This window comes from Chroicocephalus ridibundus, chromosome 4 (assembly GCF_963924245.1).
Source record: "Chroicocephalus ridibundus chromosome 4, bChrRid1.1, whole genome shotgun sequence".
NCBI lineage: Eukaryota > Metazoa > Chordata > Aves > Charadriiformes > Laridae > Chroicocephalus > Chroicocephalus ridibundus.
Window position 1 is genome coordinate 18,438,778 of NC_086287.1, and position 144,179 is coordinate 18,582,956.

Sequence of the window (144,179 nt, forward strand, 5' to 3'; positions counted from 1 at the left end):
TGACCTTACCTCCCTGCCTGTCCTAGCCAAGTTGTGGACATTCCCAGGTGGAACCACAGAGTGAGCATGGCCCTACTGTGATACTTTGTACTTTCCATGAACGGGAAGCTCTAACACATATTGACTAGCAGAAATATTCTTTATTCATCAAAGCCAGACCCATTTGAGGATAGACTCAGTGTTATCCATAAAGCTGCCAAAAATTTTTCACAGGTTTTATCAGGTTTTCTGAGCTGGATGAATCGCTCATGAAGGTTTTGGGGAATGAGACAAGGAGGGGAAATCCCCATTTTTGTGTCTGACTATAGGGAGTTTTCATGTTTCAAGATGTGGGGAAAAACTGCCACTACTTTCAACAACAAATACAAAAATCAATGTTGGTTAAAAGATGTGATTGTTGCTCGTTGGTTTGGAAGACTGTCTTGATTCTCTCTACAAGACTAAACAATTATTTAGGTTGGTAAATAAAAAAAAAAAAAAAAATGTTGGTAAATATACAAACGATTACATCATTTTCAACTACTTCTTCCGGTAGCTATCTGCAACAGCAGATTTTGCCATTGATGCTTTTGCCACCCAGGTCCCCAGTTGCTCCTGCAAGCCTCTGCACTCAACAGCATGGGAAGTAATGGCAAAAAATTCAAAGAGAAGTGCCATTTTAATAAACTATCGAAAGGGGTCACAGCAATGCAGTGTTTCATCCCCCGAACACCCAAATTGCAACCAAGTTGCTGATTTTCCTTAGCAATTTCTTCCTGTTCCCACAGGAATGACCCTGGCCAAGGGACAGCTGCAGGTACCCCAAGCAAAGGATGCTGCAGAGACAATACCCATTGCCTCAGCTGCCCGATGTGTTGGCCTTCACCCTTTGCAGCAAGGAATCTACATCTCAGAAATGCATTTGCTGTTTAATCCATCACAAACTACAGAGAGGAGAAGGGGACCAGAACAATGAGGTGAAATGGTGAAAAAGTGGTCAGTCGCAATGGGAGATGCACAAAAAAAACCCCTTTGCTCTTCCACAGGGACTGGCCAAACCCCTTTGATCTGATCGTGGCTCTAATGAGAAGGCTGCCTCAGCTGTCCCCAAGCAAACACCACCACTGGTGCTCGTGGACTTAACAACCCGGGGAGGCCACAAAAGAAAGAAAGAACCTCAGCAAATAGCAGTTCAGGAGGACATACAGTTTTGCTGCTTCTTTTATCTCTTCTTAACAGCCTAATTGGAGTGTAATGAATTTAGGGTTGGTGCTCGCTGCCAGACTCGCTTCTTTGATGTGTTTTTGGCCTCTGCGCTACAAAAATGTGATGGAAACCAAAACCAAGATATTACACCTCCATAAAGTGTCTCTGGGTTTACCATAAGATTCCGCCGTTTGTGCCAAGTGGCCAAAGCCACTAACAGGCCCCTGCTCGCCAAGATGTTTGGGTAATGAATAAGAAGCAGAGAGAGATGCCACTGTGAATCAGAGTGAGGAATGTGCGCTAGCGGCAACAGAGGCGGATCCTGGGCTGTAATGTGGAACAGAAGATAACTGTTGTCGTGCTCCTTTGCGGCCACGGCTGGCAGGAGCTGCTGGTGATGTCTGAAAGCCTGTGGCGTGCGAGGAGGATTTTGAGAGGTAGGTAGAGTATCGGCGGGGCAGGGACACGCCGATGCAGCACCGTGAGCTGGTCGTGCTACCAACAGGCAGGTTGCTCTTGGGTCTAAGTGTCTTTCCCCCACCCTACGTTAACCATCCCTGCCTTAGCTCTTTGCAGCCAAATCTCCGTCCCACATGAGCCTACCATACCTCTCTTGGCTCTCAGCAGGGCATTCCCACTGGCAAATATTATCCACCGCACAATACATGTGCCTCCAACACACGAACTGCCCTGGTTTGGATGGTGGATGCTCAAGAGGCAATGCTCACCACCCACTGCCTGCCGTACCCTCCTGGCCAGGTCACCGTCCTACCAGTGGAGAAGGCAGAGTCATCAGGATGTGGGTGCAAGCAGCACGTGAGGTTCTGAAAGGCTTTCTCAGGGGACATCCCACCCTGCAGACTGGAGAGGGGTCCCCACCACCTTACTTAAGACTTCCCAGGTCTGTGCTAACCCACCCGTGGGCACACTTGAAAATCCCGGTGATGCTTAACGATCAAAATACCCAAGGGCCCTGTGTACAATTTGCTCTTGGGGACAGACAAATTATGGAAGGTTGGTTCTGAAAAGGCTCCATTTAGTACAGATAGTAACCTGTTTCTATTCAAACACTGACTAAACAAGCTCACGTTAGATGAAGCAGTGCATCTACCCCACAATCACAGCCCAAAGAAAAATCCAACTGCTTATCTGTTTCCCTGTCTGCAACGATCTTGCTCACAATAAAAAATTATGTGTCTGCCTGGAAAAATCCTGGCCATTGATGGTTCACGTACTTGCGGAATATCCAGGGCTAAATTCCCACCCTATTTAAATCAATACAGCTATATCCATTTTAGGGAACCTACCCCCAATTGACAGATGCTGGGAACCCAGCCCTGAGACTGCCTCTTACTAAAACAGCCCTTACCCTGTGACTGCATGTTTGAGACACGGGTTGCTGATAAGATACACTTCTAGTTAAACACAGCCCCCCTTCAACGATGATTCACATTTAAGAGCAGTTAACTAGAGCAGCTGTTCTGGACACAAGCCTGCCCTCTGCAAGAAAAGCACTTTCTGGAATAGGTGTACATGTGCAGCTTTGCTGGTAAGCAAATTATATACCCAAATACCAGGAACTCTGCTCCTGGACCCTGACACTAGAGGCAGGGACAAGCCCTCTTTCTGCCTTGTAGCGACCGCTGTCACCTTAGCTCTATCAGATGGCAAGGGGAGAGCTACTTTCCACCTTGCTCATTATTCAGTTGGGAGTCAGGGAGAAGGTAGAGAGGCTATCACCGAGCCTCTACACACTCTGGATGCCTCAGGTATCCACACCAGCACCGTGTAGGTAGCGTTTAATAGGCTAGTAGTAAATTAGTGGCTCCTGGGATTAGCAAAACAGCCCCTGTGACTGAGAGGTGTGCCCAAGTCGCAGTGTCTTCAGGGCAGAGATGCTCTGGGGCTTCCCCTGCCCTGCCAGTTTGGGCTATAGCTTCGGATGCAGCTTCTGTGATCAGAAAGCATTCACCCGGTGAAATACCACTGTGTCAAAGCAAAATGAAAATGGCACCGCCTGAACGTTAACCCTGTGGTTCCCCTGAGTCCCACAGGGGACTTGGTGCCCCGTTCACTGCTCCTGGGGACCAGGGACCATTGATCGGCCAGTGCCACGAGCGCACCAGACCATACACGTGCGAGCAGACATATGCAGCTGAAGGGTTGGAACAGCTCCTTCTACTGAACATCTGGACTTACACATATAAACTACTCAACACTCTCATCCAGAATTACAGAGTCTTTCATATCTTATCTCTCAAAAACCGCTTATCAGCCCACGGCTTTCAGACTGCAGTCTCTCCTGTCTGCCAAAGTGGAACCCAGCCATGTAAAAACATGAATAACAGCAGCCCCTCTCTCCTCTCCCACGCTGATGGCTGCAGCTCCTCTGATGGAGGCTTGAACTTCAGGGGCAGCAGGAATAGCTCCATCTACCCCACTGCCATGGGCTGGTGGAGGAAGTTTAGCAGAGTTTAACTACCATGCTCACCGGACCATGAATTACTCCTTGCATCCCAAGCTGAGGAAGGTGTATGTATGTATTTATACTCTGCATTACGATGACAGACAATAAGGAAATATTTGTAAGCTAACATTGAGACGCGTCACCCACGCTGCTGCAGCACTCGGAAGCTTCAGGCATGCCCTAGAGCCTCCACATCCTAGGTACTGTTCAAACATGGACAAAAAAAAGGCAGGTTTGTGCCTATAAATGGACATTTAAGAATGGGAACTAGTCTGGATTTTTTGTTACACAAAGATTTTTCCAACAAAATATCCCTTTTGTTTTTAGCTCTAACACAATTCTCCAGACAAAGTCTCATTAAGGGGGCTGACATTTTGCCACCCTTGTCCAGGAGGGGAGAGAATATCTTTTTTGTGTCCTCTTCTGTTTTTCCTCTCCCTTCTCCTTTTTAAAGAAAAGAAAGGTGCAGAGGAGGAATTGCAGGAAGGGCTTTTCAGCTTGTGAGCCACGAAAACACTTTGAGTTTCAGATTCATTGGGCATCAAAACTCCCCCCCTCACTTTTCAAATCTTTCCACAAAAATCCTGAAACGAAATGGAAATTTCTTCCTCTGAGCTGTAAGAGATGACATCATTAGACTTCAGTATGGTCTAAAAACATGCGTGCATGCTGCGGCGTGAGATACCAGTCTAGACATCGCAGTAACAAGAGCTGAAGCAGACTAAGGGGGCTCTCAGCGAGCTAAAAGGGGGCTGGTGCCACGTCAGGCAGGAGGTGGACAGAGATGAGGCCGGGAGGAGGAAGGTGATGATGTTACAGAGGAGAAAAGCTTAACATAAAACAGGATCATCGCTAGCTCTGGACTAGCTTAGCTGACGTCACATTTCTCGGCTGTATGGACCACACATGGGTCGTACAAGTTTTTGTTCAGTCCAAAAGAGGTCTGTCGCAAGAACAACTGTCTCTGCTTTTGTTATGAAACCAAAGTTCAGGCACAAAATCTCAGCTGATGGGTCTCGTTCCAGCGACTGATGATACAACCCAGGGAATAAATGCAGTCATCAGGCACTGACTGGGAAACAGTGGGAATAAGATCCCTCATAGCGATGGCAGGAAGAGAGGGTACAGGTGCCTTCCCTTCCCCGAACGTCCCCCAAGCCCACATGTACTTTAGCCCCCATCAGCCAGCCCTTCTCTGGCAAAAAAACATGCTTTCAGATGCTGCTGCCAAACCTCAGAAATGTATATTGCTGTTCTGGCTATGTTCAGGAGGAAGGGGAAGGGAAAGCAGTGTGCAATTTTCAACAGTTTCTCCTCGGAGAGGGGCCCTCTAATTTTCTGAAAGGGGCCATGGAGGAAGGGGCTGGGGGGGGGCCAGGGGGGGGAACAAGTGAGAGGCTCTGTCCCATGTTAATCCCTTTTCCCAAATTAGTTATACATGGGGAATTCACGATGGAGTTCCCCCTTTGGGCTTTGAGCCTCAAAACATTTCATAACACACAGAGCCCTTCTGAAACCTTTTTGATCACGTCACTTCGGAGGTTGCTGTGTTTATGCACATAGCTGTGCACGCGGGCAGATGAGAGAGGGAAAGACGGGGAAGCAGAGGCATCCTGCGCTCATGGCACCGCAGGCGGGGTTTGCAGGACAACACCGTCAAGGAAAAAAACCCACAACCAAAACAAACAAACAAACAAACAAACAGAAAGCCCCAGAGAACAAAACAACTACGGGACAAATACCACTGATGCTACTCTGAGAGCTCAGCAACATCAGCTACAAATCTTCTGTGCTGCCCTTCAGGATGGAGTTATCTGGAAACCTGTAGCCCACCATGCACCTCGCTGGCACCTAGCACAAGGACTGATGAGCACTTTTTATTCAACGGGAAATTACCCAGGCTACACAGAAACAACCCAAAACAAGGTCATTCACTCAATCTGATGGGCTGTGTTGACTAAACAGGTTTGACATCAACCAAGCACCATTAAGCACCAAGCAGCCGTGCATGGAAATGATTTCCACAAGCCCATGAGAGACCAGAGAGTTTGGGGTTATGGAACATCTCCCTGCTCTATATGTTTCGCTTACAGTACTCCGTAGCCTCGAAACCTAAAAGATAACCTAAATTGCTACCAGGCTTAAGTCGTTTAGGATCCCACAGCTCAGTCAAAGTTATTCAGATGACCAAGAAGAGCAGAAACCTCCCCTCAGGTTAATAGGAATGAGGTCTGTGAGCCAAGATCCTCAAAGGCACCAGATCCTCTTTGAAATCAGTGGTGCTGAGATATTTTAATAAGTGTCTTTAAAGATCTGGACCAAAACACCAATGTCCCCCCGAAAAAATGATGTTAAGGGTCTGGGAAAGTTTACAAAGGTGACTGGGGTACTCTCCACATTTCTGAGAGTCTAAACAGGGATACGGCTATTTTAGCAAATTTTACTCACTGCTGGTTATTAAACCAGAGCTCAACTGGTTTAATTAAAGTTCACGGTAAATAGATTTACTTTCTCCAGTGCCAGTGCTCTATATGGACATATTCAAAGGCATTTACTTCCATTTAGCTAAACTTGGTAACCGACTCTTCTAAATGTTTCCACATGGTGGCTTGAATTTTTATTTTTTTTTTTGTTTTTGAACTAAATCAATTCTAAACCAATTTTCGTTACATTGGTGGTTTTGCATGTCCACAAGGCCTGCGGGCCTCTTGGATTTGAAATCTTGGCGTGAAATTCAGCCCAAAATGCCAAGTGCTGAAACCCGACGAAAATGAAACCGCTGCAATCTATAGGGGAAGCTGCCTGCCACTCAGACCTGCCCGTGCTGCTGGCCGGGCCGAGAGCACCTTCCCCAAGACAACGGTCCTGAACTGGGACCAGGGGCTAGGCACGACCGAAACTTGCCTCTGGACACCGCTACTGCTCCATCCCAAGCAGGTTTGGGATTTGGCAGCGGTGAGCTCAAATCCTGGCTGGTAGAACTTGCTTGAAGCATAGCCTGTGGGAAGATCAAAATCCTGATCAGGAGCCTCTTAAAAATGTGGCTTCAAAGCTAACTGGAAACCTGGCCCAGGGCTTCTTCCAAACCTGGCCCAGGGCTTTCCTGCAATTCAGCCTGGGTTTGCAAACTTGGCTGGCGTGAGGTTTATTGCACCTAGTTTGGGGCTTTGCTGTGAACATTTTGTGGAGATTCAGCTCTTGAAATTAAATGGGCTCTGTTGTTCAGAGCCTGGATCAGCGTCCCTACCATCTATAAACTCTGCACTGATCTATTTATCTTCATGTAGAAATTAACTGAGGGTCAGACGCTTTATTTTCAAGGGAGAGGTCGTTGTTGCGTATCATCAGTAAATCAAATCATTAAAATCAGTTGGATGAATGGATGAGATAAGGACTACTTACTGCTGCATACTGGAGGGCTTTGACTCATCAAAACAACCTTTTAAATCAGTGAGGAGTCAGGATTGTTATGGTCCCGTTTCCCCCACCACAGTGTCTATAGCAAGCAAACCTCAGAAGTCTGGTAGAAGCACCCAGCACTTGGGATGCTTCAAAGCAGAGGCTGCAGCTTTAGAAGAGACGTTTCTCTTGAAAGACGCAAGCAGAGATTAAGATTTTCTGCCTCCTGGTAGGTTTGGGGCAATGAAGAAAACCAACAATACTTTTGGTTTCCCGACACTACTGCTTTTAGTACCTCTAGAACTAGAAAAGAATGGGTTTAGTTACTGTTGAACTGCTATTCTTTCCCCTCAAAGAACCCTCAAAAATGGTGACCGTTCATAGTTGAGCCAAGCTGGTTCTTGGCAAAGGTGCAGCGTGGCTCTTATTACTGAGGGGAATGTGGTCATGTTGCTAAGATAGTGGCCTGGGAGTCAGGCCACTGTTCTTGGCTACCCCGCCACCCCACCGTGTAACCTTGGAAAGTCACGTCTCCTCTCCGCGGCTCCATGTTCCTTGCCATCCTGCGCCTCTTGACTATTTAGGCTGCCAGCTTTATGGTCCAAGGTCTGTCTCTTGCTATTCTAGCTACCACCATAATTATGAGAATTTGATATATGCTGCTTTCCAGCACCTCTTCCCACAGAGCTCTGTTAGAAGAGCTCTGTCTTCATGAGCAGCAGGGCAGAGATGGGAGTTCAGGCATTTTCTCCGTGGAGGTTTCTCACCCCTATCTCGACACGTCCCCATACTCATGCCACACCCAGGGACATCGTCATCTTTGTCACCTTTCTCATTCCCACCCAACAACCCTTGGAGTTATTTGCATTTAGTGTGTTCACATGTTTTCCTCCTTGTTCACATGTGTAGCCAGCTGGGACACCATGCCAGCTTCTGCCATCCCTTCCTGGGACATACAAGTACTGTAAGGGACAGCCTGCCCCCATCACCCACCAGAGGCACCCCAACATCCAGCCCCAAAGGGACTTTGACCCAGAGAAACACTGTTTATCAGGGACATTCAATGCAAAGGTATACACTTGAAGCAGAAGAAACCAGAGGTTTGTACCCCAAGGCGCACTTAAACCCCAGCATCCATTTGTCATGACTGCTTGTGTAAGGCAAGGGTTTATACCTGACCTTGGAGAGCTGCTGAGCTTGCTGGAAACCCCTTGGACCCTGCTGGAAACCCCTTGGACCCCGCAGCCTGACATGCGTGCATCTTTTTGCAAGCAGTAGTGTATTGCATGCACTTAGGGGGTCCTTTCTTGACTGAACAACGTAGCCCAAAGCATCAAGAGAAAGTCTGGGGATGACATTAGTGTCTTTTTTTTTTTTTTACTGGGGCTAAACCATTGCTGTGCCAGAGGCAGAACCTTTGCAAAAAGTAGTGCAAAACTTTTTCTTCACTGCTTTGCACTAAGGATCCTTAACTCCAGGAGCCACCACACCACTAAGAGAACAGGTCCTTCTTCTGCCCCAAAATCTCTTTGAAGGCTGTTCCCCAAGATGCCTTAAGCCAGCAACGTGGCTCGGTAGCTGCTAGCTCTTACCTGTGGTATCACAGAAGCCCCAGCTGGTGTCATGTGGGCATGCAAACATGAAGGGACAGTCCCTGAATGAAGACCTTTCAGTCTCAATAGACGAGTGACACAAAGTGAAGAGGTTAAACAGTATTAGTGAGATGACCCCACAGGGAGGTGGTTGGGCTGTGATTAAAACTCAGAGAGCCCCAACTAGCTGCCCTGCACACTGGGGCACTCTGTCTTCACTCCTTTAGGTGGCACTTCCATGCATGTACACCAATATACATGTATACATATGTTTGTGTACATTTTATATATATATAGAAAGACTATCTAAACACACAGACACACGTGTATCCTAGGGTGTCAGTGTTAGGTTGATGGTTGGACTCGATGATCTGAAAGGTCCCTTCCAACCTAGACAATTCTACGATTCTAAGACTGTGCGTGCCCATGCACATCACCACCTCAAGTGGCATGTTGTGATTTGCTCTGTGCTACCTGCCAAGAGCTCACAGCCTCTTGTGGAGTGCCCCTCCTGATCTTACCTAGCAGGAACTGTGCACCATTTCAACTCCTCCAGGTTAAGCCAGCACAAGCAGCTGGGATTTCTGAAGGTGCAGACGGGACAGGCAGACGATAGCACTGAGACAGCATCTATCTCAGCTCCTTCTCAGAGTTTGGTGTTGTGTGTTTTATCAACAAATAAATGTCTTTACTACTGCCAGCCCTGCTGAACCACTGTAGCTGCAGACAAGCAAGCTGTGTTTGCTTCTCTTTCATTTGTCATCAACACAATGGCCAGCCAAGTTCTCATTCCAGCATCTTACTTGTTGGTAACAACAAACACGGGCAAAAAGAGAAAAGCTGAATTTTGGCTGGCTGTGGGGATGCACAAGCATAGGTATGGGTAGGTAAAGTTAAAAAGCCCCAGTACGAAAATTACTGGGGGAAAACGATGCATAAGAAAGCATTAGTTGAAACCCCCAAAAGCAGGCTGGTTCAGGTTCTTAGACTCCCCTTTTTCTGCTCTTTGGGATGTTGTTGCATATAAATGCTCTTCCTTCACCAGCACATGGCCAAGTCCAGTTTGACTGTCAGCTCCAAACAACACGTGGGATTTGCAAGTAGTTTTGAAGATGTTCACCTATTTGTTCTCAGAAGCAGTAACCTTTCCCTTTCCCACCCCTCTTACTGCTGCCTGCCCCTGAAAGGTGTGAGGAGGGAGCTTACACCCAATTCATGTCCAGGACTGCCCTGAGGTTTGTTCACGCTTGCGAAGCACAAGATATTCACAAAGTAAAGGAAACCAGGGTCACCCCCTTTCTGCAGTTACCGGCTTCGATTTCGCTGCTGTCTGACTCCAGGCAAGAAGGGTGGGAGACGTATTAGGAATGTGACACGTTATCATCAGAGACAAGACTGCAGCACAGGGGAGTTAGGCGGCTTCACCCCTGCACCCAAGCCACCCCAGTGTGCTGCCGCTTCCTCCACAAGTAAGCCAAGGAACAGGAGCAAGACCTCAGCAAAGCTGGTGAAGCATGAGAAGGAAGGGACAGTCGCCTGCTGACTCCTCCATTCCCCTCATCCCACTTTCCTAGCCCCTCTTCTGTGTCCAAAGAGGTTCCCACTTGCAATCATGAAACCAGAGTAGGCACCATGCGCCCACCCGCAGCGAGGAGCTGATGGACCAGGGAGATCTGGACCGCGGCGAGAGCCAAGTCAAAGAAGTCCCTGAGAAAAGAAACCCAGTGCCTCTAGACAGGAGGGGTCTCCTGGCCTGAAACACAAAAAGCCAAGACGAGAACAAAACACAGGCAGAACCTCTCAGCCTCCCTGGGATAGCTGTTCTTTGCCAGATGCCTTACCAGGCACAGAAAGGAAAAAGGGTAGACATCCGGATTGCTACAGACACAAAAGAGAGAGCGCAAACAGCACACCACAGACACAATCATGCTGCTTAATGTGTTTATCAAATATTTTGGGCCCAGTGCAAGAATAGCATATACAGTACAGCACAAGAGTAGAAGAGGGGCTCGGATTTAGGTGACAACTGAACTCAGTCAAAAGGAGATCAAGACACCCTCTGTGAGTGTTTCACTTCACAAGGGCTGCACTCGGGGGCCATTCCAGGTCTGGCTCATAGTCCCGCTGTTGGGCAAGAGCTCAGGGCAGACTGCTAGGGGAAAAACCCAGGGAAGGACCACAGCAGACACCACCGACAGGAAAATCTCTGGAGTATGTTAGTAGGTTGCTGAAAGGGAGGAACAGTTTTGAAACATGAGCCCAGAGATAAAAATCTATTCTAAGGTGAGGATGAGCTAAATATGTCAAAGGCCTTTCAGCACAATCTAGGCACATATGAAACCATCGAAATAGTAAACAGCGCATTTACTACTAATGGCCTCCTAATTTATTTATGGAGCCCCATCGCCTTGCAAATCTCCGTCATCTGTGTCACACACAAATCACCCCAGCACTGGGGGAGTGGTGCAGGAGCTCTGCTCAGACTTTGCTACCTGTTTTCAGAGATAAGTGCTACGTAAGAGCCCTGCAAAACACGATAAGGCCCACGCTTCAAGATGGTCGACTGAAAATACTCATTTCCCAACTTGAGGATGTTTCACAAACTGTCTTAGTGCCTTGGAGCACCTCAAGCAGGGGAAGGAAAAGGAAATACAACCACAGAAGCGCACAGAAGCCAACACAATCAACCCCAGGGTTGGGAAATCCCTCCTCACATATATACACGCGCATACATATATATATCCACGTTAGTCACTGCTATGGCAACTAAGACAACAAAGATATCCTTTTAAAGGCCCTGCGGTAAGGAGGAAAAATATTTTGCTATATATATCGTCGCCTATTGACGTCACAAAATAATTTGAAATAAACTAACCTTTAAGTTTGGATCACGCTGGTCCTCATTTCTCCTCTGTAGATATTGAAATAATGTTCATGTCACAATGAGCATCTGTTACCTTTCATGGAAAAAGTAACCAAAGAAAGCTGAGCTAGAAAGTTTTCTATCAATCCCTCTCCCACACCCTCACTGAAGCAACACCAAAAAAAACCCCTCTCCTGAAACCTATGGAGAGCTGTATCCTGAAGTTCTGGTTTAGTCATTCCTCAGGCAAAGGCCATGCTGACATCAGAGGGAAATTGCCAATTTTGGTAATTAGTGAAAATTAAGAACCTGAGGTCAGCTCTGACGATTTAATTCATCTGAGTATCTAAAGAGTTCGCTGGAAAGAGGCAAGCTGACAGAGCCGAGTCTGGGTTGGATTGTAAAAATAAAGTATTCCATATGAAAGTGATTTTAGGAAGTTTTCCACAGCCAAGAGCTTGTAGATCAGAGTGTCCCCACCTCTTGTGCATGCATATGTAACACCCTGCACCGCGGACCCTTGACATGACTTGCACTCTTTGCACTAATGTCATCGGTGCAATTATTTTATTAACAGCACTAATAAATTAGCTGCTGCTATGCATCCAAAAAATACAGGAAAGCGGATTTAAGAGCCAGTGGAGAAGGTAGGGAGTTTAGGACCTTAGTTTGCAACTGGGCTGTATCAATACACCCCTCCTGAAGTCAAAGCCCAACATAATCAAGCACAATGTAGTGGGGCATCAGCCCCTCATGGAACAGGCTAGATGTTGGTGATGGTTCATGGGTGCAAAGCATGGGGGCATCTTTGGCATGGGATAGCTCTATAGTTCCTTCCCCAGTGCCCAGAATCAACAAATACAGCATCTCCCATTCCCTGGCAAGCAGAAGAAGGTGAGAAATACATCTCAACTTTGTGGTATGCTCCAGAGGAGCTCTCTCAAGTCACTTTCAGCCCAGTGAGTTTTTTAGCTGGCTTGAAGGATGCTGATCTGCTTGCATGTCCTACCAGCGCCCTGCAGAGTGGGTTGAGATGTTCTCAGAGCACGAGGTATGCCATACTTCTCTCAAAAGCACCATGGATATTTCAAAGCAACAGAATTTATTAAATAGAGTTTTTTGGGTGGTAAATCTCTCTTACTCAATATGGTGAGCTTGAACAGATATAGCAAAGGCAATGAGTCACTTGAGCATTGTGGGCCGTTATATACCATTAAGTCATCTGCAGTCCCATGGTGAACCCATTTGCAATGTGCTGTTACATGGTCACTTGATGTGTTGTAGATTTGTGTCTGTTCCCCTCCTTGTTTGCCTTTTTTTTTTCTTTTCTTTTTTTTTGGTAAGCCAAGCTACAGCCTACAAATAAGGGATAACACAATTCAAGCAGATTTGAATCAGTCTTATGAAGAGGAATCAGCAATCTCATATGTTTTTAGAGGCTTAGAAATTTGCCTTCTTTCACCTTCTCCCAGGTGACTTGTTTTCCAAGACCCGTGGAATTGCTGCAATTCTCACCCCTCCTATCCACCTGTCAAGTTTCCTTCCGAGACCAGAGAATCAGAGAGCTCAGTTTACTCCTGGACTGTTGAGAAGTACTGACAGTCCACCCCCAGCAACATGGTACTTCAGGTAGATAAGCATCCACACATTACTTAACTCCTAACTGCAGTCCATCCCTACTTTTTTCCCATCTCCTGTTATCCCCCAAATTCTTCTGGAGCCTCTTGTGCCATCAGCCACTTCAGCTCTCCCCTACAAAAATTTCCTGAAGTATTTTGCCTAGAGACTGCCTTCTGTGGCTCAGCCTGCAGGCCTTCACCTCACAGACTTGCATAAAAGTCACAATGGAAGAGTCCCTACTTATTTTTAATTCTCTAAATTGTCCAGTCTCCCTTTACATTTTCTCTCATCGTAGAGGAAGACAGACAGGAATCTTTCTGAAGATCTCATCCCTGCCTTTCCTCATCTGCCTATGTCAGCGCAGGAAAACGACATACCAATATTTCTACTAACTATAGGTTTCTTCAGCCCTGATTTGCAGAAGCTCTCCGAGAAGGACCTCGGCTGCGTCCTTTTCCCAGAAAACATTTTCTTTTGCTTTCTTCATCTAACCCCGTTCTTAACTCCCTCCTTCATAGGAGGTCATGCAGACATCCAAAAGCCCTTTTTGCTGCTTCTTTCTCCTTTTATTAATGCCACCCTACCACCCTAATCAGGTCCAGATGGGATGTGCCAGGCCCTCAAAGGGCCCCTGCACCTACCTTTTCAAAGGGGGAGCTGCCCTACTGTTGGAAAGAGTTGTAGCTGCAACAGGTTTATCTAAAGACTATGCAAGTCCTAGGTGGTTGCTGAGCACCAGAATAAGAAAGAAAGGCTATAGTCAGTGGCTGAACAAAGTAGTTGGATGTTCTACCAAGGCTGAAGTACTGAAAATATGGAAAGCTTTTATAGTACTCCATGCTGTACCTAGAAAGCTATAGTATCGCTGTGGGACAAGTCAGACAGGCAGCCTTAAGTCTGGCAGCTGCTAGTCCTGAGGTGCTTGATCTGCTTGGCAGGGAGAAAAGCTAGCTCTGATACCACAGGCCAGAAATCAGAGGAATGCCTTTTTCTCTACCCACAAAGAAGAAACGTACAAGTAATATGCTCTAAAGCAGAGATTGCGCAAAAAAAGGCTGGCCACAGAATAACTTTCAACTGAAGACTGACACAGGTTGCTTTGAAGAAGTCTGTCAAAGCCCCTGGTTGCAGCCCCAATTGTGGTTAAGATCCAAGAGAAAGAGAAACAGAGGGGGGATATGGGGAGGCCTAGGTTGAACAGAGCCATTTGTCAAGAGAATTGAAGTAGAAAGGCAACGTGGAGTTCAAAGCTAGCGTTCAGCAAAAAAAATGGTATGTATAGCTACAAACATGGCCAAAACAAGCCAGAACAAAGGCTTGGTGGGAAAATGCTACAGCACAAACCCTGCTGCATGCACTCAGTGGGAACACCAGCTCTCTTACCCCGCTGAGTTTCTCCTCAGCTGCAGTGGAGCTACCTTGCCAGTGGAGGGAAGCACCAGGGGAGACTGGCAGGCTTGGGTGGGATGGTGACAAGAAGCCAACTGTGCAGGTAGTTGATGTGCATAGTCTGACAGTCCCTTAATCTTCGGAAAATCCAAAATGGGTGGATTTAGGGAGGTTCTCTTTGGGTGAACCTCTTTGGGTAAACCTCTCCAAATCCACCCATTTTGGATTTTTACCCTCTTTGGGGTGAACCTCAGCTTGTCTGTGAACGTTTTTGAGGGCCAGTGTGCTGTGGCTTTCTCAGCCCACCAGTGGTACTTTTCCTTATCTTCTGATTCTAATTCCCATCATTACAGCAGAGCACTGGCTTGCTCATCTAAAAGCAAATGGGGTTTGTGTTACCTGAAGTTGGCAACACTCTTAGCTTCGACACCGGTGTCCAGAAAACAGTGGCTTATGCTGGTAAGGGTATTTCTTTTAAGGCCATATGCAGACTAGTGGCAGAGATTGGAGGTTGTTTGGTTGGACTCGATGATCTCAAAGGTCCTTTCCAACCATGAAGATTCTATGATACTACAAACGTATATAGAATGATAGAATAGTTTGGGTTGAAAGGGACGATTAAAGGTCAACTAGTCCAACTTCCCTGCAATGAGCAGGGACATCTTCAACTACAGCAGGTTGTTCAGAGTTCTGTCCAACCTGACCTTGAACGTTTCCAGGGATGGGGCATCTACCACCTCTCTGGGCAACCTCTTCCAGTGTTTCACCACCCTCATTGTAAAAAATTTCTTCCTTATATCTAGTCAGCTCATGTCCAGCCTTTCATCCACCAGTAGCCCCAAATCCTTCTCAGCAGGGCTATTCTTAATCCCTTCATTCCCCAGCCTCTATTGATAGCAGGGATTGCCCAAACCCAGGTGCAGGACCCTGCACTTGGCCTTGTTGAACCTCATGGGGTTTACACGGGCCCACTTCTCAAGCTTATCCAGGTCCCTCTGGATGGCATCCTGTCCCTCAGGTGTCTCAACCACACCACTCAGGTTGGAGTCCTCTGCAAACTTGCTGAGGGTGCACTCAATCCCACTGTCTGTGTCATTGATGAAGATACTGAACAGTACTGGTCCCAGTACTGACCTCTGAGGGACACCACTCATCACCCATCTCCATCTGGACATTGAGCCATTGACCACCAAGTATGTAAGTACAAACTCTAGTTGGACCAGTGAAGGGAGTGCTCACTGAAGGACTGGATGACTGTCATGCCCTTGATGAGTGAGCATCAAAGAAATTGAGCAAAAAGTTTAGACTTGCCTTCAGTATCTAAGAAAGCCCTAAATGGAGGATGGGTGAGCCCTGAAGGCACCATAAACAGCACATTTAGAAAAGCTCCCTGTGCCGGAAGGCACAAAGGATGGGAACTGGACAGGTTCAGTCTGGGAACCAAATGGGGAATAGAAGGACTAACTGGCTTCTCGTTAAATAGAAAAAGATGGAGCCCTCTGCTTCTGCATGCTAAAGCATTAAATACGTTAGAAAAGGATTATCCAGAAATATTCCAGAATATAGCATACGCTGATTCTTTTTTTATGCTGGATGTGTCAGCAAGGTCTTGGCAGGCTGTGGGGAAAAAAACACAGTGTCTATAGGATTTCAAGGTTGTCAGAGATCAGTAACCTCAGTCAAGGTCTGTTATTCAAAAATGACCCCATCTCTTCTTTCATCTTAGGGAATCCACTAGTTTCATCCATTTGCTTGCTTTTCTTCCTTTTTGTGTTTGTCCTGCAAAACAATACACCACTACTATGTTCCTTCACTGGAGCTTCACCACGACTGGACCTTCTCAGTAGAGCTTTGCCAGATACGTCACAAAGTCACTGCATGGCAACATGATGCTGAGGACCTCACATAAAGGTGAGGCACTTTAATCAGGTTGGTTTATAAGACATGGGTAAAACTCCGCAAAACCAAGTTCTCCCGGGTGGGTGTCAGTTGAGTTGGCCAAATCCTCAGTGGATATAAACTGTCATAGTTTCATGCAAATCATCTGGAAAATGATACCATGGTTGGCAAGCTGCTAAGGTAACAAGTATACCACAGGGCAATGCCAACTAATGCTGGCTGTGGATCCGGTCCATTAGCTGTACTGGTAGTATCAGCTTATGTGAACATATTTGCGGCTCTGGTAAACCTGGAAAAAATGACATTTCCATGGGTTTGATGAGAAGTAAAACATTTGATGCTTTGGTATCAAATTTTCTGCTGTCTTCCACAAGAAACAAAGGGCAATGTTTCACGAATGGCCTTCTCTTTTTCCCCCCTTTTGGGGCAAATGTAGGAAAATGTGTTATCTGTGGAATTTCAGAACTTGTTCTTTAATGCAAAACACCAAAACCACCAGAAATAACATTCTCCTGGAAAATGTAGGATTTAACTTTGCCCTAAGCCAAAATTGCGTACTGATTGCTATTCATCATTCTGCTCCCCTCCTATGTACTCTATACATCTCCAAAATGTCTTACTATGGCAGTCAAGGTTCAAGGAGTAGCTGGATGAAGCCACTACTTCCAAAGCAGGTATTACCCAGATCTGTCTTCAGAAACATCCTTCCCCAGAAGAGACTGGACAGCTGTTCTTTGTTGATATCCAGTCTCCCAGGACCTTCAGCAAACACATCCAGGAACCTGGATACAGACTAGGATAACATTTCCCGCCAGACTCATCAGGATATGACAGGTTTTTTCCAAGTTACCAGTGTGTGCATGCAACCTGAAGTCCAAAGCACAACTCAATAGCTCTTGGGCTGTTTGTCAAGCCTGCAACTCACCATACCTATCTGGCGGCAGGAGAACCCACCAAAGGATGATGCTTTAGTATTGGGTCTTGGCAAAACCCAGAATGTGATCAGCTGCTTCTCCTCATCCTGGCACTAGGAAACTTCAAAGGGCAGGTGTGCATTACGACTTTCTCCAACAGCTTCCACCAGCAGTGCTTTTCTTTATCACTCCCTCCCTCTACTTCAACATTTTTAAAATGGGAACAGGAGTACCTTCCTCCCTTCAAGGAGACTAGATTAATTAGGGCTCTCTTGCCATGTCTCAAGTCTTACCCACCCCTGTGAAAGGATTCCTGCAGGTGTCAATATAGCTTAAGCCTCCAAGAAGGGCCATGCACAGCTCTAGAGCTGTGTATTGTATCGTCATTATATACCCTAGGGAGGTCTGAAAGTGGTCCTTGCTCAAGGCCTGGATGCAATAAATCCACAGTACGTGTGCTCTGTGTAACAGGACACCACGAAGGGCTGCCAAGGTCCAGCTTATTCAGAGTATATTATCTCAGCTCAGCCCTGCACCACTGTCCTCTGGGCCTTAGTACATTCACGGGGGACTGCAGACCTTCTGCATCACACTGGGCTCGGTTGTCCTCTTGGTGCATCAGATGTATGCATCGCTTTCCTCGTTTCTCCCCATGTTTAATCCTAAGCCAAGCAAAACGCTCTTTGTGCTGGAGACCAAGTCACCTGTGACATGGGACCCTTATTTTTGAGCTAGAGGTGAACTGAAGATATGAGTCTGCCAGATCATCTGTAGAACATGCTGGTGGCAGATGGTATATAAACATGTGTTTTCTTATTACTCAAGAAGGGAAAACAGTTGGGAAAGCAAAAGTTTCTTCATTTTTTGCAAAAATTTAAGTTAATGAATGGAAAAAAGTCAACAAACTTCTGAAATTCTTTTTGATAAACAGGATTTTGTCTTAAAAAAAAAGAAAAAAACACGGACTTGGCAGGGCCAAAGGCTGCTACTTTTCATTAGGACAAGATGATGGTATGGCAGGAATGCAGGACAGAGGGGTGCAGATGTGTGAAAGCATTTAGGAAAGGACACCCAGGGATTCGAGAAGTGCCTGTTCCCAAAACGGGTTGATCTGAGGTAAAGGAAACCTTTGGGATAGGAAGATAGCAAACCCCCGCACACACCCTTTTTATAGTGGATATAAACAGTTTTGCGGTATTTCCACCAAACAGAAGAAGAAGAAAAAAAAACCTAAAAAGGTTTCTGCAACACACACATGTTCCCCATTAATTAGGAGGACTGCTGTTAACAACACGTTGCGCCAGAGCTGCCAAGAACTGTCAGACGAAGGACAGGGAAGCCCACGGCGGAGGCTCTGCTGCCTCCCGGGGGGCAGCCGGCCGCCCGGCCAGCAACCCTGTCCCGGCTCTCCGGCTGAGTCAGCCCCCCACTGCGGAGGGTGAGGGGGGGTACGGCAGGCAGCCGGGCTGGGGGCAAGGCAAAACCGACGGGCAACCCTTCTTCGAATCTCTCCCCCCACCCCCCTCACTCCAGCTACAGACATTTTCCACAGAAATCCTGGCTATGTTCGCTTTTGGTTGAGACTTTGGGACTATTTTTGGCTTTTTTAAAACATGCTTAGGGGAGGCGCCTTCTACTTTTATTCACATAAAGGATCTTTATTTTTATGTATTGAGGGACACAAAAAGAGGAGGGGAGGCAGGGCGAGGGGACAGCTGCCTTATGCTTTGATTCAACTATACAACAACAACACTAATCTACGTCCAAGCTGCCTTTCCCTCTTAGCAGGCTCCAAATACACACTTGCTGCAGCAGAGACCATCTCCAGCTTCCTGGTTTTCTCCAGCCACCACTGGGACAGAGTGCTGAGCGCTGGCTTTTAAGCATCTCTCACCTTCACACCTCCTTGCAGCCACTTCAAGGGCTGGGAACAGCTTTATTATTAATGGCTTCTCCTAACAGATCCCCCTGTCCCACCTCCCTCCTAAACTACACCCTTCCTCCAAGCGCCCTGAGTGCCAGTTTGGATTCCCCGCTGGATGTGACCAAGGTTGCACACTGTTATGTACACACAGGACTGACTCACATTGGGATGAAAGCGGGGTCCTAAATTTTTTTCCGCTTTAAACCAGTGTAGGAAATAATGTTGCAACAATGCCGCAAAGTTCATCACAGGAGCTTGGAGGAGGGGGAGATGATCTTATTCTAAAATAAATACTATTACCCTTACACTTACCTACTCATGGGCACCAAGACATGTCCAAGCAGCCAGTCCATCAGCAGGCACCAAGACGCTTGTCTCCAAGTAGCCAGCCCAGAATCCCTTGCAAGGATGCCAAGGATGAGAGATGCCAGCTATCGTGGTCTTCTCATGTCTCCTGGACTCTTTGGAGGTTGATGATGATGTGCTTGTTTTGGATCTGCCTTTTTGTACTCTTTAGGAGCTGACAGGGATTAGCCTCTCCATCCTGTCCCACCTCGATGAGTCATCTGAATTTACTCACAGTCCTTTGTCTCCCAATCTGGGCATCCTGAGAAGTTGCACGTAGATGTGCTGCGATCTTCATGACCCACGAATCAAGGGGATTTCTTGAAACCCTTCTGCTGCTGCCTCCACACCAGACACCCGCTCAGACCCGCGAGCACCTCTACTACAAGTCTCGACAGCATGAGCAGTCAGAGAGGGGAAAGCTGAAGACCACTGTCATTTCCAATAACTGCCCTGCAGATGCCCATGAGCCAGTGGCATTTCTGTTGAAACTCCATCCTTCTCAGTGCTGGGGTGCAGGGCTCTACAGTTGCATACCTACATTTCACACACTGGGCCAAGAAAAACATCTAAAGCACCCTTTCTTTTGAATCCCTAAAATGCTGCTGTTGAGAACTGCAACCCCTGCAGTTTTGTGAGGTTTCATAGCTGCAATGATGCACATAGTTTTATGCCAAAAAGGCATCACTGTTAACTACATACGTTCAACACCATCTCTATGAATACCATGTGAGGAAATCCTCACAGCTGTTGTCCAAAGCATTACTGACTTGCTCTTGGAAGGGAAGTCCTTTCCGACATGCAGGAAAACACCTTGGTCTGGATTTCAAGAGCAGGTAGTGATATGAGTGGGTTCCCTCTTACACATCCAAGGTGAGGACATCCAAAGGGCTTTATTTTCAGGTTATGCTAAGAGTGCCTTTCTGCTAACAACTTTCCTTCTAGGTGTCCTGAACTAAAGGTGGAAAATGCTACCAGAAGCATAAGGACTCCTGAAGGACTAGAGCAGACTGGACGTTTTTTTCCAGGGTGTAAGTCAAGAGGAACCATTTGACAGTGTGAATATAGGACTGCTGGATCTCAGTGAATATTGGGAGAGCTTCTCAGACTACCCGCTCTGATCCATGTGAAATAAGGGGAAAGTTCAGATTGAACTCCAAAAGGACACCACGGTGCTGTTTTGTAGAATGTAATAAGGGTTTTGGTTAAAATACTTCTGTTTGGGATAGTTTAACTTTTGGAAAACATAAAGAATTTCTGTAGAAAGCTGACAACTTTTCTCATATACACCTAATCCTTTTATTAAAAAGGATTTTTTTTTCTTTTTTTTTTGTGGGGAGAAAAAAGCAGCCTATGTGAAAACTCTCAAATATGTCTTCAAATACCCCTTCTAATGACATTTGAAAATCTAATTTACCATTTGGGACACGTTGCAAGGATCGACGATAGTAACAGTTTGACGTCTGTCTTGTTTCAATCCCGCAGGGGGGAGGGAGGTTTGGCAGAAAGCACTATTGTCATGTGGGAGTCTCAGAAATGAGTTGTCTCCTGGCTAATACTCTTCTACTGCGATGGTAAGTCAAATAGGCTAGTAGCCACGGCAACAGCCCAGAATCCTTGACTATCGCTATGGTTATTTCACATCACTTCGGGGCTATCCCAGTTCATACTGCTATCTCTCAAGACATTATTTCATAGTGATTTCATTAAACCAGTGCAATTTGATATATGAATAACACCCACATTCGTTTTAACAGGGATCGTGTTAACTAAACTTCTGCCTGAAAATGTAGAGAAGTCAAGCTAAAACAATGTCACAGTTTTAAAATACACAGAGATGGGCTACAGTCCATAGGTGCAGAGCAGCCATGTGACTTCTCTCCTTTGTCTGATTTACAGTACATGTCCTCCTAAGGAAGGTACTGGGAAGAAGGTGGGGCCTACAGTATCCTTAACCCCACTTCTCTCGTGTACCCTGCAAGGAGGGCTGCCCTGGCTGAAGGCATCATGCGTGAACAGTCAGCCTGACAAAATGAGGAGCAGCAGAAGGGGTCTGTGGCTCCTCTGTCAGCCCTGCCGCCACCTTTTAAAAAACTAACAGCTTCTTAAGTATCATAATTTGATGTACATAATTTGAAGAAGTTACAAACGGCTACCAGCCCTGAGCAAGCACTTAGTTTATGAACCCTTCCTGGTCAGAAAATTCCAAGAAAGGACAGAGGTAACCATGGCCATAGCTGATGGAGTAACTTGACCACGGACAGAGAAGAGACCAGGAGCAAAATGACAAAAAGAGCCCAAGTTTCCAAGCCACCATATCGCCATGGCTCGGTACTGGTTGGCTGGAGGCCTAGCACAGTCTCCTACATCAGGGCAAGACAGAAAATCCAAGATGCTTCCACTGGACACTTCTTGGTGGTGTTTCCAACCAGCATTTACTCTCCTGTCTGACAGCACCGATGCCCAAGAAAGCCATGACACTCCTGAGGTGGTGTTTCATGCCAGCGCTGCACGGCTGATTAAACAAGAGGAGACTCCTGTTTTGTCTCCTATGACCGTTTGTATTGCCATTCGTTACCCTTAAAAAATGTAGACCAAATTTCCAAAAGCAAACCTTCGGAGGACCAGGTGTCCCCCTCGAGTGTCAAATTACACAATTTGACTGTAATATCTGGGCCTTCTCTCATCAAGAAATAGCAAAAAACCCAAACAAACAAACAAACAAACAAAAAACACAACAACAGACAACAGCAAGTTCAAAAGAGGAGGAACCAGACCAACGTTTCAGAGAACTGAATAATGAAGTATTCTGCAAAGTCAAACCCTTTAAAGTATTTCTGGTTTCAGAAACATTTTTTTAAAACCCAGTGTTCCTGGTGCTTTCCAGAGTTATCTGAATTCCTTCAAAAGCCCACTCAAGGTTAAAGAAGAAAAACAATGTTATTCTAATTGAAAAAAACATTACATTTTTTGTATTATAAGATTAGAAATACAGTTGTGACAGAGCTAGAAAACCAGAAAGACTCAAGTTGAGAGTTTATCTTGTGTTAATCTCCTGCTCCTGATAAAATATCACCTGGGATATTTTTTGAGGTGTTGCTCGTACAGAGAGGTGCTTCAAAGAAGCTCTCAAAAAACCCCGTTATTTCTTTACTGCTGTAGAGGACCCCATTTTATTCCGCAGCCTTGGTTCAGCAGCTTGAGAATATGCAGGGCAGTGAATTTTCTACCTAAGCCCATTATTTCTTTTAGAAAATCACAGAAACTGCAGCTAGCAGCTCATATGATAAATATACTAATTGTATGCCTTCAGATCATTTCTGTGTACAAACAATTTCAGTTCAGTTTCAGCTACTGCAGTTTCTCCGATAACAACTTCCCATGTTTACATCCATCTGAAACATTGAAGCTTACTGTGTGGGTTCCTGAATATTTATCTATTCGATCGACCTGAACAACCAACCCAGCATATTTTCAAAAGGCTGACTTCCCGGCAGCTAGAATGCTGGGGGTTTTCGTATTACTTGTCCTTCTTTCCGCAGCTGCCTAATGTCCCTGCCTGCTCCTTAGTGAAGATGTTAATTCAGAGCAGAGCTGGCAGCAGTCCCCCTGCCACCCCAGGGGGTTCCTCCTAGCAGTATGCAGGCAGTCATTAGTCTCTGACTATAGTCTGTCAGCCAGTCCAAGTCACTGGTCCCTCGTCCAAGCCAAACGGGGATGTCACATCATGCCAAGTCATGCCATAAAATAACAGTAGAAATAACTTACGTTTTAAATCCCCGAGGGCAGCTACCACATCAGGCTGGCTGATCAGAAAACAGACGCTAAAGTGTAAGGAATGGTACTAGGGGTCTCTTGCTTGCACAGGAATGAAATGGTTTAACACCGAAAATGACACAACAAAAGCAGTGCTTCAGCCAGGTTCAGCCTAAGCAATTTAGGCACCTAACTCATCTGCCTAATTGAGAACCTCATTTAAGTAGGAGAATAACGCACTTGCCTCAGCTGTCAGGAGGTGAGACAGCTACAGCCAAGGGTCATCCGGATCTTGGGGGTGGGGAATGAACCACTTTCTAAGAGCTCCCATCTCTTTTTACTGACTACAGGGATCCTTGGGCATTTTGTGGCATGCAGGACAAATCCAGGGTGAATGTGTATTAGAGTACTCTGGGCATTTTAATATACTGGGGAAAAAAATTGCAGTTAGCACAAGGACATGCCCATAACCTTCAATGTGCTACTGCTATGAGCAGCATCCCACGGAAAGACATACCATTGTAAAAGGAATACACGACAGTAAGAGAAAAAAGGAGAAAGAAATGCAACCTGGAACAACAACAAAAAATCCAACAAAATCATATTTTCCCCCTCAAATTGAAATATCTTTTCATGTTTTTTTTTTTTAATGGGAAGCTTTCCCAAGGTCTATAGGGTTTCAAAAGCAAACGGGGTACTCTTGCAAACGGATTTTCTGGTAGCAAACTGTTTCTGTAGAAATGCGTACATAGCTCTCCCAGGGATCAGTATGATCCAGTGCTGTTGGAGTAGTTATCTGAAGTGAAATGGCAATATTTGGGTTATTTAGACTTCTTACAAATATGGATCATTACAAATAGCTCATTATGGAGCATATAAAATGAGGTGGTAACTGGATAACTTGACAACAAATTATTTTCACTATACACAAGTGCAGGACAATCTATATTGGAAAATGACAAATTAAACCATTCATGTGCCCTGAATTCACTGCAATCTCTCAAGGGGGGGAAAATCTAGGTTAAATAATGGGCAACTAAACAAAGACATATGTTCAATGTGCATCGCAGATCAGAAAGGCAACGAGACATTGGAAATCCTGCAACAATAGCTTTTCTCAAGCTGGAGCTGCCAGCTGAAACAGAAAGACAGACACTTCTTTTTCTCTGATAAATCCTCCGAAGGATCCACCTCTCCTTCCACTCCACTTAGATACCAAGTTGATAGTGCCACAGGGCGCCAGAGGAAGCGTCTCTTGGTTTCTATACCGCTGTGTGCGGCACTGGCAGTTCGTCCCCGTTCTGCACACCCCATGCCATGACTCCAGTCGTCTGTCCAAGGCTGCTCTGCAAAATGCCATGTACTCATGGGTGAGAAAGTAGGTGTCTGACCACCTCTGCCGAAATCACTCGGATCACTTGTGCACGCTACTTGCCTTTGCAAGGAAAGGGTGCAGAGCTGACCCTTGGAGAAAGAGGGTTCTTGCTGCCCACGGAGGCAGTACTGTATGCTGATACTAGAGGCAGATGCCGTCCGGATTGCTGGAGGAGCAACGGGAGAGGTGGCTCCTCCAAAAACAACCCGAGCTAATGGAAAACCTTCCAAATTTTTATCTCCACGCCTTCTTGCAGGGTGCACCTCTGGGTTGCCCATCTGGATGGAGGGAGGGCTCTGGAAGGGAGCGGCCGCCCAAGGGGCAGGCTGGCCAGCGGGGGGACGGGGCGAGCCGGCCCGGAGATGTATGCGTGGCTCTGGCCCGGTGCTTCGTCTGTGCAGGAGGGGGGCCGGCGGCAGCGGGCGAGCCAAGTCAGAGCATAGCCAAGTGAGAATGTTCTGGCAGCCCTTCCTGGCGGCCCGAGCAAAGTTATTTATCACTTTGTGCATTTTCCTTCTCATCTGTGTACAGCCGGCTCCAATGGCTCAGCTTGCGTTTTGCCTTCCAGAGCCAAGCCAGTCCCTTGGCTGTGCTCGGTCTTGGCTGTCCATTCACGCCTTCTGCCTCCTCCAGCTCTGCCTGGAGCAGCACAGGATCCCAAATTAGGGGTAGGTGTCTACAGCCAAGGAAGAGATCGAAGCATCAGCAACCTACACGGATGGCAAAGAGCACACCTCTCCCCGGGATGGGCGAACGCCGTGCTGCCGTTTACTCTGGCCGAGGAATCACACGTGGCTGTTTCTGCTGCTCCCAGGCAGCCTCTGCTGGGGAGCTCCAGTGCCTGCCGGCGGCTACGAGACATTTTCTTTCTTTTATTTTAAGGATTGTGCCTTCGCGCTGATTTTTTCCAAAACGGTGGATATAACGACAGTGAATTTACAGCAAATTTTTCCAGTTCTATGGACTCTTTTCCATACTGCTAGTGTATTTTGCCAAAATGGCTAACATGGGCGTCTAAGTTGGGCTTGAAAATAACACCAGCTGCATTCAGATATTATAAGGCTCACATTTGCTCTTGGTAAGGGCACACCGCACTCTTCTGAACACTGAATATTGCAAAAGCAGGTCAATACTAAATGAAGTCTTGCATCATCAAAGGTCCAGGCTATAGCCTGGCCTAGGTTCCATGACTTTGACTAAAGAGAGCACCCCTGGATTCAGGTGTCATTCCTCTCCTCCTCCCTGAGTCGCCCATGTAGTTTTGTCTGGGGCTGATAGGTTCAGTGGCAAAACCCTCTGACTGAACAGCCAGACTGCATTGACCTTGCCAAGCTTTGGGCAACGTGCTTAAAGATTTATGTTTTTCTACTGGATGTGGCACTCTAGAAGTTGGTAGATAATTTCCACCTGTGCAAGGCCAGATCTTGACTACCTTCGAGCCACCTTGGCCCCAGCAGGGCAAAATCTGCCATTGTTTTGATCAGACACTTTTTCTGATGGAAGAGTATGAATCAGAACACAGTGGGGCTGAAGGGGGCACCTGGTCTGCAGCAGATTCCCAGAAGCATGCATGACAAAAAAGCATGTTGAATAGCAGCTTCCCATCATGAGCCCCTAATCTGCACATCCTGAGAACTTTCCAAAATTGGGCTGCAATTTCTCAAATTTGGTCTCTGCCTGAAGGTAGAGGAGGAAGTTGAGTAAAATCCCTTCAGACCTTCTGAAACAAGGAGAGAATGAAAAATTGCATTTCCTTATTGTAATAAAAATTCTGTCAATTTTTTTCTCTGTAAAAGGCCACATCAAACTGCTTGAAATTTGAAGCTTGGTGTGGGTATAGCTCTCGTTACAGGCCAGATCCAAAGGAAGCTGAGGTCAACAACTGTGCCTCCCTTGATTTTGCCTGCCTCTGAAGAAGACGGTACAGGTAGGCAAACAAATCATAGAGAAAATCATTCGGAACAGTTGTGCCTATTTTCTACTTGGAAGTTGCCTGGGAACAGGCTCAGATTGTTTGCAATGTGTCTAGGATTTGGATGTATTCACCGAAGCCCAGCTTTGCTTCATCCTCCTCAATTTTTATTTTAGAACCTTGCTCCATGAATAATCTCCCCGAAGAAAATATCCACCAGCAGCCGAAAGGACATCTTTAGGTAAGGAATTTGTAACTAAATCATTTCTACACCCTTTTTTTTTTATAGCTGGGTCACAAGCGGATGATTTGTCAGTATTATGCATCCTTCATACATATCCCAGCGTATCTGAGGTCCTGAAAGCTGTTAACATTTAGTGCCCTTGCAAGGTAGAGTGCTCCTACACGGGGAGTTGAGATGCAACACTGCTGACTTCCCAGCCTTTGGTGGGACAGAGGACTGACGTCCACATCTCTAACCTCTGGGCCATCTTTTCTCCTTGGCATTGGACCTCCAAGGTCTTTTCTTTGTTAAACTCTACTTCAAGTGGTTTAATTCTGTTTTCTTGCTAGAGGAGGATTTAGAAAAACAAACAAAATATCTTACCAATGTGAATATTCACAATTAATGACAAAACTCTAAAACAGGAAGGTCATTTCTTGGGGAGGGAGACTGGTATTATTTTGAATGAAGGAAAGAGTGCAAAGATCTTGCAATATTTGCTGTAAATGGGTTGTTATGGTGAACATTCCTGTCAACAAGTTCATTAGCTCAGAGATCCACGAGTGAACAGAGACCAAAAAATATGTTTAAAAATTCAAGAACAGATTAATGGACAATATTTTGCAATCTTTGTCTAGCTCTGCTTCTCACTGAGAATTAGTAACTTTACTCCAGGCCAGATCCAAATAGTCTTACTCATGCAGAGCAGTACCACGTTTTATGAGTAACCCCAGTGATATTTAGGGCTGTTTTTTGGAATAAGATTGGAATCAAAGAAAGACAGTGGGAGGCATGGGCTGAATCACCTTGATTAATAAGTGTAAGATTGTTGGTTTTATATGTGTCTATATAAATAAACATAAAAGGAATAGAAGGGATGTCTGGATTGACAGGCATGTGAGGGAATTTATAAACATCTTTTTGCAACATACAGCAGAGTCCTCTTAACAGAAGAGGACAACGCCCAAAAGTTACTTAACATCAGGAAAAGAGGAATTCGCACCTTCAGAAACAATAGAAGATCAGGCCATTTTGCGGGTTTTACTCTCAACAGTTCTGGCTGCTGCCTGTGATATTACATAAGGTCTACGCTGCTCTTCATAGAAGTGATGGATGAAGTTTTCAGAGCTGCCCAAACGCCTTGAAAGCATATGGTCCATCTCCCAAAATAATAGGGTCCTTGGGATTCTAAATCCCATTGAATTTCAGCACTTCTGGGAACAGTCTCATTAGCTGCTAAAACAGTGTGCATTTTCCAGTTTGTTATGTTCCCGATTTCATTTTATCTCAGGACTCCAGCCATCACCATACATCAATAACAAGATCATCAAAATGCAGTATTAAAAATCAAAAGCACAGTTGTGCCCGACTGCTCTGTCAAAATGCCTCCAAAACCCATCGTGGATTCCTGACGTTACCAGTGAGTGAGGAAGGAACCAATTCAAAGCTCGCTGATGTAAAGGAAAGTCCACTCATTTCTATGGACTTCAGTGGGGCTTGGATCAGGCCCTGGAAGAATAAGGATGACATAAAAATAACATGACGTCTGCCAGATTCACCAATATGCTCTGATGTTTTGCCCGGCCCAATGATGCAAAGCAGATGGAGCGTACTGACAATCCTGGCCCGCTTCAATCACTTATTCCATCTCTCAGATTAGTTTTCATCAGGCGTTTTATTCATGGCATAAATACATTTATCTCATTAGTGCTTCTGCTACAGTATTTCAGAAGAAAGATCACCACTTTTTAGCTTTATCAGAGAAAAGTTTCCATATTTTATTACTTGGTGACTACCAATTTTCAACGGGGTTTCTAAGATGCTTATTAGCAAGTCTCTGAGTTTTGCTGTACTTATGTGGGACTTGTAATTAATTGGGTTTAGCTGTCTTTGTCTGCTGTACTACTTTGGCTCAAGCAGATTGCACAATTGAGCAGTTTCACAGTTGCAGCATCAAATAAAGCATTAGGACAATTATTCTTCAGAACACAAAGCTTATCTTTAAGTTTAGGCACATGCTTAAATCACACCAAAGCTACCACAAATGAATATCTGTACCTCTTGCTGAATCAGTGCCAGAGGATGCGTTTAAAAGAAACTAGCCCACTGAGAAAATGACCCTGCTCTGTCTCTACCCTCTCCTGCTTATTGCCACAAAAAAAAAGGGGCTAAAGTCTATGGGGGAATACTTACACATGAGGAGTTTGTGCACTCAGTGTCTCAGAAAACAGAAAAGGCATTGCCCTGCCGAATATTATACGCCAGTAACAAGCAAGAAAGACATAATACAGGCTGGGCTTTTAGTATGCATGATTATAATAAATATAGGCATTAATACACATTAAAAGTTGCTGAATGACTGAGAACTTAAGTAGATTGGATGATGTCCCTCAAAATGAAATAATCTATATTTGGCTGGTAATTCATTTCTTCTGAGATGTTTTTTGCTTGACTCTGCACATATTCCTCATTGCAGAAATAACTCGGGTGATTGCTGCCTGGCTCTAACCTCAAGCCAGCTAACCCAGGAGCGAGCATTAGTGCTGAAAGGCCAGATCTGAGTTTCTGTGTCCCCTCCAGACGCTTCTCCACAAAAATGACCCGAACTACATGGATAACGGCTGCACTGCTCAGAGCCTGCTCTCTGGGCACAAGGACCTGACCGCGTTTACACCGTGTAAGGGTTGAATCGTCCCCGATGTGAGAGCTATCCTACGCATGTTTGCGCCCACATTTCACAGGCATTTCCCGTCCACATCCTGCTCGTCAGAGCGGAGCGTGGCTTGATGTGTCTCCTACCTGGAGGGACAATCTGCTGCCAGCTACAGCACAGACGGTCCACAGGTTTTGGCCAGCAGTGGCATGCATACGACTGCATGAAGGGATGAGGGACAACATAAAAATGCACGAGATCGGGCACAAGCCTGATTTACCTCTAAAATGAGTATTTACTTTACGATGATAATTCACATTATAAAGTCGAAAACTGGACTGCACGCAGAAGGATGGGTAAGGGACTGAAACGGGACATGCCACACACACCTTGGCCAAATGGCTTACAGTGAAACTCCACTCCTGGCTGCAGCAAAGGTCCTGCTGATTTACAAAGGCAAAAAATTAACCCTTTGTATCCAAATTCTCCCTCTGAAGAGAAAGGATTACCACACTTGTCATCTCTCTGGACTGTAAACAGATCCAAGGGAGAACTGTCTGTCTATGAGCAGAGCCTCACCACAGTCAAGTCCTAGCCATGGCTGATGCATCTTCTTCCTTTGGAATGAATTGCAATTTTGCCATGTCTGATTTCTTCCTATTGCTCCTAACATTATAGCCCTTGGCCATACTTTCCTCCATTCTGTTTCTTTGTAGAAAGGAAGAAATGCCACAGGATAATGGTTTCATGCTGCTATGCAGGATAATGGTTTCATGCTAAGGGAGAGTCAAGATATTGGTGGAAAACAAATAGCGAGACAAAGCCGAGATGTTTATTTTCCTGTCGGGGCACAGTGATGCTGAGATCATGTCTTATCACAGTGCATTTTAGCTCTGCTGCACCAGTACCACCACCTAGACCTAACCAACCAATGGAAGTCTAGTTCCTTGGTCTTTTGGGCAGATTTGAAAGTCCTAGTCTTGGGTACTTCACACAAGACGTGATGGTTGAATATGCGATGAATGAATTGTTGAAATGCAATGCAGCTGTCCTAATAGTCCAGCAGAGTCCCTTTAGCATGTGAACGAGTAGAGCATTAGCAAGGGACTGGGATGCATTATCTCCATGCAAGCTAACGGCATGGTGGCTACCTCTAGGAACTCACCAATTCTGAGGCAATCCAGGTGGAAGAGTGATTTCCCATCTGATCTCCTACAGAAATCTCTCTTCTGGCTTCCCTGTGCATGGTCCCATTCCTGGGCACTACGGAGAAACAAGAAAAGCTTCAGGAAAACACCTCTAGGTGACAGCTATGCCGTGGTCTCTGTTCAATTTGAAAGCAAGTCCCCGACCCCAGATGCCTCAATGACTCCTGCTTCATGCCCTGGCCCAGTCATATTTATATACCTTGTTTATTTTTGGAGGTAGAATATATTTTACGTGTTTTGCGTGACCTTGGGTGAAGCAGCCTCCTCCAAGGTTTCCTCCATCCAGACAGGGCTATAAAACAACTGTCCCCATTTTCCACGAAGACTCTGCCCAGCAGCAAGAAAAGCGCTATCAAGAGATTATTCAAAAGCTCTCAGAAACAGCCACTGGAGTAGATTTAACAGGCAGCGACGTCGAGACTGTAAAACATGTTTGATGGAGCATTTTACACCGCTTTAAATTTGGAATTCTTTGGAGAGCGTCTGAGGGTTTTTCAAGAAACAGACACAACCCTCATCCCCCATACACATACACATCCACACAAAAAGCTCCTTCATCGCATGGGGAGCCGGCATCCTGAGGCTCTGACCTCCGCTCACTCCTCTACTTTATCAATCATGTTATATAACCAGTGCAGACTGAACAGCATTTGGAAAGTGGGCTGGGTTGGGTTTTTTCTTTCCTTTTGGTTTTCTTTTTTTTTTCCTCCCATCTCTCCCCCCACCATCTAGGGTATTGGAGGAAGAAAGTCTGTAGCTGGGACGTGGCTTGGGAAGGATCTAATGAGAGCTCTTAGCTCGCTAAAATGAGGTGCTGTGGCAGTATCTTAATTGGAGGTTTGGAGATTTTCTTCCCCTGGGGTAGATTCTCAGAATATTTTGAGGTCGTCTCTTTGGAAATGTATAATGAAAAGGTAGTTTTGCTGCTTCACAGATTCTTCATCTCCTTGCCTCTCAGTAATCAAGTGAGAGCTAAAACCACCGGGCAGGATAAAACCCAAAGGGACAGTCCAAGTTACAACAGCATGAACAGGCGTGATGGTCAGTGTCAGCACATCAGGGGAGCACCCCAGCAGGCACAGCCCCCCGAGTCCTGCAGCTGGGAGGAATGAGCCCCGTCACCTCCACCTTCATCTCCAGCTCCACGGCATCACCAAACCCAAACCTCCACACTGCTTGCTGGAGGAGCCATCAGCAAAACGTCCGTTCTCTGTCCCTGTGACATTTTCACAGGAAAACCGAAATAAATTGGCTGAAGACAAGAGACGTTTTGACTAATTTTCACAGCTCACCCTCACTTCGTCCTTCCCCTGCACATCCATTCACAGCCACTCCGAAGCCTTCCCGAGCCTCATCACTCAACTTTCTCATCTCTCCATGCTCACAGCTTGGTACAACATTTCCCACACACTCGCCCTGCACGCCAAAAAGACACTTTGCTTGAAGTCCACGCTCAAGTCATGTCAATGGCAAAGAGTCTAATCGCATCTCAGCATTCAGTGCTTCATTAGTGTCTTTCCCCAGTCAGGGATCCCCTTCACGGTGAGCAAAGCGCTCACAGTTTTAATCTGGTGGCAGCAGTCTCAAATTACGCACCACTGTATTTCAACTAACTGCAGGTTGATTTCTCTGCTTAGCTCAATTCACCACACCTTAACATGCAAATTAACAACTGATACTTAAAATGTGCCCTCTCTGGAAAGCCACCACTGTTGCCATCAGTGCGGGCAGCAGGAGTGGTGCTTGCTGCAGAGCTCTAGCAATCCTGCTTAGATCTTGTAGTTTATTATACAGTTAGAGATATGCGACTAATGCAGACAAAACAAGATTGGAGCCAAAACTTCACTTAAAATCTCAAAAAATCCAAATCTTTATTATGAGTCAAAGAAGTTTGACTAATTCCATTGATTTTAAACACATTCTTTGTAACTTCCTCTCAGCTGGAAGCAGATACGCAGAGGGAAAAACCCTTCTGATATACTCGCAGCCTGACCTAAGTTGCTCTTACAAGATTTCCAATTTCTGTTCTGCATCAAAGACATGTATTATCCATGAGCCATCAGCAGGGACAGAACCCAAGACTTCGAGCAATAAAAACCACAGAGGTTTTTTGGTAATGGAGTTAATGGGCTAAAAAATGGGGTAACTCCTTACAGCTTCCTCTAGGCTCTAGAAATGAAAACTTTAACCACTACAGATACTAATGACTATAGGGGAAGCTGACGTATTTAATGCATACATTTGGTCACTATATTATATCAGTCATTCTTATTACAAACGGGCTTTTCACTCAGGTCACTGGGAGTGGTCCAAGATCATGCGTATGTATAAAATCGGACCCTTAAACCACAGGTGGGCCCTGTGAGGTCACACTGCTGCCTCCATTTTGTAGGTGAGGAAATGCAGGTATGCATCTGCAATTACAGTTTTGGACACTTTTCTGGACAAAGGTGAATTTTCCACCCTTTCAGTTGAGTTTATTGTCACAAAAACCCAACAATGTGCCCTTTTTGTTTGGTGTTTCTGATTTCTTTCTGTCTTTGCACACTCTGTTGCTTCCAAGAAGCATCACCTTCAACCCGCAGCACAGCACATACCTTGGCAGCAGCTCTGCCTGCGTCGGGCCACCGAGTCCCCCACTGCCAGCAGGGAGGTGATGAGCAGTCACCCAGCTGGGAACCTGCTCAGAACCAGGGGGACTTGAGCCCATTTCTCAGGTCTGGTGTTCCCCTCTCCTGAGCAGCCACCAATGGGACCTCTGTGCTTCAGCCGTATGGACCAGATAGCCCTTCATTTCTCCCGATTTTTACATTGCCCATCTAGATGACAAACTCTTCTCTTCCCCGCTTTTGTACAGCAGCAGATGAAATGGAACGTTAATGTCAGCTGGAGCCCCCTTGGCACTATTAATAAAAATTATGATGATAATAACAAGGGAGGTTTGCAAATTAGCAACCCTTGCTACAAACAGAGATACACCCAATTTAGCACAAATCATCGCAGGCTCTTGCCTGCTTAGTGGCTATTTTAATCACTGGTGACTAATGCCTGTGAGGGCTATTCCAGGGTTTGATGTGCCTCAAACACAAGAAAAAAGGAAAATCTTGTGGGGAGAGAGGGGAGAGGAAGAGGGTGAGAGAAGGAATTGGCTGAAGCCAAAGGTTCATCACCAAAAAGCATTCGGCTCATACCACCCATTTCGCTGCTGTTGCTACTGCATTTGCTGGGGTCACTGGCCAATTCCTCTTCTGAATAACAGCATCGTTTCTCTTCTTTTGGTGTGAATCTAAGAAAAACAGTCATGCTCTGGAACACAAACAAAGGCTACCTGTCCCTTCCTTGGTTATGGAAATTGGGGTCAGCCTTTTTATTTTTGAAGGGGGCAGAGTAAAGGAGCTGGAATGCTGCTTGGCACACCACCAGAAAGGAAATCTCTGCTTAAATATTTGACCGGAAGAGAAAAAAAAAAAAAAAAAAAAGAGGAGAGGAAACAATGCAAATGGGGGTGGGGAGAGGCAACTTTTGTTTCATGCGGAGGAAGAGGGCTGCACGGCAAACGAAGCCACGGCTCACCTCTGCACCAGGCAGTGCTGCGCTTTGCCTTCACAGAGTGAGCTCCTTTCAGTCAGACCAGTCCACTTCTTTTTTCCATCTGAACTTTCTAAGGACTAAAGGCGTTTTCGTGGTTGCGTAAAGCTGAACAAAATGCCGCTGAGCACCAAGTCCCTCAGATGAGGCGCATGTGTTTACCTAAGTCACACTGATCATTTTTCCTGGAGTAGGTTAAGGCTTACAAGCACTTGCACCTACCTGACAACATTCAGATCACATCAAGCAGCACTTTGAAAAAAAACTTTCTGAAAAAGTTTTGAAAAAAAATTGTATTTTGAAAAAAAAAAACTTGCATGGAACAAAAAAGACATTCTTTTGGAGCTAAAGGGTAAAACAATGTTTGATAACGTGAGTGACTCAAGTAAGATTTGGTCTACAGCATCCAACCTTCACCATTATTTATCCAAAGGCCATCAGAACAGGAGTTCTGATGTACTTCATCTGACCAACCAGCAGCATAAAAGCCCCTTATTCAGGTCATTCCTGGATAGAAAGCCACCCCAGAGTACCCAACACCACTTCCTTGAGTACCTGCTAATTTCATGACAGCTGAGGAAGCCCATGAACTCTCCAGAGCTAAGGTGGTAGAGATGCAGCAAAGTAAAAAGCCTGGCAGACACATACTGCAAACAGTATGACAAGAGTTCAAAAAAGTGCAACACACCGTTCCTGTCCTCTGAGGGCTAATGTGCAGCACAGCTTTTAAATGGAAGATGTAGGGGACTGGTTCAAGTCCTCCAGTTGGCTTCTCCTCTACTACAGCATTGCAAACATGCATATACTTTGTGGCCCTGTAAAATCTTTACGTTCACTCAGGTCACTGCAGGTTTAGTTTTACGATGTTGGAGGCTCCAAACAGGACTGATCATAAACAGCTGCTTCTGGTTTTTACTTAAGGGGAAATCTTTTTTGGTTTATTGCTCCTGTGGCTACTGAGTACTGACACTGGAAAGCTAGTCATCTAAGTTGCCTTGGACCTATTTCTCAAAGTCTTTCTTTTTTTCAGTACATGTTTGTTTACCAATGTAGCTCCAGATTGTTGGCTAAGATTTGTAGACCCCTGGTGTAGCTACAGGAAATATTTCTAAAGTCTTCCTTTTCTGAGAAGTCTGCTGCTTAAATAACCATCTCTTTCCATGAGGCTTCAGTATCAGTTAGTTGCACTAGAAGTGTTTTCTCTCTCCTTTCCCTTCTCTCCACCTCTCTGTCTTCCTAACGTATATTTTGGAGATAGTGAAGGTATCACCTCTGTAGATGTCGGTATCTTGGAGCTGTCTCCACCCATCATGTGGCAAAGCCAAAGAACAGGTCCAGCTTTTGCTCTTGCAATTCTTGAGCAGTTTCACTTGGCTCTTCCATTTGTTACTCCACATATGTTTTTCCTCAAACAGTAGAGATGACAGGCTGCCTGCATGTACCTGTACTTCACAGATCAGACATGAACAAGAGGAGGAACTGGAAATTTTGTGGGTGGCCATGGTTGGAAAGTTCACACGTTCACCTATAACCTCTCCAGGGCAACGTACCCTACAGTTTGTACTGGCCTGCAACTTGCCATGTACTCCTGAGTACAGCATCTTCTGTGGTCACTCCATCCTTGCCCAGATTTTCAGGAGAACTCAGTGTACTGAGCTGCTGCATTTGTGCTTTCATAAAATGACCCTTTGGAAACCTGGCCTGTGTTTGGGTGCAAAGAGGGACTCTCTTGGAAATCTGGTCCTAACAATCATGGAGAATGCTGGAAAAATTACTTTTCTGTCTTTTGACTTGAAGCGGGACTTCTGCAGGTGCTGCAACCTCTGATTTAGCTGTTTCATCAAGGCCTATGCTCTGCAAGGTGACGACAAAAACTCAAATTTCCCTTTCTTCTGTCATCCAGAGATGCAGGGGTTCCATATACAGAACCGTATCAAAACCAGGAGGTTCCAGCCCTAACTCAGCTGAACTTTCAAAGCTGCTTGGAAACCTCATTCACATTAAACTTTATGGGAACTGGACATCCAAATTCCCTAGGTGGCTTTGCAAAACACAGCTGTAACTAATCGCTGTGCAGAAAGGTTTGGGGAAAAGATTTTGATCTAGAAAAGGAGAGAGAGATTGCAATGCCAAAAAAGCTTTTGCAATAGATCTTCACATGGTATCCACAGAGCTGATTCTGGGCTACCTCTTCAGGGAAGTAAACGGAGCCATTTTACAATAGCTAATCCTCTCTCTGTAACTCTTCATGTGCCTGTAGAGGTTATAAACTAAGTGGGAGAAAGAATTTCTTTGCAGAGTTTCTAGTAATCCCTGCCACTGCAAACTATAGGGCTGAAAGGTTGAATAAATCAAAACGACTGATGAACAATTCACGCCCAACTCATTCCCATTGAAGAAATTGTCACATTCCATCAGTGAGGCTGGTAAAATCTGTGACCATCTCAACCCTTATCAAGCCTTAATTTCTTCTTCCTGTTTTGGCAATAATTTAACGTTAAAGGTCACAGAGCAAAATGCTCAGAGTCAGGAAGCGGAGGAGTTCTGATTTGATAACAACATTATTTAGCCCCACGAAGCCCCACTTGGTATTTTCTCTTCCTTTGTTCCTTTTCAAGACCATGATCCATCTTCCACTGAAGACAATGGGAGTGTTTCCACTGAATTTAATGAGACTTGGATCAGACCCTAAATGTCAGTATTACTCTATTAATATTTATGCTGCTGGAAGTATGTCAGAAAATATACAGGATGTGCAGAGTGGCTGAGTGAGCTATGAGAATCATAAATTTTCCTGACTTAGTCATTTCTTCACAAATCCTTAACATTTCTAATCTAACCATGGTAATAATAAAATAGCAGGATTCTACCCTTCTCCTCTTACTGTGCAAACCTTTCTCCACTGTAATCTGTCCGAGTTGGCTCCAGAGCTGAAAAATCATCTGCATTGCAACTCCCTATCTAGTTCATGTCTAGTCTCTTTCTCTCTGACACATACATAAAAAAATAAAATTGTTATTTTAGAAGTTGCACATTAAGTGGTCAAAATTAAAAGGCTCTCAAAACCAACAAGCTGTATGATTTACAGTCTTTAAAGATCCTTAGCTTAGCAGCCTTCACAGCCTTCAAAGGTGGGGAGCTGAGGAGCTAAACCTGTTATTGCAAGGCCCCCACAAACATAACAAGTGGCAACTGCTCTGAGAAGGTTTCTCCAGGCTGTTTTCCTTGGGGTTTCCTCTCGATGTGAAGAAAGGGCCAAGTAGTGTGGCGACAAGGGGAGCCTGCTAGCTTGCCATGGTAATGCCTGTCACTGCAGGGTGTGTGGCAACCGCAGCGGTCAGACCCTCTTCACGCAGCTGCTCCAACCTCCCTGTTGCTGGAGAAGTGATGGGCAAAACAGTCCCAAAGGCCTGGAATTTCTTTTTCCCTTGAATAAGTCCCCAGACGGTTGGATTCCTCCCTGCCTTGCCGCCCTTTCTCAGCGGGCAGTGCTTGCCTGAGTGGGTGGAGGAATGCGGGTAAACTCGCAGCATAATAGTCAACTGACCACCAGAGCTGTGGAGTAAGGTCACTGGGGAAAAACAGTCATTGAAGAATGTGGCTGAGCTATGCCCAAGATATGCGGGAGGAGGCTTTGTCTCCTTTGGCATGCTGAGCCTGGCCAGGGCCACAGACAGGATAGCAAGGGGCTGGGAGACACTGAGAAATGGGCAGGATCTGCTTTAAAGAGACGGCCTGGAAGGGGTGGCTGCCAGATATATTGGCAGGACATCACCTCCTAACCCTGCTTACCTACCTATGGGTTGGTCTAGACTAAAGCACTGTGTGAAAGAACACGGTAGTTACCTACCAATAAGTTAAGTGGAACATCAAAAGATGAATACAAGGTAATTCTGTGGTATTGTTGGAGGTAATGCTGCTTCCAGGATCCAGATTAGCCCATTGCAGACTTAGAAATACACTCTAGGTTAAGTGGCTGAATCACACCATGGTTGAGGTGGAAAGAGACTTCTTGAGGTCATCTTGTCCAATCCGCCCTGCTCAAGCAGAGTCACTTAGAGCAGGTTTCCCAGGACAATATAAAGAACCTAAAGAGAAAGCTGTTCCATGTGCCCAACTGTCTCAAAAAAATATACAAATCCAGGAGACTTTCAGTGGCCACGAGATACTTGTGCAGTGTCTAGCAGTCATCTCAGGGAAACAGGGACACTGCCACATGTTTGGAAAGCGTGGAAGAAGTCAAAATGAAAAAAAAAAAGCTCACCATAACCTCTCCTCAAGGGCATCAGAACTAGAACATGAGCACACTTCTATACCCCAGCTTGATATTTCAACCACCTTTAACACCTCTTGAGATTTCCCCCTTTGTTTCATCTCTAAATCTTTACCTCTCCAACCTCCAAAGCACAATCTTAAGAACATGCCAGGAGAAGAACATGGGCTAGGGCTGGGAAGGGTGGCAACGTGGGGAGAACAACCAGCAAATGTGACTTTGCATGTAATCTGTTCATAACTTACTGATTAAAACTCCCCCCTCAAATCAGCATCCCTACTCTCAAGATCACCAGACCTCGCCATCAGGATAACCAGCTTCCTTCCCTCCCCAGCATTCAGCAGCTCAAAGGGTAGATTTCTCTTTGTGTGAGCTGAAACATGTACACCAAGCTATTTTTTTCAGGCTCAGCATTATTTATTGTTTAACTTGCCCTAGGAGTACCTTAGTTTATTAAGTGAGGAAAGGTTTGAAGGCAAAGGTAGTATTTTTTATTGGACCAGCTGATACTGCTGACCTTGCTACAAACCTCTCCTTGCTTACAGTCATAGACAATCACAGCTACAGCAACACTTTTAGGACAACTTGTCTCATTGAAGCAGTCCCACAGTTCGCTGTGAACAGAAATATCAACACAAACTAACTTTTCCTACTGGACCCAAAAAACAGCTCTATCTACAGAGCCTTGGATTTAGGGAAACAGAAAAACAACCAAATTGGAAAAAACTACTCTCTCTCCAATCCAACATCCTACCTCCAACAGTGACCAAGGTCAGATGCTTCAAAAATGCCAGAAAATCCACATCTGGGTGGATTTTCTTCTGTATCTGGGTGGTGATCTGTTCCTAGGGGCAGTTTCCTCTGCTCCTGTGAAGTCCTACTTCTCAGCTTGAGCCTATCAATCCAAAACCCCAAATCTGAAGGATCCATTCCTTGAGGGACATTTTTGTCAGTGCAAACATGACAGACCCAGACCATTTCTCATGTTGCTAAAGAGCAGTCTATGCAAAAACAAAATCTAAGCATTGAGGCTGGGATTTTCATTGGACCATAAGAGATTTCAGACACTGAAACTCTCGAGATGCTGGGCAGCTCACATCAGTACGGACCCTTTGAAATTACCACAAAACCAGCTTTTGCAACATTACTTTTAATTTCTGAAAGTATAGCAGAGCAATCGGTTCTGCAACGCCTTTGGACGGGTGTTTTATCACTCTGGTGATGGGTGAAAGGGCAGGAAGCAGAGGGACAGGATGGAATTTGGAGCGTGACCCAAGTCCTGCCAGGACACAGGGGAGGGACGTTTTCCGAAAAAAGAGAAGCTTTGCCATGGGGGAAGTGGGCTGCCTTGCCTCCATATCCTGTGGATCCAAACTTCCCCCTGAGCGTGACATCTCTTATGAAAATATGCATGCAGACTTCTCCAAACTGCTTCCCGCTCCACTCCAGTAGAAGGGCCAGTTCTTGACAGCCTGAGTTTTTAGCAAAAATAGGTCTACCCCTGCCACTCAGACCGTGTTACTGCAGTGGAAACAAGGGAAGAATCACGCCTAATATTATGGTTTGGCTGGAGATTTCCTGTGGAAATCTTCAGCAGGGAGAAAATAAAGTGTTTGATGAGACAAGACGTGTCACAAAGTATAAGCTCTCGTGACTGCTTGAAACCAAAGATTCAAATAATGGCAAAAACCCCACAAGGGTTCGCATCATCTGAGCATGAAGTTTTTTCTTCTTTCTTTTACACAGTCAACATTTCCTTTAGGAGAAAGATCCCAAGCCAGTTCTCTTCACTGTGCATCTCTTAAAAGATACTGGTGCTTCACATAAGCAGTCTTTGGTCTTTTTCCTCTCTTTTTTTCCACGGAAAATTGTAGTTTTATTGATCTCACTTTGGAGCATCTTACAAGAGCTTGACTCAGAAAGAATTAAAAGCCCTTCAGAAGTCTTGGCTAAAACTAAATCAAATTTTGAGAAGTGCTTATATGACTTGGGTTAGTATTTCAACTCCTACAACAGTTTCTTGCTTATGAAAAATATAATTCTCCTTTAAGTGTTCTATTTAACTAAAACTGCTGTTTTCAGCAAGAATAGTTTGGAATTGTCCAGTGTAACATTGAAGGCCAGACTATTAAATAAGTCATTTATTTCTTAGTTGTTTTGGAGCCCACCCTCTCTAACCATTCACTAAGTATTCAATTAACCTCCCTGAAGTCCTTATCAGGCCTGAAATTATAACAAAACTTTAAATTTGAGGAATTCTTGCCCAGTTTTCAAACTTGTGTTGAGACAAACTCAACGTGTTAGTCACTCTGGGCCACCAGTAGTTCTTTCAGGCACTTTTTTTGTTAGAAAACATAATATGGTAGGAATTTAAACAAAGGTGATGTATCAGCAAATGACCCTCAGACAGTGTGATCTCATCTCCCAGCCACTCAACATTTGGGAACAGGAATGAAGTTTGTTGCCCTTTAGCAACAGACCAACAAAGCAGACAATAGTTAAAATACCCATACCATTTGAAACACAAACATATCTTCTCAAATCTGACACTTCCCTTCCTTTCCCACCCCACAGAAGAGAGAAATGGACTATTTGGCATCTAATAAAGTTCTGTGAAGGAAGAGGACGGACATAGGCAATCATTTTTGATTTAGACATGGAGGCAAATACTCAGCACTTAATTTTTGAAGCATTGACTGCAGGAGAGTATCACCAGCATCATAATAACCTCAGTTACAATCTGAGCAAGCCTTTGGGGAGTTCTTAGAAGGGCAGCTAGAACCGCATGGCCCCAAGGGCTCTTGCTCAGGAGGAAGCAAGTTCAAAGCCCTCAAGCCTGCATGCAAACCTGGTGCGTGAGCTGGTGACCCAGTTTCACTCCTCAGCCTGCATTTGATGTTTTAAGCACTTCAGACCAGGGATTTTCTATTATTGTGTATGAGATGGAAAGCACCCAAGACAATGGGATCCTGATCTCTGTTTGGACATCTAAGATCTATTGTAATACAAGTCAAAAAAATAAATTTTTTCCTGCTGTTTCTGAGACTGCTTCCATTCAGGGCTTAAACCTGGATAAGTAGGGGTCCAGAGAAATAACACAAATAAGAGAAAAAGCAGTAGAATTCATGAACGTTGGTATCCGACATAATTGCTGGGCCCAGGAAGCTTTTCCCATGGCTGAGGTTCTTCTTAAGATCTTCTCCCTGTGTGATTTTTCATGTCTGAGTAAGTGCTGACATTCACATCCATTAGTGGGACGTGTCTCCTCACCAGCTCTAAATTTCATTATATTTGTAGAAACTGGATTATCCTTGAGATCTCTACCCCTTCCCAAATTAGGTTGAAATCAGCTAAAGAATCCTAAGGAAGGAGATGGAGGGACAAGCAGGAGCCCAAGTTCATACATAGAATACGTTTCCATCAAGCTTACTTCCTTAGGAAATTGCCTAGAAAAACACACAAAACACTTTCTCAGCTCTTGGATGCTGGAATTACAGCTGGCCTGGTTTGCCTACATCTGCCGGCCAAAGCAGCAGGGTTATAACCATACCCACTAATGCATACCGCAACAAGTTGTGCCCGGTTATCTCCCTCAGAGAAGGGATCAGGCCACAGAAAGCTAAGGCAGATGTAGAAAATAAAGAGTGGCCTTAGTAAGCCAGACCGAAATTTCATCTAACTCAGTATCTTGTCTCTAACAGTGGCCGCAACAGACACGCAAGGAGGAATAAAGTTCAGCAGACATATTTGATAGTTTCCTCTGGTGTCCTCTTCACTTCCAACAATTTTTGCTCAGCAACTTCGAGAAGAATGCAATCACTATACACTTAGCCATCTCTACAGATTTCTCTTTGACAAAATTCTTCCCTTGAACTAATGTAAACTTATAATTCAGAAAAGTGTGCTGGGATATGAAGTTTTGCTGGGTTTGCTGAAGGCATGGGCCAGTTCTGAAACGTAGCTCTTCAACTCTTTCACTTCTGAAGCCTTGTCAAGGAAGAAACGGGTACCGTGCCCCATCCCACATTGCTCCTGCTCTCCTGCAGCACACCAGAGGAGAAAACGCACAGGCAGCAGAGTGCAGAGCAGTGTTAACAACCCTCAAGCTGGGCTGGACTAGGGAGAAGTAAAGCTACAAAGCCTTTCAGACACTAGACAATTTAAGAAGATAAGAAGAGGTCTTGCCCTTTTGCATTTAAACTGTCTCGCTAGATTAGATAAACTGCACCAATTAAAGGATTCTCAACCCAGTGTAGACTGCACCTACGAAGGGTTTTCCTGGCACAGCCAAGCTGGTTGAGACTGCGACTCCCTGCCGTACTTGAACTCGCGTAACCAAGCAAGTAAACCTCTGGAGTGGAGACCTGGCTGCAATTCAGTCAAAAAGCAGACATGAGCTCTGAGCAGGAGACTAAGCACCTACGTTTGCTTTCTGGTTGTTTTCCACAAGCCTCTCCCCAGACAGGGCTCTGACCCAATTCCCACTGAAGTCCACAAAGGCGGCTGACGGGCTTTAGGAGCTGGATGGCACCCAGCGCCTGACCGAGTGAAACGCTATCCGCTGTCCCACAGCTCCAGGCCTCCTGCCCCCGCAGCTCAAAGCCACCAGGACTTCTACATTCCCCCCCAGCTTAGCAGGATGACCAGCGCCAGCCCTGGCACAAACACAGCTGCTCAAATCCAATGTCACCATTCACACAGGGCGTGATTGCCACCGTCCCCTGGCACCCTGACCTCTCCCTCCCAGCCAGCCGCAAGAGCATGCTGCATCTTGTGCCCACATTTTCTTTCCTAAGAAAGCCCCGAGGGGCTTCTTTGGCACAGCTCACATTGCTGGTGAACAGCTCCCTTTGGCTTCCATGTTTACATCCTTGTGGTTGTTAATTTGAGAGAAGCCTTTTATTTTAGACACACACCCCCCAACTCCCTCTGCAGGGGGGGAAAAATGTGACCTTTAAGATTGTTTATACCAATCAACAAGAAGCCCTCGCGCTGCCGGATTCCAAGAAACACGAGACCATCTTGGAGCTTGGAAGAGGGAGGGGAGCCACGGGTGAGGAGCGGGAGCAATCAAGGTCAGGAGTTCACAGACAGGATAAAGCAGAAGGCAAGGCGAGCAGGCGGGGTGGCAGGGCATGCCCTCTCCATTCAGAGAGGCAAGGCGAGCACCGACAGCTCCATCGATGATGTGTGGTAGTCCAGATTCACAGTGCGGGGAGCCGACATCCTGAGGTGACGCGAGGAACGAGCTGGTTGTGGTGGTGGGCCTTGGAGAATGAGGGTGGTCATTTCTTCCTCACAAATCCCTTGTGGTTCTTCTCCCAGCCTCGCAGCATTTCACTGAGGACCAAGAGAGACCCAGGACAAGGAGAAATTATTACAGTCCAGTTTTGCACTCTGGTGCCCGCTGTGATGAATAAAGGGGCTTGACAAGACCAGGAGGAAGATGAAAATATTTTCCCACTGTTGAACGCAAAAGTAAATAAATAAGTAAACAGACAAGCGTTCAAATCCATGAATTTCCTTTCATTGCCAGCATCAGCCTTCAAGGGAATAGCACCACAAATTTTTTCCTACCATTGTATTGAGCCAAATGAGCAAAGGTCGTGGCTTTGGGGATCCAAATTTCAAGTGTCCTAATAGGCAGAGGAAGCGCTGGCAGCTTGGGACTGGCACGAAACCCACGTGTGCCTTATGCACAAAATGCCAGTACCAACAGCTGGGAGGACTCGCTTCAACTTCAAAGGTGGCGACACCACCATCTCAGTAGGTTCAAGACCGAGGCGTTGAGGGGAGGAAGAAAAAGGGCGAAGATCAATAAAAACCACGGGAGGACAAATGTGGTGGGACAGACAGAGACGCTGTGATACAGCACACCACTTCTGGGCAGCCAGCCCAGTTCAAGGCAGGGGTTTTCAGGACAGAGGTATGTTTCTTCCTTTGAGTCCCCTCCCTAACCAACACATCACAGTGGATGTCAAATTCAGCCCCAAGCTATCTGGCATGAAGTCAGGAGTTTGACAATTTCAGTCACTTTTTTGTGGCCAAAGCTCTCTATGAATCTATATATTTACAATTATAGGACTGCATCTTGTTCTCATTTACACTTATCTTCTCCGTTGGGCTACACAATATAACCAGAGGTGGTATTTGGCCTATGCTTTGTCTTTATTTTTTATGTTGTCTGCCCAGATACATTATTTATGACCCATTAGATACATTTGTTTGTTAACTAATAAACCTCAGAAAATATTTTTCATGAAAGACTGTATTTTTAAACAATCATGTTGCCGCTCCTCTATTAGCACTCAAGGATTAAATAAGACTGCGAGTAGTTGTTAACTAACAATTGGTTACTGAAACACATGGACTGAGGTTTTTGTCTTCCCGTTATTGAGGCTAAAGAAACGACGCTTCTACAACCACACTGATGTTGCCGGCTGAGTTCTCATTTCAAGGCACATGCTGAATTTTAAACCACCACATGGATTTCTCACCCATACCTTCATCAGCATTGGACGTGCTGTGAAGGAGAAAAGCAGATGGATGTCACAGCTGGCTGCGCAAACATCAAAAGTAATTCTCCTTATAAAGACAATTAGTTAGTTGTTCTTGGTCTTTTTTTTTTTTTTCTCCTTTCTCTTTTATTAAGCAGTGCTACCACTCCAGTTTTTCTCCTGGGTAACACAGGGCTTTGACAGCATCTGGGTTTTGCGTGCTAGGACAATTACCCTGTGCGCTTATGGTGGAGTGACAATTGTACTCACTTTCTTTGCTCGACCAAGCTACCAGAAGTCCGCTTATGAATACAAGCCTGGAGTAACATTTGTAGGCTAAGGTTAGCCATGTCATCTCTGATACTTATGTCCATTCATCTGCCAACATGCTGTCTGCAATCTGAAACATGCTTCTGTTTTATTCCTACATTGTCTCATCGATGAAAGACATTTCCAGGAGAGAGAGAGCTGGCCTACAGAGCCAGCAGTTACTTGTTCTTCCCTGGGTCCTGTTTTCAATATAAGTCCTTGGTTTAGGTTATTGTTTCTCCTTTTTCCTCTTCATTCATTCTAGCATTCCATCTTGCCATGCAATTGGAGCTATTCAACTCAAAGATAAAAAGGATTCATGAAAATGCTCAAAGACCAAGCTGGGTTGCTCACTGACGCGGACTCTGTGTCCCGTTTTATATGACTTAGGGAAGAGTAGTTCCTCTGAGAAATTATTCTCCATTCAGATCCTCAGGAAATGTGTCCTGATTGGATACAAATGAGAGAAATGAAATGCAGATGGTTTCTTTTTGGCTACAGCTCCAAGGAGGCACATGTAGCATCGTTATCTTTGGTCAGCTACCTCCTAGTTTCTTCCAACTCAAGCGCTGTTCCTACCTGCTCACATTTGCAGCTGTCACCCATGTTTCTTCTGACTACTGCACCACCAAGATGGACAGTGAAAGAAACCAGGCATCTCTGCCTCTCTGGTTTTCAAGGTCTAATTCTGTCAAAAAACATTGAAAGTCACAGTAACTCAGTTCTAGGAGTCAGCTCATCCTTACAAATGAAAATGCAGATTCAGCCTGCCTACATATTTCCAAACTCCATGTACGCAGCATTTCCTGTTTGCTGGCACCGGCTCTTTGGAAGTGCCTGTGCAGTAAGAAATACCAGGCACAGAGATTTAGTTGGAAATCAGCAGCGATCTCGTGAACTGCCACTTCTGCTTCTCTTGCTATTTTGACATCTCTCACAGCATTGGAAAGTCAAAAGGAAACAACGTAAAAGGAAAGAACGCTGAAAAAAAACACAGACATTGACACAGCAAAAATCGGGTTCCTCCTTGTTTCCCAAGATGCTAAGATATCAAACCCAAAAAGCATACTCTCACTATTTCAAGACAAACACTTAATTGAAAAATTTTACTCCATTCTATGATGCTTGTCCGTCATACCATGAGGCATCATGTAACCCCATCAGTGGAAACATTCTTCCAGAAAAGTCAAACACGATCTTCTCTTTCACTTGCTACCCCACCCTATTGGCCTCTCTGATTTGGTAATCAGGAGGAAACACCAGAAAGTTTGTTGCTGAATGAACCTTTTTGTTGTAAAAACAAGGATGCCCGACTCGCAGTAAAAAAAGCCAGACAATCTTAAAGAGGCCTCCTGAAATAAACCAAACTAAACAGAATATAAGTAAACCTTTAAAAAAAAAATAACAAACAAACCCAAACAAAAAACAAAACAACAAACCAACAACACTCCACCCCCAAATCAGCACAATAATACTACTATCCCCAAAACAGAGTTTGGATTCCCAAAAGCAGGACCAGGCAAGGGACTCTATGGACTCCAACGTGAAGTTCATCCCACTGTTGAGTTTGAAAGCATTTCACACAACATAAAGATGGATAGTAGTGTAAAACTAACGTAAAGGTAGATAGATCAGCAGTCTGGTCCATAGCCAAAATCTGGTTTCACCCCTGGAAACCCAAAACCGCAAAGGACTGAAGCAAAAAATGTAATGATATATCAAAGCTACCTGATACCTCCCAAGCTCTCTAGCTCAATGATCTTTACAGCCAGCGAAGGGGCTCCGAGCTGTACTTTCTTTGTGGCCATACTCTTAAATGTCCAGTTTAGGTAGAAGAGTTTATGATTCCCAGGCTATGATGGATACCCTAGCTGCAACCACAGCTGTAAAGACACAGTCAGGATTATTTTGAGCATCCATCACCTACCCGACTTGAGCCTTGTGTCTCATCTGTCACCTAAGCAGGGGGTGCAAATCTCATTATAACCACCAGAGTGAGTCATGTGTTACAACTTCTGTGCATGTCCATTACATTCAAGAATAACCTCCCAGCTCCTCCAGACAGGATGGCAGAGATGGATGGACAACTCTCTTTGATCTGGGGAGTTCTTCCTCTACCTCCAGTTTGTCTCCAATTGCCTCCAAGGTCATGCTGTCAGTACAGGGACGGCACCCCCCCCTTGCGTATGAATCTCATCTCCCCTCCTCCAAAACCACAGTCTACACATGTTTGCTGTTACTTCCAGATGTGTCCACAACTTGAAAGCAGTGACTTGAGAGAAAAAAAAAAAATAAAAAATTTAGAGCTAGCAGAGCTGAGTCCCCCTTCCCCTCCCTTTCCTTCAGCATCTGTCCAGGTCATCTATGCAGGCAACACCGAGCAGTTCTAGGGGTCTCAATAATACACCACAGAAGCACGTGGACGGATTAGAGAGACAACACAACTCTTCTCCTCCCCCTTATACTTAAAGCCTTTCTCTCAGCTCACTGCTCAGAATTTACTCCTAGAGATCTTTGGCTAAAGCCCTTCTTAACAGATATCTAACAAGAAACCAGTTTGGTGTCCTTCCCCATGCTGGAATGAAACGGATGCCTGCAAAACAATGGAAGTGATGGCAGTGACTAGGGCTTGATTGCCTTGATAGATGCAACAGCACGTACAACACTAATATATCTTAATCCTACTGTCCTCACTCATGCAACCCTGGCAAAAGGCTCTGTCCTGCAGACATCTCCAGCCCTTGGGTCTTTCTTCAGTAGCCAGACTGGGGGTCCCTTTTAGTGGCTGGTCATGTGGATTGTGGTGGGCAGACACACAATGTCACTTCTGTGTGGTACTGCAGGCTTTGAATTTTCCCTTGAAGAGGACAGGAGGAGGAGGAAGAAAGGAGACAGCCTGACTCACACCAACACCTGGAGCATTTGCTCCATAGCCAGAGCGCCACTGACACGAGAAGGGTTCACCCCTGGTTTGGGGAGTTGTTCTCAGAGCAGCTCTCTTCCCCATCAGCTGGTGACAGCCCACTCCCTCCACACCCTGTGCTGTGGGAAGTTAATTTAGAAGCCAGCTTTGCCATCTGTGGACTACCCCATGCTGGGAAAACCCTCAGCTGGGGAGATCTGTTGTCTTTCCAGAACGGCGCAAAGAAATCAGAGCGTGGGAGAGAACATGGACCTAAGAATCCTTCTAAGTCCTTCACAAATTTCTCCATGCATCCCCCAGACTCCACCTCTTCCACCCAAAGTACCTAAATGTGTCCCTATAGTGATGTCTGCTGTTGACATCAGAGCAGACTCACAGCAGCACTCCTGCTGCTGCCCTCAGCTGAGTCATGACTCATGAACAAAGGGGATTTTGACCATTGTTATTTTATTATTTTCATTATTTCATTCATCATCTTAATTTCCCTCTCTCACTCCTGGCCAAAAGAGAAAGAAAGACATACACACACACATACACACACACAAAAGAAAAGGGGGGGGGGGGGGAAGGAAAAAAACCGCCAACATGGTCCACATCTGGAAACTGATTTCCCAACCCCAGAACAAAGAGCTCTGAAATTGTGGCTCCAAGTGTCCTGTTTGTGTTCTCCCATTATGTAAAAAGTCCTATAATAAAATCTAATGGAGAAGCCCAAGAGTCGGCAAGAGTTATTTGGAATTTTTTAGTGAACCAGATCCATTCAGAAGTTCTTGTAGAACTGTACATTGGACTTACAAAGCTATTAAGCTCAAAAAAAGCTGCAGGAGCATGACAGCTTTTGGTTCCAGAAAACTTCTCAGTTGATCAGGCTTGGCTTAAATCACTTCTTTAATCCCGGCTAAACTACTGTGCCATTTCTGTTACTTTCCATGTTCAGAAATATCACTCTTGCCTAAAGTTTAGTGCTGTGCAAGGATGGGGAAAAATTATGGAGACACAAAGAGAATGCTAAGGGGAGAAAAGGGAAGAAAAACAATTTTAGAAATCATCATTTTTCAGCAAGGGAAATGGGGACAAACAGTTCCTAAGAGAGTTTAGGATGTCAGACATTTTTAACAGCAGGAAGTTTCTTAGAAGGGGTTAAAAATCTTCTACTGACACTGTTAACAGAAAACTATTTTGCAAGTCAATAGAAGTCTTCATGTGGGGGAAAAATTTCAAAAACATTCAGTTTTTAATTTGAAAAACTGTAACCCATAGCATTTCAATGGGAAAAAAAAAATACATGCATTGTTGAGAAATGGCACAGTGCACCCCACTGGGACGGAAAGAAAAGCATTACTGGTTGAGAATTGTTGAGGAGAGGACAATTATTTGAGGGCTTCAAAAAGAAGATTCTTCTCTGACCTGCTTGATCACATACGGATATGCCCAAGAGCCATGTGTACTTCAGCTTCCATTTCCACCTCAGGTCTCCTGAACGGCAGCCCAACACATTGGCACTACATTGAAAGTCAGGGCTCACGTACAGCATGGATTTGTCCTGTAGCTCTAAGCCAAAGTGATCTAGGAAGAGACACCACAACTGGATGCACATGAAGGACGCCACATTGTCCAACAGTCTCCTGGTCATAAGCCCTTCTCCCCTCCCTTTTTCTTTGATGTTACTTAGCTGTGCTTATGTTCAGTGTTGAATCATTGGACCTAGCCTTTCATCCAGACCCTTGGGATGCGTTATATGGATGGAAAGAGAAAGGAACTACTTAATAACACTTTCCAAGTACAAGGGAGAGGAGATTCCTGGAAAATCAGGTTAAGACAGTCCAAAAAACTTCTTCGAAGAAATGTGGCAAACTGTATATAGCTAACTATTTATGGTGGAGATGGAAGTTAGACTACCCTTGAAGGCAAGCGGCTGCTGTCCAGACAGAGGTCTTAATCATCATTCCAGTTAGTCACTGAAAACTAAACACATCATAAGTAGGAGGGGAAAAAGGGCTATTCCAAATAAATAGCCTCATTATTCTGCAGGAGCTGTTCTAGCTCATACACGTTCACCTACACTCATATTTAAAACAAAGGCGTTGAGCCAAACCATGGATCCAGAACCTGAATTCTGAAACCAGTCTTCTTTCTCCATGAGTGGAATTGCTCAAACAAGAACAGCATTGGTCAAAACATACTTTTTTAAAATTAACAGTGTTGGGTGGTTTGGGTTTTTTTGAAAGAAAATTAATTTGTGAGCATTTTCATTCTCCAGTATCTCAAATTTTTCTAATTTTTCAGTAAAAACCACAAAACAAGAAACTGTTTTTCAGGTTTGTTTTTCTTCATTCTTCCTCTGTTGCCTCGCTTTTCATGGCAAAAAAGAATAAAACCCTTTGAGAAGGTGAGCAGGCGGGAAATAAAGAATATTTAAACTAATAAAATATTTTTATTTATGTCTTTTAAAACTGGAAGTTCTCAGAGCCATTTTCTGCTGCTTTTCTGAGATGGTTTCCAGTTTCTGCCTTGCTTGCATTTTTACTGTCAAATCAGAAAACTGGACTTTTTTTTTTTTAGCGGTGCTCAAAAGCACGTGCAGAAAATGCTATTAGGAGATTATCTGTATTGCTCCCGCCTCCCTTAACACACCCTATGAAATGTTCTTGCTATCTGTGGATATGCCCAGCTCTCAAACACAGCCCAGACGTGTTCCAGCAACTCAACTCACTGGACACCACATGCTATCTGGTTTTCCGTGAGGCATTTTAATGCCAGATCTCAGAGGAGCCATTGGGCTCTCTACGACACAACCTCCTGTTACCAGACCTGCCTCTGCCATAGTTACCCTGCTCAGAGCAATGCAACTGTAGCAGAGCACATGCTCAACTTCAGGCCTCCATAGCCCGCAGCCTCCTCCTCTCTAAAATCGTCATTTCTCTTATTTATGGAGCTGCAGAAACACATACTCAGCCTGCTGGTTTCCAGCCCAGAGACCCAAGTTAACCATCTGAAGACAAGGTCTTGCATCCCCTCATCACTTCCCTGCACTATTTGTGTCCCTCCCAGCCTGCCAGCTCATCTCAGCGTATGGCAGCGCTCTCAGTTTTGCCCCAACTGTTGCAACAGTCAATCCATTTCTCACACTCCAGGTCTTACAGTCAGGTGAAATGTACAATTTTTATTAATAAAAATGTTTTCTAGCCTTCGTGCTTGCCCAGGAAAACTTGGAGATGACATATGAACACAGTTACAGGCTCACAAACCAGGTGGCAGCAGTGAAGAAGTAGGTACATATTTCAGCCTCGTGATTTTTCATCCAGCATCATGGTTTGTCAAGACTTGACTCATGATTTTTGAATGCTGTCAAGGCTGGCGATACTGACTGTGAACTTTGGGAGGTTTCAACGATTTACTGAAACGGAAGTGGGGACTCAAGCTCATGACACTGATGTATTTCACCACTGCGGGCAAGTCAAGTCTGTCGTGCATCTCAGCAGAATACTGTCCAGTGGAGACAGCACACACAAGTCCCAGCTCACCCGCTCTTGGCCAAGCCAGCCCTCTCCCTTGAGGACACATGGTGGGTAGAGCAATCCTCCACGGGTGCAAAAGCAAGACCCAGTCCTGCTCCTCATGGAAATCCATGAGAATTTTTGCCTTCAGCACATTCATGGAGACAGGGTCTTGCCCAAAGCACATACCAAGGGAATGAATCTTCCAAAAATATGAATTCTCTTTGCCTCATACCAAAACATTCATAGTAAGACCAGGCGGCACTCCGCAGCAAAACACTGGCAAGAGGAAACGCTAATAAAAGACTAAGACACTAAAAAACACCAAGAAAAACCTCCCAGAAGAAACAAACACAAGAAGAATATGCTGCCCATTCAGTGAAAAAAAATGCTAACAAATTAATGCTGTCTCATGATGATACTGAAATATTTACAGGAAGAGAGCACAGAATTTTGGCTGGCAAACACTAAAAGTATCTATCACAACTATTTTCTGTGCAGAACAAAGGGGAGAGGAAACAGAGGAGCAAAAGCAGGGGAGGGTGAAAGAAAGGTGACAGAAAAGCAGGGAGAGGAATACAGATTAAGAAAAATGATTAAAAAAAAAAAAAGGAAGCAAGGGGGACACGGAGCAGAGTTCACAATAGGAAGCTGTGCTGCTCCCTGTTTACCTGCCAGTAGCCAGATTCATTGGCATCTCCCTTAGGCAAGAGAGACTCATTCACTTTCCTCCCAAGAGCAGCGGATTACTAACAGAGCCTGCCAACAGCCTGCACGAAACGTTAGCCTGCCCGATGGGACAACTGGTGCCAAATGAATGGAAAGAATATGTGAATTATTAATTAATTTGTTCTATATTCATGTCACCATAGATAATTACATGAGTTGGTTCCACAGCCTGAGCCTTCCTCAGCCAGTAATCCCCATGATTCATGACCGACAGTTGCATAACACGGCTCTCAATGACTTCATCATGTTGCATGGAAAATGCTGTCTAGATATACGTGCATGCGCAGTGACTCACTTTGACACCTTGGGTTGACATTTGCAGCCTGGGCCAGGCCTGTCAGTAAGACAAAGGCGTTTCTTGTAAGGTTTCCGAGCCATAAGGGTAGGCATTGAACAATGGAGCACACAGGGGAAGGCAGGAAAAGGTAGACCTCGAATATTCGGTTCATGTATGCAACAGCCGAGTGCATTGGCACAAACAAATACTCAAAGCAACACCTCTTCTCTGGCAACAGCCAACAACGGTACTAAAGAGTGCAAGGCATATAGTCCATTTCGATGCTATGAGCAAGGAAAACAGAAGAAATACTCTGCACAGAGGAGGCACAAAGACGAACATACCAGGAAGTTCTCAAGAACCAAGAGAGGCCTTTCCATTTAGAGAGAATCGAGAGTCAGAGACAGCAAAGTGCTGCAGAACAGCCTGAATCGTAGCACTGTAAACAGCCTGTAAAAGAGCAGTCAGACGTCATTTGGGGATAATGCACAAATTATACTGTAAATCCAGGCACGCGGGATATGGGAACTTCCAACCAGGGCCAGACACCAAAGCAACTCTCTCAAGCCATCTCCACTCTAGAGACACACTAGAAACAGGAGCTGTAAACAGAAGATTAAACAGATGCTTTCTCCTCTTTATTGGAGGAACTGGGACTATGAAGGTGTTGATCAGTTTTCCCAACTCCGTGTGCAGTCCTTTGTTAAGTCTTTAAGAAAAATCAAAAATAAAAAAAGGATCTTGGAAGTAGGGTGTACCATGAGCCCAGTCACACATCCTGCACGACGAAAGGATGATGCACAGAGAGAAAACCCAGAGCAAGCACTAAGGGAAATGTTTCAGGGAAATGTTTTCACTGAGCAATGGTTTTATACAGTGGACTAAAACACTCCTACTGGTTTTTGTGACTTGGTTCTTTCTGGAATAAGATAAACAGGAGCAGGTAAAAATCAAGCCATTTTGTTTTCCTGAAGAAAAACTGAATTTTCTGTTTGAAATAAGATTCTATCTTGATATAGAGGGGATTTTTGGTGTTAAGTCTTTACTCCAGAGCCTTAAGTGCTTCATTCATCCAGAGCCTTAAGTGCTTCATTCAATGTGGAAAAAAAGTCCTTGTAGTTTTTAGTTCAGCAAGGAAGCCAGAAAAAAAATAGTTTCTAGATTCCTCCCATCTTTCCTGCCCTCTCAGTCATCCACTCAACCCAACCCATCCCACAGCCATTTCTAAAGATGATGCACCCGCTTCCCAGGAATCCTGGAATTGAGGCACTCACCGGAGTCTCTCAACCACAAGACAAAAACGTCTGGCAACTGTGGAAGAGGCTGCAGGTAGCACCAGCACCTCTAAGAAGCCCAAACTTAACGCTAGGAAGATAGGAATGAGCAAGGCCTGTTGTAGCTGCTGGGATTTGCTGCTGCTCTGGTTGTGTCACCACAGATGCTCTCCAGCAACGCAAGGAGGACAAGCTGATGGAGGACACGCGTCTCCTAAACAAGAGCATACATGGACCCTGCTGCTCCTTTATAGGCCTGCTATTGGTAGCAGCTGGACTTGCAGTTGTCCTCACCTTGTCGTGTCATAACTATGGGGAAATATCTTTTTCCATCTGATTTTGAACTCTACCAAGCTGACCTTGACGCCATGGGAAGAGAACTCACAGCTGCTGATCACAGCACCTATTTGTTCACATTTTGCCAAGCTAATGGTGAGCTAAGGGCAATATGCGATCATTTCAAGGAGGCTTAAATGGCGCTTTCAAGGCTTTCACACCTTCATAAGGGCACGAGAGAAGGCATGACAGAGCCAGATCTCCCCACTGTCCCCCAGGGAATACTCTACTCACCACAGCCATGCCCATTTCTTCCAGTATCCCTCTGGCCCTGCTGCAAAAAGTGACACCCAGTCATGTGCCAGGCAAGCCATTCTGCTGCTCCCCTGACTGGAGCTACTTCTTACCTTAGATCAATACCAAAAAAAAAAAAAAAAAAAAAAAGCTCTCCCTTGGGTATCATGCAGTGCATTCCAGTTCCTCTTCAGTCAGTGTTTGTGCAGTGTTTTAAATACATGAGGCGTTATATAAATGCTAACTATTATTATAATGTTCCCCTCCTTCCAGTCAACTCCCCCCACAGACCCACAGACACATTCCCCACCTCCTGTTTTAGCACGTTCACAGCATCAGAAATTACCCTGTTTTCATTTACCCTGCCCTTTGCCATATGATCCTGGCCCTCAGAAGCTTTAAATAGTCTGCATTATTATGAAGGCTTGTTAGAACTTGTCCCTAATCACGCCAGGAATAATCCTTGATGGCTTGTCTCAGACTGTGTGTGTGTGAATGTCTGTGCAACAACAGGGCTCTGGCTTGCTAAGGTCCCTCCGAGAAGGGGAGTTAAAGCTTCGTGCCCAATACAGGATGAATGGCACATCGAGGGGGGCCGTGCACAGCACTGAACCCGTTGTTGTGCCTGCGTACACTAAAGCTCTTTTCAGTGAAGACCTGAAATGAAAACCTACATTTCAGAAAAGAACAGGCTGACCATATTATGTGTTGATAGATGCCGAGCAGCAGAAATCAACCTGCCCTTTAAATGCAGGGACACTAAAAATGGTGCAGTCAATGATTCCCAGAACTGTGCTCGTTACAGCTGGTCCCAGGGCTTGCGCTGTTTGTCTGGTGCACAAGAATCCCAGTGTTAGACACTGAAATATAAGCTCCCTCTCTGCTGGGGTTACAACCCCTGTTGACTACCTTATGATGGGTGATACAGATTGAGGAAAGAGAGAAATCTGGTTCTTAATAAATCTGTTTCTCAAAGGCTGGCAATTGTGTTTTCAATGTCATCCACAGGAGAGAATCCAAGGCAGAGACAAATCTGCTTTTCTGATTTGGGTTCCAGCTGCAAACTTAGAGGAAAACAAATCACACAGTAGAATGACAACACCAAGACTCATGCCACGTAGGCCGCAACAGTCTACCTTGAAGATGAAGTAGTATCAGGCAGGGCAAACAGATCACCAGACCTTTGTTTACCTGGGGTCACATTAGCCTACCAAGGTAAAGCTTCTGGTTTTTGGATATTTTGTATTCATACTATGCATTGGACAATATTATTTCACCCATTACATTCTCATGACACCATACGTACCAAAATGACAAGCAAGAAGCAGCTGAGAAACACCTGCTAAAATAACATCATGACAAAATGCCTTTGCACCATAGCTCAACATCCAGTCTGCCCAACCATGTGGCCTTCATGTTTGTGGATTATCTTGGAACACTTTTTTCTGAGCATCTCACCATCTCTAGGGCCCTAGAAGAGGTATCTGAAGGAACTAAGAACAAGAGAGGAGGTTTTGGTGCTTGCCTTTCATCTCTCTAACTCTTCACAGGTATCAAAGAAGAGAAAGACCATACAGTCTTTTGGAATCAGGAGATGCTGACCATCACATCAGCAGAATGGTTTGGGGATTTTAGCTGAGCTTAATATCCAAGCTTAGTGCTTGGTCAAAAAACCCAAAGTTAAGTCACTTGCAGCACTTCTATTTATTATGTGGGCTACCAAGGTGTAATCATTCCTTGACAAAAAGACAAAAAAGGAAGCTGCCTAAATGCCTTGGTGGAAAATGGGTGGTGAATGGAAGGAGGTGCTACGTGAAGCCATATGGACTGGAACTGAGATAGATGTTAATCCCTGAGACGCTGACCACCAGAGGTGCCCATGCAGTGGGACTGTTGAGGGGATCACAGGCTGCTAAACAGAGAAATTTGGAAAAGCTTCCACCCACGCTGAAGAAGGTGCATTTTCTTGTTGTGGAGTTAGCTGTCTCTCATGAGTGCTCACCTTCTAATACGGACACAGCAGGCAAAACTATGAAATAATATTAAGAAAACTCTTTAAAGGGAAAATCCTTACATTGCTGTAGCCCATAGAGGAATTTACAAAGGAAGTTTCAATGTTCTGCCTTGCAGACAACCACACAGAGACAGGCAGAAGTGAATTTATCTTATCTGAGAGCACCCAGCTAAAACAGCGACAGAGCCAAAGTATGGAGGAGCTTTGATATTCTGGCCACGGAGCAAAATGTGGCTATTCAGTCCCATTTAATGTTCTGCATCCTAGGCCACAAACCTGGGGTCACAGGACCAGGAATACTCAGGCTCTTTAGGACGCCAGGAATTTGGGCTGTAAACCAAAGACAGGCTCAAATCAAATTCCTGCAGAATATGGACTTGGCTTCCTCATGGGCAGAACCATCCAAGGACCAGCACTGTCTGCCCTCCTTAAGTAAAGGTATTGGCAAGCAGGGAAGGAACTCAAGCACACTCAACACTACCGCATGAGATGTGTTTCTCCAAGGCGCAAAGTCAAAGTTTGCACAAGGATAAACCCGGAGCAGAGACCAGCTCAGTTTGCAGCTATGTCTCCCCAAGGAGACATAGGCTCATTGCAATGCTGCAACAAGTAGGTAGTTGCAGAAACTATAGCAGTGACACACTCAAGAAAACAATGTTCTCCAACATATGCGAGGAGAACCAAGCCTGAAGAGGAGAGGGAAAGGAGCTACCCATAAGATACATACCTACATAAATAAATAAATCTGTGAAAACAGGTCCTACTTCAAAGTTGGACCTCAAGATGAAAAATACAGTAACAAGCAGTCATTCCTAGAGAAGTTCCCCTCGAAGAAGAGCCTGAGGACACTATGAGTAAAGCCCTATTCTAATGGATGTTCAAGTAAACACGCAGGGGGGTCCTTGTGCTATTTCACCATGTGGACCTCACTGAGATGTCCAAATTAGAAACTGAGGCTCCCTGCAAACTCCACAGAGAGAGACAGATTTTTTGAACATGATTCAGAGCCCAGAGGGTAGGAACCTAGCTCCTGTTCTACTTATGTGGTCCAAACCACCCCCAGAGGTGCCTTCCCCTCTTAGTCCACACTCAAGAGTGTAGGCAGCCTGACTTAGGCTGCTACGCTAAATGGCAATTATTACACAATAACAGCGAATCCCTGAAATCTCCTCTATGTGGCAAGCATGGTATGAGCCCAGAGGGAAATGACGGAGAATCTGAGACTGGGAACCTGATGCTGCCTTGTAGGCTGGAACAGCAGAGCTGTGGCAAACACTACATTTCTTTATTATTTTTATTTATTTTAGGACTTGGATGAAGTCTGGTACGTGCTAAAGGTGGAAGAAGGAGAATCAACTTTCCTCCATCACTAGACACGTGTATAAAACAGAGTCCTGTTCTCAATGGGAGAAAGAATAAAAGCTCAGCTAGACCAGATGATAAAATTCTATCTTCTATAGGGGTGCTAAGGAGAGAGTTTACAATAACTGGAAACAAGAAACAGAAGATTTTACTGAGCTCAAAGACTGAAAGGTGTGCACTAAATCCATGCAAACAGTTGTGGCGGTCATGGCTTAATTTGAATTTTAAAAAAGAGCAGTTTCAGCTCTGGATGCATTGAGCATCGGTTGCCACTGCCACACAGCACATTAATTATTTAGCCACAGTTAACTATTGTGCTCCTCACAGGTTATCAGCCAGGAAAGCCACGTTCTCTTCAAGCATAAAAAGAAAAAAAATAATAATACAGGAACAGCAGAGGTAAAACTGCCGAACAGGATTTTCTACATTGGACATTGTAATACCTTATCAGGCCCCAGACGCATGAAATCAGAAATGCCAGCTGGAATCCACAAGGCTTATCTGGGCACTCAGAAGCGTAGGAAGAACGAGAGCCAGAGGAGTTTTATTCTATATGAATCCCTGAATGCTGCCGCTGTAGATAAGGAGTGAAGTCCCAGGTTCCACTAAGTCAATGACAAATCTTGGTTTGACTTCATTTGGGCTGGGATTTCCTGCCCAGCATCCAAGGGTAAAAAACACAGTAAGCACAGGAAAAAGGCAGTAGAAACTACTGAAGCCATGCACAGCTCCTGGCTGCACTTGTTTTGAGGCCAGCATGAACATATATGCATTAGATGGGAAAGGTGGCCAGATTTTGGGTTGTTTGTTGGGTTTTTTCCCCTCAGCCAGTACCCAGCCTGTTCTTATGAGGCTTAGGGTCGGGCTTTTGGGGGGATTAGGGGTCAGTTTTGGTATAGAAGGATGTTTCCCTATGCACAAAGCAACATTTAACTGCTTGTCTTCTGTCAGAGGAGGCTCTCGACTCCCAAGGCAGGAACCCCACGTGATGCGAGTTGGGGAAGCATCAAATCCCAGCGATCTGCCAAGAGGAAAGAGCCATTGGACCGCGAACAAATAAGAAAATAAAAAAAGCAAGCAGCAATCTGCCAAAGCAATAGCCTGCCATCTTACACAAGGCATCGGTTTGCTGGAAAGAAGACCAGGGCTCGCAGCGAACTGTGCCAGACTCGGTCTCCTGCAGGTGGAGGCTCACAGCATCACCCGTGGCCTGGGGCTTGGCCATGGTCAACCCCCTGTCCAGTGAGGAAAGGAGGAGGTGTTCACATAGCAATAAGAACAACTTCCCTGTCCTTTGAGGGCATCCACTTGCTAACAGTAAGACGCAGACCTCAAAGACAACAGGAGAAACAAAATGGGTACCACACACTAAGTATTACAGTAAAAAACCCACTTCTCCTTCAAAGCTAATATGCTATCTGCTTGGGGAGCCTTACCTACTGCCATATGAGACAACACAACAAACTTCAACCTGCTGTTGGCTTTGGGGCTGAAAATAGTCCAAATTTCAAGGGAAGAGGTGGCAAGCACTTTCCCAGTTTCTTCTGCCTGTTTCTCATGAAGCAGCAGACCCTGTTTCTCCTGTTGTGGCTGTGACAGCAGAAGGAGCAGAGGAAGGAGGGACCCTGCAAGGGTGCTGTCTGTGTTGCCCACGAGTTGTGCCAGCAGAAGCCACAACGGGAACAGGAGGGATCTGGGGAACCTCTCTCACCTCTTCCCAGCCACCACAGTGACCTCTCAAGCCCGCTCCAGCCACCTCACCCCAACACCTCCCAGGAACAGGGTCTTCCCCAGCCACAACACAGCTGCCCAGAGGGATGCAGGGCACGCCGGTGCCACCAGGAGAGATGGGCAAGGGCTTGTTTTCACCATTCATCAGTGCCTCCCTTGCGCTGGGTGTGTGGGCTTTTTACAGTGCCAATTAAGTGCACGCCGGGGCCGGGGCGGAGGCGCAGCACACCGAGCCCCCGTCTCGCTGCCTCCGTACTGTCACCTTCCATTAAGCAGCTGGCGGCCGGGAGAAGGGGAGGGAAAAGCCAGCGGCGTGTTTGGTTTGCTGTTTTTGTGGGCACTTTACAACTTCAAAGGCTTCCCTCTGGTTCACAGGGGGCAAGGGGCAGAGGTCAGTAGGCACGGTTTGACCTCCCTTTCACCTCCTCCCCGAAAGGGAGAGGCGCGCACACTCACACAGAGGAAGAAGAAAAGGAAGACAAGATTCGGGCAAACACTTTTATCCTCTAATCTTTCTTTGCCTTAGTGCTGCAGAGGCTTTGTCCAGCAGACAAAGTGCCCTTCGGAGTGTCTGATGCTTCCATGCTGGACTCTTCCTCCTCCACCCCCACCAGGAAATAAAGAGAAACGGCAGCACCACAAAATAGAAAAAAAAAAAAAGACAAAAACAACCCCCCAACAACAACAACAAAAAAAGAAATCTTGCTCTTGGGGGCTGGGTTTTCTCATTTTTTATTTTGGGTTGGATTTTTTTGGTTGGGTTCCCCTCCCCCCGCCCAGCTAGATATCTATCCATCTATACATAAGCCCCACGACTGCTCATGACGGAGGGAGAAAACAGGCATGATTGTTCAAGATCCATCCCGGGATGTGAAAAATGCGTTTTCTTGTCTTTAAAGACAGCATTGTTGTATTTATTTATTTATTTGTAGTGGCAAGGTCACTAGCCCTGGGGCACTGAGGAATAAGTTCGAGTTTCAGAAAGCTCTCCACAGCTGGTGATTATATCCCTTGCAGTGCGTACAAAGACATTGGGAAAGCAGCAGAGAAAGTAAACAGTATCACTTCTGGGGATGGAGGGGGGAGAGGAGGAGGGGGGCAGAGGAGGAGGAGAAGAGAGGCAGATGAAATTTAAACTGGCGACCAGCCCAGCCACCAACTTAAAACAATACAGCGAGAGGAAGCCAAAAAGGAAAGAAAAACAGAGAGGGGTGTGTGTGGAGACACACTCTGTGTGCGCACGCATGTGAGAGAGACGGAGAGAGCGCGAAGCAAAGCGAGAGCAAAGAAAGGAAGGGATGAGGTTGCAAGACGAGGTTTCGGGAGCCATCTCTGGGGATCCATCAGGGAGCAGAACAGCTTGCATGGGGAGGTTTTGCTGGCACAGTCATCATCCCTGGTGTAAATACATCTATGAGCATTTCTAATCCAGCTGGCAAAGCATAGCTGTTCACCTCTCTCAAGAACAAGAGGAGGAAAATCAGTGTCTAGAAACAACAGTCCCAACCTTGTCCCCTCCTGGCATCCTCAAAACCAAAGGGGATGAGAAAGTGGCAGGCAGGTCCAGACCAAGATCTACTGACTGACGGTCTCCAGGTTGGCACCACACAGACTCAGCCTGCGCTTGTCTTTTAGTTGGCTCTGGGAATCACACTCCTACCCATCTCAACGCAGTTTCATCTTAAGCTAGTGCTTTTCTCAAGCATTTTGGTTTGACAGTATGGGAGAGAAAACAGAGTCACAACTGGGTGGTGCTCTGGAGCACACAAGTGTTTTGTGTGTTTACAGCACAGGGCACAATTTAGATACAATTTGGTCCAAGCCTGTACACGTGCTCCGCACACAGACTGGTCCTGGATCCTGGCTGAGGCTCAATCCTCACCTTCCAGAATAGGTCTGGCTACGTTAGATCTTCTCTGGTCACGTTGACCGTGATCTCACTGGAATGAGGTTAGTCATCTTAGCACAGGGGAAGGGAGAGGCAAGCTTTTTTGGAACATCCATCTGCCTGGGAAAGGCTAACAAGCCCTCCTTTATAGATGTCTATATGTGGACCTCGGCAGAAACACAGTTGGAAAGCTTGTGGAGAGACAGCATACCTTAAAAGGACCAAGCCAGCCTGTTCTTCAAGCTGCTCATCCAGCTTTCTGCTACCTTTCACACCAGGAGGCAGCATCCTGCAGGTTGATGTGTCCTCTAAAGTGCTCCAGCAATCACCCTCTCCTCCAAGAAACAACACAAATCTTAAAGCCACAGCTGCAAGCCTCAGCAAACCATGACTCTCACCTCACATAAGAGAGCAGTGATACAGCTACGCTTCTGGCTGAGCTTCAGCACCCTTGGTGGTACTTCATAGGACAGGTTGGTCAAGTACCATGAACTCAAAGCGCTTACTACTTAGTGTATTGCTCCTTTGAATTAAAGACCTCCCCAGACAAGCTCCTTTGCTAACCTCACTGGCCTCCTGTGCATCAAGACTAGCTGGCACAGCCCTTCTCTGACTGACAGTTAACCGTTCACTGTCTGCCACCAGTTTGGGGAGAGAAGATGCATCATAACAGGGGTCCATTGGTGCTATACTTTGCAATTTCTACATATGGCCTAGACCAGAATCAGACAGAGACAACATCACTGATAAACACAGCAAACAGCACTGCACTCTACAAATGATTCCTCAATTTCCCCACCTCAAGTCTTCGTGAAGATTTGGTATGGATTCAATCGATCTGGCAGCTTCTCCAAGGGTTTCTTGCCCCCTGCCTCCTTGACACAAGGTGCATTTAAAATCTGCTACCAGAAAAAGTTTCAACTGCTACAAATGATAGTTCAGGGAACAGGGTGATAATAAATTAGCACCCCATTGGGAATGGCCAATAGTTTAACATTTCCTATAGACCTAAGTGACTGATGGTACCGAATTGAGATATCATTTCATTTCCACCACAGCCACTCTGTAAGTTATGCACTGGTTACTCAGGTCGCTTTGGGCTTGAATGATGCAAGTTGCAACAGGAGAAAATCTAGTTAGATATTAGGAAAAAAGATTAACATTTAAGGTTAGTCAAGCACTGGAACAGGTTGTTCAGAGTGGTTATGGGATTTCCATCCCCAGAGAGGCTCAAACGTGGACTGGCCAAGGCCCTGAGCAATCTGAACTCGTGTGGCCCTGCTCTGAAAGGGCTTGAACCAGATGACCTCTGGAGGTCCTTTCCAACCTATCTTAGTCTGTGATCAAGAAGGCCACGTCAGAACCTGCCCAAGATACACACAGTACCTCACGTCCAAGTACAAACATCAGCATGGAGGCACCCCTGTTGTGGGGTTTCCAATACAAATATTGCCGTGGTTACCTTTTGATTAAAACAAACTTGGTGCTACTTGCCTGCTTCCCAAGGGTAACTATGCAGTCGAGCTAAAATAAGAGATCTGAGTGCATTAAACCTCCAGGTGTTGAGTCTGTGAGCCCACAACCACTGCATTCATCGACAACTATGTCCAGACCCTACAGAGGGTGCGTGCAGATGGCTGAACCCAGCAGACCAGCACTAGCACACTTCAGTTGACCCCGCTACCCCAGATGGGCAGAGTAGATCACCAGTCCTCTCTCCATTCAAACCTTGACCAAAGGCAATCTCACTGGCTAAATGACAACTCCATTCTTACAGTAAGAGCAAATTGTTTTGGTTTCAACCAAGTGGGCCTATGTTCACTTTCCTTTCTGGAAGTGCACTGAGGTCTCTTGCGGGGTGAGAGGGGTAATAAAATAATTAAAGGTTTTATAGAAAAAGTAGCGTCTTCACCTACCTGGGCACGTGGGTAACATATATAAAGATCACCATCTAGTGGCTTACTGGAAAGATACTATCTGTCATATGTCTGCAAGTCTGATGACCAATAAAGTTGTTGTTACAACATATTACAAATGATTCTTGCATTCAGCTCTTAAGCAAGCTAGGCACCTAGGCAACCATGGACACGGGCAAGTTTCTGACCCACAGAAAATTGATGTTCATCCCTTCCCCCAGTTAAACATTGACACCTTCCCCATCATTCTTTTCTCCATCTCCCCTACATAGGATTTGGAAGCACAATAAGGGATTTACAATTTACTTTAAGGACCAGAAATTAGGTGTCTAGTGTAAACTAGGTGAACTCCTATGGTAGCTAATACAAGGAGTCGAATACAACCAGAGGTTGATGCATCCCATCATTTTGTATGGGGGAGAAGGCACATAGGATGAATCCTATTTATGAGGTCCCACAGCCTGGAAAATCAATTACTCAGCAAATGTGAAACTCTCTGGAAAGCTTGGCCTGTGAGCAGCCAATGGGATAGTCTATGCCAACAGTTTTCCATTTGCCTCAGTGGAAATCCTTCAAGTTGAAGTATTCCTGAAATGCTCCCCAAAGGAAAGACAGATCTGCGAATTCTGACAAAACCTTTGTTTCACTGAAATAGTCGTGATGAGCTCTACTCCTTACTCTTTGAGAGAAAAGATGGGGAGAGTCATCATTATAGGCACTTCCCTAAAGCCCTTCTTGGCCCAGGGAGCCTATTACACTAACATGACTGTGATGCTCCTAGTACAAGAGGTAGCCCAAGTGTTTCTTCAAGTCTTTGTGCTGGGCCATGTAGACCATCCTTAAAATCTCACATGTGACCATTTACTTCAGAGCCACATAAAGAGATGAAGTACTACCAGTGCATGGGTAAAATGTTTTAGTGGCACCGAAAGACACCAGGCAAGGCCAGATTTGAAGCTAACAGAGGACACAGCTTAGTTCTAGACTGAATCTTCTAGGTACTCCACAGAAGCAATCCACCACATTTTTACCAAGCCAGTACAGCATCCTAGTACCAGCACCAAAATACATATCCGAAATGCCATTTTCGGACACCTTCGTGTCATGTTCCCAATTTTCCAGGCTGTCAAATCACATACTGCTTTGCTCTGGGGAAAACAGAAATTCTCTACACAATCTCAAGCACAAACTATAGACTTGTACACACTTCTGTACACAAACTCAGTTATACTTCACATTTCCAATGGCTTCCTTTAAAGCTTTACGTATACCAGAAGCCTTAATGCAAGTAGCTGGCATCAGTCCACTGACTTCTTTGCATCACCCAAGATGAAAATCCAGCCACCCATTACACAAATCTGTGGTTAGCTGGAGATAAAAGAAACCAGTTTCAAAATCCGTGTCCCTCTATGAACATACAAGATAAGGAGACCTGTGATCACCGAGACACAAGAGAAACCACTTACAGAAGCCACCAAATACGTATGGTATTCTTCACATCTATCTCAAAATATATATATCTATGCTAGTCAGCGAGTCTCCTGTTACAAGCTGTGGAGAAATGAAGTCTTACAGAAGGAAGTTATCTTGGACGCTTCATATAAGTTGTGACAAACTAACCTCTGGGGGTGCCCATCCCCTTCTCCTTAGAGGGCCTAGACAAGTAACTTCAAAGATTGAGGTTAGAGAGGAACTCCATGCTTTGAGTTTTGAAAAGGATATGGTATCTCTTTGTGGTCTTGGGATCTGAACAGCCTTCTTGTTCATGCTGATTGCTATGTCACAGTTGATCAGCACTTCTAGTGGCTACAGTGGCCTCCAGGGGGCTTTGCATCCGGCCCAAGCAATGGACAATTTTCCATAGTCTCAGCAATAGCTTTTGTGGGGCTTAAAGGCAGGTCCCCTGCAGACCAGAAGTAAGACTCAACTCAGTAGGCCAAGAAACCACTGCATGCCTTTAGCTAAATTTGGCTGCTGAAGGACAGCTCTACTGGAGTGAGGCAAAGAAGTGCTATTTTCCCTCAGGAAAGTTAGCTTTATTTTCTAAAGGTTAATGAGAAATAGAAGAAAATTAGGCTAGCCAAAAGAATGAAAATAAATGGTTTTTTTCTTCTTCTTTCCCCCTCGTTTTTCAGAAAAATGCATGGCTTTGGTTTTTCTGCAGGCAGTTGCTTCATATCAGTGTACCATGTGGTGACTCAGACATTTTATTATTATAATCCAAGCCAAAGGGGAGATATATTTTATGAGATCCATGTTTACCCCTTGTCTCTCCATACTGCATGTTTTCCTGAGTGAGGAGAAACACAGTCAAAACTCTGAAGACAGTTCATAGTGTCTCTTGGCAGGTTGTAGGCTGCCTTTGCTTTCAGCTAGCAAAGCTAAGAGAAACTCAGGTTTGCAGTGAGCTCACATGCAGCATCAAGGGCAGAATTTGTTTCTTAGTCCCATAAACCAGGGGCAGTAGATATACCAATAAAGATTTAGAGCTCCTATAACAAACCTAAAGAGGACTACGAGGCAAGGAGTTTTAATGCATGTAGCCTCGCAACTGGGGTTCAGTTACCTTTGCTCAGCTAACAAGCAGTAAAGCATTCAGATGCATTAACTCGAATGCACTCAAAATGCATGTCCAGAAGAGCAAAGGCCACCAATTAGATTACTCCTCCTATATTTCCCCCTCCTAGGAAAACCTTAACTGTGTCTCAGTTGCACACCCAGGTAAGAACACCAAAAACTGGTTATATATCCTGAAAACATTCCATGAAGATCTGCAAAAACTCAGCAATTTGATTGCAATGGCCAAGAGTTTGCCCCAGATCCAACCATCCGGTGTAAATCCATGGTGAGTGACTACTGTGCAAAACTGATCCAAAGCTGGGGAAAAATCTGGCCTCCAGCTGACAAGTTTGTTTCCTAGACACAGGTCTGCCTTTTCAACTCTGAAACCTTTGACCATTGTGAAGCCACCAGGCCCCAGGAGCACATGGAATAAAAATAAATAGAAGGCTTGAGGTACATCTAGTGAAGCCAGTGCTGCACAAACCAAGAGCTATTAACAAACACCCATCCTTCACACACAGGTGGAATATGAGAGCTTTTAAAGTTTAAAACAATCATCAGATCTGAGGAGATACTGGGTGGCTCCAAGTAACAAAGTCATATTCATTTGAGTCGAGTTATGAGTAGTATTTCCTAAGGGAATGCCATAGGAACCATCTGATCTACTAGATGTTTGTGGCACTCAAGACATGCTTTACGTTCCTTCCCAGAGACGATGTTTCTCTGGCACTAAGAACATCATCACTCTCTGCTGCTCAGCCTATTCTGACAGCCCAAGTGTATGCAAATAAAAAGAAAGTTCAATAAAAATCTAATTCCCAGAGTTCTTTGGGGGGAGAGAGGAGAACGAATTCCCATCGCATTTCAGGAGGGCTGGGCATCCCACCACATATCCACACAGGCCAAAGATTTCGGATAAAGAGCAAAGGAAAAGTTTTGAATTATTCCAGAACTCCTTCCACTACCTCACTTCCAGATATGAAGTGACAACACCCTGAAACAAAGCAACACAACGGAGGAAAACATTATCAGATTATTCAGAACAATTCACATTGTTAGTGACCCAGAATTCCTGACTTAGAACAGCCTAGAATTGGGATCTCGGCAAATCCTCAAAGCCACTTAACTCTTTCAGTGGTGTCCACCACACCAGAAGGGCTTTATTAAGCAGGAACATAAAAGGAAAGCATCTCTTATCGCAACTGGAGACAGACTGAAAGGAGGGAGTAGATGACTTTTACTAGACATAGCACATTCTCCACGCAACATCACTATAACCTGAGAGGGAAGAAAAGCCAGCAATTCCAGGCCTGCCAAATTATTTGGGATTGAATAGACTCCCATATGGCGACAATGAGTGATAGATAGTACAGAGCTCAAAGACACAGAAAGAAATACTGTATGTTTTAAGTAACTGGCAGGAGCAGATTCCACATTTCAGTGTTTTGGCAGGAGAATACAGCCTTGTTCTGGGACTATGTATTCAAACTCCTCATTGATTTAAAGATAGAAAGTATTGCTAATGCATCCTCAACAAAAGGAGGATGGTTAGCAAACTATCAATAACACTATTTTTTTTGCTGTCTTTTGCATAAGCACACATACCCACATTTTTCTTTTTCATCCATTAACTTTCAGTTAAAACTCAATTAATTGGAAAAAGAACCACTAAAGGACTTTGTTTTTAAAAAGGCCAAGCATTAATGTGACATCCTGTGAAGCACTAAGGTGAAGGCTGGCAAAATTGCAAATTTGATGTTATTTGAAGCCAAAGGTGAAGAGCAAGGAAGACAGCTGCAGCAAAAGCAGCCTGTAGCGACCCAGAAGAATGCCTGAAATAACCTAGTTTTGGCAACACCCTTCTCTGTGCCCAGGAGGGGGATCAGACGCGTGCTTCTGTGATTTGCGTGCTACTGACCTGTTGAGGAACAACAGGTTTTGAATTCCAGCCAGGACACCTGGACTTCAGCACGACGATACACGTTACAAATGAGCACTGACTGACACAAATAGGGTACATTACCTCACCTCTTTGAAAACTAGTGGCATAAAAATCTAAGTTCCCTGGAGACTTCAAGTCAGTGGATGTATTCATGACCTACTTGTAGCTAACACAACAGTCACAGCTGTTAGCTGAACAAGCTTGTAGAGTGGCAAGTTTTCCGTTGCATCTATTCAGTTCTTTGGTACAGGGGAATTTAGCACGTATTTAAAGCCAGGAGGTCCTATCTGATTTGGTGCTGAATGCACATGGTCAAACACCCTCCTCACTCAAAGCTAAACCCGAAATCCACAACAGCTTTAGGTACAGTAGGAAAGTTTCACACAAGCCATTCTCAACCCATGAGTGATCAACTCAGATACAGTCGGGTACTTGGCACACGCCCCCTGTCCACCTTCAAAATGGTTTTCAGCAGAAGAGACAACGGACCATGAAACACCAAGCATTCACACCAAGATCTATCCTGAAGAATAAACGCAGCTACGTGTCCCGGTTTGAGCGACACAGGATTAATTTCTCTTTCAGTAATTTTACTTTTCAGTAAGGTCTCTTCTAGTGCTTGAGAAAATTGCACGTTTTGAAGACTCTGGTGTCTGAATTTGTGAAAATATTTACTTCATAGCCAGCTACGGTATGCAGGTTTCAAGGTCTCAGTGTTTTCAGGCCTTGCCAGGTGCAGGGATGAGGAGGGGTGAGACCTGGGCACTTGACCCAAGCAGGCCAGCAGGATTATTTCATACCATGAACGTCACATTCAATATAAACTAGAAAGTTTGCCGAGGAGGTTTTTTTTCTTCTATGATGGCTGTGATCCTGAGTACTTCTTGCCCCAGTGCTGGACCCCTGAACCCTTCCCCTTTCTCCCAAAGCTGTAGCACTCGCAGTGTCCAACATTTGCTGTCCCTAGCTGGGAGCACACAGCTTCCTGCTGATAGAATGGGCTGAGTACAATCCTTGTATACTTTGTATAGGTATTGGGATCAATATTGGTTCTTTAGTATTATTAATGTTAATTATTTAGTCTTAGTCTATTAGATCTGCTTATATTTCAGCCCTCAGATTTCCTTGTTTTTACCTTGATTCCCCTTCCCAGGTGGTCATCAGGTGGTAGAATGATTGCCCGAACAACAATAAATTGTTGGGGGTTCTTCAAACCGCAACACTATGTCGCAATGCTACAAGACAATCATGAGAGATGCAATAGTATGAGCTGGTCTCAGGAAAACCTCAAAAAGATGGATTCTCCCAGGAAATGCTCCCCCCCCCAAATTCTTTACAATGTGTTACTGAGCAGGCTGACTATTACTCAAGTATGCAGAAGACACAATAGACACAGATGTACAAGACAGAGGAGCAAGTACTTGATCCAAGCCATGGCAGCCACCAGCACCAGCTGCCAAAGCAGACCAGTCCACTGTGACAGATGTGTTTGTCACTCCCCTGCTAACAGTTCATGAGAAATGAAGATCTTAATGGAGAGCAGCCAGAGTCGCTCTATCTAGGACTGACTCTGGGTCATGTATTTTACTAAAGCAGTTCCTCAAGAAACCAGAAAACGGAGCAGAAAAGAATAGAAACCTCTTAAGAAAGATTAGTACAAGAAGTTAAAATGCAAACACAGCACAAGTGCATAGCAGGCTTCCGCTCCTCCTGGCACATGCTGCACTCACATGAGATCTTTCTTCACCCAAAATGAGTTGATATGTGAATAAACAGTGACAACAACAGGGGACCACAAGACCAAACAGTGACTGGCTAATGGCTCCCTCTAGTATTCTGCCTCCTCACACTATGCATCCTGTTGCAGTAAAGACCTTCCTCAATAGAACCCAGAAGATACCACAACTGCCACTTTACAGTGGTACACGGGAGACACCTCATCACCCATTTCTCACAGGAGGCCAGTGTGGACTTCTATCCTGGACCCCCTCCCGGAGGGAAAGTCTCATTGTGGTGAGCAGAGTGGGAACAAACTGCTCTCTGTAAGAAGTGCCTTCATCTTCGTACCACCTGATGAGAGACTGTTTGACTTCAAATAGCCACAGCATGTCTGGAGCACTTACAGCCATTTCAGATGTGGGGCACTGACTCACACAGCAAACACAGGGGACTGAGAACAACTTTTCTGTGCAGCTATGGTAGAGCTGAGGGCCCCACATATTTATAAAGTGACTGCTAGCCAGAGAGACTTCTGAGCCTGCCCTTGCTGCCCAAGGCTTGGGAATGATTGCAGCACGCAATGTTCAGCCAGGCCCCCCAGCAGAATTTATTTACGCACCTCTGCTTTCATCTCTCCCCTCATACACAGTAGCTTAAACATTGTCTCCATCCTTAACCATACAACTTGCATATTTGCAAACATCTCTTCATCTTAAGACTACAGACAGGCAGATTGCTCTCGGGTCATTAAATTCAGTCTTACCATATGAACCAACTACCATATAACCCCCCCTTATTTTATTTTTTAAGGAAGAAACAAAAACCTGATTTTTGGTGTCAACAAACAATCCCAGAAGCTGATTTCTTGACTGTTTAGGAAACCCATGCATATCCTTTTGTCTTCGGCAAACATTCTTCATAGTTAACCAACACATGCTTTTTCCTTGTGCATTAATTCAAGCCCAGAAACCCTTTCCCATCCCCTTCTTCTCACCTGAGGCAGAGATTCCCAATAGCCACAGTGTCCTGTACTTGGAGAACTCCTCCATATCCAAGTGGCCGAGCCCCTTAATCCACCTGAACATGCTAACCTCTCTGAGAAGTTCACCTTTTGAAATCAATAAACTGAGCTGCAAGGATAGCTTTATGTAGTCTTCCATTTCTTTTAATGAAAAAAATTGGGTCACTAGCCCATCTATAGCTTTCCAGTTTCTGTACCAAAAAGAAACAGTACCAAAACTGACTGAAGGAGGAGGAACTATCTGAAAAAAATAGTTCATCAGCCATTAATGCTCACAATTTCTTGAGGCTTTTCAATCTATACCCAAGAAACCAAAGCCACAACACATCAAACGAGTCTGTGGCCCATGGAGGATTCTCAGTGCAAGAAACTCATAGCCAAAGTTTTTTTGACCAACACACATCCATTTTTCATTCACGCTACCCTTACCAGTTTCTTCACAGAAATTTAACACTATTTCTGCATACATGGACAAAGCTGCATTCTGTCTCTGCCTTTCCTGAGCAACTGATCAAATTCAATACTATTTATTTTTCACTGTCCTTTTTTTCTTTTTTTTACCCCAAGATACTCACTTTGGCACCTAGCATGATTAATTCAAGTTCCTACATTTTGTTACCCAGACTCACAACATTTTACATCCATATATTCATTCCAGTTGTCTCTTATTGATCCGACTCCATATCCCAAACAGATGAGGCACAATCTTACCACTAATATATCACCCACTCAAACAAGCATCAGTGCTTTCTTTCTCCCATCTACCCACTGACACTTATCCATTACCACACACTTATTTACCTGATTTTTCTTTCCTGAAGCTGTAGACATTCTCCTCTGTCTTCAACATCCTAGTTTCTCTGTGTCCTTGTTCTTTCTAAAGTGCCATTCCTCAGCTACCACTGCAGGCCTCCACCTCTCTTCTTATAGAGGCTAGTTGCTCTTCTCATTTTATTCACTAACATCACTTTTGTTTCTGTCACTTCTTCAGCAAAACCAACCTTATTTTTAGGTCTCACACAAGCACAGATCCTTCAACATCGGTGGACACCTACCCTTTGTAATCTCCTGCTTGTTAGGAGAAGTCCATCACACATGCAGCCTCCTCAATTCTCTAACCCACCAGCTGAAGACAAGTAGTCTCAGCTGCAGCTCCAGCCTTCACATCTTCTCTCCCATGATCTCCAGCTGTTCCAGGCCTACACAGCCTCTGCCAGAAACCCTCAGTAGGATAATATCCATCCACAACACTTTCCTCCAGTCACATCCCTGTGCTCCGTCCGCCTTTGAACCTTCCCAATAACTGTGACTGTTATCATTGCCTTCCTCTTTTGAAAAGAAAGGTACAGCCACTCCACCCTCTTCCCTACCTACTCCCTTATCAACAAGCCCTCAATGAGCTAGTGGGTCGTAAAAGACTTTTGCCTGGATCAGCTCCACCCTTTTATTAAGCTCATCTGGGAGCAGAGGTAGTCCCTCAGCAGTAAGGCTGCTGTCACTCTCCAAAGATCCAGCAGACAGAACTGTGACTGCCTGTGTTTTCCCCCCAAACTGGGATTGTCTCTTTGTTCCCAAGAGCAAGTCCCATACAGCCCTCTTCCCAAACATTACACCACCTGCAAACCAGCTTGTTGGTCCTCATGGATTGCAGCTTTTTCTACCTCTTGGTGTCAAAGAAGGGACAAGTAAAGCTGAGGTTTGCTGGAAAGATATGCGGGAACTTTCAGTCCTTTCTCACAAGGAAATATCTCTCTCATGATGCAGTCCATAGGCCCTTCTGATTCAGGGAACCAAAGAGGTGGCAGTAGCCTCTACGGTAGAGAAACCTCCTCTCTGAGCAAACAGGCATAAGTCTAGTGCACACCATGTCTCTACGTGGGCTTCAGAGCTGACCCTGTGAATGAGGACAAGTGATGCCAGCTCTGCCTCCACTAACAGCTGCTGTGTGCAGACCAGAGAATACAGCACCATCATCCAACATGATCACCAGCTCAGACCCCATCCATCATCCAGTATTTCAGAGGTAGATGGATATCCTTGTTTACAGGGATGAGGGAAAATGACTGCTTCCAGCTCCATGGTCTTCTTGACTCATATTCATAATTCAATACTGTCTTTACATTCAGTACTTCTTCCTAGTATCTCCAGGTGGAAAAGGAGAAAGCAGATACCCTGGCTCCACATTCCTGGTATGGCCCACCACTGTCAGCTGGCCCCTTCCAAGCAAAGAGTTGACTGAGAGTGGACAGGAGCTTAGACAGCCCTAATGAAGAGGTAACCATCATGTCCATTGCTGCATGAAGACCCAGGAAGGAATCAGAGGGGGAGGATGATGTGATGAAGAGAAACTCCACAGTACAAAAGTATGTGTGTCAATCTGATCTATGGGAATTTTTCAGTTCAGTTAATCCCAGCATCTTGCTGGGAAAGGATGCGAGTGAAAGGATGGAGAGGTAGATGAGAAGCAGGGAAAAAATTAAGAGAATGCAACACAGGTGAAGAAGTGAATGAACGGAAAGGATACAAGAGAGAACCAGAAATTCTGAAAATATCAGAGATCAGCCTCTCAATGCATCACGAAAAAAATAAATACATTTTTTAAAGGATGGCAGATCAGAGTGAATGTAAGAGTTAACAAAAGCAAGGCAGTTTTTAGGAGGAAGTTCACTTCAATGTTGACATCAATTGGGCACACGCAAAAGGTCAGATTCTCCACTGATATTGCTCCATTGATTCCAATAAAACTACTGTTTTGCACTGCTGGTGATATTATACCTGGCCCTATATCTAGCTACCCCTTTTTATGATCTAATATTTACTGGCAAAGCTCTGTTGAAGTCAATAGGGCTGTGCTGCTATGCATTTACACAAGGATCCAGCCCAAGTCTTCCCCTCTTTATCTGGAAAATGTAGAAAATGTGCCACCTTTGATAGTGAAGGGGCAATCTGAGGAAATTTCCTCTTTTCTGGTATGGCTAGGCTACGCCTGTTCTCTTCTCTACATCTGGGTAATTGCATTTCAAGTGAAGGCTTTCTAGCCAGCAAAAGGAGGCCCTGCAAAATGAGTTAGAGGAAACCACAAGTTTGGCATCAGAGCCAGCATCCTTCTCTGAATCCTCATGCCGCGTGTGGCTGTCTGAAAAGCTCTGCTTGAAAAGGAGCACAAGATTTCTTCACATGCATGTGACAACAGCTGCAAATATTTCCCCTTGGTCCATCACATGCACACGAATCCATGCTCTGTTGAACCCCCAGATATTTGAAAATATAACCCATGTTAACACATACAACAAACACCTAGGCACTGAGGAAAGCATGCAAATCCATAGTAGCTCCTTGTGAAGACAGGTACCCATTTACACATGGAGCTTTCAACTCGGATACAACTGGCAGTCCAAACAATGAGCACACACACAGCATCTGTGGACATCAGACTGGACCATGACTTCTGTCGCAGCGTAACTTCTGCTGCCCAGGTGGAGCTTCCATCCTTCTGAGGGCAGAAGGGTGCACAAATGAAGCTGCTGCTACTGACGTAGGGAAGGATTTCAGCTTCCAGCTCTAACAATAGTGGCTTGTCCTTTCGGATCCAGAGGCTCCAGGTTCAGTTCCCACAGATGATCCACCCAAAGTGGTTGTCAGAGCAACCCTGGCCTTAGAGGTAGGGACTTACTGGAAATGACCTTGTAATTATTTGAGCTCACTCAGGGGAACAGTCCAAAGTTGTGCGTACACAACCCTCTCCAGAGTGGAGATGAATGATCTGAAATCCCACCCGGCCACCTATCTGCATGAGCTTTTACGCGTACCAGAGCCAGAACCAAATCCTGTGTGATGAAGCAAGAAATCTTTCCTTGGCACCTTCTGCATCCTTCACACACACCCCCGCCCCCTGTATTTACTTCTAAGTGAATGCCGTGGTGGTGGAAACTGCTAGCCCGGCAGCATTGACATTTTGTGTTTATCCACACCAAGGGGAGCTGCTGCACGTGATCCTCTTCTACCAACATCCAACCTCTCCAAGTGGGGAGAAAGCTGGGTGACCTCTAGGACTAGCCAGGCAGTCACTTAACATAAAAATAATGGAAGGAACTTTGTGAGACAAACTGAGCTGACTTAGGACACCAATGGACAATCTCTCAAGGGAAGACAAACAAGCAACAACAAAACCAAAAAAGACTGGGGTTAAAAATCACTTCAAAAACATGAAACTGCTAGTGCTAAGCATGCTGTGAATCTGTTTACCACGTATTTTAATCATGTAACTGATCGGTCCACTGTAACATACACCACATGTTAAGATAGATGCAGCAGATATAAAACCAGTCTGATTTCACACAGTAAAAATGTGTACATGCAAACAGAAATATATTAAATGCATTTCATACAAAGCGTTTCTTCTTATCATTTTAAATACATATCACAATTGTTTTGCCCAGTTTGGAGCCCACTTGAACATTCTGGGACTGTCCCAAATCCCATATGGGTCAAGAGCTCACTGACTCCAGTGGGTGTTGGATCAGATCCTACGAGATCAAAATTCCTGTAAGGACTAGTGTTTCAGTGTGGTTGGGTTAGCATTCCACACAGAATACACTGTAGTTACACCATCCTTACAGTGTAGCTACAGCATAACATTAGAGCTGAACTGCTACAAACACAGACTGGGAACAAATTTAGCAGTCTGGATGATGAGCAAGTCCAAAATACAATATATCTGTTGTCCACCTCTGCCGAGGCTCCTGTGAAGCATCACCAGCGAACACTCAGCTAGCATGTTTTGGCCCCTTCTTACCCATTCGAGTCATTAATCATTCATCTTAATTATCTCGGTGGTATTTTGTGCTCCTCCCCCACCCACGCCGCCTGTCTGTTTGTGGTATCCATCTGTTGTTCCTAATCATATACTTGGACTGCAAGATCTCTGGAGAAAGGGCCATTTACTCATGACGTGTGCACAGCACTTCATGCGCTCCAACCTCAGCCACCAGTTGAGACCTCACATTATGTCTCGCCACAAATCACAGTAACTAATGATAATCGTCAGATATGCTGTGCACGCATAGACACACGCGTATATGTGTGTGTTATATATATATATACACACACTGCACGTATATTAGGAACGCACACGCGTGTAGAAGCCTACTGGAGACAGATACGTTTGCAGTTAAGGCAGGTGCCACTGCGATCAGGAGAAGGAGGAAAGAGAGAGGGGCAAGATGAAAAGTTTCACATGTGAAATTTCAGCTAAAACTATCTTCTGCCTGCTCACCCCCTCTAGCTGCAGTCCACAGGCTTGCAGCACCAAACGAAGCAGGAGCCACTCGCTACACCTCAGTTACAACGCAGCTGCCCGGCGTGTGAAAATACCTTTCTGAATTGAACCTGCTGCATGGCGCGCAACGCAGGGGAACATCTAAGGTGTCGTGGGGTCTGGTGACAAACACACTAACACCTGCATGGACTTCCACGGGAGCAGGGTTAAGGGCATGTGTGCTTTCGCAAAGCTCACCATGTGCGCTGTGGCACAGAAGGCAACAGCAATGTCAGTGAGACTGAACAAGTCTTGTCTGGTTTTAAGCTACTTGTCATTTGAAAACTTCCTTTTGGTTTGTTGGATATAGCGAAAAAGGGCTTGACATGTTACTGAAATGTATGCCTACGGGATCTGTACCTGAAATGGAACATTTCGCTGGACCTGGCCTGGAATGAATGGTTAGACAAAAATTTCCAGAACTAGTTGTCCTCCATTAATACCATTTTCTTTCACATTTTGCTCGCTGAGATGCACTTCTGCTTTCCCATATTCACAGACACATAAATATCAAGACAGGCAAAGACAAAGTGATCTTCTTTCTTACTCACACTGCAGATCAAACTAAAGCTCACCCACGTATCCTCTGCCAAGCCCCAAGACTTCAGTCCAGTCTAATATTTCAAGCAAAACCAAGCAAAGTCTAGGAGGCACAGAGCATCAACAAAGTTTAAGCCCTTGTGTAACCCGGCGTGCACTGAAGAGGAGACATTCCCACAGCTAGGGCTAGATGTGCCAGCTCCCTCCAAAATCCTGTGCTCCACATCAGCCGTATCTGGGACGTGCCTGCTCAGAGCTGGTAAGACATGCTGTGATTCTGCATTTCAGCTGGGGCTAAGTACCCAGCCAGCGCTTGCAGCCCGGTCTGATGGGTCTTCTCCCAGAAAAGGATGTTGAGGCACTCTCCGTCACTTGTGGCACTATCTCCCATGATGGAAAAGATGACTGAAGGATCTTTGTTGACAGGAACAAGGAATCAATTCTGTTCCATGAAGAGACTCTGCATGTTTTGGGAACAGAAGACTTTGCTCTGAAAAGCTGTCATTCTCCCTCCAACACTGAAGTCACTTCAACAGAGATGGACACAGGGATTAAAAAAAAAAAAAAGTCAGGACAAGGCATATACAATGGGTCTGTCTGGCACATCGCTAATGACTATCATCTGGGTGCAACAACGATAGGATGAGAAACTATTTCTTAATGTACACAGAGCAAAGGAAACCCCTTAAGCAAACATACCAGCAGAACAATTAGATGGTTAATCACAACGTTGGCCATGAGAGGTTTTCTCCATTTTTCCACTTCAAAGGAGCAGTGATTAATAAACAGTGTTGCCTCTTCTGGAGAGATGAGTCAGCCCCATGCCCACGCTGGGGTTATCCTCACACTGCTGCTGCTGCTGTTCAGAGCATGTGAGTGTTCCCCGGGGAGGAGAAACGCTTCATTTAGCTTGCGGTGCTCCACACCAGATCACACAGCATTGCTCTCCATGGCCTCCCTCCTAGCATTCCTGGGAGGGCGCCGTGCATGTGGATGAGAAGGGATCTCCAGGGGGGAGTTCTTCTACACAGTGAGTATTCTCCAACTCCAGTGGAGGACAATAGAAGAAAAGACACTGCGTGAATCAGAGGAGCTATGGTACAGTGCAGAGATTTTGCTACCTGTATCTGGCTTTGATCTAGGACACTAGCAAGCTGAAAGGCATCAGCATACACCATTAAGTCCAGGAGATTAACTGATCACCTCTGGCTTTTTATTCAGGTCAGTTAAGAATGTTGTACAGGTGCTGGGTAACAGAGCAGACTAGCAAATGGAGAATCTCTCCCTTGGTCACGGCTAGCCCTGAAGGAACCTACCCACACCCAGAAGGAGGACAGCTCAAGCAGCTGTGCACAAAGGTCCCACTTAACACTTCAGAGGGAAAGGTCCGATGATAGATGAGCTGTCATCGCAGAAGACAGATAGGTCCCACTTTTCTTTCCACCACAAGGGACAAGTGTCAGTCTATGGTCTGTATCAATCTCTGTCTTTCTCTCAAGGAAAGGTGGATCCATCTGTGGGGAGGATGACACCAGAAGCCCGGGCAGCAGCAGCACATGAACACACAGCGTTGCTGTTGCGTGTCTCGGGAGACACACCAAAGAGCTGAGTAATGGAAGGGGAAGCATGCCTGTCCTGGGAGGACCAACAAGCCTGTGTGTGTGTGTGTTTGTGGGAATTTAACAATGGGCAGGGGTCCTACAAAGTGAACCCTCTTTTCACCTCACAATCCCTTTACTTCATGCTCTTACACAAGCGGTAGTTACAGAATCTCCTGCCTGGGTTCGGTGATGACACCTACATGAGCTACGCCACCAGTGCACACTTATTCCCTACCTTTGTAAAACTACTCCTACACATCACTCACCATCCACTGTGCCAAAGGCATGACCACCGAGCTGGCACACTCTTCTCAGCCCTGTTCCTGCACTGTCGGTGCTCAGGGGGTCCCACCTACTCTAAGGTGCTCTACAGGGTGCTGCCAACAAACCCAGTCCTCATCCAGTTTCTCCCGTCATGGAACTATCACAATCAGTGGAGAAACACCAATTCACACCAGCTGCAAAATTAGCCTGATGTTTTAATGCACTCTGGTCCTATTACTACCCGCAATAACTGCGAGATAGACATTAGGTCGGCCGCAAATTTCCTCCCCGCCTCTGCTACGAGGGCCCTCAGCTCCCCAGGGCATCGCTGCCCAGAGTGCACTTGCCTAGCAGCTCCCTGGCTCTCCAGAGGACATTGCACTGCAATGACACTTGTTCCCTTCAGCTGCTCTCATTCTTTTAGCAGGGTTTTTCTTTCTCTGCTGGAGCTCGGGGCGGGAAGGAGCAGCCACAGAAGAGCTGGCTTTGCTCAGCAGGGCCTCTACTCATTTCCTGAGCACTTTTTGACGTGTTCCATTTGTGACCAAGCTTGGGCTGGGATCCCAGCTGATATTTTAACTTCAGCCTCAATAGATTTCAAACTTCAGCCACTGTAAATAATTCCCTGACATGTACTCCGCCTGCATTTTGGCACTTTTGCTTGTGTACAGTATATTTAATATGTATTTTTTTTAACGTTTCTTAGCTTTCTCCGTGTCAGCTGTCAAGAAGAAGATGGCATCTTGGTGAAACTACCTGATCCTTGGTGAAGTCTGGAGACACCAGATTGGTTTGACAAGTCTGCATAATAATTATAATAATCACATTCTCCACTTAACGAGAGACAGATGAAGCAGTGTGCCATGTTCTCGGAGATGTTTACAGGACAGAGAACACTGGAACAGCCACATGGCTTCAAACCAGGGAGCAATCTACATGAGGAACCTGGTTTCATCAGTCATCAGGACCAGGACCTAAGCAGTCTGTAAACAAAAAAGATGCAAAAATTCTCTGTTGTGGTTGTCAGTAAGAAATTTTACCCACTCAGGCTGCTTATTCCTAAGTCTTCTCAGAGTTGGCTTATGCCTTAAGACATGCTCTTAAGACATTCAGCCTAGAAAAGCACATACATTTATTAAGCTTATGCTTAATTTTACATATACAGCCAGCTCCAATGGGATCATTAGTGTGTTAAAAGTTTATCAATTCATTGCTTAGAAATCATCCAGGCTGAATTTTGCTTAACAGAAGTGAGAGAGCTCTGGTGCTTTCTTTGTGTGTCTTGTGCTTCTGTCGTGTCTGCTAGACAAGAAGGAATCTTCTCATACAACATACAGATAAGCACAGACCACTTGGTCTCAGCCTTTAGGCTCTCCTGTGATGCAGGTGACAACCATCATTGGGGAAACACAGCACTGAAGAGGTTAACAAAGATTGGCCTTCCCCCTTGCCCCCCCCTTTCCTAGCAATCGCAAGGAGGGTTAAACTCTCTGGAAAAAAGGATTCTACAGCAAAAACCCATCAAAAGTGCTGCACCCACCTCTCACTGAGTGTCATCCATCCCACTGCCTTAACGTTTCATCAGGGCTCCTTTCACAGCATTTAAGAGCTGCACAGACATCTGAGGCCTCCTTCAGGCTCCCCCTTCTCCTGGAGCTTCATCTGAGGGCAAAGAGTGGAAATTCAAAACAAAGAGTAAACAAAAACAAGCTCTCCTAAGTGTAAGCCGCACATTTTTTTGGAAGCTTCTCGGCTAATTTTACTCCCTGCCTCCTGCTCACTCTGGAATGTCTTTTTTCTTCCTTTTTTCTTCCCTGCTTCGTTAACAAGAAAAATAAAAGGTTCGGGGGGCAGGCAGAAAAACAAAAAATTACTCCATGAAGAACCCTTTCTCCTGTGTCAGGGACCTTCACAGCTCTGCAACTGTAGAGTCAATGGACAAGGCAGGGTGGTCTTGTCTCCTACTAGATGCCCATCAGGTGTCTGATGGGAAACCACTTCAAACATTGCTGCTTTCTCCAGATTCAGTAGATAGATCGGTTACTGGATGGCCCAAACCGAAGCCCCAAACATCTGGAGAGCTTGGCTCCAAGTCAAGGTCTGATCTGAGCTATCCTAGAAATTCCATTTTTGTCTGGCCCAGAAGTTGTTGGCCATCTGCAGAATGGAAATGGGAGTGGAAACCTATCATCACAAGATGGGGGGAGTTGGGAGTGAATTCTAGGAAGACTGCGTTAAGCTCTTCAGGCTGGCTTCCCAGCTGGCAGAAATCTAGCTTAGCTGCAAGACAGTCAGTGGAACCACGTGGATTCACACCACCCAAGAATCTACCCTTCTTCAAAAAAACTCACAGCACTCCAGGGTTTAATGGACAGCCGATAGAAAACTTGACATTTATTAAAATGGAATACCTCTATGCTTTCTGCTTACAGTGGGAGGACATTCCCAGTACCCATAAGAGAACTCCAAGAAGTCCTCCAGCAAGCTCAGATTTCTGACACCTGTATTGCTCAGTTGCCCAGGCACATCATCTGGGAACTCGACCCCTGTTGTGCTTGGTGTGGCTCACGCAGACAGCAAAAAGATTATCTGCTCCAGAGAGTTTGAAAAATCCAATTTTCAGGACATTTCTTTGTACATCATAAAGGAGCAAAGATACACACAACCTCTACTCTTGTATCCGTTGCATTACTTGAGGGTCTTTGCCCATGGTATTAAACCATTCCTTTACGTGGAATGTGGAGAGAAAAGGAAGGCTTTGGAGGCAGCTATTTTTAAGCTAGGACAGTGCTCCATTACACCATGTTGCTTCCAGTTTCAGTCAGAGGTCAAAGTGTTTTGATGCCACCTTTTTCACATCCCCTAAAGCTTGTGCTGTTCCAAATGATGCTGTCACAACCTTCATGCCTCCTAGTCATTTGCCCATGATGGGCAGGATTATTTGGATGAGGATTCTCAGACACTGAAGAAAATCTCTAAGGTTAATGTACAGAATCAGGAAGAAAAGATGCCTGGCATTGAGCTCTCATTGAAATGAAAAGCACAGACAGAGCTGGCAGCATTGAAAACAGAGCGGAATCGAGTGTGCAATGATTTTTTCTGGGGTAAAGGGCGAGCCAGCAACATATCAATGCCACTATCGTAAGTTTTCCAGAATGTCCTTTACTACATATTTCTGTGTCAACAGCTTCTTTCAAAGTTTGGTCACCAACAAAGAAGTGCAACTGTTTTGGTCTGCCTTGGTATTGCTTATGGCTTCTGGAGGAGAGTCCTAATTGAGATCCTTTAAGTAACTGAGCCTTGCAGAAGTTAGCATGAGCTGTTTTTCATTACCCCTGATTCACCAGCAGGGAAACTGAGGCAGCAGGAGGTAATACACAACACAGTGGTAGATGAGAAGAGAATGCATCGCCCCAGACTTCCAGTCACTTCGCTCTACCTACCAGACAATGTTGTCTCCTAAATGAGAAAAAATAATGGAGCTGTCACACCCAAGTGTTATTTTTAAACTGCGGGTATTGGGTTTGGCACAAACTCTGGCAAAGCACAGCACGACCAAGGGAGTCCTGAGGAACAAGTGCCCTGCACAGATGGAGCTGCTTTGGGGAAACCTTGTTGTTCTGCTACATTTATGCAATCGGTTGAATGGGAGCCCAGACTCCAACATATCAGCTGCATAAGAGCACAAGGAGAGCCTGAACGAGGAGAACATGGCAGGACAGTGGAGCTGGCTCCATCAGCCACCACCTCCTCCACCCTGGTGCCCTGGCCCAAGCCGCGCCGGTCAAATCCATAGGGGGGCAGCAAACCCTTTGCAGTCATGGGAGTTCATTCCCAAAATGATCTTCTTCCAAACTCTGTCCCTGGGCAGCTGGGGAGCCCCACGCATACACAACACCCTTGGGAAGGTCAGCATGGACTCTGTAAGCTGAGAGAAGGGAAGATGGGCCTGCAAAGTCTCTTTGAACTGGACATGGGTGGCCAGTTCAGCTCACCAATCCAGCTAGGGGAGGACACCGTGTGTGTGAGCCCACCGGTAGGCCTAGCAGGGCTCTGGGAAAGCAGGTGAGTTATGCAACACACAGCTGGGTTCAGGTTTCGATATGAAAACACACACTTGCATGTAAGACTGCCAGAACCCTTTTGCGGTTCAATGGATGAGGGCTCACTTTGAGAGGTTTGGTGCATACAGGGTGCAAGATGCTCGGGGCTGTTATAATTGCATCAATATGGTAACAACACAAGGACAGCCACGCTGGCTCAGAGCAAAGGTCCATCTACCTCCATATCCAGCTCCCATGGTGACCAACAACAGAAATGGAGGGAAGTGCGCAAGAAAAGAGCACACATGGACTTACTCCACCCCAGGATGCTCCCCTGCCTCCAGAGGTACACAACTCCGGCCAACTTTGTGGTACCCCATGCCCATATGCTTCCCTCTTGCAGCTGCAGCTTCAGCACTAAGCAAGCCTGCATTTAAGAAAGGGGCCAGAACTTGTATTCAATCTGTTCGTGTAGACAGAGCTCAGACGCAGAAGCAGGTTAAACTGAACTACAATGAACACCAACCCTTGTGAATTATAACTAATTTGCCCCCAAGTGACCCTGAATCTCAGGGCACAAACTTTGTTTCAGGATCCATGCCAGCTGTGGCCTCTCTCCCCAGTCAGAGATCTCCAGTCAAGTACCTCTAGAAACTTGCATTCATGCAATGGAGAACAGGAAGATACCATTTTTGCTATATGTATTGTGGTGGTGACAAAAGTCCCAGTGCAGGCGAGCGTTTGCAGACCCAGCACTAAAGGACCACTGTGCAGAGAAGACCAAACAAAACACTTTGCTACACCCAGTCACTCAACAAAACCGAGAGCCGGATTTGCTCTCCAGACAGGCAAGGGAGAACAGACTAGGAAGGCACACATGTGACCTACCCGATATCCCACCAGCAGCCAGTGGTGGAGCCGGGATTAGCTCGCAGCTTTCCTGACTTCTCCTCTCCCAAGCTCCAGCCACACTGTCCCTTTCCTGCTCGATTTTGCTTCTCTGCACCCAGCTGTCTTTACTGAACAGGCTTCCTACAGTGCCGTTTAGGCAGCTGTCAGGTTTGGATGAGCGTCTCCACTCCATGGAATGGGCTGTCCCCTTCTGCGCTGTCCCTGTGTGTGCTGTTAACCCTGATTTCCCACTGAAGTAAATGAGAAAAAAGCAAGACAGATAGCTCCATGGCAGCTGGATGGGAGCTCGCCTCCCCTTCTCTACAGGAGACAGTTTTCTCCCCCTTTTCAGCTCCCCACCAACAGCTTTCCTCAGAGACCCTTTTGTCTTCAGCTCCCTCCCAGGAAAATAAAAAATAAAAAATTCCTCCTTCTCCCTCCACCCTCATGAAAAAGAGCTAGTTCCCTTCCTCCCACCTCCTAACCCCTCTGACAGGCTTCAGACATAGGGTTAACCCTAGGGAGTGGTGTACAGGTGACGAATGGGCGCACTCTTGTTTCTACTTTCTTCTGTGCAAGGAAAAAAAAACCAAAAAAATACAGTCCCAACTATTCCCTCAAGCTGCTCCATCTTAAAACAGACGTTTCCCCTCGCTCAGCCCCTGAGCACGCTCTCCGGTTGCTGCTCGTCTCCACTAATAGCATCCCAGACTAAACAACTCTATTCCCCTTTCCGCAGTTCACCTGCCTGCTCTGGATACTGCCTGCCTGAGCTCAGGGAAGAGACACAGTCACTACACCAGTTCCTAAGCTGTACTGGGCTCCCAGGGAGGGGAGGAGAAGAAATATCCTGGGAACTGAAGAGAAAGGAAAAGGGAGAGGCTTTAGGAGCAGGTTAAGAAACGAGCCTGCAGATGCGGGGAGATGCAGCCCTAGCAGAAGCCAGCCTTGTCAAAAGACCTCTCCATACTAATGCTTAGAAGAGGCGTGCCTGCCATCCCCAGATTTATCTCAACACCTCTGCAGCAGTAACCTACCCAGCCACGTCTCCCATCTCCCTTTACCTTACAGAGGATCCTTCCCCCAGCATCCCAAACAGTGTCGTTTAAAAAGCCTTCTGTCTGGCCCAGCTGTGCAGATGCTCAGGACAAATGTAGGAAGAGAGAGGAAGCTGCCTGACCCCGATACAAATGTGATCAGCGCTGCGCTACGTCAGACTAAATTACTGTCATGGTTGCTTTTAGCCAAAAGGATCTAAGCACTGAGGGTAGTGATGGGAGTCCATGCAGAAACCTTGCAAAGCATTTGCCTGAAGATACCCGACTTGCAATTCTCTAAAACTTCACAAGCAGAACACTGCCCTGAGAAATACTAAAATAACAAACCCTGAGCTCTGAGGTTCAAATAGCAAAGGTTGGTCTAGATAAGATTCTTCTCGGCATTGCTCCCCATGGTGGAGAATGAGACTAGCTACCTGGTGGATGGGGGGAAACAGTCTCCAAAACTCGACTGCGACAAAACCTGGGGTTGGATCCAAGAGAAGGGCTGTACAGAGTCCTCTGCAGGAAAGAAAGGTTTATCAAGGTCTTTTCTGTCTATTCTGAAGCTGGTCTTGATTACAGAAGGAATTACCACCAGTTCCCTTCCCTTGCCCCAGTAACACATAACACACCATCCCCATTTCCTTCGCTGCCAGTTTGCTCTAATAAAAAGCAGAATTATGCCTGAAAAGCATGTTGCACGAAGATGGACCCGTCAAGCACTCAAATAGATGCATTTGCCAGCAGTCAGGCAGACGCATGCATACACAAATCCCTTGCTTGCCTGTAAACAAGACAGATCGCTTTCTCAGCTGCTGTATATGAATTTCAAGTCGCTGTGGAAGAAACGGCTCTCCTCACGGGTTTTAGTGCTGCGCGAAAGGTGATTTGGAAAGGCAGGCTTGCAGAGCTACCCGCCTTTGCAGATCCAAAGTCCTGACACCTCCTGGTCTGTGAAAGCTCTCCATGGATGCCAGTGGTTCTAATTTCAGTGTCTAACATTTGAATGGTCTTTGCCTGAATGACCACACAGGTCAGCACCAAGCGGAGGTAACCTCACTGGCATCCGTGTGACACCTGGCAGAGTCACCCCGGTATTAGAACACACCCCTAACAGTGCAGCAAAACCTTGCCATCATTCAAAGCAGGCTTAATTAAGTACTTGAAATGTCATGCTTCTCAGACACCAGCTATTTAACACATTTACTATACAAAGAATTACAAAGGGGCTGAAAGGAAAGTGAGGGATGGTTTCCTCCGGGGCTCATCTAAGTAACTACCAGCAGAAAAGCTTTGACAGAGTCAGAGACATAGAGTAAAAGCCTCGACAATAGCCATTTCCACCATGCTACAAGCTTACAGCCCAGGCTATAACTTCTGAAAACCATTCAGGAGCATCTTCCAGGGAGGAGAACACAGGAATGAATCCCACTGAATCCAGACCTGGTGCCACTGTAACACATGGCAGTGAATCGAAAAGGCAGAGAACAGCCTCTAAATTATTCATAGCACTATGGCACACAAACACGGAGCGAGACAGCCAAGTGGCATGAGACCTCCCTTGCGAGGAACACCCATGCAGGTGGCAGCAGGAAAAACTGGGAGGACAACAGGTGCTCCTGCCCCAGCCAGGCAGAGAGAAAGGCGAGGGCTATGAGCTGCGTGTGCTCCCAAGTGCCGGTGCCAGCCCAGAGCGGTTTGCTCTCTCCGGTCCGTAATGGGGCTAGAGCTGCTTCAGCGATGCAGAAGAGGTGCTCCAGGAGCGAATGCCAGCTGAACGGCACAGGGACAGCCTCACAGGAGCTGTGACCTCTTGCTCAGGGCAACCTGCAGCTCCTTGTCCCTCAAGTGCCACCAGCAGAGAAATAGCTGTCCATCACATGGAGGTGGGGATAAGCGTCTAGAAGGGGCAGCAGCTTGCGTGTGAGATAACAGCAGCGCTAGGCACCACCAAAACCAGCACAAAATGAAGATTCATCTGGCAATTTGCTCGGATCCATCCTTCTGCCCTGGACATCAGCCCAGCCATGGCCAGCTGGAGGCAAAGGGAGGAAGGTCGGGGCAGCCCAACTGCAGGCTGTGGGAAGTCCAGGCAGCTTGAGAAACCCTGCCCAGCTCTCCCTTCCCTCCCACCCATTCCGGCTTCTCTTCCCCACTCCTTCCCTCTCCACACCAGCAAGCATATCTCAGCAGTCAGGAACTGATCAAAGCCCTCCACCCGGCAAGCTGCATCTTCTCCTGCAGGACATGCCCCGAGGCATGCTGCAAAGGGTGTTCTTTCCCTCCAGCCCCCCTCTTCTGGAAGCAGGCAGAAATGTGGGGTCTTCCCTCTCTTTCATCTCCCAGTTTGATTTTCCTTGCTCTGGTTCTCAGAGCTTGAAGTCAGTGGATGGTTCATTAAAAGAGAGGGAAAACAGGCCATACCGACGCTTGAATAGCTCCATGGCGAGATTCTGTTGTGGAAAGCATGATTGGACATAACGGGAAGGGGTCTCTTCTGAAAGGTTTTTTAATCTAGTTATAAAACACAGGTGAGGGTTATACCCCGTGTTTTATTATATTGCCTATAAGAAGGGGTGTTCTAAGGAGCGATCTAGGCATTTTGTAGGTACCTGGCCAGCGTCGCCACCTCCACGCATCCAAATATCACGAGACGTGTTTAAAACATTGAGAGACCGGCCTTAAATAATCACAAGCCCTTTATTATTTAAAACCTCAAAAGACAGACCTTCCTTTCTTTGCCATCTGTTTTTCTGAGGTTTTAAGATTTATGCCGCCAAACTCTGCATGTATAAGGGCGGGGTTCGGTGGGGTTTTTTCCAAGCTCAAACTTACAGGTCTCATATAAATCCCATGACTCCCGGAGCTTAGTCTTTGGAAAAGAAAAAACACCAAATACAGGAAGATTGCCTCGGAATTGACAACGCTCATTGCTAGCTTCCTTCCCAATAAATTATTTTGCATCTTTCTGACAGAAGGTCACAGGTTGCTCTAATCATACGACCACAGCTATCTAGAACGGACAAGCATTTGGGACAAGGTTTTGAAGAGGAACACTCACGTACATATATCAGAATAACAAAGTCAACTTGGTCACCCAGAACTGTATCTCGCCTTCCACTATTTCAAGCCACATCATGCATGATAAGCCACATCCATCCTCTTAGTACTTGGGTGTGCCTAATTCCTTCCCAACATTGCAATTGCACCACTGATAACAGGGGAAATCAGGCTGCACTCTGCTCTCCTTCCTGGTACTGTCCTACCAGGCAGCCCCACAAATTGTCCAGCCTTACACCGCAGCAACGAGCATAAAATCCGTTCTGCCCTGGGAAATACCGCTAAACTCTCTAGGCCACAAACAGGACGCCAGAGTGTCTTAAACAGGATTAAGTGTTGCCTGAACTTTGCAGTCCATCTTCAGAAATTTAGAGGCAGAATGTTGTAACAAGAACCGGACAGTACCGAAGCAGCCAGGCGGTGCTGTCTTACTCCATAGGTGGAGGATCCTCCCAAAAGGAAAAAGAAACCATCAGGGCACAGAGCCACTGCAGTGATACCTAAACTTAGCATCAGCCGCAGAAAAGGAAAGAAGCTGTGGCTGGGCTGTTTGTATTCCCCTTTGATCCTTGCCTGACTCCCCAGGAGTCACTGGCAACCAGGAGTAATTTATAATAAGCTTTAGGCTGCTCTGATTTATTCTGGGAGCTGAAGCCAGGTGCAAGGAAGCTAAATAGCCAGCATTTCTTGGCTTTCACTGGGGGAGCAACACACTAAACATTACAAATCCCCAGTGTGGCATACTTCAGGCTTCGCCTACAATGGGCAAAGAGAGCGCAACACTAAGACAGCATGTAAAAAGAGACCAGCCTTTTTGCAAGTAGGATGCACCAATTGCTTCTGGCGAATCATTTTTCTAGCTGCAAATACTGACCCGGGAACAGCACTCAAATCATGCTGGGCATGCGTTAGCAACAGAAAAGTAAAAAGCACTGAAAAAAATAAGGATAGAAAAGAATAACTTTGATGACTTTCAAAAGAAGAGAATGAGGGTTTTTTTTCCCCCATGTATTTTCAATTTCCTGAAATGACATGCGAAGAAATGGACAACCCAAAGTTTGTTTCAGAAAGCAGAACTGCAGAAGTTATTCATTATCAGTAGGACTGATTGGAAATTCAGCCGCCGGCTTGGTTTTTTCTTCCACTTACAAATTGTTCACAAACTGATCCTAATTTTTCCCAAGTGAATCTGCAACTTTCAAATGTATACCCCTGCGGGTAAGGAAGTCCACAAACATAATGGGTCAGCACTACCTAACTCCCTTTGACTTCTTTGAATAACTCAGCCTTCACCAGCCCATTGAACAAAACCAGCTGCTCTCTTGGAGTTACTCACATGCTTTCCACTTGGATTTTCACTTTTTGCTATTCAGGGCATGTGACTGCTCATCTGCTCTACATGGTTTGATTCTACAGCTCGACTGAATGACCAAAGGCTTTTAAAATAAGAGAACAAGCAAGGCTGAATGATGAAGAAGTCACTTACAGTTCACATTTTTTTGGACAAAACAAGCTTTTGTGCTAAAGTTTGCGAAGCCTTTTAGATTCATAAACATTTTCCCCACTGCCCAAAGGTCATCCGCATACTCATAAATAACCAATAATATAACTCTTTGGAGGCCAGCGAAGCCAAGTCAAACTGAGAGTTTGCCAACATGTCCACAATACTGTTTATTCCATTAGTGCACCAGACCCCGCACCAGAGCACTTGACTCTGCCCCTTCAAATTGAAATGAAGGAAATGAAAAAAACTCAAACAGAAATCAAAATCCATCTGAATGAGTCAGAACACCACGTGATGGCTGTCCCCTTGCAGACCACTCTGCAGCATGTACTTCCACCAGTCTGTATATGAGATGTCAAACCATTCAGTCTATAAACCCGCTTTATTAGAAATACTAGCATCCTGTCCCAGTGGATTTAAGGATTTTTTAATTTCTTTTAAGTTTTAATTCAAGCCTCACTCCATCAAAACAGCAATGTTATGATATTTCAGAAGCGAGTGGGTTTGATTCCAAGCCTGCCAAAAGACAGAGGGAGGGCGATAGTAAAGGGGAACAGCTAAATCTTTTCTCTTTCTCTCCTCAGCACCATTGCGAAATCTTTCTTCAAAACATAAGATTCAAGTCAAGTTGCCATGTTTTAAACAAACCACGGTGTGTTATTGTACTATGCTTCTGAAACAGGGAATGTAGGTCAAAAACTTTTGGACCTCTCTGATTTTAAGGTATACAAACTCTGGCAGCATTGCTATCTGCGCTTTTTCTTTTCCTTTTCCTTTCTTTTCCCCTTTTCCTCTCCCTTTTCTCTTCTCTCCTCCTCCCTCTCCTGCTCTTTTCTCTACACTCTGTTCCTTTTCCCCTTCCCTTTCCTTCCCTTCCCTTCCCACTTGCCTCTCGGCTTCTGTTTTCGCTTCCCTTCCTTCTTCCCTTTTTCTCCCCCTATCCTACCCTAACACTGGAAAGCAGCTGCAAGCTGCGGCTTCAGATAAAATGCTCTGAAAAGCTCCGCTATGTTTATCGACACATTTTCCATTCTCAGGTTTTCATCCAGTAGGACACAAAACAAGTATTCAAAAGATGCATATGTGTGTGCAGACAAGCATGCATAAATATATGCACGCACATACAGTATGTGAAAACACACGAAAAGTGTGTTTACACGCATGTGCTTATGCTTGCATATTTTTTTTTTTTCTCTTCTGCAGCCTTAGGGAAACTTGCAGGCTGGATGCCACAGGTTGGCTCTGCGCATTACGAACCGTGTCAGGATGAATAATGGGGGCAGGCAATTCTGCCAGAGGGTCATGGAACAGCAAGTGCGTAAAAAGGCAAGATTGTCCAAGAAGTACACGCAATATCGGCTGGGGTTTGAAACGCGCTGCCAGACAGAGACGAAGATCAAGTTGTAGACTCTAAAGCCAGAAGCACAATGCCCGTTTCTGCTGACCCTTCGCGAGGGCGTGAATCACAGATTGCCACCCAGGAATCCCAGCAACTTTTTCCCAGCAACTGAAAGCACAAAAGCACTTAAGCAGGTGTTTAAAGTCAAGCTGTACCTCAGACCTTGTAACAGACTGCTCTTGGTCTCAGTGAGCTGGAAGATCAGGGCCAGATCTTCCGCTGATGAAGCCCCCTTGATTTTAACTGTTTGATGGGTTCTCATTTAGACAAAGATCCAGGCATAACGCGGATAACCAATAGAGGGCTGACAGCTGGAAGGGAATGACTAGGTCCTAGTAAACAGATAATAGGCTCTTCCTCAGACTTGCAACGGTATTTTTCCTGGAAACCATTTTCTTATGTATCTTTACTCCAGCTAGTGAAAGATGAACACACTTCACTCAGTATTTCAAACCACTTGAGCAGCATATGTTTGTGAGCTCAGCATAAACCTTCTTGGGCCCAAAGTTTGCACATGAAAGGCTGGAAAAAGCAGTAGAGAAAAACACCAAGGAAAGGTTAGCACAAGAAATAGAGCAGAGAGAAAAATCCAGATGAAAAAATACATTCAGTCTATACAGTATTATACCCACAAAGGATGTTATATGCCAGGAGCTAGAAGCCCTGTAAGTGCCAAAATCCAGGTTATTCACGCAGCAGTAACTGGTTCCCCTGAACATGGTCGTTGTGACACAGCCAGTTTTTTCCACAGGACATCCCAGATCATTCTTCCCTGGTCCACATCCAAGCCTGAATTTTTCTGCCTGTCTCCCACAGCCTGTCCTTGTTCTGCCTCTTTCTGTGCTGCTGCCTCCACAACTGAGTTTCTTGTCCTCTTGGACTTGGTCTTTCTTGAATTTTGAACCTCTGCTTACCAGCCTGACGTTCCTTGCCCCACCAACAGCCTCAGTTGCTTTCCCTTCTCACATGCTCTCAGCCTCACTTTGTTTTCCCATTCTTCCAGTTCCTTTCCCGATATCAGCCTCCTCTTCCCTGCTGGCTTTCAGACCTCCTGCCTGTCCTAACTTCCCTCTTTGCCTTCCCGTGCAAGCCTTCTTGTGTCTATCTACTCCCTTTGCTGTCTTCTCCACCACATTCAGCTCCCAGCATTCCCTCTGCACTTGAAGTCTGGTTGTCTAGCTCCTCCCTGCCTCCCAGACACCAGCAGAACTGAGGCCACCATGATTGCAGGAAAGACAGACAGCTTTTTCACCTCCTCCCTAGCATCATGGTACCATGAGAGTCATTAGGAAGGTTCATGGATGAAATACACCCTCTTGCTTTTGGGATAAATGTCCACAATATTGCACTATTCGAGTAGACTCATCAAAACATTTACCAGACTCTTACGACCACAAGCAAACTGAGATATCTTTTTGGTTTTGTTTTCTCCAAAACATATAACACAGCTGAAAACAATGAGCTTTTCACAGGAACAACAGCAGGCTCTTCCTCAACCTCAGAGGGTTGAACTTACCTGTCTGAAAATGAGGAGTCTACTTTAAACAAATTTTCTGAACTATCTCTGTCATTAACCTCCAGGGTGCAATTCCTTTCACTTCTATTAGGTACCTACCTTCAGACGGGCTGACTGAACACACCTATCTTTCTCCAGAGGGGGTGGAGGAAGCTCAGCTCAAACAAATTAGCTGGAATGAATGCCTAACAAACACCCAGGACTAAAAATGAGGTGAGCTCCAGCTCCCCGTGGTTCCTCAGCAACATCTCAGCCTCTCATTCAGGAGGAGGAAATGAGGAAAGAGCCTCAGTGAAATAACACCAAAAAAAAATATTAAAAATCTTGCTTTTTGTCTTTATTCAAACATGGAAGAAATAAAACTTTTTCTCCTCATTTCATTCTTGGAAATGGCTGAACCATTTCAGATAACACCATCCCAAGAAAAATCCAGGCTGAGTCACAAGTGTGGCACCAAAAGTGCCAGTTAGAACAGTTAGAGATTGGCAAAGCCATAAGCAACTGAATACAGGGTCTTATGATAGGAAGTGTTGAACAACTTTCCAACTGGTACTAGTCCCATATACACCTCAAGTAGGATACAAGGAAGCAACTCGCCCTTGCCTTGATTTGCAATTATTCTTCAATGCACAGTATGTGACCTCGGTTTCTCTTCAGAGGAGAACATGGCATGAAGACAGTTGTATCTTCCTCTAAACGATTGTCACTTTTGGGGCAGGGGGGGAAGGGTTAGGGGGAAGAGAAGGGGGAGGGAGAGACGCTAACAAGCCTGGAATTCAGTTACAAGGAAAAATGTGCCTGAAAAGCGACTTTCCAAAGCCAAGAGCTTCACAGGATTCAACAGTTCTTCCAGCACTATAGGATATACAGATACGTATCACTCTCAGTAACATTCTGCAGGCTCCAGACTCCACCGCATTACCAGGCAGGCTTTCCGACAATTAATGAGGGGGCTGTCAAGTGTTTAAAACAGATCACAGCAACTCCTTCCAACGCAGCCTGCAGAGGCGCGCAGCACATCTGCATACTTCAGCATGGGGAAAAGAGTGAGCTTTGTTTCTTGTATGAAAGTAAAAGTTAGCAAGAGCAAGGAAACAGCATTCCCCCTCCTCCCGTCTGAGCTAAGTCAGTACAATAAGTAATGAAATGCAGCGTTGCAGGCTCAAACCTGCCTTCAGCTTCACTGGGAGAGGAGTTCCAGCCTTAACCTCAGGTGCTTCGGTGGTGATGGGTTTACCAGATACTCGGCGTTAGAATCATAAAATCATAGAATAGTTTGGGTTGTAAGAGACCTTTAAAGGTCTTCTAGTCCAACGTCCGCTACAATAAGCAGGGACATGTTCAACTAGAGAAGGTTGCTCAGAGCCCTGTCCAACCTGACCTGGAATGTTTCCTGGGATGGCACACCTACCACCTCTCTGGGCAACCTCTTCCAGTGTTTTACCACCCTCACTGTAAAAAATTTCTTCCTAATATCTAGTCTAAATATACCTTCTTTTAGTTTAAAGCCATTACCCCTTGTCCTATCGCAACAGGCCCTGCTAAAAAGTTTGTCTTCATCTTTCCTGTAGGCCCCCTTTAAGTACTTTAAAGGCCATAATAAGGTGCCCCTGTAGCCTTCTCTTCTCTAGGCTGAACAACCCCAGCTCTCTCAGTCTGTCCTCACAGGAGAGGTGCACCAGCCCTCTGATCGTTTTTGTGGCCCTCCTCTGGACCTGCGCCAACAGGTCCATATCTTTCTATGCTGAGGCCTCCATAACTGGACGCAGTACTTCAGGCAGGGTCTCACCAGAGCAGAGTAGAGGGGCAGAATCACCTCCCTTGACCTGCTGGCCACGCTTCTTTTGATGCAGCCCAGCTGAGGGTGCACTTAATCCCATTGTCTATATCATTGGTGAAGATATTGAACAGTACTGGTCCCACTGTGGACCACTGAGGGATACCACTTATCACCAATCTCCATTGAGAGATTGAGCTGTTGACCACTACCCTCTGGATGCGACCATCCAACCAATTCCTCATCCACCAAATAGTCCACCTATCAAATCCATATCTCTGCAATTCAGAGAGAAGGATGTTGTGGGGACTACAGAAGTCCAGATAGATGATATCCATAGCTCTTCCCTTGTCCACTGATGTAGTCACTCCATCATAGAAGGCCACTACGTTGGTCAGGCAGGACTCGCCCTTGGTGAAGCCATGCTGGCTGTCTCAAATCACCTCTCAGTCCTCCACGTGCCTTAGAATAGCTTCTAGGAGGATTTGTTCCATGATCTTCCCAGGCCCAGAGATGAGGCTGACCAGTCAGTAGTGCCCAGGGTCCTCTTTTCTACTCTTTTTAAATTTAGGCGCAATGTTTCCCTTTTTCCACTCACTGGGGACTTCACCTGACTGCCATGAATTTGCAAACATCATGGAGAGTAGCTTGGCAACTACATCAGCCAATTCCCTCAGGACTCTGGGATGCATCTCATCAGGTCCCATAGACTTCTGTATGTTCAGGTTCCTTAGGTGGTCACAAATCTGATCTTCTCTTACAGTGGGAGGGACTCTGCTCCCCCAATCCCTGCCTTGAGGTCCACCCCGTCAAGAGGTGCAGGGAGAGAGGTTGCCAGTGAAGACTGAGGCAAAAAAAGTTGTTGAGTACCTCAACCTTCTCCTCATTCATTGTTACCAGTTTGCCAGTCTTGCTTTTGACCTTCCTTTTCGGGCTGACATACCTGTAGAAGCCCTTATTGTCATTTTGCAGCACTTTGGCCCATCAGCAACACGGGCACTAGCCAGGTAAAGCCATGGGAAACCTACTACTAGAGTCAACGCGAAAAGGAGAAAGAGCAAGAAAGAGCCCATTTTGGTGCCATTCTGCACATGGACATGGCACCAAGGATACCCCAGTAAAACACCCAGCCATGGTGGTGAGTCCCATCCTTGGTATCCATCTCTTGTTACTAGTAGGAAACGGGAGAGAATAATCTACTTACAACCTGGGAAGCCTGCAATATGCTAGGCACTTCTGGAGGCCACCAGACAACACCTGAAAGCTTTACGCATGCCTCGCCAAGACCAAACAGCTGTGGCAGCAGAGACTCAGCTCCCAGCCTTCTTACCCCAACAGTGTCAACCATGATTGGTCTCATTCAGTAGGAAGCTCTCCTCTATAAGAAGGGACACTCAACACCATTATAGGGGAAGCTGAAGAGGCTGGGAAATTCTTAGATGATGGCTCACAGCAGGTTTGATACTCTTTTGCTTCACAATAACAGAGCAAGGGCAACAGGTGTATGGCTGAAGGTCCTGAGAGCTGTGTTGGGTGAAAGCAGGAGGTGCCAGGAAGGGGGGAACCCACCAACAAGACAGGCTCACAACTAGTGAAAAATCTTTGGATATAGCCATTGTCAATGAATCCCTTTTGGGGGAATAAACCTGTTCTTCTAGCAGCCTTCACCTAGCAACCTCGGCTCTACCCTCTGTTGTCACTCTGAAGTGTTCACCTTGGAAGCTGTGGCCTTTGACAATCAGAATACCAGACACTTCAGGTTTTATTGCAAGCCCTCCTGCCTTAGAAAAGCTGATGAAGGTCCCGTTGTGCTCCTGGGCCTGGGAGCTCCAAGACCTCATGCCTGTGGCTTGGTGGTACATAGGTCTGCCTATAGCAGCCATGCTCCTCCCTTTGCCCTGCCCTCCCTGCAATCCCACAGCCCCCCGGAGGAGTCCTCTGACTCATGGCAGACACTTTTTTTTTTTTTCCTCTCTCTCTTTTCCCCTGTATAGTTTGCTTGCTGATGTCCAGAAAAGGGTTTTTACTTCCTGGAAAATAGACAAGGCAGCTCCCAAGGGCTGCTAGCTGCAAGCATAGGATGACTTGCCATCCCCATCTTGTCCACAGCTTGGGATGTTTTTTTGGGGGGTGTGGGGATAGGGTGGAAATCAAGCACCAGGATGCCCCAGCAATTCTTCAAACAGTGGGGCAAGCTCTCGCAGGCTGCGCCTGGGAGGCACATGCAAGTGCACATATTGGGATTTGGGAGCCGATCAACACCGCACAGGCACAGCAAGAGGGTGCCTCTGGAACATGGCCTTCATGACGCCCTCCAAGGCAGCACTGCCCCATCCCCTTCCCAGCTCTGCTGGCCAATTTGCTCTCTGACTTCGGGAAAGATGCAAAAGGGCTAGATCACCACTACCTTGTTCAAAGTCACTGTTTTCTCACCTAAAGGTAAGCCCAGATCTCCCTTCATCATGCTGTAGGAGTTGCCTGGAAGGCACAAGAGCTGCATACTGTGTCTGTGTCCTCCTATTTGCCATCTTCAAGCCTTCCAGTCCCAGCTCTGCTATGTTTTTTACTTACTCCTACATTCTCTGCAAAGAATTACCATTACCCAGGAGCAGGGGGCTGTGGGAAAAGCCAACACACTCATTTTAAAAGGGAAGAGCAACGTCTTTAAATCTCTATTTTTTTGTTAATTTTTTATTTTTAATCATTCCAAACTCCCCTTTGTACCAGCTCTGGGTTAGGGCCTCCCTACTTCACATTGCTGAAGTCAGGGGACCCTCTTCACCTCCCAAAAGCTGTGCAGCTGGCTCCTCACACCCACGCTGGGGAAACTTGCCCAGTTGAGTTGACAAAAACTCAGCAAGGGCCAAACTGTCACAAAGGGGGGGCATTCACTGAGTCCTGCTGCCAAACTCCATCATGAGTGCACGAGTGTCACAGGGGCAGGTCATTGTCCTGAAGATCACCCCTTGGTTCTGTTCCACCAAAAGCGTCTGATGAGCTGGAAGCAGAAGGTCTCCCTTCATTCCCCCGAGGGCAGTCCCTGCCCTACCCTACTAGAGGAGCACAGGCTGACATGAGAGGCTGTTGGGAGAGGACTGACTCCCCAGCCCTGCGGTGTGGGCATCCATACCACAGGGAGGCTGTCCCTCCTCAACAACAACCACCCAAAAAAAAAAAAAAAAAGGGTCATTTTTCTTCTTCTTCTCCTCCCCTCTCCCCCCTCCTTCCAGAAAGTCTTGGTTTCATCCCACCGTGGAACGAAAACAAATGCTCTAAACCGCAACATTTTTCACAAACCGGAATTTCTTGCAGTCTAGCCAGACTTGGTGGATCAATACCAGGCATTTCTTTCCTCCTCTGCTCTGGCCTTTCCCTTCCAGCCTCCTCCCCCCCCCGCCCCACTCACCGAGGGGAATAAGGGAGCCGGAGGTGTCGAACGGAGGAGTCGGGAACACTCCAGCTCAGTTTTAAAAGGGACAGAAAAAACACTGGCGTCAGCCGGAGCACCAGGGCAGGCGTTGAGACCTTGTTTTGGATTTCGCAGAGACTGTCCCTTGGGAGAGCTGTCTTTTTATTTTTTTCTCTCTCTCTCTTTTTTTTTTTTTAATGCATGGTTTTGTTTGTAAGTTAAAAGTCTCAGGATTTGCAGTCTTTGAAGCGTGGTCAGCCTGCCAGATGGAATTAGTCAGTGCCTTTCGGCTGGAAATCCCAGGCAGATGAAGCAGGATGGAAGGACAGTGTTTTTCTCATTTACCAGGAAACTGTCTGCATCGACCCCCACAAATTCAGCTGGAAAACTCCCCAGGACCCCAAAAGCAGGCAGGACTGACGGCAGGAAAGCGAGCAGAGGGCCAAACCTTTCACATGCATAAATCGGTGTGGCACCGCTGAAGTCAATGGCCCCCGAGCAGAGTTATACTGCTCAAGATCCAGCCCAGATGTTTTTGCTGGTACTTGCCTGAAGCTATAAGATGTCAGCGGAGTTTCCTTTGCCTAAAAGCAGTGCTGAATTGGGCTCTTCTCACCCTTGACTCATACCATCTTTACATGTCTTCCCACCATGGTCTGTCTTGAATCTTCCATTCATGGACTCCTCAAGGTGAGCACTCCCTCTCCCAGGTGAACAGTCTCCTTCTCCCATGATTCTGAGTGAGTCTTTGCCTTCCTTCATACGTGGCTTCATCAAACATCCAATCCCAGGAACCCAAGTGCCATCTTTGAAGCTTTACCAATCTATTTTCGTCTCTCTTCTTTGTCTTTCTCTCTTTCCTGAGCCCACACTTTGCTGCTCTGCATGCCTCTGCTAAAAGCTTCGGGTCACTCCTCAGGCAGTCCCCTGACAAAATTACACTTGGAGAACATCCACTTATTTCCACATCATGCAAACCACCACCCAAGAGGAGAGTTAGTACCGCTTGTTCCAAACATGCAATGTATGGATGACAGCCCATCATAAAAACACAGTGACATCAGTAGATGTGGGAAGAGCTCACAAGTATTAGACTGGAGCTGACAGCCTCCTCGCAAGAGACCAGTGCTAATCACTCACCAGCTGAGACCTCAACTTCATTTCTCACGAGGGATAGAAGGGGCAGAGAGGCTTACTGTGGAGTTAGTGCACCATAGTGCTATCAAAGCAACCATGCAGACCCATGCCCAGAAACAGTCCATTTTGCCTTTGGAATCTCCAAATCTCTAAGCAGCACAATGGTTACAGCAACAGGGCGGTCCAAGCAGCACACCAGTAAAATGACCATGGTACTCAAATACTTGAGGGAGGGACTAAACAAGGAGTGACGTATCTCTGAGCGAGGTCTTTTTTAACAAGGCAACAGGCAATATCTCAAAAGCAATAAGCATGAGGCAACAAGCATCTGCAATTAGTACTGGCATATTATTAATAACTGAACAACCAAAATCAAGGCCAGTTTTTGAAGCCTTCTTCAAAAGCCTTGCAGTCTGCAGAGGTAGATGGAGATGCAGAAAGGGGACATAGTCATACTGCAGGTGGGTCCTAGCACCAAGAACCTAGGCTGCACTCTATCACCCTAGAGAGGCAGCGTACCCAAGGGGCTAACGGCACAAGTTTAGGATATCATTCAAGCAACTGATGTGAGCCTCAAAAACCCGGCCTGACAAACCTGTGGAAATTACTGCTTCAGGATTTTGGCTGAATCAATATAGCATAAAATGAGTCCAAAAGGATTTGTACTCCGGATTAATAGGAGCACAAGGAGAGATACCTGAAGCCCAGCCATCACCCATGATAATGGCAGGGAGGCCAGTGTGAGAAGTGCATATGATCATGTAAGACTGAGCAGGGTTTACCAGTCGCATTAGACTACAGAGTACTTTGACTGCCAGCTGAAGCTAAAGAAGGATCTTCCTTTCTAATGCCATGTACTGACCAGTGAAGAGGGCATCCCCTTCCTAGAGAGCAACACTACTCTTCACAGAAGAGGCACAGCACAGAAGAGGCACCTGCCACAAAACCTTCCACATTCCTGAGCAGGTGGGCAGAGGGGACACAGACACATAACAATCCAGAAATCCTGAAGCAGAGGTTCTCTTCCCCCATCTCCTGACGGCTGTCCCTTGTAGAAAAGACTCATCTTGCCACCATGTGAACTAAGATACAACTCATCTCAAATAAGAAGAGCTCAAAATGGTCACAGGGACCTTTTCTACAAAGGTAAGATTTTGCCCACCTTGTCTGAACTCCAGTATCACCCAGCCACCAACAAACATCTCCACTGTCATGCTAGCAGCAGCCAGTCTGTGGGATAAATGCTGGCTATCTGCCAGGATGAATATCTTTCTTCCAGCTCTCATCACCCTCGCACACCAGGTCCCTGGAACCCCCTGACACATCCACAGAGTAACACTGCCCTGTGGTGATTAAATGCAGCTCCAGCCAGCTGAACCCCTGCACCACAAAGTCACCTGTACCCCTGAGAAGGTAAAAACCAATGCCAAAGAGATAGAACCAACTCATAGTCATCGACAGTACCGTTCTTGCTATCAGCAAACACCATGAAAATCACTAACAATCAAGACCTGTCAAATCAAACCAAGCTAATTTCCTCTGCTCAGAGTAGGTGACAACTCAACAGCTCCATCCACCTTACTTCAGTAGGTCTGTCCATGAACCCAAGATGCTGATTCTTCACTTCCTTGCTTCTCACTGTGCCTTCTCTAGGCCCCTGCTCTGCCATTGCTCAGGCCTGACTAGTTCTGGATCTCCAAATATTGACTCCGAGCACAGAAAACTGTCTTAGGAAACCTCACTCTTTAAAGAAGAGAAAGCAGATCTCCAAAGAGGCAATGGCATGCAGTTGACAGCTGGGCTATTTGCTAGTATAGGAGTAATCTCTGAGGCTTGCTCAACTGAGCAAGCAATGCATGCCTAGGATGGATAGAACAGAAGCTGGACTCCCACCTTTTCACTACATCCATGCTACTCAGAAAGATATCATAGAATCATAGAATGGTTTAGGAATATGTCACCACAGAGCACAGCATTTGGCTTTCACCCACCTCACACCTTCCCTCCACCCTGCAGCCTCCCAGACAGCCTGGCCCTACCCACACAAGGAGTCCATGTGCACACAGTGGGGAAAACCACGGCTGGGCAGGGGCTGTCCGTACCAGCCAGCAGAGGGGCCCACATGGGCTATGTTTTGTCCCTGCAAACAGAAGGGGACCAGGGAGAGCAGTGGTGATTTTATTTACTGGACATCTGGCCCCACGGTGTACTATTTCGTGCATATTTAAGGGATGCTATGAAGCTGCCAAAATGGCCCAGGGCTGGGCAGAATATGAGTAACCCTGGTTTAGAGAAAGAGGCAACAAAAGAACCTAAGAGAGGTCTGAAACCAGGAAAACAGGCTTGTTTATGAAGCCAAAAAGAGAGTGCAGCATATTCCAAGGCCAAGGGAATTTTTCTCGCAACATTACTTTGCCTTGGCTACCTGGCCACTCTCACATAAACAATGGAGACACACCAAGAAAGCAAGGAGACTTCACAGAGGTTATAAAAATATCACTTGTGCAATTAGACTGAATCAAAACTCATGACTTTCTGGTTGGAAGGAATGCTTGTGTTTCCCCTCTTATTTCTTTTTCTCCTCTAACGTTTTTTTTTCCCTCGTAAAAATCTAGATAAACAAAAGCCCTAGGATATTGGAAGGTTCCTTGCATATTGTTTTAAAAGCAGAAACAACAACAACAGCAACCACCATGGTGAGGAGGAGTGTCTGCGACTGGCGCTGTGTAGCCTCTGTTTTTCTTCGTTTGCAGGAGCTGTTCTTGCCCTTGTTCTGCCCCACACAACATTCATCCGCATGTCCCATCCCAGCACACGATGAAGCACCATCATCTTGTTAAGTGCATCCCCACTTCTCCCACAACCGCGGCACTGTTTTGTCAGTGGGTCACATAAATAGCTGTGGCAAATTGGATTTACATTCCTACCTCTCTCCTTGGCTTCAGGCGCGATTTGCTTATTGCCTCCTTATAGACAGATAACTGAAAACAGGAGAGGGGAAAACAGCACTTTAGATGCCTTTGTCTACCATGACTAGTTCATGAACTCTAGAAGGCAGGGACTGCATGCCACCGTGCACAAGAAGTCCACAGGCCTGCGAGATGCCGCTTGCAATATCACCCCTGCACACCCGCATTCACGATAGCTGCTAACATTCACGGACTTTGTAAAATCCTTTGGATAAAAGGCATGAGCATTGCCAACTTTCAGCTTTCAAAAATGTTGTGTGTGGCCCTAGAACAGAATGATATAGGCTTCAAAATAATAAGACTTAACCAACCCAAAAGAATTTGGAGTATTTTTCATCTGTTTTCTCATTTGGACCCTCGAGGCTTCATATTTTCAAGTGAAGTTGTTTTCTTCCAGGATCAAAAGAGCTGGAAATGCTAGTTTAAAAAAATAAAAATAAATAGAAAGCTGAGAATCTAATTCAGCCTCTTGATTCCAGGAGCTCAAATAAAGACCACAAGTCTCAAATAAAATCCACAAACATCACAAGCTTCACGATGATATTCAACAAGAGATGGCAGTGTTCAGAAGCATGAAATGATAATTCCCACCTCACAGAATCTGGTTTTATTTTCTTTTTCTCACCTCAGTTCCTGTGGCTATTTTTCTCTTCCTATAGGGACTCTATTTCTGGGCAAACTAAATGATTTCTTACCATACAGCAGAAGGTGTAATCCTATCTATCTGTCAATTGCTTTTAAGATTCTTCACGCCTGGAAGTTTCATGAAAACCAGTGGTTCGACAGAGGGAAAAAAAAACAAAGTAATGGTCTTAATGAGAAAAGCTGCATCAAGAGCTGCATCAAGAGTCCTACGTTTATCCCTTCTGTTAGTTTGCTACTGCTCAGCCAGGTCTTCTGTGTCCCTAGGTTGCTCTCTCCTAAGCCAGCAGATGACGAACATAGGGACAGGGGACTGGAGGGCAGACTCCTAGGAAATGGAGAGACCCTGAGAGGGAGGAACTACAGGCTCAGTACCACCTTTGGGTGCTCAAAACAGGACAGTGGGTTTAGCGGGAAGTCTCAGGGCTCTCAACCCTGCACAGGAGATCTTTTTACTTTTTGCTTTTTATTTTTTTGCCAGACCATCATAGATAAGGAGAAAAAAAAATCAAAACAGCCCACATTTAGAACAAAGATCTTCCTTTCTTTCTATCATCAGAGCAGCAAAAATTCTCCTCTCTTAGAAAAGAAAATGACTTAGAAAAATGGTGATTCCTACTTCCCTTATACTTTTGCCCTAAACACAATCTAAGACCATGCTGTTACCGAGGGGCACATTTGGCGGTATACAGAGGCTCACAGGTAAAGGACCCCCACTGAGAGGGACACAGAGACACACATTTCAGTTGGGTGACTGTATATAGACATATCATCACTGCCTTCTAGAGGTGAAACCAAGAAAAGATAGCAGGGTGACACACTGTCTCCAACTATTCAAATACAAGCAGCTTTAACTGCTCTCAAAAGGTGTTGATCCAACAAAAACATGAAATAGAAGTCAATGGATCTGAGTGGAAAATATTATAGCCGTCAAATAGGCTGCTCCAATAACACTACCTCTACCCACAGGTATGTTTGAAGGGGATGGGGAGAGAAGGGAAAAAGAGAGAAGGTTCTGTGCTGAATATCTGAGAAGTTTGGGCTTGTGTGGGGATGAAGGTTTTTTCTGCAGAAATCCCACCCACTAATAGGGAACTGTGCAAGTCCCAGAGAGTGATGGGTGGTGGAAATATCCATCATGAACTGCTACAAGCAGCCACAAGGCCTTCCCATAAATCACTGCAAACTGAAATTAGGATCATTAACATATAACAAGGTCATGGCCCAACCATTTCTAAATGATGATGGCAGAGCTGTGATGAGTAAAGTCATGTAGCACCACACCTCACTGCAGGTTATCTATGCCCACCAACCTCCAGCCTCCCGCCAAGAGGCAACACTCTGGGTAAAACAGTCTTGTGCAATAACTTGTGCTGTTTCACAAACAAATCACAATGAGTTTTAGGCCTAAAGGCTTGGTTTACAGGCTCTCTCACTCCAAGGAGCAACAAAATCAGTTTTGCAACCTGTAGAAGTCCACCTCTTTCTAATACCCTTGCACACACACCCGCACAGAGACATCCACATCAAGCTAGATGACCCCCATCACACGCTATGTGTTTGCATGAAGATGGCCAAAGCACAGCCCTACAACAACCTCCTGGATCCCTTGACCAGCAGAGATGGCTAAGAGACACTTCATAAAAAGAGAAGCTCTGCTTGCGCAGCAAGGAAACACAGCTGCTGTGGCAGTGGCATTTTAGCCACTGAGATCCAAGTCCGAAAAATAACGCTCCGTCTTGCCTTGACCCCTTCTTGCCTGGAGGACTGGCAGTTCATGAGAGACCTTGTAGCGTGGAGCCACAGCAGCCGTGCAGCACATCTGCCCTGTTATCTCAACACGTGGACAGCTCCCGCTAGCACGATCCATCCCTTATTTTCACATGCACCAAAATACACCGAATTCCTTCCTTCCCCCTTAGAAATCCAGCGCTGGCCTAGCTCGCCGCCTCCCTGTTGGACAGCTCAGTCACACCGAGTTCATCCCGCCAATGCTGGTGAGAGATGAAACCAGATCCTGGGGCTCCACGGCCGAAAGCTGGTCCCCCTCCAGGTCCCTGAGAAATCCTTTGCGGTCACAGAGACGTCACCGCTGAGGTGGGCTCTACCTCAGACCGAGGAGGGCTGCCTCTGGTTGTTATTAGCTGTACTGAAGATTCGAAGGACCAGGAGGCATCAAGCCAGCGTCTACTCCACAATGCAATGATCCCGCATTTGCAGAACACGCATCTGGCCTTAATTAATTCTTAAATGGTCCAACGTGGGTAGACGAATCGGGGGGGGAGGGGGAGGCGGGGAGGGAGAACTAATGCACTGCGCACTGAACAGGGCAGTCATGGGGGACATTCATGCAACATGCTGTTTTGTTTTGAAGGTGTTTGTGATCAGGGAGTGTCTTATCCAACCTGTGCACGTCGTAGCATCAGCAGGACCGTGCATGGGCCTAGGTGTGTGTGGGGGACAGATAGCCTCCAGCAAGGGCTTGGCCTCAAAATTTCTCATGGTGGTCATCACAAACATTAAGATGATAGCCAGGGGGGGAGGGGCAAGCCAAGGAAGGACACAGGGAATTCAGTCCATGAAATGACGATGAGATGGTCTTTAACCCCACCAAAAGGGGGTACCTGAATTAAACATGCTGGCATCCTTCAAGATCAGATCTCAGAGCATGGGTCAGCTGCAGAAATGAGGTGTCAACATCCACCCTTTCTCTCTACATGACTGGAGTCATCACCACCTTTTCCCCATGGCCCTAAGAGTAAATGGCTGGTTAAGCAAACACACTACAAAGATCTGTTTCCTCCAGGAGGGAAGAGCATCCCCTTTCCTGAGGACACAGGGGTGACAGATTGAAAGAGAACTTCAGTCTGGCTCACGAAGATCAGAGTCCATCTGCAAGCGTGGCTATGAGTGTACATTGAAGGGTGATTCAGCGTGTATGAATATCTAGATAGGTGGGTCGCTGAGCACGCAGCTGAGTGTGCTTGTGTGGGCAGTGAAGCACATGGCAGAACAACAGGGTGCAGGCAGCTCGTGGATAAACAAGTGTGTCAGAAGTGAAAGGACACAGCAGGGCAGGGGATGTGTTCAGAGGGACAAGTCAAGAGCTGTGCCAACTTCTGTTTTCCATTAAACGTGGGACATCCCATTGCTTTGCTATGGCATGACAGTGTTCAGCTAATGGAGGGGGAAGTGGTCAATAGCCCATATCTCCTGGGTGGCATCAGATGGAGACACTTGCACTGATTTGGTGCTCAGAAATGGGGAAGACCTTGAGTTGACCTGACCTCTAAGTGAGCAGAATGGGAGCTGCAGGAAATGACGCTGTAAACAGGAAGGCATGAGATAAATAAGAGATGGGGAGGAAAGGCATCTATTTAAAGTGGCAGCTGCTTTTTAGCTCCATTTCTCCTCTTCTGCTCAGCTCGAAATGAAGGCCCCCACCCTTTTCTGCTCACCTGGGAAGACAGTGTAAGCTTACCACTTACAACTCTCTCCTAGCCAATGCAAAGCTCGCTGCACACCCCTGTTAACACCACAGCTGAGGCTATCCAGGAAACTGGGAAGAACATGACTACATGCTCCAACAAACTGAAGGAAAAGACAGGGTTTCCACTTAGCTCCTGTCTTAGGTGAGCCAAAGCTGTTACCTGCAACATAACAACACCCAGTGATCTCCCTTCTACCTCCTCAAGTGGAGATTAGACTAGATGCTGCACAATCACACCATGTAAGATGGTGCCACCTTCTCTGCATTTAGCATGGTTAGAAGCAACAAAGCACATCAGGGAGAAGAGACCAACTCCAAATGACACAATGGAGTGGAACAGAGGAGACAAGAGGGAATAAGTCTTCTAGCTCCGTCCAGAGGTGGTGTCTCTAGGAACTGAACCTTGCTCAGCATCAGTCCAACCTTGACTTCTGCAAACTCTGATTTGTGGCCTTTCAGGGCATTACTCTGCCCCGGTGGTCTCAGAACAGAGATCAGCCTTCATCTCCTGCAGCCTGAGGCAGCTCTAATTTTAAGCCATTTTAAACAAATCAAATCTACATTTAAAGGTTTGACATCCACAGTTCTCTGCTCCCACTCCCAGGTCACAAGCACACACTTCTCCTTTTCTGATGCATTAACAACAATTGAAAAAAGGAGGGGGGGTCGACAATCTTTTGGTCAGCATAAGCGTTCTTGTTGCATTCTCAGAACTGGATGTTCCCTGCCTAGAATGAGATTTTAGCGCTGCAATTTCTGATTGCTCCTGTTGGCAACTGCCTTTCCCTTTACTCGGCTCTCCCCTGATCTCTTCCTCTCTTCCATTAGAGAAGTGGCAGAAGGATGTGCCCCACATTTCCAGGGCAAAACACAGAACTGTCCCAGGACAGTTCCCATGTAGAAGGGATTGGTCCCATTTGTCTGAAGGAAAAAAAAAAAAAAGAAAAAAAAAAGAAGAAAAGGAAAAAACCACCAACCAACCCACTCCTGTTACAGAAACCCAGTTAAGTAGACAAGCTAAACAAAATACAATTAGGTTTCCTTTGGCCAGCCTGGAACATATGGTATTCGTCAGCCAGTCGTGTTCCTCTCTCGATTCTGGCAGGAGATAGGTAACTTGTTCCAAGCACTAAGAAAGCTCCTGGAAAGTCAGCATGCTGAGCAAACTTTTGGAGGGGGGCTAGCTGGGGATATAATAGCTCACACAGACACAGATTTGACAGCATTTCTTCCACATTGTTCAGTGCGGCTCTACGTTACAATGCCTCTGGCTTTAGTACATTCCTGGTTCACATTGTTCCCTGTGGCATTGCATCTGTAAGTCCTCATTTGCTAAGCACACACACACAGAGTTCTGGGGTTGAGGGCTTCTACCAAGTAGGCAGACAAAGGTGTAGAAGGAAGAGAGGTTCCTGTATATTTGGGCTCACAAAGAAATCCTAAAAAGGCAAATTGCATCACTGAGCAGCGTAGTAAGACTTTTATTACGTTACCTTTCTGAGGCAGGCTGAGAATGGCTGCTGCCATCCCAGAGCAGACTGGTGAGCCCTTCCCCGGCAAGAAAATGGCCATAAGCACCTTAGTGTCGCGGAGATAAGTTGCTGCAGAAAGAAATAGCCTCTGAACTTGGTCATCAACCAGAAAACTGTGTGAGGTGTCTGGCTCTGAGGTAGGAATATTCTGCTCTATTGCAGTTTGCAAAGCAGTTAGCAAAGAGCTGATTCACAGAGAAATGAGCCCATGTTTTAATAGAGGGAACTGGAAATCGTGCTGCGGTAGAGTAATATTCACGAAAGAACTGCCCCAGCAAAATCAGTTATGTCTATGGGAAAAGGAAGCTGATAAAGAACTATTGATTTATTCCAGTAACAACAGAGGCTTCAGACTGGAAGTGAGCAGAGTGCTTCCCACCGCACAACTCTAGGCCTGTGTGAGAGTTTCAGCTGCTTTTTGAGTCCACATAGTTCAGCCTCATCATTGCCAGGGCTGGTTTGACATCTCTTGCATAGGTTTGCTTGGTCTGCTGTAGGCCTTTTTTTCAGCATAAGAAGCCAATTTATTCTCTCTGGTGCAGTCACAAGCCAGCACTGCCTCCAAGTTTCTGCACTGCCTTTTATCTTCCCATATACAGTTGGCCTTATTGCATATCTGTTCCTCCCCTATCCCTGTTGACGGACTGCCTGGCTGGCTCAGGCCACTGCAGCCTCAGCCTAGTTTTCCTTAGGCAGTGAAAAAGTGGGAAACATGATTGTAAAGAGCAAGAGGATTTCTTCTGACCGTTCCTGTGCTCTTTGGTCCACCTGTTTGCTGCCAGCGTCAGACTTGACCTGCTAGACACAGTCACTCTTGTTTCCTCTTTGCAGAAGATGACCAGGATATTTCAATCTCCATAACACCTGGCTCTTCAGTGACCTCTTGCCACATCAGTAACACTTCAGACTACCTCGACCTTCTTTACCTCCTCCTTGTAATCCTATATCCTTTGCAGCAGGAGGTATTCCCTCACTTCCATTTCCAGCTTTTTGGCATCCAAGACCTGGCTCAGGCAATCAGATTCTCTATGTCCTCACTGCATCCATCATAGACCTGCTTGTCAGTTTTACCAGCATTAAGTGCATTGGGAAAGCATCTTCCGCGCTTCTAGGTTGCTATTATGAATCAGCAAAACTTGCCGTGATCACCAGCAATGTGCTGGAGCACATCATGAACTGAAGTGCTCGCAAAAAAACCTTTGCATCTGTTTCTATTGCTGGACTACTAAGCCCCATCACATTCAAACCTCAGCTGCAATGCACAGCTCTGAGATGGCATTTCTTTGGGGTTACATGTATGCACTCAGTCAGCTCATCTCTTCTGCGCACTGGCCTATCAGATGTGTTACTCTTGCTCTACCTTAAGATTAATGGGAGCGATTCTCCATCAAGGTTAATGGGTGTAGCACGCTGCTCGCAATCATTTTTGGCATGAGCTGAAGTGACACAGCCAGACAAGCCACATGTCCTTTGCGGGGAGGGACCAGCAGAGTTTTGCTTTCAAGAACCGAAGAATCGACTGCGGCTTCATCCTTCGAGAACACCATCCATCACCCACCCAGGAGCTCTGCAGAGTGAGGCAACAGCGCATCATCATCCCCTCCCCGCGATGTGGAGCCGAGTGTGGCTCGCTTTTGTTCTTACCCACATCACACAGACTTCAGCGGAGCCTGGTCACCAAGGGCCATTCATCTCTTTTGCTCTCAGGTCCTGCTCAGCAGTACCCTACTGGGCTTTCCTCATCCATCATTACTGGCAATTTAATCTCTGTCTCTTGCTGGGCACTTCCTCCCCGTGCCTTTGAATCGGAGGGGTTTTTTTCCTCCCTCAAAGGAGCTTATAACATTTACTGCATGGTATTGGAATCTCTGGACTGAACTGAGTCATAGTTCAGCAAAATTAGACTGGTTTCATCTTCCTCACAGTAGGAAATTGGACATACTGCAGCTGTCTTTCTGTTTTCCTGTTTAAACTGTCCCATCTTCCTGCGACTCAGTCCTCGGTGGCAGAGTGGCTGAGGCACATGGCTTCCAAAACAGGAGATAAAATGGCTGTTGCCAGAGGTTGTTTGCAAAGGCATTCAAAGCAAGAGGGGACTTCACAAAGTTTCCAATCATTAAGCAGAGTTACAGCATTTGGCTCCTTCCTGCAGTCTTCCAATATCTCTCATTAACACCAGTTTACTACTGCTCTTCTGGGAGTCAAGAGTGAAATTTCCACTGACTTCCAGGATGGAGCTTTCTAATGCAAACCCTGTGCAATGTCCCTGCATGCCCTATTCAGGGCTACGTGATTTCACCGGAGACCACGGCAGACCACAGCACCCCCTCAGTGTGCTGCTTTTAGCACCGTAGGACTCCATGCATTATTTAGGTTATTTCACACGGCGGAAAGTATCATGCAATATTTTAAATGTCTTCAAAACCGTGCAGCAGATAAACAATGAAACCACAAACAGGCGGAGATCTCAAAGGGCACCCTTGTGTTGCCTAAGCCTGTGCCGACCGTTTTCAACCTGTGGCGCATCCGGGATTTTTCCCCTTCGCTGTTAGTTCATTGAAGCCATACAATTTTATACGAAAGAGCGTAGCGCCAAATATTCAGGGCTGCCCAGCAGCACGGGTTGCCCGTTGGCATGATCCAGAAGGGCACGCTATACAAGCTGCTCTTTCATGCAGGGATCAACATTTCTCTGCAGCGAGTGAGGGAGGATAGCTTTCAAAGATGGGCATGTGCAAACATATGTCACGTTTGTTTGTTTTCGTGTACCGGCATTACTGGGTAGTATGTGCTACGGGAAAAGCACGTATATTCTGTGAAAACACCTAAGCGCAAACATTACATTTATGTACATGAACAGAAGAATTTGAGAGCCTGCGTTAGCCACTTGTAAACGACCGTGCCCACCTTGCTTTAAAAACTGGCGCAGCATGGGAGTAAATGTAAGCATAATAAAAAATAATAGGAAACAGACAGGCAATAGAATTAAGCGCAGCAGCCAGCTGGGATCTTCTAACCAGTGACATCAAGGGATTGCTGAGGTAATACACTGATGGGTTTTAAATTAACTGTAACCACTCAGGAAAAAGATCTAGGCGTCACTGTGGACAGCTCAATGAAAACATCTGCTCCACGCACAGAGGCCATCAAAAAAAAGAAAAAAAGAAAGAACCAAAAAATGTTAGGTTGAATAGGATAAAGAACAATACCAAAAACGTTATAAATGCCACCACATAAATCAATGACAACGTTCTCACTTTGAGACGCGCGCTAAAGTCTTCTCGCCCTGTTTCAGAGCAGGGATAGCAGGAACAGAGGCCAGAGAAGGATGCCAAAAAATCTTTAGAGGCACAGAAAGGTTTCCAAGGTCATCAGGAGGAGAGATTAAGGCCCAAATGGTTCAAAATAGCTTGCGCTAGAAGTGCATAAAATGATGCGTGAGAGAGTGAAGGTTTTCCCATTTGCCCTTTCTTATGTTAAAGAAATAGTGGCCACCTAAATACTCCAAAAATGTTATTACAACAGGAAAAAGAAAGCTCGCCAATGTTTTGCAGAGTGCCCAGTTAACACATGGAACTTGCTGCCGCAAGGTGCCAGGCTGAGAGTTAAGCCGGTATCCAGAGAGGGTTCCGCCATCTCTCGCCATGCTACCATCACACGGGACTGAATGAAGTGTATATGATACGTACGTGCCTGCTGGCTCACGTGCCTGGGCAGGTACTGAACTCCTGGGGAGACGGAGAGTAACCTAAGGCAATGAGGAAAGCCAGGGAGGAACCTGACACTGGTGGGACTGCAGGAAGAGGTTGAAGGAGAAAAAGGCACCTGGAAGAGGAAAATGGGAGCTAAAATACTTGTAACAATCTGGAAAAACATAAGGGAGGTGTTTTGTGGGGTTTCCTTCTTCACTCTCCACATGAGAGAGGGGAAATTAAGATTCTGCCAGGCTGCATCAGAGTACGTACCCCGGTCCTCTGGATAAAAGGAGAGATGGCAAATGCTGGCCACGGGTGAATATTTACAGCTGCAGCCAGCTGGGCTGCAGACAGATCAGCCAAGCCATGTCAGAGCTGCCCCGTTCAACACTGCTGTGTCACGCTCCAAACACCAGCATCCCGGTCCATCCCCTGGCACCGTGTCCCCTTCACATAGTAGTTCACCGTCCAAACCTCCAAAATAAACAGGCAACATCTGAACAACCTGCAGATGGGGAAATTTCAGGCAGTGTTGTGTATTTTCCGTCTATGGTTTGATTTAGGCTGACAGAGAGACCAGCTTCAGTGCTTGGCCAGCAAGAAGGGCTAGTCCGCAGCAGCGGTATGCATTTTGAGCAGCACGTGGGAGAAGAAACCATTTTTTCTAGGTTACCCACAGAGCCTCCAGCTCCACCATCCAAGAACCTCCATGGTCTTTGAGTGTATCTGGTGGGTACAGAGCAGGGTTTCCCTCCACCACGCAGGGACTGATGACAGCACAGTGCAGCAGCAGGTGCGGCTATCTGCAACTCAGCAGATACTTCTGTTAGCGCAAAGCTTGCACAGAACTGTGTGCAATCCTAGCAGTTACCTAACTACAGGGGCCAACAGACCTCTCCAGAGAATGGGTTCTGTGTTTGCTATAAGGGTCAGTCCAAGCTGCACATGGCTCTGACCCCCTTTTCAAGAATAAGTGTTATGGGCAAGGGTGGCAGAAACACCCTTACGGATACTGAAATAGAGCAGCTTTTGCTTTGTGTTCAGGGATTTCCCCCAGGTTCTCCCCAGCTGCAGTAAGAAGAGTGGTCGGAGCGATACTGTGAACACATGGGAAGCATTAAAGCATGACACTCAGCACTTAGCCCCAGACACATGTATTACGGAGCACAAGGCTGCCTGCTCCTCTATCCATCAATGTGCCTACGGAATGTCCACAGTAGGGCTTTCCTCTGCTCATGCAAAGCTGGAAGTGGGCTTTTTTCCTCCACCGTGTATGCCTAGTGGTGTGGATGCACACCCAGGAACACCACCACGGGCCTGAACTGGAAACATGTCACCAGGCAAGCCATCATACAGATGTATAGCAGTGGATTTACAAGCATGTGCACACCAAGCAGCAGTCCTGGTCCTTGAATGAGACCAGCTACCCCCAAAGGGGTGGCTCTTGTCAATCTTTCCCCTTGGAAACGGCAGATGGGTAAGAACTTGCCTTATGGTCCTGGGACAGTGGGACCTTTTTTCCTCCTTCTCCTCCCACGTGTTCACCTCCTACCCTTCTCCCAAGAAGCACTGAGCATCACAAACAGAACAACTACTGATGCAAAACCCCCAAACAACCCCACAGCGACTCACACAACCTTGGGCATCAAGCTGCCCACTCCTGGCTTCCCCTCCCAACCGGGGAAGCAGGAGCCCCAGCATGGCAACCCACAGCATGTATCACCCGTTGTCCACATCTCTTACTCCTCATCCCACCTGCCCTTCTTCCCCACCATGGATCTGCCAGTGGGGAACTCCATCACCAACATACCATGTGCACAACATAATAAAGCAACAGAGTCCGGTGTTAAGCAAGACTTTTATGTGCAGCCAGCATTTCAAAAGGCACAGTACAGGCTGTATGCTCAGTGCCGTCAGACTCCAAGGCTGAATTCTCCAGTGTTTTAGGAAAAAGGTAGGGTGGGAGGAGAGTGTGAGAGGGGGGAACAGACCAAGCTTTGTGGAATTCTTTTTAAGAGTGTATGCATGACTGTATAAAAGGACTTTTTTTTTCCTGACCTCAAAAAGACAATATTATTTCACACAGACCTATTTCCAAGAGTGGCCAAGCTATTTCTACATGAACCGGTGCCTGGTTGAGGCAGAGGCTGTGAAGGGGAAACCCTCTCTCCAAGTACGACATGGAAATTCCTTGACCTCAGCTGTGAAGCTGATCAACACGCGTGCAATGGGCCAATGAAAAAGAAATTGAAATACCAGAGTGGCCAGCGCAGATGAGGGCAGGTGTGTATAGGAGAAGGCACAGCCTGCTTTTTCCAGGCAAAGGGCCTGACAAAAAAAAAAAAAAAAAAGGAGACGTGCCAGACAGAGAAGAAGAGGAAGGCAGGGCAAAAGCAAAGGTACTGAGACATTGGTCAGAAAAGCAAAGACTTAAAATGCCAGGCAAACAGGTTCTGAATCATACCCTACAACCTGAAGGTAGAAAGGCAGGGTGAACACGCATGGAAGGCAGAAATAAATATTTATTTTAGGCCACGCTATCATTTGGTGTGCTTCACGGAAAAGGTTGGGTGTTCACTATGAGCCCAGACAGAGGCAAATAGGTTCATCATCAGTCTAGACCTGGTAACATCAAGTAGTGACTACACCACAGACCCGTACCTTCCTCTAAAGCTGTGTTTGCTTCCTCAGAAGGCCAACAGAGAAAACGGCTCCACAGTGAAATTACTTTTCATGACCAGCATTGAGGACACACCAACCTACTGTGTGTAGTACAACCTACACAAACAAGCCACCCCTGGATTAAAAGCTGCAGAGCAACAATTGACTGGCGTCAACTTTCCAATTCAAGACAGAGCTCTTCAGTTTCCTTCTTGAAGGACTGGATATCTAGAATTAATGCATCTGAGCCCTAAAAAACACTTGTGAACGGGGCTGAACCCTTTGGGTTAGGTGAAGCATGTAATTTCTCCCCATGGCAGAAAACTGGCATGAATCACAGCCATTCTATGGCTCTGTAACGGGACTGAATATGCTACGCAGTCAGGTCACTCGGTGCGTACATGAACTCACAGCACTTCTGTAATGCACCGGATATGTAGTCTGCTGTCTCCCTTGGACAGATATCAGTCAGGAGGGATCTCCCAATGCCAGAATCCTTTGTCTTTTTCATGGCCCACTCCCAAGTTAACAGTGGGAAAGAGGACTGTAAGGTCTGGGCCACAGACCTTCCCAAACTCCAAGCAGAACGGCATTGCTCTAGTGGCATCCATAGGTCAGTTTAGGTACACACACAGGGACAGGGATGCCAAGCTTTGTCAGGGACACGAGTCTCTTCTAAGATGAGCCATGGCTGCAAGTCACAGCTACAAGCCTTATTACAACTGTGCCCATATTTAGGAGAAGTAAGTAACAGCAGTCCATATGCTTCTATCCCTTTGAGAGTCCCAAAAAACTCCACTTAACAAAAAGTCCTTACACGAAGAGTGACATGCATGACAGGGAACAAGTTTGCCAGTGTTTAGAGCCTCTGTATTAAGAATAAAACCAGGTCAAATACAAATTAGACCTGTGCCCCAAGACATAAAATTGGGTCAAACCCCAGACCATTTTCAATGAGGTCTCAGAAACCCCATCAGACTGCTCTGCTGCTCATTAGCTGTAGTTTCAGTACCTTCTGGGTTTCTTCAGTGAAAGACAAACCCTTGAAAAACAAGAGTGACATCCAAAGAACTTGGTTCCTCCTGAGTCTCCAGCATGGGCTTCTTCAAATGCAACACCTGTTTGGGATATATGGCCTTTCCTATTAGGCATATAGATGCATCATGGATACCAATCTATTCTCTCCTTTTCTCCCCTGATCACCTGCCCCTCTTCTGCTAACGTCAAACTTTCCAAGGTCCCCCAGTGCTCCTAGTCTAGGACAGAAATGTATTTATTAGGGAAAATGAACAGAGTGTGTATGAATTAGAAAATGAATCCAGTCTGTTCAACTAGGGTTGGGCAAGCTTGTTTTGCCTAATTTAGAGGCCATTCAAACATTGTGGGTTTGAACATTACTGCATTAGTGTTTCACTTAGGAAAAACTGTGAAAAAAAAAAAAAAGGTGAAGAGAAGGGGAAAAAAATCCAATGGAAACATAAATAGCATATAACGTATATGGGGCACCCACTTGTGCCAGCACAGACCTTCTAAGCCCTAACACATTGCACAGACTTCCCTTCAGCTAGAAGTTCCCTTTAAAATAGTTTAAAAATTAAAAAAAAAAAAAAAAAATCCTGAATCACCATACAGAGGTGGAACAGGTCAAAAGAGATATATACACATGCCAAGGACAGCTGGTCCTAAACCCTGACCTGTCTTTATTCACACTTTGAAATGAAGGTCGTGTAGATCAAGGACAGAGAGCTCATTTGCAAAGCTCCGAGCCCCTCAGGCTGCCTTGGGTGAATCGCAGCAGCCCTCTGTGTCAACAGGACATGCTGCAAACTCTCCACGGATCCTGCAGTTGGTTCGTTAGGTTTATCCATACCTTAGCTGCATTTGGCCGCGTGTAGGACAGCCCAGTTTTCTGGACATAATTAGCATCGTTCATTTTACATCCCTCTTTTTCTTCTGTTGTGTCTTGGTTGCAATAATTTGTGTTTGGGTGACAACTAACAAATTGGGGGCCCCTTCCTCAGGCAGGGTAAATAATTCATTTTGGTGACACTGTATCAGTGCTCACCAGCTAAAGAATAAGGCCTTCAGGTTCAAAAGCTAACCCTAGCTGAGGAAACAATTGTTCTCTTCCCAAAATGCACCTCAAAAGCAGCTGTGGGGAAAGACGCGAGACATCCTTAAGGCAAGGAGTGAAAGCAAACAGAGGACACATGGTGAAAGAGCGAAAAGTGGGCACAAGGGAAGAAACTTAAGGCACTGCAGGAACAAGGCTCTCCTCACCAATCTGATCACATTGAACCATTTCCTCTGTCACACATCTCCATTTCAAAAGCCAAGAAAGCCACAAGAAACCACGTGGAAGCCCAACTGAGAATAGCCTACCTCCAGAGGCATTTTCTTTCTCCTCTTCCTAAAAGTTGCTTTAGGTAAAAACAGAGACAAGAAACAAAGAGATGTGGGGGGCTGGCTATAGATGCTGCTTATGTGCCTGTGAGCAAGATTCAAGGGCAGAAAGCATGGTCTGATCGAGCAGCTCCCACCACCAGCAAAACTGCAGCCCTCACCATAAGATCATAGAATGGTTTGGGTTGGAAGGAACCTTAAAGATCATCTAGTTCCAACCCCCTGCCCTGGGCAGAGACACCTCCCACTAGACCAGGTTGCTCAAAGCCTCATCCAGCCTGGCCTTGAATACTTCCAGGGAGGGGGCAGCCACAGCTTCCCCGGGCAACGTGTTCCAGTGCCTCACCACCCTCATGGTAAAGAATTTCTTCCTCTAAATCTACCCTCTTTCAGTTTAAAACTGTCACCCCTTGTCCTATCACTTCACTCCCTCATAAAGAGTCTCTCCCCATCTTTCCTGTAGGCCCCCTTTAGGTACTGGAAGGCTGCTATAAGGTCTCCCCACAGCCTTCTCTTCTCCAGGCTGAACAACCCCAACTCTCTCAGCCTGCCTTCATAGCAGAGGTGCTCCAGCTCTCTGATCATCTCCATGGCCCTCCTCTGGACCCGTTCCAACAGGTCCACGTCATTCCTATGCTGAGGACTCCAAAGCTGGACACAGTACTCCAGGGGAGCTCTCACCAGAGCGGAGCAGAGGGGTAGAATTACCTCCCTCGACCTGCTGGCCACACTTCTTTTGATGCAGCCCAGGATAGAGTTGGCTTTCTGGGCTGTGAGTGCACATTGCTGGCTCATGTTGAGCTTCTCATCCACCAGCACCCCCAAGCCCTTCTCCTCAGGGCTGCTCTCAAGCCATTCTCCGCCCAACTTGTATTTGTGCTTGCCCAGGAGGGTTCTCACTTAGAGGATGTGCCAACCCAGGATAGATCTCACTCAGGAGAATTAATGCCACATAAACCACCACTCCTTCTGCCTCCCCTTTCCCCCACAAGCCCTTTAAAGCCCCACCAAATAGATGCGTTTATCCTCTGCCCCCATTTACACCTGGGCTACACCCCTCCTCACCAGCAGGTCCCATAAATAGCACCACTTGGAAGAAATGGATTGTGTTTTCACCAAGAAACTGCAGAGGAGATACAGCCATCATATTACATGTTACACCATCCCTTCACCCTGGCTCCGGGCCCTTCATGCCCAGGGGATGCCTTCAAGGCTGAAGCACGGTCACAGCAATGTCAACAGGGCTGCCCCAGTCCTGCCCTCATCTACAGTGCAGAGGAAGGTGCTGTCAGCCCTGTATGGCAATGACCCCGCACAAGAGAAATCCCTTTTCTTCTCCATACCATCTCTGACTTCCCCCCTACCTAATCTATATTTTTTTTCCGGCCTCGAGTATACTTTCCAGCTCGTTTCCTCTTGCGGTTCTCATTTCCCGCTCCTAGGAGGTGAGCTCATGCGTTTCTCAATTACCAGCCAAAGAAAGGGAGAGGGAGAAAGCAATCTTATGGAAACAGATGAAGTCATGCCTCTATAATGCCATATTACGGCTCGTGCTCAAAGAGCCATGATGCAGACATCGCTGCCCCCCGACCCTGGCAGGGTAGCCCAGCTTCCTGGTCCCCAGCTCAAGTTGTTCTCCTCCTTGCGCCGAGGGAAGATGCTCCACCGACACGCAGGGAGAGCAGAGCGTGTTTGTGTCGCTGGCTTTTCCTTCTCGTCCCCCCTCCACCCCTGCTTTCAATCCTCCCGCCCTTTTGTCCACCCCCAGCAATCCCCACGGATCTTTGACTCATTCACAGCACGCCACTGAGTCAATAGCGAGCCCACAGACCATGTGCACGGCTCCCAGCACTGCGCGCTCTGCCTACGGCTATGTGGACGCCGGAGAAGTTACACAAGGGAAATCTAAAGGCAATTAAAAGCATAATACAAGCGGTTGTTTAGAAAAGGTGGTGGGGAGGAGAGAATAAAATTAAAATAAATAAAGGAATGTTTTAACGAGTGCAGCAGTGAAAGCGGGATTAGAGGTGCCTGAATGGCATCTCTATATTTCCCGTATGGAAGGGAGGGCTGCCCAGCGCAACCAGAGCTGACAAAAAAAATTAGCTGGGCCTCAGGCTCGGAGAAACATTTGGCTAGAAAGGAAAGAAGGTAATTGCTGCAAATGGAGACTAATTCAGGAATCAGCCAGCCCTACACGGGGCCAGTTCTTGTGCCGTTAGAGAGCTATGGATGCTTCATGAACGCTGGGTTGAGAGGCAGAAAAAAGCACAGGGAAATCTTAGGACAAAAACAAAGCAAGACAAAAAGACAACAAATGTCTCCTTTCCACAGTTCACACGTGCTTAGCGTTTCTCTTCCCTCATTCCTCACTCCCTGAGGACACTTAGGACCTGGTGGGGGTCCTACTCAGCCTTGCCTTCATCAGTCTATCCGATGGCTACGGAGGGAGTGAACTTTGCGGCTCCCAAAGTGCAGACTATACCTCTCCCTTCCCCCTGCCCCAGGAGAGGAGCAGGCTGGAAGGTGAGGCGCAGGGCACGGAGGATGTGTTTACTCTCATAACACCCCTGTGAGGTGGGGAAGTCATAGCCTCATCTGACAGATGAGGAACAGAGGCAAAGCGAGATTAAAGGATTAGCCCAAGGTCACGCAGGAAAAGTTTGTAGCAGAAGTGGAAATTAAGCCCAGGTCTCTCGGTCCAAAATCAGTGCCTTAAGCGCAAGACCAGACTTTCCTAAAGTTGGTCAACCTTTTATATTTGATAGTTTGTTTTACTTTCAAACAGAAAAACAGTTTATTTTCTAAACACACATTTTCATAGAAAAGGGAGATGGAGGAGTTCATTTCCTGGAGGGAGGAGCTGCTTAAGATCTTATTTATTTCTTTTAAACTTAATTTCTTCTAGGTTTTAGCATTTCTGATGGGGGAAAAAGTGCTGCAGAAATTTCAAAGCACAGGAACACATTTCTTTTCATTCATAATTCATCATGGGAAATACTTTCCACTTTCCAATCGGTTCTGCCCTGCCACTCTTTGCTTTGCGAAGTTTTTAATATCTTTTCGTTATTATTTTTTCATAGCCTCTACTAGCTTAGAAAGCCCACATCTTCTAAACAGAGACCTTTGTTGGACAATGCTACTGTCCCTAAAACCCCATTGATCAGAAAGGTACTTAACAAATGAACACAGGCAACAGGTCCACGCCTTGACATCTGTAAGCTGCAGGGCCAAATCTGAGTTAGATCTCAGCTGCTGCTGACTCTGCTCATCCACTCCCTGCCTGGACCATGCCTCCCTCTGCTGCTGGCTCTGAAACTCCCTGTTTTCTTCCCTTTACTGTGCCACCAAGCCCAGTTCTTCCCAAAACACATCTCCCCCTCAGCTCTGAAAGCCCCTTGGTAAAGGAAAGCAATCCCATTCCCCTTCATAAATGGGCCAGCTGAGGTCCATGGAGGAGAAACTGCTTGTCCACAATCAACCTGGAGACCAGCAGCAGAGCCAGGGAAAGAAGATGGGTTTCATTAATACAGAGCCTCTCTCCATTTAGACATGTGAAATTCAGCCCTCACAGAGGCCCCTAGGAATTTACCATCAGTATCCAAAATGGGAGGGTTTTTTTACCCCGAGACACTAAGCAGCGAGAAAGCCATATGAAGTGAATGCGATCTGAGGCTGGCATATTTAAAGGTGACTTAAGGATCCAGACACTCAATTCCCATGAAAACAAATGGGAATCAGTAGGCAGAAAAGGGCTGGCTTATATTCATGCCAACCAAATGGTTAAAATTAGCTACAATCGGTAGAGCATTTTGAAGAAAATTGTGGAACACTTATATAAAAGCTGAGTGTTGCTCAGAAACAAAGATCTCTTTTCCTGTAATTGTGTTTAATGATCTTTGAAGAACAAGAGGACAATCCACAAGGATGACTACCACCATCACACATGTTCCTGTGACAATGAGGGAATTAGGCTGAAACAAAGACTAATACACTATCCTTACAAGGCAGTTTTCACTCCCAGTTTGCTCCCCCATTTACTTAAAGACTTTTTTGCACAAGTAGGCAAACTTCATGTATTAATGAAGTTGAAGTATTTCACCAGCAGAAAAGAAAGCACGCTATAAACTCATGATGGTTATCAGTCCAGCTTATTCCATGTCCTGGGGATACCTAAACATGACCTACCCCACAAAAGGGTTTTGGCCCCTTTCCCAACTCCCAGCATAGGTGGGCTGTGTCTGGCCCACAGCACATACCCACCACTCTCCTCTGGGCTGGGGAAAGCCAACCTAAGAGCGGAGCTTTGGCAGCATTGCAAGGGCAGGTCTCAGACCTCTTACCTGACCTTGATCCACTGAAGACTTGCCCTACGAGCTCCAACAAGAAGCCCTTTTTTGACTCAGTCCCAAGGGAGGGCAGTTTGTCCCCTCTGGGACAAGCTCCTTGAGGCTGGCTGACTTCTGCAACAGCCCAGAGCACCCTATGCTGCCACGTGAAAAGCCACTTACAAATTCTGACTCACCTGAGCCTGTACAGCTTAACTAACAGCAGGTGAGAAACTAAATTTATGAGAAGGCCATGTGCTCCCATGCAGGTGGTATAAGGGCAGGGTCCTTCCTCAGCTCAGTTGATTTGTTGTGGACTGTCCATTATGGTCAACGTTTGCTTGCTTCCTGAGGATATGTCCATGGCAAAAAGGTGCAGAGAGATCTGAACATGCTTGCAGGGCTGCTTAAGAGATGTTTAGGAGCAGCTGCTTCAGGGAGACAGACAGGTGCTATTTTGCAGGTCAGGTCTGGATCCAGGACATAAATACCTGGAGGAAAACTTCACAATCCTGGAGCTAGCACTATAAAGGCTGAATGCAGTTTTCACTTCTTTGTCCCAAGTTCTGGGTAAGATGAAGCAAATTCCTGGAAACTGAAGAGTTTGGACACTAGAGCTGTAGACTTGGAAAAATACTACTTCTGGCTACGATGATTTATTTATAGTTGCAATTAAGGACAAAAAGGCTCTTCAGAGAGGGAGGATGAAGTGGAACCAAGGCCAGGCCTAGAAACCTAACACTATGGGGATTCCCAGAGCAAAATTAATCAGGGGACTCAGTTGTTTTCTATTTTTTTTTTCCTAAATGGTTATCTCTTTGTTTGGCTTATCTAGCCCGGAGCTTTGTGACAACTACATTTCTAGCCTCCCCCCATGGGCTTTGGAGCCAGACCAAAAACTGGAATTGAGACTGGGGATGGGCCTCAAACTCACAAGAAGGGCTTGTGAGACCTCAGCCAGAAAGGCCACTCTACACCTTACCACTGGAGCCATTCTCTGCTTGGCTGCAGTACAGGTAGTGATGGCTTTGGGATGTGGCAGTGGAGGGAAAGAGCAGAGCCAGAAATCACCAACTATATAGAAAAGTAAGAAAGTGTGAGACAGCAAGAAGAAAGCCAAAAGTCCTTGCATCTACAAAAAGAAATAGACAGCGCATGGTTGGATTTTCTCTGTGCAGGACTTAGACTTGCAGCCTGCCAGGGTATATATTATTCCAGCTCCTAAAAGAGTGGGTGTGGTGCAAACCCCAAGACAACCTTTTGAGCTGGAACTCTGTAGATGTCCCTTGATCTCTTTTAGATCCAATTTTTGACCCTGCAAATATCCCCTGTTGAATCAAAGGTCTGGCTCCAGTTATCATGACCTGTGATTAACGAAGGAGGTAGGGAACTGCAGACTGATTCAGACAGCAAGACAAGTCAAAGGACATGCTCTTTGCTGCCCCAGTGGTTAAAAACCCCTTCCAACCAAGGGGTCCGATCAAGACCTCCAGGCTGGATGGGACCTCCAATCACTGCAGCATTCAGAAAAGTGCCCAAGCAGACCAAAATTAGGGACAATCTTTCCCCTGGAGAAAGTTTTGAAAAAGCCAGGACAGCTTTACTCCAAGAGACGCTGAGGTCACCTCTGTTTGTCCATCCTCCAGTCTGGACTCTCAGGCCTCAGCTTCCCTCTGTGGACTGGAATAAGAGCCCTAGACAGCCTCACAGGTCATTACAATGTGTAAGTACCATCAGCTAAAAGACTGATACAGGTTGTCCTTTCAACCCACATTTCCCTTGTTTACTTAATGTCTTTCAGCCTGGAAGAAGAGGCTGCTACTTGCTGTTTACATACGCTTTCCTCCAAGAAAGGTTTTTGCATCTGTTGTTGTTGCCTGACTTACACACTGTGCCAAGGAGCTGCACTGCACCATCTCTATGCTACTTTTCATGCAACTTTCTCCTCGTGCTGCACCCGTGAGACACTGAAATGAGTGGCCTTCTAACAGCAGTCATCACTAAACAGATAACAAGAAGCACAGCTAAAACCAATGGCAGAGGTGTAGTACCTCAACCTAAAACGGGGAAGAAGCAGGACCTGATGAACTTTAACTCACAGGATTCAGAGAACTGGCTGAAACAATTAGTAATGACCAATGCCTCTCTTGTCGAGCATGGCCAAGGTGCTCAATCAAGAGAACAGAGCAAACTTCATGCCCTAAATTAATTAAGCGTGTGGATTGCAGAAGGAGGAAAAGTCAGGTTAGCTACAATTCCCAGAAAAAAGTCTGAAACATAAATAAATAATGAATAAATACCACAAACTATTCGTAAGCACAGAAGATAACAAAGCAAAGTCTCAGGCTAATATGGATTTAATCAGAAACAAATTGCATCCAACCAAGATAATTTCCCTCTGTGACAGGCCACGTGGATAGCAGAGAGGCCATTGACGTTACATGCCTTGACTTGTAAAGCTTCAGATGCATAACATCCTCATAAGACATCAAATAAATGGTCTCAAATAAACTTTCACATAGCAGATGCAAAACTGACTGGAAATATGATACTTGGACGTGAACTATCAATGGGTCACTGTCAAAACGGAGGGATTAACCCAGCGGAGTTGTATTGTGTTTGTTGTGAGTCCAGCTTTCTTCAAAGTTTTCTCTAAGAACCTGGGCCATGAGATAGATCACACGCTTGTAAAATACGCAGCTGCTATGTAGCTGGGAAGGACTGCCTGAAGACAGGTTTGAATTCTGATCTTGGCAAAGTGGGAAAAATGTCTGAAAAAAAAATTGGATCCCATTCAGCAGAGATAAGGATGGAGAAAAACTGCCCACAATTCATCAGAAAATTAGGGAGAGAGTTGAAGTGGACTGCAAGCTGAACATGAGTCAGCTATGTCTTACTGCTACAAACAAAGCACAAACATCCTGGGTTGTACAAACATGAGCCAACCTGTAAACCATGTAGAGTAACCCTTCTGTTGTGGTCAGCATAGCAAGGCCTTAGCCAGAGAGTCCCATCTAGTCTCGGGACAGTGAGCTTCAGAAAAGGTGTGCACCGACTGGTCTGGAGGAAAGAAACAGGAACAATCAAAGGTTTAAGAAGACCTCACCTGCAAGGAGAGCTTTGAACAAACTGGGGTTGTCCATCATAAAAGAGAAACTCAACAGGACACAGGACACAACAAGAGTCTTCAGAATTCTGAAAGGCTTACCTGCCTTTCTAAGCCTGGGCACTGGACACCCTCTGCCTCAGAAACACGCAGCAGATAATCAATATGCACTTTAGGAAAGTACACCACATGATTGAGGGTGTTCCAGTGGAGACCATGGCGTAAGCAAGAACTTTTGGCCACTGCTTGCAAAGAGCAGGAGCTACTGATACCCTTTGCCTCTGACAGCTCACCCAAAATACGTCACAATGGAAGGCACTCTCTGTATCCTGCGAGAGCAACTGGGCCGGAGTGCGTGTGAGACCTTGATTGGAAACAGGCTGCTCTTCACATTTCAGCTCTGCTTCTGGCGATGTGTGAGAACTTCCTCATTCCTAGATGGTCTCCTCATCCCAGATGAGGGAGCTGGTGTCTGGGGAAGACCTTTAGTATTCATTACAAAAACGTTTCCACCCCCTCATTGGTCTCTCCTCACTTCACCAAAGCACGCAGACAATCTTATTTTTCAGAAGCACCCACCAGCTATCTCTTGATTGGCTCTGGCACTGCTACTCAAACGCCTGACTCAACTCCTATCACCATCAAAAGACTCCCATTGATGAAATGCACTCCACTAGTTCCAGTGGGCCCTGAACAGGACTCCAAACTAAGTGACAATAGCGAAACGTGATAAAGTCACATCTTCCACAGGTGACTTGTTGCATTTCGGAGCAGGGGGAAAGTCCTCAAATACAAGTGGAAGAGTATTATGCTGGACCGGAATCATGCAGAAGGCACAGTGAGACCAAGCTGCATTGCTCCATGGGTTTGAGAGTGATCTCCGCTTCCCAGATGCCCCAAAGAGTAGAGACAACATGGCTGTTCTCCTGGGGAAAGGATAAAATGTCAGTCCCTGGTGGAGCTGCGGGTTCCCATCCCCAGTCACAGTGGATGGAGCATGCCATGCTCCCAGCTGGAGGGAGAGAAGTGTCTCCAAACATGGAAGGAGGGGCGTCTCCGGTGCTTACAAAGCCTAAAGGAAGGTCCAGACGATGAGAACAACAAACAGCAGCCAAACCCCCATGCAATATGAAAGGGAGAAATAAGTAAAAGCAGATGGAGTTGTGCCACAGAGGGCTCTTCCCTCGCATTCCTGGCATACCAAGAACAGTCACCTCCCCTGCCCAGACCATCTCTGTCCTCACTGAACTGGGCAACCCTGCTCTCAGCTCCGGCTGGCAGCCCTCATCCACAGGGAACACTAAACTTCACAGCCCCAACACACACACTGCAGACAATTTTTTAACCACCTCCCTTGCTCCAAAGCAAAGCACTGGAGTCCCAGCACAATGGAAGTACAACACAGGTACAAAACTGAATAGATTGAAAACCTTTGAAATTTCGTATATTACTTTATCTTCATTGTTTTTCCAGGCAGGTTCAAACCCGGCCACACATATTCTGGTCTAGCCATCAATTTAAATATCACTTAATGCAGAATTTTACCTTGATTCAGTTACGTCAGGGCAAAGACCTATCTCAACAGGATCAGTTTGGCCTGTGCCACTTCCTGATTCACCTGCAGAGTACTACACACGGATTTAACTGAGTTCTTTAACAATAACTTCCATTTAACAAATGCAACTTTGTGTATAGGACAATCCTAACCAGTGCTTGGTCTGGACTAGAAAGATCTCTGCATGTTCCGTACCCTGGTGTAGATGTGTTTCTAGTATAAAGATGGCATCTCGAGCATGCACAGACCACGTCCATACTCTCAGTGAGATACTGGTGTTACTTTGTCATGACAAGAAATCACATTGCATTAAAAGCAGAAGCCCAATTAGAGTGGTATAACTTTTTGGCACAAACCCTCAGACCTTTCCCTGAAAGCAAGGACCAGCGGTTACTTCTGAACTAAAACAACCATGCAACAGTGGCACTGGATGATTTAATTTGTTTTCTGGAAAATGCTGCATTCAAGCCAGGCTGATAAAAGTGATCCAGTACCCAAGGCATTTTTGCCATGTGTTAAAAATGCCGAATTTTCCTTCCAGTTAATTTACTAGCATAAAATCCAGTACATTTTAATTGCTGACTAATTACAGAGATCTTACTGGGCCTGTGCCTTAGGCCTGCTCTGAAGCAGGAACCCAAGAGAAGTGTTTGGGAAAGACAAACGAGGCCTTTGCAGGTTCAGAGCTGCAGCCATCAAGGATAGGACACGGGGTAACGGCGTCAAACTGAAAGAGGGTAGATTTAGATTGGATATCAGGAAGAAATTCTTTACTGTGAGGGTGGTGAGGCACTGGAAGAGGTTGCCCAGGGAAGCTGCGGATGCCCCATCCCTGGAAGTGTTCAAGGCCAGGCTGGATGGGGCTTTGAGCAACCTGGTCTAGTGGGAGGTGTCTCTGCCCATGGCAGGGGGGTTGAAACTAGATGATCTTTAAGGTCCCTTCCAACCCAAACCATTTTATGATTCTATGAAAGGCCGCACCAGCATGAGACGTTTCATTGTATCTCACTGGCAGTCTATGGAAGCCCACAAAGAAGGAAATGCGCTCATAAATGTAACTCCACGCAAGTCCTAGGCGAGCTGAAGGTGAGGAAGCTGTGCTGTACACTGCACAGATGAGGATTTACTTCAAAGAGATCATTCCCCGGTCAAGCATTTTATATGCACGCACAGCGTTTGCAAAGTCCCGCTGTTACAATTTGGTATCAGTAAAAAGAATGGCTTCTGAGGAATAAAGACACAGGGTCAACACAAAACACTAAAGACTCCTGCTTGTCTATTAATCATCTTGCATGGGTATCATGGAAATAGAGGCAAAAATAATTTTTATGAGATTTTAGGTGACAGTAGCTACACTTCTTCCAATCACGACTTAATACATGCATTTTAGCAAATGTCTTGCAAGGACCAATTGGTGTTCCACCATCTTTGGTGCTGATCTCCACTAACCATCAATACAGGCCAGTGGTTTTACGTAGCTGTCTGTATCCTGTAAAGCTTCCCCAGATTTGTCCAAAGCTTTCAAAGTAGGCATACAGAGAAAGCTCAGGTATGATTTATGGTTATCATGAGGGTAAAGAGAATTGACACTCCCTTCTGATGTTGCTCTCTGCTGTGCAGATGTGGCGAAGATGAGCCCAGGTGCATCAAGTCTAGCACATACATGTGTCTGGAAGACCGAGCCAAGAAATGGAAAGCCCAGGAGAATCCCCTCCACCTTCTGGCCACCAGGGATTCATGTGCTCAGCTCACAGGAGCACCAATTCCCCACAGACAAGCTGGGACATCCAGCCAGCATGATGGAGGCCCGTGCAGAGAGACTAGATTATTCTGAAGAGGAGGAGAACCACATCAGCATGGCCTGTGGCCAAGCCCAGCCAGCATCCCGAGCTGCTTGGCTCAGCTGCAATATCACACTGACACGAGCACATTCCTCTAAGCGCTGGAGCTACCTTGGGCATCTCCACAGGGCGCTGCATCACACAGGGTAGAGGCACTCAGAGGGATCGCAGTCTAAACAGAGGACGGGAAAGGGAAGAGAGACATGGAGTCACTTGCCTGAAGTTACACAGCTGGTCAGCCACAAAGCCAGGTTCTGCACCCAACTCGAGCCTGCTGTCCACTTGACCACACTGTCAGTCTGACAGCAGGGAGTTCAATATACAGTTTAAGCAGCTCACACACATATGGTTGCTGGCATACTGCTCAGGAGGAGGAAGACAATAACAGACCATCTAAGGATAACATAATACTGTATATCAAATAATGCCGAGAGGGGCCCAAGCCAAGTATGCTTTTTTCCTCCTTCAGCGGAATTTTCTTGTGTATGCATGGTTTATTCTGAAGAAGACGTTTGTTCACCTAGGAGAGGGAATTATTCTGCAGACTATTTTCTTTTAAAGAAACAAAACAAAAAAAAAATCATCACTAGAAAAATTTCCTTTTTTTAAAAAGGAGAGACCAAATGCAAGAAAGGCACACGATGAGAATAAAGTGACATAACAGAAATAATGGGAAGAAACTCATCCTTAAGGCTTGCAGATTAACCCTGCCTTTTTCTCAGCCATGTTCAACTCATGTATATTTTAATAACCTGGTTCTCTTCTGCATCCAGGTCCGCTTGGCCCTGCCAGGGAAGTTCCTTTCACACCTCCTCACTGATAAGGTGAAACCTGAACAGAAACACAGGTAAGTCTCACCAGTAAGATAAATAATAAGAAACACGGAAGAGCCTCACCTATAAGATAAACAGCCCTGAGCAGTTTTCGTGGGGTTTGTGTTTCCAGCCAAGATCATACCTTCTACTCTTTCATCTCCACTGCCTTTTCCCATAGCCAAACCACAGACCAGAGGGAGATATGTTCATGGAAAAAAAAGGACCTTCTCTTTTCTGTGAATAAGAACAACCACTCCTTCCATCACTTTACCAGGGTGATTTGGGCCACCATGCTCACCATTTCCTAGCCTGAAGAGTCCTATTATGTCTCAGCCCTTTTTGACTGCTAAAGGTTCTTCCAGTAGGACACATCTTCCACACAGTAAATGGAAACCTGAAGACAATATCTTTACTTTTCTTATCAACCTTTCACCCCCAGACTGTAGGTTTTTCAAATATAGGTCAAAAACTGCTTATCTAGTTCCCCTCCCTCACATCTTTCCAGCACTCAAGCAATTTAATCCTATTTGTGCTTGTCAACTATCTCTGAACCTTCCATAACTTAGCAATTAACTACTATTTTCAGTCTCATCACATTCTCCCCTTACACCTCAAAAATTGGTACACCTTAGTATCACAGACTATTTCAAGTTGCAAAGGACTTCTGGAAATCTAGTCCCACCTCCTGCTCAAAGCAGAGTCAACTCAGAGGAGGTTGCTCCGGACCTTGTCCGTTCAAGTTCTAAATATCAATCCCACAACACCTGTGGGCCCCTATTCATGCGTTCCACAATCCTCAAAGTGATGGCTGTTGGGTTTTTTTTCTAATATCTAATAGGAATTGCCCTTTCTTGGAATTTGTGTCCATTGCCAACCCTATGACTGTCCACTTCTGAATCAAACGGCCTGGTTCTCCAGCCTCCCATTGGGTACTTCTAATGAGTATAAGTGCTCACACAGCAATTTCAATCTAAACTGAAGACAAAAGTTGAACTTCGTCTGGGAAACGAGAGCAGTTCCTTCCACATCAATATTTTTCATTACCTTCAGCAAAGGAAGCTGAATGCTAGCAGAGGTACAGCGCAAAAGAATTCCTAACCAAAAGTTAGTGACATAACTGGGAGTCTTCCCACCATAGATTTAAATTAAATCCAGGAAATAGAGAGACAGTGGTTCAGAGATACATTTTCTTAGTGGCTCAAGGCAAACTACTTTTAAAATTTGTCCCTGCATGTATGGACTGCATAGCAGATCCCTTTTTAATTCCTACTTGCAAAAGCAACAACAAAAAATGTCTCAGAAATACCATTTTGTACTCAAAGAATGCTTGGCGTAAGTTGGGGGGGATATGGTATAATTTTTCACAAGTAATAAATGTTTAAGTCATGCTTGAAGTGCAAAATTCAATTCAACTTTAATTAGAGAGGCGTCACTAAAGCTTTTATTATGATTTTATAGGCCACAGAGGAGATCACATCAATTTCTCAAGTTACACTGAATGGGGCAGAAAAGGCAAAGAACAGATCACAGGCAGGACGATTCTGCTGATCAACACTCTGCTAATTTGCATGTTACCATCCTAAATTACCTGATCCAGACTTGACTGCTCTTTAAGGATCTCTGGTACAGGCTGCAATGCACAGGAGGGCTTCAAAAAGGCAGCTGCCTGGCCTACACTATGACACAGAGTAAATCTTTGGGAAAAGCTGGGGCATGTTGTGCAAACCCTGCTAGGCTATTAGACCAAGTACGGTCAGATACCTTTCCAGCTGCAGCAGCATCAGTTTTGCTGTATTCTAAGGCTGATGGTATTTGTGGCTTTTTTCTCTCTCCCCAAAATAAAAAAGATGCACCTGCATTAGCACAAGTATGCAAATACGCATACATCATCCTCCACAGGCGTCACGACAAGCCAGCTCTCCGTGATAACGCAGCAAATCAACTGGCAGTGCGTAACCAAGCGACTGTAAAACAATCAAAGTGGTCCTCCGATGCGCAGAGCCAGAACTCCAGCAACTGCAGCCAAGGGAAAGATACAGTAATTAAACCACAATGCACTGTCTGGATTGTTTTACTGACATTAGGAAATAAAATTTCTGCTTAAAAATAAAGAGCTGGGACCACAGGGACACAGCCACAGGTATGACATCACTGGTGACCCCCAGAACACATGCGTTAAGAGGGAGACACGGTTCCACCATTTTTCATTTCTCCTGTCCTTTAAGGGAATAACTCATCTCTTGACTCTGGCTGAAGACACACAATTTTATAGGAACCACAAATCAAGGCACTGCGTGTTTTAAAGGCTGGCAGGATTACTTTTTTTAATAAGATTTCTTCTTTGATTCTATAGTTTTATTTTGTAAAGGCAAGTGAAGAAAACTACCGTGTTTGCAGCAAAATGGATAGGTAGTCACAGCAAGTCCTACAACAATATTTGACAGTTGTGCACTTTTTTGCTTGTGTTGCAAGAATAGCTGGAGAACAGGAAAAAAAGGAAAAGAAAGCAGAGGAATGTACAGTAAGCCATAGAAAACAGGAGGAGAATGATGCTACAGAAAATACAACTCAGGGGAAATATTTGGACAGCCAGAGAAATGTCATCACGCAGTAATGGCATCGGTCTGCAAGTGTCTGCAGCACTGTTATACCAGTAGGTGTAACAGTGACCCAGTTAGGCCAGATGACGATAGGAAACCATACCTTGGACAGGCCCCATTAAAAATAGAGAGGTTCATGTTGCACAGGCCTATTCTGGACTTCTTGAGAAGTCAAGCAGCGAAGTAGGGTCTCCCTGGCTCCTGGGCTCCAAGCAACACTGAACAACATGAGCTAGGAGGGCTGAAACAAAACCAAGATATGCGGAAGGGAAGACTAGAGCAAATAATAATAATTAAAAAAAAAAAAAAAAACAGCCTTCTGGAAAAACAGACGTTTAGACAAGGCTTTCCTGAGGGTCTGTCCATTCATGCAAATCAAGAGGAAGGCAGGGCCTTAAATCACCCAGCTTGCAATAGTGAGGCTTAAGCCTCTGAGAAGGGTATGGACTACGATCGGCACCTGGAACACTCAGAGAAAAGCACCCTGGTAAAGTGGTAAGCAGTCAGCCAGCCTAGCACAAACTTTGTGGCAGATGGACAATACTCAGACACTGCTGACATCACAGAAAATCCAAAATATGCCATAGAGAAAGGAACGGAGGCAGAAAGGCACAGGGAACACTAAGCCAGAGGACACTGAAACAACACCTGGAGCAGGCAAGAGATGGGAAAAGTCAGACATCTGCAGAACAACATGTCGCTTTGGGAAGTGCCTGCACACGTAGAGTTTGGACAAGGAGGACAAGATGGCCATCGAAAGCTGAGCTGCTGCAGGAGCCAAATGCCTGCCAGCCTGACACAAAAGCTGAGGATATCAGCCCCCGTTCTCTGTTGTACAAAGATACCCAAACCAAGGAGGTGCCAAGAACTGTGGTGGTATTCAGATACGGCAACAGGCCAAAGAATGAGATTAAAAGCTCTGATAATGTTCACCAAAGAAAGACATGAACTGTACTGGGGAAAGGGCAAGCTTGAGTGGGTTGGAAAGAAGCTCTTTCCTATTAATGCTACACAAGACACTAAATTAAGAGGTGGAATTGTCCACCAGTAAAATCTGGGAATGACAGATTAAATTCTCCCCTTCACGGTAAGTAAGGGCAGACTCCTGGTACCAGCAGTAGTACTAGTCTATGGTTATCTGTAACATATAGAGTCTAGCTAGAAGGGTGTGGAAAGGGATACAAGTAATTCATTTTGCATATAGGTCCAACCTGCAGAATTACGTCACGGAATCACGGAATCTTCAGAGTTGGAAGGGACCTCTAGAGATCATCTAGTCCAACTCCCCTGCTAGAGCAGGATTGCCTAAAGCACATTCCCTCAGCGCTGCATCCAGGCGGGTCTTGAAAATCTCCAGAGAAGGGGACTCCACAACCTCCCTGGGCAGCCTGTTCCAGTGCTCTGTCACCCTCACTGTAAAGAAGTTTTTCCGTGTATTTGAACGGAACTTCCTATGTTCTAGCTTGTGCCCATTGCCCCTTGTCCTGTCGCTGGGAACCATTGAAAAGAGCCTGGCTCCGTCCTCCTTAAACCCACCCTTTAGATACTTGTAAACATTAATCAGGTCCCCCCTCAACCTTCTCTTCTCCAGGCTAAAGAGTCCCAGCTCTTTCAGCCTTTCCTCATAAAGGAGGTGCTCCAGTCCCATAATCATCTTGGTTGCCCTACGCTGGACTCGCTCCAGTAGTTCCCTGTCCCTCTTGAACTGGGGAGCCCAAAACTGGACACAGTACTCCAGTTGTGGCCTCACCAGTGCAGAGTAGAGGGGGAGAATGACCTCCCTCGACCTACTGGCCACAGTCTTCCCTATGCAGCCCAGGATGCCATTGGCCTTCTTGGCGACAAGGGCACACTGCTGGCTCATGGATAATTTGCTGTCTACCAGGACCCCCAGGTCCTTCTCCTCAGAGCTGCTTCCCAGCATGTCCGCCCCTAACATATACTGGTGTTTGGCATTCTTCCTTCCCAGGTGCAGGACCCTACACTTGCTTTTGTTGAACCTCATTAGGTTCTTCTCTGCCCAGCTCTCCAGCCTGTCCAGGTCACGCTGGATGGCAGCACAGCCCTCTGGAGTATCGGCCACCCCTCCCAGCTTGGTATCATCAGCAAACTTGCTGAGGATACACTCTGTCCCCTCATCTAGGTCATTAATGAATATATTGAACAAAATTGGTCCAAGTATTGACCCCTGAGGGACACCACTGGTTACAGGCCTCCAACTGGACTCTGTGCCGCTGATCACAACCCTCTGAGTTCTGTCACTCAGCCAGCTCTCGATCCACCTCACTGTCACCTCGTCTAGCCCATACTTCCTCAGCTTCCTAATGAGGATGTTATGGGAGACAGTGTCAAAAGCCTTGCTAAGGTCAAGGTAGATGACATCTACGGCTCTCCCCTCATCCAGCCAACCCGTTATAACATCATAGAAAGCTATCAGATTGGTCAGGCATGATTTGCCCTTGGTAAATCCATGCTGACCACTTCCAATAACTTCCTGTTCCTCTATGTGTTTGGAGACGACATCCAGAATGAGTCGCTCCATTACCTTCCCAGGGACAGAGGTGCGTCCACTATCTTTACTTTGAAGAAGCCATCTACAAGGACAAGACACTGCAAAGTATTACCATAGCAGGAAGGACAAAAGCTATTGGATGTTTTCCTTCTGTTATTCCTCCTCTCTCAGCATCTGCCTTTGCGGTTACTGTTTGCTCAGTAGCAGAATTCCTAGCAAATGCTCACAGCAATGTAGACCAGGAGGGTTATTCCCACAAAGATTTACTTTGAAAGAAGCTAGTCCTCCATGCTGGAGTTGCCTTGTCCCATTCCACACACAGAAGTTATGCATGTTCAGCACATTTCCTTGACAAACTAAAGTCTGCAAATTTTGCCACCAAAACAGGTACTAAGCCACCACATGGTCTCATGCACCAGTCAGGAGGAGAACTTGGTGCTGTGATCCATCTCACCATGCCCATTGCAACATACCACGCTTCATGATGCCTTCCTCCTCCCACCACGCATCCCATTTTCCGCTTGGTTACACGCTGTGCTTGTGCATCCCCTCTCTGCTCGCTTGGATGAGGAACCAATTAGTTAAAGCAATGCACTGAAACAATTAGGCAACTTGTTCACCTAACCCAAGAGATCTGACTAGTAAAAGAGAACTAACTGAAAACTTTGAAGACAGACAGACATGTAAGAAAGATCACAGCATTTCTTACCCAACCTTTCTCCTGGGATCAGAGAGTACAGTTGTGAAACATATCAGAATTCTGTTTTCTTCTTTCCTTTCCTAAGTTTGTGTCTGAGGGCTTAATTTTTATTGGGATGGTGTTGCAAACAAGCCAGCCAGGGGCTTCAGGAAATGTCTCTATCCCTGATTCTTCACAAGTTGAGTCCAAACATTCTCCAGTTGGTCTTTGGAAATTATCTGAAGCAAAGGGGCTCTAACTCTGATGTGGACATGGTTAAAAGCTGTAAGAAGCTCCCTAGGCTGGAATGGCACCTACAGGCTTAACTTATTTACATTAATCAAGAGTCAATCAAAGGCTTATTGGCACTCTTGGTCTGTGTGCCTGCATTACAAATAGCAATAGAGATTTCTGGGAAGGTTTAGTCAAGGCCTTAGCATAACTTGCAGCTACAGTACAAAATACATAAACCATATAAGGTTACATACTTCATTAAATGTTAGCAATATGCTTAAAACTAAAACTATGGCATGCACTTTATATACAATTTTGATTGTCTATAATCCGTGTCAACACAGCTGTGCTACAGACCTCCTAAGTCACTGTTAGCAAGTCCATCTGCTTCACTGAACTGTGTCTAGTTTTCAAATAATGGCAATTTCTTTAACATTTTATGATTCCTGACTATGAAAACTGCCTCTTGCGTGAGCCAGTGTCAAAATCTGACTAATGTTGCAAACCGTGTGGTGCAATGCGATTTTGTTGGCAGTTGGAGAAACATAAAAATGTTAAGACACTTCGCAAAAGTTTCAAAAAGGAGTCACTGAATAAATCTTTTAATCTCAAGTAGCACGTACTTCATTACATCAGCATTTTTCAAGGAATGTTCCTATTGTCAATGAAAATTAGCTCCAAGAATTTGAAAGCATGAGGACTTAACAAGGGAACCAAAAGCCCAGAATTATGGCTTTTTTGTCAAGCGTTCTGTAAAAAAACAGACTTCTGAAAAGCTGGCTCTTCCGCTTTACAAACACAAGACTTTACTACCCCAATAAGACCAACGCAGACAATCTTTACAGGAAGATTTTTGATAGTTCTCAGTTAGAGAAATGTCATCACGCCCATCTGTTTTTCTCTGTAGTATATCCACGGAAACTTTAATGGAAAAGAGAGGTCAAAACAACTTCCCATCATCAGTGACAGGACTAGGTTTGGGACCTTAATTCCCAGGCTAGACTACAACAGAAGGTCTACAACAGTAAGGTGCTCAGTTTTTTTGGATTTTCCTCGACATCAGCCACTATCCAAGTTATAAAGGAGATTTAACTGTATGAAAACTTTGAAGAGCTGGTGATAAGTTGTTTCTGAGCAGAAGGGACACAAATACTGAATTCTTAAATCAAAGTAATTTTTCATAACTTAGTGACTGACAGCCACACTGGCCGATTTTTTCCTCCCGACTTGATTCAAACGTTATCATTTGCTTTCAGAATAGTTCAGCAAGTCTCAAATCAAACCTAGTTTTCCCAAGGATAGAGAAAAGCTGTAACAGAACACTGCATAGAAGCAGGTTGCAACTTGCCTTATAGAAAAGTCAGCATTTCTCCATAACAACAAGAACTTTAAATAACTCAGTCACATAAGACAAGAGGCCACGTAGCTGCCACCTCTTAAAAGTATCCTTTATATTACAAACTAAACAACAAATCTAACCTATTTGCAGACTCAGCAATGGCTGTGGACTTTTGTCCCGCCTTATATATAGGCATTAACCAGTGCTGTGGTGTGCTCTCAGGGACAGTCTGTTGCACAAGTTACTATATGCTTTTTGGATTTCACTCTGTTCCTTACAGGAAGCCTAGACATTTATACCTTCAGTAGACATCTCAGTTATTATTTCAAGTAAAATGAATAATATTTGGCCAGCTCACTGCTCAACTGAGAGAACCAAGAAGAGTGATGCGAGTGAGTCAGCAGCTAGGGCTCTTGCTCATAAGTGGATATCAAGTTTACATCCGAGACCAGCGTAACACATGCATGCAGGTCTGTCTCCTGTGCCATGTGCCTAGTGGGCTGATCATTAGTAAAAAGGCCTTTCTCCTTGCCAAGGGCTAACCTTCAGGATAACATTCTCCTCTTGGTGTGAAGGCCAAGACAACGGTACAAGGGCTTCACAGCTCAGGAGGAGGCAGGGATACACGGGGACCATCACCCACAGAGCATTTCTGGGGAGAGTGTGATTCAGTCATCTCTCCACTCTCTCCCTATTTCCTTGTCCTAAGGAGAAAGACTCCATTGCTTCATCCTTTCATGCAAAACAACTCCCCACCCACGGCCCTCCACTTTTCTCCTTGGAAAAAGAGGGGGCAGAGCAGAGGCCCTCTTCTCTCCTCCACCCACCTGGCTCACCGCAGGGAAACATCCTAGCCTCCAAGCTGTGCTGTGACCAACTTTGTGCTCAGAGCAGGAGAGCAGAGGTAGCTACTCACGCTTGCTTCCTGGCACAGCTCTCAAGTGGGCCGACACAGCCCTTCACTACATCTGCTTCATCACACCCCAACTGCTTCGCTGAACGCACGCAGAGCCAAGCTAGACCATTAAAAAGGGATAATTCGGGGAAGAAAGAATTTAAATGTCTGCTTGTCTCCTGCTCTTCTACTTTCTCCGCCCTCCCCTGCTATGGGAATAAATCCATCTATAATTTCCCCCACAATGACACTTTGGATACCAAAGGCAAACATCTCCTAATCAGCTGGGGAGATCCCTGCATGGCATGGGGAAAACATCAAGCACCCAAATCCATCGCAAGCCATAAAGCCACCTCACCAAAAGGCTTTTGCAGTTCTCAGAAAGACGATGTACTTGGAGTAACTGGAAAGACCTTGACCTGGATGCAACGGCCCAGTGGTACTGCTCAGGCTGGGATCAGAGAGAGGCAGAGGCAGCGCTCCAAGAGGGCTGCGCTGCAAGCCAAGATACACACTGAGACTTGGGACCTGTTTTAATTATTGTTTCATTTCTTTTACTGCTCAGGAACATGTAACAAGCTGAAATGTGCGTTGTGCCTGTAAACATTTACTTTCTTTTGGTCTTGTGCAATGCTATGTCTCATTCTCTTGGATGGTGCCTGGAATGCAGGAATAGCCATAACACATCGGCTGAGCGACTGTCGACTCAACCGTCCGTCTCCGACAGTGACCAGCGCAAGCTGCTTCGAAGGAAGTTGCTAGAAACCCCACATTGGGCAATTGTGGATTAGGTTGCCTCTGAGGGAAGCTTCTTCTTTCTGCCATACGATTCGTGTTTGACTCATGCCCTAAAAAAATCAGGGAAGTCTGCCTGCCCATCCGATAATTATTTTTTTCCCATGCCCATTCATGCACTCAGGGTGCCTTCCACTCCTGCATTTGCCAGTTCCTTTTGGTGGTGTGCTACACGGGGTTGCATGGGGTAATCGTGCCCTGTATGGAGGACCACGTACCTTGCATAGACACGTGGGGCTGCGGTTGCCGTAAGCCTGAGGGCACACAGACATCGAATTCTGAGTCAGTCTCGGCGTGCACTTTGCAGATCCCAGATGCACTCTGTCCCTTTCTACCCACAGCCAGCAAGCACAAGGCGTTTAGGGATCCTGCCCACCTCGGTCACAAGAACGGTTGTTTTCGAATGGCGCAAGTGAAGGGGCATGCACGCCATCAACAACTTGTGATCTTCTCCAGGCCTCAGCAGAGAAATTATCTTGCAATTTGGCAAACCTCACCAGATGCATAAGAGGTCATCTGGGGCAACAGCGAAGAGTTGGCAGGTCTGGGATTGCACCGGCCTCCCCCACCCCTCCGGTGAGGCCGTCTGCCTCGCGCTGAAAAGGAAGGGAACCTTTGCCCCTTCTTCTCAGTCCGAAGGAGCATCTGCAGGACTGAAACCAATCAAAGCCAGCTGTGAAAAAATGAAGGGGGGGCCGGGTGGAAGGCAGGGAAATGCTGATTATTATGACTAGGAAAAACGCTATTAAAAAAAATAAAGAAAAGGGAAAAACTGATCCCATATGGGAGGCAAATGAAATACAAATGCAAAACAGGCCATTACGCAGTGTCTGTTGTAAGGCTGCCGCACTGGGGGCTGCGTTCACGTGTCAAGATGCAGTGCCCTTGGGACCTGTGGAGACACCCCTCCGCTCTGCGGCAGGGTTAGTGTTACCTTGGAGCATCCCGGGCTGTGATCAGCACTGCAGCCGTTGACTAGACAGCCTCTGCAGACTGACCAAGAAGTTATTCAACTCCCCCACAGACACACACAGAGAATAACCTCAGGTCTGCCAGACTTAATCATTCCACCAGCCCTTTTCTCCCTCGGCCGCTTATTCCAGGCAATTTCGCAGCTGGCCCCTCACTCCTTTTGAGATAAGTTCTTGCCCTCCTCCTGCTCCCACAGGGTCGCCCACGTGGCTGCCCTTTTATCGTTCCCCTTCTCATTCCACACATCTCCTTCTTCAGCAGATCATCTCCATCACCCGCTCCATCTGCCTACCCAACATGTGCCCTTCAAGCTGTTCCTAAGCTACAGCCAAGCCCCCGAAGCCAGTCTCTCCAGGGCAAAATGTCTTTCAGCAACAGGGAGGCTTCTGGGGTGCAGACAGAGAGCACAGTCCAAGCTCAGTCCTCTTTTACACTCCCAAGAGGGAGGGAAATGCCCACCCTGTACCAGCCATACTGCAAGGCTCACTCACAATGTTATAAGACCAGAGGGGCTGAAAGCCAGCTCTCATTTCCTTCTCAGCTGTTTCTTCCACTGCTCTCGAAGCACAAGGAGAGTCAGTACAATGGGGGCTTATTTATTTGGTGGTGGTGGCAATGATCATTCATCCACAGAAGGAAAAACTGGAGGACAGCAACATGACTTCCCACGTTTGTGGGCTGTGCTCCCCAGAAATAAAAGGCTCTCCAGATCTCAAGGGACAAACGGTTAAAGGGTGGGTGGCTCAGTCTGCCCTGCTCTTGTGATTCTGTCAAAGACTCACAATATTTGGTACTTTTTCTTTTTTTTTTTTTTTTTTTTTTGAGGCCCCTGCCCATATGTGAGTCTCAGTGTCTATTTGAAAGACAAAGGAAGTAATTTCTTGCATACTCTAACAGAGAGAAAACATACAAAAATCTGAACTTCAGAGTTCAAACCACAGAAAGAAAAAAGAATCCCTTTAAGAAAATCCATAGGAAACCCTCCCATTATAAGCCAATCTCACATTTTTGGAGTCCAACTCAGCTGTAGTAAAACCCCAGTATCTGCCAATGTGAAGGCAGGAGGCACTTCAGCCATTCAGAGGCACTGCTCTACAGACGCACCTGCCTTCTTCACCCACCCTGTGCCAGGGCCTAGGAAACTTGGACCTGCTTTTTGAAAACCATCTCTCTGGTGTCAGGATTTGGGGGAGAAGCAGGAAGAGAGGGGGCCCTGAAGTCGCTCCACTTCTCTGTACAAGAGTGTTCCACAACATACCCAGGGCCACAGCCAAACGCATTAGACCGCAGCACTCCCAGATCCTACTCAACAGTCTTCATAATTCCTCTTCTCAAGCCAAGAAAAACAGAGCAAGCAGAAAACAAATAACAGTGGGCAAGCAGGAGTATTTGTCCCTTACTACAATGGCCTGAAGCAATCAGAGAGGTAGGGCTGATGAACCTTTAATTACTTGTGCAATAACGACCTCTGTTTCCAGCATTCCTTGGCAGGCAGGAAGTGGCTGGAGCAGTCAGGGACCTGTTATGCTCTCCTCTCCACAGGCTTGAAATCGATACGAAGGCCCCTCACCCAGCTGGTCACACGTTTCAAGACACACTCCACACAGAGGTTGTTTATAGCTATTAAAAGCGGTAAAAAGAAAATACAACAAAAATAAACAGCTCTTTTACTGAGGAGTTGTTACTGAATGGCATGGCTCTACAGCTAGGGTGTTCAAAGCTCCCATACTACTTTTTCCAGATAGTTAAAAAAAGTGATTAAAAATTAGGAAAAAAATATGATTATGAAACCACCCTTCAACCTCAGTATATCAATATTTTTTGTAGTGTGTCGTGCTCAACCACACAGGGAGCAGAGGCAGCACTTTTCATGAAGGACCCCTAGATGTTAGCCAGAAAGACAAGTGGGGGCAGAGGAGAGTGATCATCCCTAGATAATTTCCATGACACAAAACAAAGTCAGAAAGAGAGGTTAAGGAATTGACCCAAGCTCAGCTGAATTAAGTTCACCCTCCTGATTCCCAGGCCACAGAAATGACCTTTCTTTTGGGGGAGGGGGAAATCAAGACATCCACAGCTGACAGCTGAAGAATGCAGAAGGTGCTCTCTACCTTCCCACAGGGTCTAACACACATTAGACATACTGTAGCTGAGACAGCTGCCCAACTTGCCATCTTTGCCAAGCTCCATCTCGGCTGGGATTCTGCAGCATGACAGAGGCTGATCCGGAGGTCAGAAAAAGAAACTCTGCCCGAGACAGTTTGCAGGCTATTTTGCTTCCCAAGGAAATAAGTCTCTTCCTATCCCCACCTCCATCTGCTGGAGTCAGTTGCCTTGACGCATGTGGCACTGATGACTTCCCAAAACTCTTGTTCTTTTAATATTACCATTAGCTCTTTGATATCTTGGTTATCCACAGAAACAGCCAGAGCGTGTCTGCATCCAGCAAAGTTCTTGGCCCTGATATTTTGTGGCAAAGAATTGCACAACACTAATGTAACCCAATGTCGAGTGAAAATATTTCTGTGTCAGTTTCTATCTTGCCCGCTTTTTTGTTTCACTCACAGTCCCCACTCACATATATCATAAAGGGAGGTACTTCTGGATAGCCCATCTCTAATCATGTTGCCTCTGACTCCTCCCTCCTCTAGAATGAATATTTACAGACTTTTCAATCTCTCTTCACAAGAGGTCTTTTTTTGCTTCCTTAACTACATCACAGCTGGCTCCTGAACATCCCCTCCTCTAGAATGAATATTTACAGACTTTTCAATCTCTTTTCACAAGAGGTCTTTTTTTGCTTCCTTAACTACATCACAGCTGGCTCCTGAACATCCCCTCCTCTCGGAGATAAAGTGGCAAAACCAACATGGTGTGCCCCAGTATTTAAAGGATCCTTTACAACACAGAAAGACATCCCGGGATTGCTGAGCAGCTTTCTGTTGGTTAAAACAGGAAACACGGAGATAAAAGGAGTCAAATCCCTCTGCTAATTGAAATTCTGTTCTGCTACGCATTAGGGCAGCACGGAAGAACTGACCTGGGTTGGAAAATAGCCGCTTTGAACACAGACTGAGGCTATAGGCAGACCTATCAGTTCCTGTCCTCTCTCATACGGCAAAAATGATAAGAAAATTCCAAATGGCAGAACACCGCATAGCTCCAAAGTCTGCTCAGAGTATTACCCATTGCTTTCATCAGTCATTCCCTTGAGCTCCGTCACACTGCAGTAAACTGCTACATGCCACCACTCTCACTGCCCAGAACGTGGAAGAATGCACATGAAAGAAGTATCCTCAGGGATGTCCCCATCTGTTAATCTAAAGACATTCACCCCCCCTGCACAGCACCCATCAGCTTCTCCCCACTGTCCTTTTCTAGTTGTTTCAGCACCATAAGACATGAGGAAGACCTGGCTGGACAAAGCTGTCTCATCCACTGAGATGCCAGCAAGCAAAAGTAATGCAGATCTCCACTTCCCCTCCTTCTGCTGGATCTCCAGTCGTGTCACAATCACTATTAAGCCCAGCTGGGGAAACTGAAGCATTCAGAAGTTGACTGAGTCATCTAAAGGAACAAGGATCAGCAGCAGTAGGCTGCCACACAGCTCCGGAAAAGTCTCCTTTAAGACACTAAATCCCTGGAATGAAGGGTTGCAGTGGCTCATCCATGAGAGTATCTTAATGGCAGAGATGAATTCACCCCAAACTTCAGGGCCAGTTCATTCAGAAGGGTTAGCAGGGAGGTGGTGGGAGAGAGCACCACCACCTCCAGTTTGAAAGCGACCTACCAGGAGAGATGCCCCAGGCAGAGTGGGGGGTGCTGTGGTTGTTAGACAGATACTTCAGCATCAAATCTTTGGGCTTCTCAGGCCTCCTCATGTTTACCCTATAGAGATTTGCCTGATCAGCCCCTAACAGCAGGACCCATCTTTGAAGTCCGTGGCCCAGCTACGCCTGCATAAGCAGTAGCGACATCAGGCCTAACATGCATTGGGCAAAGAAGCAAAAGAAACTGCCCACAAACTCTTTCAGCTTTGTTTCAAAAGGCTTGGAAGTTCCTCCCCTTCTCTTCCCCTAGCCCCTTCCATAAAAGCTTTGCATGCAGAGCAGCGTCTCTTGGGTCCCTCATTCTCTTGAGCAAAGTAAACAGACCTCCCGTGCAGCGACAAATGAACAACAAACAGAGGGGGAAGGAAAAAAAAAAATTCTCGCTGCCAACTTGGAAATTTTTTTCGGCATGTTTAATTTTTCAAAAAAATTAAAGTGTGCAAGCTATGCCCCAAGGGTGACCCTGCACAAAGCTTTCTGGCAGCTCCAATGTCCTCCATTCCCCCCTCACATCACCACAGACACCCCATCTTTCCCCGTGTTCTTCCCCTGACGCACGTGTGCACATACGAAGCCCTAAGAATCCTGGCACCCAGACGGCTTTTTCTTTTTCAAGCATGCCAAAACAAGCTAAGCTCCTAAATCCCTTTTAGAATCTGGCCTCGTGTGGAAATCTGTTTGCCTCCATCCTATGTTTATTTTCTTTTGTTTTCAGGTTTGTTAGCCCAAGGGCAAATGTTGTTCCTAGCACCAGTTTTGGGTTGGTTTTTTGGTTGTTTTTTTTGGTATTTATCTTTCAATCAAGTGTTCCTCCTTGCAAGGATAAACAGGATGTTTAGAGACTCTGGGTATGACGACCAGTCTTTGACAGCTGTTGTGACACACCACACACTACGTCTTGCCATGTGTGCAAGCACTGGCACAGCTCTATCTGCAGCAGGCTCTCTTCATTTGAGGAGATGGACTATATGACCAAAAAGGCCTTCGCCGGCTCTATGTTTTTAGCACAGGCTCATGGAAAATGAGCCACATGATCCAGAACAACTCTCCAGCCTCTCCCTGCACTTAGGAGGATATCACCTGCCCACGCCACAGCCATTCCCTTTCTAGTCAGCACGTTTCACTTGCTTAGCTACACTAAAATATGCTCTGCCTCTGACAAATTTTTCTTTTCCAGGTACATACATACAGACAACAGTCAAAATACTTCTAAACCACACTGATTCAACAGAGGGAGTTTCCCAAGCCTTTTTTTAGGAAAGGAAGTTTTCCAAGCCTTGAATCACTGACATTGGTCTGACTCCTAAACCAAGAACTCTGGAAAATGAAACGTAGATAGCTCTAACTGAGGGCCCGATCCCAAGCAAGACCCACCTACGTAGAATATTGTGTGTGGCCTCAAGATGCTCTCTAAAGTCCAAGTCACCAGGGAAGAAAATGCAGTGCCTAATTCTGCACTGCACAATTTCTCCAAAATATTAATCACTTATCATTTGCAATGTTTACTAAACCTTTCCTGCCTTCAGCTGTACGAGACTGATAATTAGTCCTGGTTTGTAATTAAAAACAATTAGTTTGGCACCAGGCCCTAGTTACTGTGTTCTCAGGCCACAGAATAAGTGACTGGGGGATATCTCCTCAATTCTGCAAGCTGGGTGCGTCCACAACACCAGTGCACACTTTGACAAGCCGTACTATACACAAAGAGCTAAATTCTGTCTGAACAGCCAAAAATCACTCTAAAAGAAATGTCTCAGCCAGGGTGACACCTCAGCTATTGCATTTAAAGAAAATAATACTTATAAAAATTACCTCTCTTCTCTATAAACACATGACTCCTAAACAGCAACGCTCAGTTTTCTCCAGGACAACCACTTTAAGAAATTCACAGGACAGATGACAACGTGTTGCTGACTTTCACGCTGTTTTGGCCCAGCTTATTCAAGGAAACTCACTTCGTCCTGCAACGCTTGTCAAGTTCAAGCCTTGAAATCCATTCCAGGTAACATTCAACCACAAGCTTCTGGACTACGCACAGAAACTACGGCATGAAATTTTATGGTCTGTGTTACTCAGGAGGTCAAAAGGGATTATCACAATGTTCCTTTTTAGCTGTGCTACCTATGAGTCCTGGCATATAAGCCGCCCTGGAAAGCCATTCTCAGACAACTGCTTTAAATTGGACTCTGAGCAGTCCTTGAACTCTACTTCAGGAGAAAGCAGCATTGTCAAGATAACGGTTTTACAGCTTTCAGTCCTCCTAGCAAAAATAGTGCTTGCTTTGTGTACCTTGCCCCGTTTTACACACTAAGCAGACACCCTCTATCCAACCCTTACCGCTCTCTGCAAGTCGTTCCACAAACACGCCTGAGATGAAGAAGCAATAGTCTGTCCTACAACCTGAAAATTCAAATAAGTAAAGTAATTTTCCTGAAAAAAAAACCCAACTTTGATAAAATTGGGATAACCTGGACGGATCGGGAACTCCCCATCCATGAAGACATTTTCCACAGCAATATGGCCTTCAATAAAGGAAACAAAATTTTCCTATGGGCTTTCCTTTGCACAGAGCAGGAATATTTGCTAAATGGATTAGAATATGCCTTTTCTGGAATCCACCACTAGGTTGTACTTACTTCTTTCCTATCGTTTATTTTATTTAGCCTTATTTCTTCCCTTAACCACCAATAGACTGACAAACAGGGAATGATGCAGAGGACCGTAAAACCAGCTACTCATCTGCAGGCAGCACTTATCTTTGACAGTGTGGCTTACACACTGAAGATGAAGCTACTGCTGCTTTGTGCCTAACCACTTACCAGCTGAGCTGCACTACATACCTTCCTACTTCAGGTGACTGTGAAGACAAACATTTGCAGTCTCTCAGGTCAAGTAGCAAGGCTCAGGTGACAAGTGGTTACAAGACACAGTAATTGTCACCTGCAGACACCCACACATTCTTATGTGATCCA

At 45.9% G+C, this 144,179-nt stretch overlaps 1 long non-coding RNA gene across 2 annotated transcripts; it reads right to left on the minus strand.

Moving 5' to 3' along the window:
* Nucleotides 1–26,740: 26,740 nt before the first annotated feature.
* Nucleotides 26,741–98,174, minus strand: LOC134514912 (uncharacterized). 2 transcript variants are annotated; one of them, XR_010070833.1, is made up of 4 exons: nucleotides 97,175–98,174; nucleotides 80,079–80,200; nucleotides 30,682–30,779; nucleotides 26,741–28,372 (listed from the first exon to the last, which is right to left on the minus strand). It is a non-coding gene; the product is annotated as an uncharacterized LOC134514912 (long non-coding RNA). The 2 variants fall into 2 exon arrangements; XR_010070832.1 differs by lacking the exons at nucleotides 26,741–28,372; nucleotides 30,682–30,779 and adding an exon at nucleotides 77,388–79,521.
* Between the last annotated feature and the right edge of the window lie 46,005 nt (nucleotides 98,175–144,179).